Raw genomic sequence first — 144,179 nt, forward strand, 5'->3', positions numbered from 1 at the left:
AGCCACATTGCTGATAGCTGGGAAGGAGATAAATAATCCATTTCTATGCTTTCCTGTAAACTGGTTATGAGTCTGGTGGTTTTTCACTTTTCTTGTATATTAACTATTAAACAAACTGATAAACAAATGTTTATATCTGTTTTTAAAAGAAAAGTAGCTACTCTCTTATGTCTCCATCAGATGACCAGCATTAGCAGCTTTTGTTGACATTATTATTAATAATAATTCGATTGTTTTTTAATATGATGCAGGATTTAAAATGAACTGATGAAGATCCTCTATGTGTCTAGTCTGGCCTGGGAGAGATGTCTGTTCTGGACCCGTTACCCCATCAACTCGATGTGAAAGACTAGCTGGACAAATGCCTTTCCATGCAATTCAGCTTGATTCTCATCTCCCTTCAGGACTCTGTCTGAGATTTCTCCCATTGACCTCAGTCTCTCCAGTAGGATTTCAACCGAGCCAATCGGCGAACAGAAGGAGAAGTTGTGAACGATGATATCGATTTTCTGGGCTCCTTTAGTGTTATAATCTGCTTGTAGCTTCGTTCGCTGACTCCGCAGTGAACAAAGTCCTTCAGTCCTGTGTTGGCCACTTCTCCTAGCATAGAGAAATTAAAGTCGGACCAAGAAGAATGTTTAAGACATTTTATTGCTGGTAAAGATGCCATTTGGCTTGGCAATTCTATTTCGGGATGGTTTGCATTTTCCGGTAAGCTTCATTGCGTAGATTCCTTCATGATGGAGCTGGCACATTTTATACGTCACGGTCAAACGCTAGCAAATGGGTATCGTAGTCTAATTCTTTGAAACTTGAAATTCACCCCTCCATTAGACAATCAGTTCTCAGTAGCCAAGGGTCTAGACCCCGTGTGTGAAGCAAAGCCTGAATCAAGGAGCTGGTTTCTTTCAGGCTAGTGGGACACAACAGATAGAAATTGATCTTAAGTATGTGCATAGATGCGTGTCTTTGTCAGTGACCCTCGGGACAACCTGTGAACAACAAAAACCTTCAGCATCCACGGTAACTGTGGCCTGTCAGACAGCAGAAACCGATGCCAGAGAACGCTGGTGTGGTTTGTTTTGAGTTTCAGCTGAAATTGTGATTTGTGGAATTTCTAACCGTATCAGAAAAAACATTTGTTCTTCTTCTGGTGCAATGTATGAAAGAAAAAAAGACAAGCAGCACAACACTTACTTCAAGATATTTATTGTTGTATCACTGTCATCTTTTTCCTTGTTTACATAAAATGTAAATTAAGAGAGCGTTCATCTCAAAGCAGAAAGGAGTACAGTATACAACACGTCAAACATAGGTCCAGTGCAAAAACAAGATAACAGAAGGTTTCCTAACTACATGAGTAAGAAAATTTTAATTTTTCACATACATATACATATATTTATATATACTCATGTATTTGGTCTCATTAATAACATCATGGAAAACACCACTTATTAGCTAAAACTTGAATCATGTAGCCCAACATCAGTTTTTAATAGGGGAAAAAAACCCAGTCAATAAATCATCAGCGTTTTGGAGATTTTGCATTTCAGTGGATTATTTTGGTCCAACAATGTTGGGATGTTTTTAGGATATTCACTGTTCCTGTCATTTACTCATATTTCCTCCCTCTAACCATGCCATAGAAACCTAATTTGAACTTTTGCAAGTGAGGATTCATATCTACCGTAGCAAAACCAAACATCCCTGTTATCTGGTACTTAACACTTCCCTAGAGCCACCTGCTACGTCTTTCACCTCCATCCTTCTTTGTCTACTGCATTTTAACCACCTGTCTACCTTACTCTTTCTCACACAACAACTCATGACGTTTCAGCAGATTTTCGTTCTTTAAGACTATATGGCCTTATGGCCTTCTTCCTCTGGATCCTACCTGGATAAGATGCTTTAACATTATTGAAAAAGATTCCCTTAGTCAGTAAAGTTAGCAAAAAAACTGTGTCTTCTTGTTGTTGTTTCTGACAGTTCTTGGTTAGTTCAATTGCAAACTGCTGACGAAAAAAAAAAGACCGAAATATTTCAAGGTACGGGATGAAAAACTAGAGGAATTAAAGGGTGACAGAAATCGAGATAAGAGAGATCAGAGTAAAACTGTTGGGACGATGAAAGGTTTGGAATGACTGGGAGATAAAGAACCGACTGGTGGGAGAGGTGGAGACGTGAGTCACCGTGGGTCTGAAACTGAATCTGTTACGATCCCAACCAGTGGAAGGTGTGGGAGGAAAGTTCCTCATTAGTGATCCAGCTACAGTGAAATGCCTGGCAACAGGGACACGGAGCCGGAGAGCACTGAGGAAACTAACTTTGAATAACTGTGGTACGTAAAGACATGAACAATTTGCTTCTTTTCCTCCCAGACTCAGTACAATGACAGTTAACCAGCAGGAACCTGTCTTTGCCAGAAAACACCTGTTGGCTATTTAAAAATATAAATTACTGCAATGTTATGGTTTTAATGGGAAGGTGATAAGTGGATGTTATTGCCTTTTTGTATATTGTAAAAACTTATCACAGGGTGTGTTGCATATTTGAGTGCGGCAGAGTTAAATTACCTTGTCGTTGTACAATGTTTGTTTAGGTCTTTGAAGAGAAAGGGTATTCTTTTATTTTAGCACTCATAATACATGATTTTTAATAAACTGGCCCAGTGCATATAAATTGCAACCTGGTTGAAACTGTTTTGGTTCAGAGCAAAGCTCAATCTCTGGACTCCTCACTGACCACTCAACAACAAGACTGATGTAACCGGAGCTAACGTGCAAGTTAGCACATTTTTTTTGTTTCTAAATAAAATCCCTCCATATGAATAAATTTGGGGAAATAGATTTTACTAATGTGAATTATTGGAATTGGTAAATTATTGTAACATCACATGAACTGCATTTGATGTATTTTCACATAATTCCAATTTACCCCATTGGAACTTATTTTTGCTAATTCTTTCTACTAACAACCTTTCTAAGGACCTAAAAGTTGGTGTTTTGTGACAATAAACCAAAACAAATATTCATCTAAAACAACATTTCTGTTATTAATAGCCAACAAGCTTTAATGTTAGCCATACATTAGCTTAAAATGTTAGTTAGCTCCAAAGGTTAGGCTAATAACTAGCTCTGGTAGATTTAGCTGAAGTTAGCTGAAGTTTAGCTTTGTGTTTGCTAACGCATCAAATACTGAGTTGACAAACCTGCCATGTCATTTGCGCTATCTGAGTGTGTTAGGAAGGAATGCTTCTTGTCCCCCTGAAACAAAGGCAAGACATTTAATAAAAAGTTAGCAATAAAACGTTCAACACCCAGTAAGATCTGTTTTTGTTGAGGTGACAATATTCTCACAGAACCAGCTGCATTTTCAAGTTTATACTTAAATCTACCTACAGATATTAATGACTACAAAAAATATTTGGCAATAATCTGACAAAATTTAAAGTGAAAACCAGCAGCGGAACGTACAAAGCAACGCAAGCAAAGCCTGAGGCTGGTATGTATACACAATGAAAACGGAAACATTTCCAAATGCAACATTCACACACTTTTTTGGCGAAGTCTTCATCGCACAATGGCCTCGGACAAATTTTCAGGTCCATGATTTGGTTAGCATATTCTGTACAACATTATAATTGTTATACTTCAAACTGATCTCAGTCTCTTTCTCACAAAACAGGAAATCGCCTAGTTGTCTTTGCCAATTTTTAAAGTTAAACTTAGTGAAACAAATACAATAAATCTCTCCTCCTCTTTTGTTTTTTTCTGTTGCTGAAATCAAAACAACAGGACACAACACTTTGAAAATGCAACACTTTGCATCGTAAGGGGATGGGATGAAGTACATTAAAGGGATCGAAACAAACAAAAATCCTGTCAGAAACATTAGTACGTGTCATATTTGACAGTAAAACAAATACTGATGGATACCAGGAACTTCAACGGCTTCATATATCTTCCTTTGAAAACATTATTTCAACTTAAAGCAGGATGTATAGGAGCAAACACCGGTATCATGGTTATTGTGCAAAACACCTGATTTATACGCATCAGGAGAAAGTCAACCAAAAAAAAAAAAAATTGATTAAAGCACCTATGCTTTAATAAATGTTGGTGGAACCTGAACAAGAGCTGTACTGTCAGTGGCTCTTACTCACAAACATTCAGAAATCACAAAAGTAACACACAAATAGTTTGTTCTGAGGTCAAATTTCACATTTATAAGCCCATGTTTCTGTACACGTAAATAAAGATGGCTTGGCATTTGTGAAACACTTAGAAAACAGTGCATTTTAGATAGATATGTACATCGTAAGCTGTACAATAGACACCAGAAAAGCAACAGTGGGGCTGTCACTGTCCTTCATCTCAAAACTTTTGTTTTTGGTCCTCATTACGCAGAAACGAAAGGATGAGTTTAAGTTCTGGGATGGACAGAATAACTTCGCACTAGAAGTTATGGAAACTGATAGGAAAATGCTAGAAGACATAGAAATTTAACACAAACTTCGCAGTGGAGCGTAGTAAATACGCACTGATGTGTATTTAAGATTTTATTTTATTTTTTTAAAGTGCTTATCAATTAATTCAATCAAGTTAGTTGTTAGTTTTTTCTCCAGATAAAGGGATTCATATGTGAATTGTGGAGTCATAATCCTAACAAAAAGGATACACTTCATTGTTCGTGTATCGATTAATAAATTATAGAAATTGGTCGTATCGGGGTCATCTAGAAGTCTTCATGGACAATAAACATCTTTGAGGTATTACAAACAGGCAGCTCTGATCTAGAAATAATAATAATAATAAAAAAGTATTTTGAGAAGATGTCCCAAAATCAGGGCCTGAACACAATTGACTGAATCGAAAATGATCTGACAAATGAAAACTTCAATCGTCCAGGAGCGTATTGTGAAATGTTTACACTTCCAAGTTTGGATGTTCTTTTGCTACATGTCGATGAGACAGCAACGCCGTAAAGATTCGCTGCTTTCTCACAAAAGGCACGGGCAGCTAGCCAGGCTCTACCTACCGACAATCCATGCCAACAGGGGGCGCAGCGGTTAAGTCACCTTTCTCTGAATCTCTCGAGTGTCGTGCTGCGGGAGCCCGATCGGTGGATTCAAGCAGAAAGACCCGCGATCCAGTTCACGTCGAAGCGGGATCAGGCCGAATACACCTGGGGTTATAATCCTTCAATCCTGAAGATCAGCGTCGGTCAGCACAAATCTAATCATCACGCGAGCACAGAATCGACAAGACGGACGTCAGCGGTCAGCAGGTCCGCTGGCTACCAGCTGAACAGAGAGTTCTGTCCGAGCGTCATGAAGTAGATCTGGCTGCTGCCGCCGGACTGCACCGAAGCAAAGAACACCTGCAACACGGAGAACAGTTTTGGTGGCGTGTTAAGTTTGATCACAAAGTCGTGTATGAAGCTGCTATGATTTGGGAAGAAAGTAGTGCTGTCAATTGATAAAAAATTTTAATCGGAATAATCACACACAGCGCTGCGATTAATTATAAATAATCTCTATGCCTGACTTCGTCCAACCAATTAAACACAACCAATTATCTGACGTTTTTGGTTGTTTTTTGTAGCAGAAAGCAGGTGATGTAGTCTCTCAGTACTCAACACCAACTAATGGAAACTTACTCCACATGCATAAAAGTAGCAGCAAACTTGTTATGACAGATAAAATAAGATAATTTTCTAATTCTTAGGCGCCCCCGTTGCTTTCTGATGCCGCCCTGGACAACTGCCCATACCAAAAACTGCCAGCGTATGCACGTTTTCAAAAAAAAATGTTTAATTGTCTCAAACCAACAATATCTGAAGATTCTCAGTTTTCCAGATTTTTATTACCAGGACGGTTTAAAGCCATTTTGTTTTAAATTTAGAAACGTTCCTCTCCATTGGTTTCCTGTGGATCTTGTGTGACGAGGCGCCAGTTTCTGGTCCTCACCCAGCCGAGTGAACGGCGTAATTCGCACATGTGAAATTTGGAGCTCGCACACCTAGACATGTACGAGCTAGCAACGCAACACGAGAAAGTTGAAAAATGTTCAACTTCTGTTGCCGTCTGCTGTCACGGAAACCTTTTGCCTGTCACTGTCGTTTGACTCTCCCATAACGCCCTGCTGTGAACGAGGTAACCCGCCGCCGGAGAGAGGCTCTCTGGTCAAAGTAGGTAGTTTGATTAATCTGCGTTATGTAATAATAACAGGTTAAAATTTTCAAATAAAGCGTGTGTTAATGCGTTACCGTTGCTAGTCATCTTACCTTGTCATTCCTCTCACACAGGAACTTGAGTTTCTGGGCCTTTTTGTGCATGAACACTCCGTCGAGGTTCCCCGTGTTGGCCGACCTCAACTCTATGGCCTTTTCTCCCCACCCCATCACCTGGTTGGACTGAAGGTAGGCTGGACAAACACAGACGGACAGAGATGAGTCTTCAGCAGAGGACGCAACCACTTCCGCGAGTTTTGTTCACAGCGTTTCCTGCGCCTCCGATTACCGACAGACGTTGGCATCTCGCCCCACTGCAGCACCGTATCCTTGGTGATGCGGCCGTACGTGTCGATGTAGACGCCCTCGTCTTCGTAGCAAACCAGAACCTCGGTCCCGGCTTTGTTGGGCAAAATGATGATGGCGTGAGGATGGACGGGACCCTGGATCTGTTGAACACACACGCAAAAGCAACATTTTTTAAAATTATTTTTTTAAAAAGGAAAAATTTTGAAGCAACATACAGAAAAAGGTGGCAAAAAAAAAAAAAAAAATCAATGGCATTTTTTGACAGGTTGTTTCTACAAATTATCTCAGCAATAATGCACAGGGTATTACAGAATGAAGAAAAAGGATTTATTTTTGTTTGCTTATTTTAATCATATACGTCTTTGTATTTGATATGTAGCTCTTACTTGGACCAGTGGAGACGTTTACCCACGTTGCTTTGCAAAAGTTCCCTGAGTTTCTCAGATGTGAGGACTTCACCTGACCCTCCTCTGATTTTGCGCTGAACTAAATCCAAACTTTTAACTTCCCTCTCATAAAGTCACTTATGACTGTAATTTGGAAGTTGCTCAGACATATCGTGATGCTAATAAAATAAAATACTCAAATCTTCCTGCTTTGTCCACTCTTGACCAAAAAACCCCAACATTTTTCTTCCAGCTTGCAATGAATCTCCTTCAGATTTTGATTACAATACCATAGCTAAGAACATTATTGTCAGCTTTTCTATCTATTAAACAATTGTATTGTAACTTTACGCAACTGTATTTTGTGTAAAGTTACCTTTTGTTGCGGTGTGGCTGGCTCTGGGTCAGCCTCACCTTTCATCCTGCTTCCACTTCACTCTCAAGTGATTGAGTAATTACTCGGTTACTAAAAATAATCGTTTACATCAGCCCTAATTAAAAGCACAAGCTATTTAGTCAAGAATGCCTTCAAAAAACATTTTTCTAACCATCCCAGAAACTTTCATTCTGTTCATGAGCAGCTATTCCATGAAATTTTGTTCAACCATATAAGAAGCGAAATCTATTTAAATCATTTACTGATCTGTTCCCAATACGCAGTTCAGAAATATGAACTTTATTTGACTAATTTGTTTAAAAAAATGGGGGTGGGGGGAAATAGACAAACATTTTTCATTGGATGGAAATAAAAAGACTCAAATATCTAACTATTAATCAGTGCCGTATTTTCACTAAATAAAACCTTTTTTAAGAAGAAATGGAAGAATGAAGAAATGAAGAAAACAATAATGATAAAATAGCAGAACAATGAACACTAAAAAAAAAATAAAAATAAATAAATAAAGCCCGTCTGGAGTTACGGTCAGCGTTCAGAGCTGGCGGCAGGAAGCGGGTGAAGTTTCATACGTTACCGGAACGCGAGCCACCACAATCCTGAGCATGAGGACCGGCATCCACAGGCGCAACGCGATCTTAATCCTCTGTCTCGGAATCAGCATTGTTGCATAGATTGCCGCCAACATCCACAGATGCACGCGCGCGTGTGTGTGTGTGTTTGCCTCTTTAGGTGAGAGAACGCAATGCGTGAGTCATTGTTGTGCCAGGATGATTAGATGAATTTCTTTCAACAGTAGTGAGGAAACCCAAATCCCAGTTTAGCGTGAATGGTGCAGGGAGTGGGAGGCGCACATACCAGGAGGGCTGTGTGTGTGTGTGTGGTTAAGAGAGCGTATGGCTGCGCAAGCTACAGTGAAGGCGTGTGAAGAGTCTGTTAGAGTGTTAAAAGCAAGTGGAAGTGAGTGGATTTTAAAGCTCAAGTGGGAGAGTGAAGAGAGAGAGATGAAGTTTGCAGCTGCAGCAGCAGTTTAAGGCACCAGTAGTAGGCAGCTGTGTGTGCAGACTCGCCTAATATACCCAGAGAGAAGGGAGAGAGGTGGAAAAAAAAAAGTCTCAACAGGAGCCGGAGGAGGTCAGAACTGACACTCAGAGATAATGATCGCAGAAGGAGGACAGGACGGGTGTATTTTTAGAGCTTCTCTCTCCCTTCACTGACGCCATTCCTACTCACCGGGTGCAAGCAGCACACACATGTTGCCGTTGCAGAGTGTGTCATTTATCAACCTCCCCCCACCCCTCTTTAAACAGAAAACTTTTATCTGAGGAATAAAACTGTAATTCGTCTGCATCAAACTAAACGTGTTAGCTCAGAACTTCTTGAATAATTTCAGAAGACTTTAAAGGAGACAAGAGATTTATCTAAGCCAGCGACGCAAAGAGAAGAGGGATGGGCGCTACGGCACGGGAGAGAGATGAAGAGACACTTCAAATCCATTATTCAAGCGGGAGAAATTGCTTTATGCGCCAGCCACCCACTCGGTCTCACCACAACATCATTCAGCGCTTCTGCAGGTTTCGCCAACTCAAATTTAAGACTTTTTAAGAGCACAGGGAATGGAATTGAAGATCTTCGTCTCCACAAAAACGTACAAACGTTGCCCAGCCAAATGGCAAAGCATTTGCACTCACCCAGGATAGACGCAAAAAAGAAAACGCAACATCCCGCCCTCCATCAGCCTGCTGGAGGGCATAAAATCTGCCCACTGACGATCACCACCATTTGTTTTGGCCGTCAGCTTGTCGACATAACGTGCTAATTCTTAATTTTATGCAGAATCGATGAAAGAAGAAGGGACGCAGTGCTTTACCGCTAATTATCAACACTACGGCATCTAGATAACAAGGTCTGGAAAGGTTTTAATTTGAAAAAAAAAGGGCAGGGGGACGTAGGTCGGTTATGCTAGCTTGACTTTGACAACTGCAACATGCGGATGTGCTGAAGAATTTGTTTCAATTCAGTTAAGAAAACAGATGGCCCACACTCCAAGTCTCTGACAGTTCATGAGCCGAGAAGGAGTTTAAATTAGCCCATCAACCACTGCAGAATATACATAAAAAGACTGAACGTTGCGGTCTTTGTGTGGGAATAGTGCGAGAGGTTTTTTAGTGTTCAATCCCAATACATTAGTGGCGTTGTTGTCAGCCAGTTGCCACGGCAACAACTGTGCGTGTAGCATAGCCAACAGAGAGTAAGAAAAAAGAAGAATATGAAGGGTTCTGGCTTTTCTGCGTTATTTTCCCTTCGCTGTGGCGCACTGCACCAAATCAATCATACCAACATCAGGCCAACTCAAGGCTCGAGGGCCAAATTTGGCCCACCGAAGCTTTTTACGTGGCCCTCTAGATTCTAGACTAAACACTAAGTGACCTTAAATATTATATTATCAATCAAATCAATGCAGTTTTTATCTGTTTACTGCCAAATTATATCAACTTGTCCCTCCAGTTTCTTGAGGATTATTGTGGAAAGTCATGTAAAATCAACAAATCCCTGCACTTTTTTTTGCACTAGTACATAATTGGGAGTTTATTGCAGATTTTTCTCAAAAATTGTCAAAAACTTTCTTACTTTAACTAAACAGCTGCCTCAGCTTTAATTGGTGTCAGGTTATAGTCTCTGATCTTTACATTGAGTAATAAAAAGTCACATTTACTGTCATAAATAAGCCAAATGAGAACCACAAACACTTTGATTTTTATTGCAAAAGAATCACGAAATCCTGGAGGGACTGAAAAGTTGTTCACTAACATTATTTAATTTTAAGGATTTAAAGATATTTTAACAGTTTGTGAACAGGTTTCATCAATACATTCTGGCACAACCGGCCCTTTAAGAGCCTTCATGATCTCGATTTGGCCCAAAACGAAAATGAGTTTGAGACCAGTGATCCACAGGTTTTGTTAGGTTAGTGGAAAATGTCCGACAGCGACAGCACGGCTATGGATGGAAGCTAAAAGAATCTTCTTTTTGCCCTCAGGCCTGCACATGCAGGACATTTTCAGATGTAAACAGTAACATGTCACGTGTCTACATTAGCAGCTAGTTAGCTTGAATCGTCTCGAGTCACAAAACGCAGTGAAGATATACAGTATCTGAGAGTGACTCAAACATTTGCCTGTCAAAAAAGTCTCACTAAAAAAAACAACAACAAACAAAATACACCAGATTAACTTTATCCTACCAAGATAAAGTTTTAAGACCTGTGAGCCCACCTTTCTTTTTAAAATGAATTTAAAGCATTTTAAGACCTTCATTTTTAAATATGAAGGTTTCTTTTTATGGATGTGGACATGCTGCCATTACCAAACCCAGAAGCTAAAACAATGTCTGCCTCTTCCACCTTACATGTTGCTAAAACAAACAAACAAAAAACATGCTTAATAGGATGTGTTGAGTCTAAATGTAGCCATGAGTCACCATCGTCTACAATCAGCTTCATGTGCCCACATGCAGCAAAACAAGCAAAACAAAAGAGAGGCTTCTCCAGCAGTGATTCTCCAGCAGTGATTCTCCAGCAGTGATTCTCCAGCAGTGATTCTCCAGCAGTGATTCTCCAGCAGTGATTCTCCAGCAGTGATTCTCCAGCAGTGATTCTCCAGCGGTGGGCGTTTTGTTCACATTCGACACAAACTGATTTGCAGACATGTGAGAAAGCTTCTTAAAGTTTGAAACGGCTCCCATGTTTCAGGCACAGGCTGCTTCATAATTGTTACTGTTAACAAAACCCTGCATGTCGTATAAACTAGGCAGACAGTAGGCCAGTCACTGTCAGGAATAATGACTGGTAAGAATTGGTAAGAGGCTGTAAGACCAGTGTTGAAGGAGACTGTAGTGATTAGGCCTGATATAACAACAAATTTTGCTGGACAATAAATTCTCCCAAGAATTATTGCGATAAACGATAACATTGTCATTTTGAGACCTTTTGTAACTAATGTAATAATAATGGTATAATAATAACAACGCAAGGAAGATCAAACAAACTTTCATTTCTAAAGAACATTTAACAATGGAAACGGAAATGATTTCAAATATCCAAAATAAAACAAAACAAAACAACAATTAAAAATGATTATGAAGTCTCTGTAACCAAAATTGTATTTAAAAAAAATAACAGTAAAGGAAAACAGGCGAGAAGGGAAGGCAGTGCAGACTAACAACTTCGTATTGGGTGTCAAATGTTTGTGGCGTTTCTCAAAATGGCGGCTTTCCAAATGGAAATGATTGCGCTCATTTTAATTTATCATGCGATTACACTGATTTATTTCTTATTGTGGCAGGCTTATTAACAACGAATGTTGAGAACCAGTATCAACAGAACAATGGTATGTCAGACGGAGAGGCTGCAGTATCAGGGGATCCGGCGGCTCTGCAGGCTGCAGAGGAGAGCAGAGAGGACAGCAGGAGAAGTAAACAACAACTGTGACTAACATCAGTAGACGGTGAGTAGGAGGTGGAGCGCAACTTCTCCAGAGATTCACACCGGAGACGCAGAAAGCAGGGATGGAAATAAAACGGGTGGGGGCAGAAATATAATCGCTGCTCGAAAGAATCCAACAGGCAACACCAACAATCATTAGTCCAAGGGCAGAGTTAATGCAAGCCAGTACCAGGACGTTGGGTCGGAACCGATCCTGGTTCCCGTTATGTTCTGCTGTCTGACAGCAGGGCTGCTCTGTGTGGGGCTTAAAGGCATTTTCTTCTCACTTCCTGGATGACAGAATTTCCACCAGCGTCTGCACTCGACGTTTAAGAGGAATTTGTGTGTTCTACCTTTAATTTACAGTTAACTTAAGTCTAATCTGGAGCACAACGATGTGGAACACGTGACTAGATGGTGATTTGAACAGGATAACTTCCAAGAAACTTCTAAGATTGTTTTTAGGTTTATGTATTGACAGATTTTGAGTATGCTCCTTTAACACAAGTCACATTTATAGAGAATGTCAGCAGCAGCAAGAGGCACCCAGTCCAGCTGTAGCTCTAGAAGAGTTTGAGGTGATGAGTTGGCCTAAAGGTTTCTACATCCTAAAATAATGGAGAATCTGTGGGAAATGCCCGATCCATAAATATGATGCAACCTCAGGGGGTCAGAACTAAAGCTTAGCTTTCATATGATTAATCTAGATGAATCCATTATTGAAATAATTGCCAACTAATTTAACAACTGATTAATCGTTGGAGTCTACAGATTCATTCTGATGGCAGTAATTAAGCCAAAACTCAACAAAATGTATACATTTTGCATTTAAGATAAAAAAAACCCCCAACTTTCTTTGTAAAAATGTTCCACCCAGTGTAGTGTAGTTTTAGCTTCAACCGATTTCTGCAAAAGCTATTTCCTATTAAGCACCTCTGGCTATAAAATTATCAATCTGTTAATAAAAAATAATAATCACAGGATTATCCCTGCACTGCACTGATATTAAATCAAGCAGAAAACATCTGAGCTTTTCACATGTTGATGTTGGAAATATATATTTTTTTAGATAAAGGCGCATCCTTTGCTACAAATACTTTAATTAAAAATTTGCAGAATGTGCAATTTTTAAAATCAGATTCATAGATTACTAAAATAGTCATTGATAGCCTGCATTTGCTTTGTTTAATAAGAGGCTGATAAATATACATTGTTTTTCTTTTTTACATTTTCCCACTTTATAGCAAAAAACTTTAATGTGGATTTTAATGTGGTAGACCAAGACAAAGTAGAGTGACTTTAAAGAGGAATAGAAAAAATGAAGGGCTTTCAATTTTTATTTCCCTGAAAAGTATGCTGAGTATTAAGTAATTAATCCAGTGTCGAACCAGCACTCAGTGCGTTCTTTTTGGTATTTTCTCCATTATTCTTTGCAGAGAGCGTGTTTATTTTGGGTTTTGAGGAGGGCAGAACACAAATTGGATTATTACATAAAACAAACAGAAACAGTTAAGAGTTTGTGTTTGTAATGTGCCGCAGTGTGAACAGGCTTAAGAGGGACGAACAGCTACGCGTGACTGGTCAGAAAACTGTCGAGAGCAGAGCAGGTGCTTACGTGCGTGGGCAGGTAGAGGTCGTACGGAGTTCCAGAGTCAACATCGATGGCGTGGAAACCAGACAGTGAGCCGTAGATGACCTTTAACCTTTGACCTTCCTCCACGGTCAGGTCGACAGACAGCGGTTTTTGAGGCAGGGACCTGAAGGACTGAATACAAACAGGACAACTGAATGAATGAATAAAGATGTGAAAGCAGGAATATAGCACAAAGTATATTTTTGGACGTTTCCGAGGAGAGAGGGTTAAACTACAAGGCTACAGGAGAAAAAGTAGCTCAGGGCCCAGAGGACAGAAATAAACGGGACACAGCTCTGCGTGTGAGGCTGGATGTGGAAGTGACCCTGTTAACTTTTCTACCAGGCGTCTCCCTGACAACGCAAAGGGTACAAAGATGATGGTGGATAGTGTCGTTAGCTGCTGACTTTTAGGTCAAATAATAGCATATGAAAAAAAAGGAGTGTTGTTCATCTGACCAAACACCTGAGATTCAATCTTTGAGTCCAAGAATGAAACAAAAATGAAACATTATAATTTTTTTAAAAATATTCTTTAATGATACAAACCTTGAAGGCCATGAACTTGTGGTAGGGTTTGGGAGCCCAGGCGTACACCTCCACCGCGTTCTTCAACGCAATCACCAAGAACTTGATCTTCTCATATCGCACTGAAACAGGAAGGGGAAAAATAATAAAACAGCAGCTAACAAATGTCTCCACACCTCTACTTTTTGAGCTTTTTTGTGCCTTGATGGGATTTTATGTGAAATCCGGAGGAGAACACAAAGTACAAACATTTCTTAAATAATCATTGTTAAAAAAAGAAAATTAAACAGTGTGGTGTGCTATGCTGTTTAGCATCCTCAACATAAATGCATGGAAGAACCAGTTTATGAAGAGATTAAAGTGGCAAATCATTTACAGAAGTAATTGTTGAAAATATTCATTTACTACAAGAAAATCTTCTACATTTACCATATTTTGTCCAATTTTCTGGATTTAGATGAGGAGTTTGTCAGTAACACGTTACTGACGTCAGACCACTTTTTTCAGTAACCAGTAATCTAACGTATTGCTATTTGAAATCCAGTAGTCAGACTACAGTTAATTATCGAAATCACTTTGCGTTACTATCTTCTTTTGGAATTGAATTTTATTTCCTCTACGCGTCTTCAACAGCTTCTCTATCTGCTTAAAAAAAAAGCACTCCCACAGCATGATTCCACCACCACCACGTTTCAGAGTGAGATACAGAAGTAGTTTTTGCCCATATATGGTGTTCCACATGGTGGGGGAACTCTATATGTGGGCACGTTTTCCCTTAACATGTCACTGCAGTGTTCACTTACCCACTTTATAGTGTACGCAGCCCTCCAAGTCACCTACTGAGGTCCAGCCCTGCCTCTTCTCCACGTCTGGGTCGTTATGGAGAATCTTGTTCCTTAACCAGGACAGGTAGTACAGACGGAGCTTGTTCTTTTTGCCTGCACGGTTTAAAAGATAGAGTCACAAAGCGGCAAGAAACAACGTCAACACGTCCTCCAGAAACAGGTGTCTGTTCAGTGTGTGTTGAACAGTAGCACTTCTAATAACATAGAGCCGTCGTTCTCTGAGAATCCGGCTGCCGTACCTGATATTGTAATCAGGACATTAAGTCCCTCCAGTACATCCATCTGCTGAAACCTTCGTCTGCTGATGAGCGAGTAGACCTTCCCTTGGCCGCTCCGATCCAGCAGCCACAGGCCGTTTTCCGTCCCCACTAACAGGTTCACACCTGCAGGACCCAACGCACACGTTGTTCAACGTGCGCACAGGCACGAGAGTGGTCCCGCGGATAACAGATGGTGAACAAAGCAAAGGAACAAAGTGGAAGAGGCTAAATTAAAGATAAGTTTGCCCCATAAAAGAACAGAATTGCATATTTAATGCATTAAAAAGCACTAAATATGCTTTTAGTGCTCTTATTAGCACTAAAAGCACTTTTAGCACTTTATTTAGTGCATTAAAAAGCAGCCGACATAAAGCTACAAACCCCATAGTCCGGCACACAGGACCTCAGCGTTGAATTTCTTCTTGTATTTGCGGATCTCTGGAGTGTCGCTCTGCGGTCGTATGTTGGTGGGGTTGACGTTCACCACAGAGCCCTTTCTGTGAAATTCCCTCTTTATCGGCTCACCCTTCATACCTGCTGCACAATCAGGGACATGAAACATACACCTGAGTTTCACATCCTTTTAAATGTTTACACAAGTATCTAATATTCCACATCCAGTAACTAATGTAATAAAAAAAAATATATTCATTCTACTTCAAGACTTTTTACAACATAACAACTATAGCCTTTGTTGTATTGGATTTAGATTTTATGAAAAGACCGACTCATAGCATAATTTATGGTGCAACAAAATTGACAGACGTTTCTGTAGGGGGACAAAATTTAAAAAGTGGAAATGCAGGCTGAAGCTGGTAAGACAATGTCATTATATACAGTAAAACGTTTCCTATACTGACATAGCCAGAACGGCAGATCAGCAACAAAGGGACAAAGATCTTTATTTTTAGATGAAACTAAAGTGGAACTGTGTGGACAAAATGTGGATGCTTGTAAGCCTGGCGACACCAGTATTGAGGTGGCAGCATCATGTTGTGAGGCTTTTTTTTGCTGCAGGAGGAACTGGTGCACTTCATAAAAGAGATGGCACCATGAAGAAATAACATTATGAAGAAATAGTGATGCAACATCTCAGGATTTCAGGCAGAAAGTTAAAGTTCAGGTGTAAATGGGTTCAGTAGTGAGCCCTACTAACTGAAAAGTTAGCTGCGCTAACCCTAAAGCACCAATCATAAACATTAGCTTCACTAACGGTAAAGCACTAAGATAACACAGTGGTTAGCAGAAGCTAATGATGAAGCTCCAACTTCAATTCAAATTTTACATGCCTTGGAGAGGCTACAAACCTCAAGCACCAATTTAATGTTAACATTTTAATTTTCATGTAATGCCTGTACCCCGCCTCTCGCCCGGAGCGTTAGCTGGAGATAAGCACTAGCACCTCTCCTGACCCCAATACGGAGAAGGGTGTTAGAAAATAGATGGATTTACATATAATGCCTCTACATGTTGTATTGATGTTTATGTCTTGTTCTCTGCTGCCCATGTTTTATTTTGTCCCTGTCGGTTTCCTGTTCAAATAAAGCGGATCTATTAGCATTAGCGGAAGTGTGCCCACCACTGGATGGGACTTCCACATGCACAGAAAGGATACAGCAGGAATGGGCCGGAACAAACTATTATGAGCAACTTCGCTCAAAGGCAACGCTACCAAATACTGAGGAAATGTCTGGAAACTTCTGATTGTGAAGACATCAATAAAGAACTCTGACATATGTTCTCTTTCTTCTCTTTCAATATATTATTGTGGTATTTAGCAAACAGAAATAATTTTGGTCATTCTGACCTAAAACAATAGACGTTTGGTCTGATTTAACTTCCGTATGTGTCTTTTTATTTAGTGTACGTAAACTACACTCGTACGTATAAACACTTACTTGGACTCTGTGGAGGGGATGATATGGGGATGAGTCTTGGGTCGATGAAGGACAAAGAGGAAGAAGAGCAGGTGCTTTTTCCAGATGGACTGCTAACAGCCTGGTCAGAACAGCAACACATTCATATTGTGAATCTCTTGAACTGCTTAGTAGCTCTAACAGAAGGTTAGATACAAACTAGCCATGGCTTTAAAGACAAGAAGCAAATTCTATTATTTTCTGCTTCCTATTCTGTTGATATCATTTCTTTTTTTTTCAAAAGGAACTAAGATAATTTGAGGTTAAGATAAGCACAGTTACATTGATTCAACAATAATAACACTACAGAAAAATTTGGACAACTTTTGTCATTACTGAATTGGTATTACTACACCACTACCGCCCTCTGGTGGATAAATGGAAGTGATGTCACACATTGTATAATTCAAATACCAAAGAAACCTCCAAACGGTTAGTACTTTTCACATCTATCAGAATCAGACAACAGTATCACCTATTACTTAATTCCCACTGGTGTTATTTATCCATTTACTCCACAATAAATGAACAGCAAAAATATAGAATAAAAATTTGTCAGGAAAATACGGTGGCCCCGAAGTGCAATCCACTTCAAGAATTCACTAAGTCAGGGCCGGCCCAAGCATCCATGGGGCCCTAAGCTAAATGTGGTTTTGGGGCCCTCTAGTTCTGGTAATAATGTGGACTGGCTGTAATCACCAGTCCGATTATTAGATCATTCCCCTCAGAATGTGGACCGGTGCCTGTACTGGACTGATTCTGAGCCTTCAAAAGATTTTAACAGAAGTTTCTCATAACTTAGGAGTTGATGTAAAAATAATATTTGTTTTAGCCACAAAATGATTTTGCTCAGCAGCAAATAACAAATCCGCAACTACAGCATAGAGCAGCTCATCGATGTAGCAGCCATGTAGCCTGACGTAAAAACATTTTGCTAGACAATGCCAAACATTGAGAAGTTTTAATTATTGTTATCAAACGTTATCAAACACGCGTTTTGAAGCCAAAAATACCTCAGAAATATCCAGAGCCAACCATGAGAATCAACTCATTTAAAGTTTAAACTCAGTTTCACACAAAGACCCAAGCATAAATGTTTGGCTCTTGAACTGGACCGTTCCACGTCGCTATCAAGCAATTTCTATTAGCAGCTTTACAAATCTTTTACATTACATTACCAAGGCACATTAAAACAAACCTTTATCTTTGCTTATTTCTATTCTTCCTCTTTCTTTTCTCCCTCCCCAAATGATAAGTCCTTTTTTGAGACATTGTTTTGCTTATTTATCTTCTGACCGGAGCTTTGGACGTTTGGATGCTCACTGCACGGCAGCTCATGTTACTGGCGAAGCGTGCGGTACCTACCGCGACCACCAGGGGCCCCCAAGAGCAATTTATTGTTTTTCCTTTTGTCAATAAAATAATTTCTACATACAATGTTAAATATATATTATTGTAAAACCAAATCATATTATAATGACATAGAAATTATTACTAAAAAAACCCCAAAACCTCAGCTGCACTGATGGGGCCCCTTAGTGGCCTTGGGGCCCTAAGCGGCTGCTTAGTTTGCTTATGCCTTGGGCCGGCCCTGCACTAAGTTCAACTACAAATTGAAGAGCACAACTACAAATTAAGAAAACGCAACATTAGCAAAATGGAATAGGTCTCAGTGGGAAACTTGACACATCACTGATTGGACGATTCCACTTTAGACCTTAAAACCAGCAGTTTTTCTGGCATTTGCTCTCTCTGTTTAGATAAGCATAGACAGTCACAGTGCTATGTACTGTCCAAACTGTGAAAAGAATGAAGCTGAGCTCTGTAGTTTGTCCCGATTCAAATGATTCTTGGATATGTTAGCTACATTGGTAAAAAATTTTCAACAAAAGTGATAAAGCCGGAATAACTTTGGTTCTAAAACCAAAAGCTCCGTCATTAATCAGTGATGTCTTAGATTTCCCACCGAGACCTACCGCTTCAGTTTTATTAATGTTGCTGTGTCTTCTTAACTTGTAGTTGTGCTTAATGTGTTTTTGAATACGCTGTTGTGTTTTTCAATTTGCAGTGATTGGTTGATGTGGTTTGCACTTCAGGGCCACCTTTTGGTTTAGTTTGACTGAGCTCACATGCAGGTCCTGCAGAGTTGGGGATCCGGGAGCCGTGGGTGAAAGCGAGTAGTTCAGTTCTCGTGTGCGGTGCTGGCTCAGAGCGTTGTGCGCCGGACTGGAGGTTTTCTGCAGGAGGTCCGGCAGCAGGTAGGTGTCATCCGAACCCAATCGGGACATCTGTGGAACCGTGAAGAACGTCAGGAGGCTGGATATTCCTAGAAAAGGGAGTACATCGTTGTGTTTCTAGGTACCTGGTTAAGATTGTGGTGGGGTTGCAGGACGATGCCGTCGGGGATTCCTCTGAAGTACTTCCCTTTTCCGTTGGACAGGCCGGACCTTGAAGGACAGAGGTAGGCATTTCAGAACCACGTGAAAGGAAGTGGTTAAATGAATCAATCGAAACATGATCATCAATTAAATCATCCAACTTTCAGGAAGGACAAATTATTTTCAGGTGCTCCAAAAAAAGCCAGTTGGAGTTAAACCTTCTCACAAATATCAAATCCTGCAGCCTTTCACCTGATTCTTTCCTCATCGTCGCTGCTGCCGAACTCGTCACTGGACGAGGAGTATTCGGTGGCCTTGTTACGCCGCCCCAGAGCAGCTTTTACTCCCTTTGTGGAATGAAAACAGGCGAGTCAAAATGGCAAAGGAAAAGCTAGACGATTAGAAAACAGATGAAGCTAGAAACATGACTAAAACAACAAGCTGATTACAACAAGCAAAGAATCTGTTTACATTTGGCTTGCATCATAATAAAAACTACTTTTTTTGTGTGTTAAAAAACACATTTCCGCCCTACAAACATCAAACCTAAATAATATCAAGATGTAAGAGCAACAAGGGGTTATTTACTTGTGCATGTCCACTGGATGTGTCGTCAGTCTTCCTGTGCTGCTGCAGGCGGTGCTGCAGCAGAGGACTTTCAAGCTTGACCAGGCCTGAAATGCACAGACTGACTTTAGCTTTCAAAACTCCAGATTTACTGTAGTTCAACTAAGAATCGGATGTTGATCGGATCTGGTGGATAATTCAGCTTGATGAGTGACCGGAATAATGGAAACTGGAAAATCAGATTTTTTTTCAAACCACTGAATGCACCATGCTACTTCCAGGTGGATCTAACTCCTCAGTGTGGAAGTTGTTACTGAGTGAAGATGCCTCAAAGATAGGCGTTTTCAGAACCAATGAGCAGTTTTAAATCAAGTGAACAGTGTAGCACACTTCCGCTAATGAGCTGGGAACACACTTAATTTTTTTTGTTTAGAGCAGTAGCGTTTTTGCTAGCTTTGAAAATGTTTTGCGTACTTAGCTTCCCCTCGATTAATTTTTCCGGATAAATTCCAAAGCGCTAACTTACTTGGTTGTCTTCAAAATTTTCAGTGGAATAAAGTTTGACATCTGTCTTAACAACTAAGTGTTAAGAAGTTAGATGTTTATATCGATATGATGATTTTTCGGAATATGTGAAGGCTGTTTACGCAGCATCTACGTTTCCTTTCCTCACGTTCGCTCTTTTCTTCCCCCAAGAGACTTTATTGTGCAAATAGAAAATATAGAACAAAGAAAGAAAGTACTTTTCATCAATGTTAAGTAATTATTGACTTAAACAAACTCTGATTCTTGCTGAAAAGACACTTATAAGTGAGTTTAACCTTAATTCAAGTGCATTAAGATATTTGGACTAGAAACTAAACCAAAACTATTTGGTAAGATTTTGTGTTTTTGCAGTGTATTAAATGTGGAGCAGATTATTCTACACGAAATACAGGCTCTGTGCAGAAGTTTGTGAACTCTTGATACTTTCACCAGTTGGAAGCAAATTTGTAAGCCATTCAGTATGAAGTCAGCAAGCGAGGAAAACAAGATATTTGCTTTGTTTCTTTGCTTTGCTATGACTGGTTACAGATTCCACAGAGATCTGGCTTCTGTGGGATTTGCAACAACAAACATTTCTCTTTATAGGGTTGGGATGCTATGACACTCAGCCAATCACAGCGCTTCTTTTCTAAGCTGCACACAGATGTCAACCACAGCTGTCGGACAAAAGTCTGACATTATGCTCAGGGAATGTGCCAAAAGCTCAAAAAGAGGCAGATTCCGAGTACGATGATAAGCCGTTATTTTTGTCGAAACCAGAAGTTCACATGCACTGGTAAATCTAACTGAGCTGAAACGAGAAGTTTGGTCTGGTTTCACGTCAGACAGCGAGGAAAGAAACATGTATGTATTAAATATTACAAAAAAGAGCTGAAGAAAATAGTGTGCATGTGTTAAAAATGTCAAAAATTGTAAAGTGCCGATGCTTTGGTGTCTAGACCAGAACCACGGGTTCAAACTTTGATTTGAGAGATTGGAGAGAATAAATATGCACTTTTTTGTTCTGTAGGTATTTAAACAGTCAAAAACAAAGAAAGAAATTAATGTGTTGGACTAGAAACCTGGGTTTTGATGTGGTAAATCAACAATAAAAAAAAGCTATCTACTAATAATGCAACAAATAAAGCAGTTTATTTTACAGAAATATATATTTTTTGTCTTTTAGTAGAGAATAAAACAAGGAATATAGTCTGGAAACTCGAAATTACAAAATCCATACTGCTTAAGGCTGCATAAGAATGAGTATTTACTCAAGTACAAACAGAGTCAATTTAGTCCAATAGACATACAGTACAGACCAAAAGTTTGGACACACCTTTTAATTCAATGAGTTTCCTTTATTTTCATGACTATTGACATTGTAGATTCACACTGAAGGCATCAAAACTATGAATAACACATGTGGAAATATGCACTAAACAAAAAAGTGTAAAACAACTGAAAATAGCCCTTATATTCTAGTTTCTTCAAAGTAGCAACCTTTTGCTGTGATTACTGCTTTGCACACACTCTGCATTTTCTTGATGAGCTTCAAGAGGTCGTCACCTGAAATGGTTTTCACTTCATAGGTCAACCTGCCCTGTCAGGTTAATAAGTGGGATTTCTTGCCTTATAAATAGTCATGAAAATAAAGAAAACCCATTGAATTAGAAGGAGTGTCCAAACTTTTGGTCTGTAATGTAATTCTATTTGAATTTATCTTAAAAAAAAAAAGAACCACATATTCAAATTTCTCATTTGAAGACCCCACAGAGCAGCATGTCTGGACGGCACGCACCTGGGTGGTTCCTGCTTGACGAGGGTCCTCCTTGAGACGCAGACCTTCCGCTCCGGTCTGCCACCGACACCGGACTGCCACTAGATGGCGACAGAGACACGCACCAGGGAGAGAGAAACGGAGAGAGAGGGGAGGGCAGAAGAAAAGTTACGATCAACATCTGTGTCACAATCTAAAGCAAATCCTTCACGCTGTCACTGCAGAGGTCCCATTTCTTCACTGTTATTTTCATCTACTACACGGCAATCATCCCGGCTAAACTGATCTGATCTGCTCATGGCCAGCTGCTCTCGATGGGAGGTGGAGGGGGTGCAAAGATATGAGCTGGGATGTGATATATGGCCTCATAATAAATACAGTCCAAAGTAAATGAAACAAAAGGGAGTTAAATACTCACTGTAATTAAAATATATAGCATGCATATTATATCTGGAGCTAATAGTAATTAGGTTACATAGTTTTTTACGTGCTAGAGCAGAGACAAGAAAAACTAAAATGTTTTTTAAAAATTCTGCATTGCTGGCTAGTCTGAAGGAGCTTTTATGTTTTTGATGAGGGAATAACATTATAAAATGATGTAAAGCTCAAAAAAGGGGATTTCACACAATACTCCTTTAACAAAGAAATCCCCCAATTTTAATAAACTTAACATAATTAAAATAAGACCACAATTTTTCCAGTTACACAGACCAGTAAGTCATTGAGCCAAAAGTAATAATAAATATTGATTTCATTGAACAAATTGGTTTGAGTTAAGGTAAATGACCTTCCTGCTCAAATGAAATGCTTAAACGTAATATAAATAATCACTTGATTTTCTCTAAGAAGTCTTTTCTCCTAAAAGTTTATTTATACTTTATTACAAAGCTGTTCAAATAAAATATCAAGCACCTTCAACTACTAATACAGAAATTAAGGACTTTCCAAACCTTGAAAACATCTTATTGAAACTCAAGCTTTTTCAAGGATTACAGAAGTTCAAACGAAGGGGGATTTGAGTGACTCTGAACGTGGTTGTTGGTGCCAGGCGAGCTGATCTGAGTATTTCAGAAAGTGCTGATATATTGGGATTTCCACATGCAGCCATCGCTCAGGTTTATAGAGAATGGATCCGAAAAGGAGAAGATATTTAGCGAAAGCCAGTCGAAAGGAGAAAAATGTCTTACAATGCCAGAGAGAAATGGGCAAAGTGGTGCGAGTTGGAAGCAGTAGCTGAAATAACCACTTGTTAAAGCAAAGACTCAGAGATTGGACAAAAACAAATCCTGATTTCAGCTGTGACATTCTGACAGCTTCCTGAATCTATGCCACAAAGAATTAAAGCTGTTCTGAAGGCAAACTAGGCGTACCTACTAAAGTGGACAACAGGCATATAATATGAGAGCAAATAAAACCTTTTCTAAAAAATATATTAAATTACAAATAAAAAGAGTTGGGCGACTTAATGAAAGGGAGTGAAAAAGTGAACATTCCTTGGTGGAGAGGTCATTTCATAATTAGATACTGCAGTATTGCAAAAGGCAATTGAAGCAAATTTTGTATAAAGCTAAAGCTTAAATTTTTGAATGACTAGCTAGCCACGTTTTACCCTTATTTTATGAAAAGCATCTGTAATTTAAAGGATTACTAATGTGCTAACAACAAATAACAAAAATAACAAGTAAATCTGCTACTGGAAGTTATTTTTAATCACTGTTCCAAATGGGCAATGCTAATGCTAACAGAAAACAAAAACAAAAACGTAATTTAGCTTTCAGAAAACAAAAAGCTAACTTATTTCTAACATGGAAGCAACATTAGCAATTATTCTGTGCTGCAGAAATCAGAAATCCTGATTCCCAAGCCAGGAAACTTAATTTAATTTAATGTTTGACTTAAAAAAACTTCCTTTCATCCAAACGTTGTATCCAAACTGGCTGCCGAGTGCACAAAAAAAACTGCCAGTGTCAGAAATTAGCTCCTGGTTTCAATTCTGATGTTTCTGATTAAGTCCAACCTGCTATATGTAGTTCCACTACAGCTTTGAATTAATAAAATACAGAGAAATAAACTGTAAAAAGGTTGTATTTACAATGTAGTTAGCTAGCTAACAGAAAACAAAAGCTAGCAAGTCACAAAGGTTTTCTGTTTTAGAGCGGGAAATCCAGATCCGAGTATCACCTTCCAAGTAAAATTGAAAGCTGCTTTACTTTTAAAAAAGTAGCATTCGTTCTTCGTTCTGTTATTTTTTGAGTTCATGAATTAGTTTCTGTTGCTGGAACTTAAAATACAGCATACAGTGAGTTAGCAAGTGTTCAATGAGCGGGTCAAGTTGAACAAACACCAATAAATCTAGCAACAGGAAGATAGGTGCTACCAAATTTAAATATCTTTACATCTATTCAAAGATCTTGTTTCAGGAAATCGTGAAGTGGAGCTTTACCTCGAAGCCGTCCTCTTGTGTCCCATCACCAGCTCTCTGCAGTAAAATTTTGAAGTTGTGCGTTCTGGGACCTGGAAGATAGAAAAGCAAAATCCACAAACTGGTTAGAGAAATATCATGTAGAGAAAGTCTCCTACGGTTTGTGGAATCACCGTCATAACGACTGCATTTTATTGTCAAATTGTTTACATTTTATATATTTTTAATGTTCTTTTTTTTTTTTGCCATTATTGACTATTTGCTTTGTCCACCACAGCATGTGCTGCTGCCTTTCTTGGACAGGTCGTCCTTTTGAAAGAGCTCTTGATTTCAATGCTGTTTTTTTTTTTTTAATCTGGTTAAATTAAGGTTTAATGAAAACAAAAAACAAATTTCTGCAGCACATGTAGATCCTAAACCAGAGGGTTTGCAACCTGCGGCATTTTTTTATTATTATTTAGAAAAATAACATAGAAGAAGATTGTGTGGTGAAGTGAGACCAAAATTATGTGTGGAAAAAAACACATCAGCACTCCACATCACTGCGAACTCAACCAGCCTTACCACAAAACATATTCTTGGCAGTATTATTCTGGGTGGTTTCCTTCCTTTAGTAGGAGCATTTAAATTCAAAATCTCTTTTTACAGCCTCCATGGAGCCTTTTTGGTTCTAAACCAAAGAAAAACCCAAAAAAACTGTAAACAGAGATTTAGAATTTTTAGTTCTACAAAATATTGACTTTAAGGTCTGAAAACAAAGCCACACCACACTTTTCAGATCTATATTAGTAAAAAATAATAATAATATTGAAATACCTCCCAGTTTGAAATTACGACTGACTTTGTGTTGGTCTGCCATGTAAAATATGTCAAATTACTGTATATCATGTATTATTTAAAACAACCTACTTTCAGCTTCTGATTTCAATAAAATCGTCTATCCGAGCCACCAGCAGGCGACCTTCTGACCGCGTGCGTTCTGGGTCACATGACACGCTAACAAAGAGGAAGACACGCCCGACAGTGCAGGAAAAGAGCTGCGGGAATACCTATAATCCCTCTTACAAGTTGCCGTTGTCCTACACACACACAAGCACACAAAGCAAACAGGGTATTTTCTGCTTTGTCTCTAACTACACATGCAGGTTAGAGCGGCACTTCTTTTCTTTGTTGTTGAAGATTACAAAACGCTTTAGTGGGGATTTTGTGAGAATGTCTTTAAGGCGGGAGCAGAAGACTGTTCAGCTGCTAAATTGTTTCACTTTAGACTTTTAGGATTCTTTATGCAGCTGATCCCCCTGAAGAAAGTGTTTTCATAACCCTGCTGCAGGTTTTGCACAACCTCCACGCTGTAAGAGAGAGCATTGACTTATTAAAGGCTCCATCGGCTCCATATGCGCTCCTGTTAGTGCAGCAAAACAGCAGCAAACACACCAAGCGCTCACTGTTGCAGTTATTAGTTTATTTATCATCTCCTTATAGAGTTTGGTTGATGAATTTACATGCAGCCGTATTTGTAAACCACATATTGGGGGGGGGAGAAAAAAGTGAATGATGTGGTTTGTTTTACAGTGTGAGCGTTCGCAGCTAAATTACACTGAACCCATCCTGTGGGCGCCACTTCCTCATCGCTGTATGACTGGAGCACAAGACGCACGATGCATTCGACGGTGCCCGTGTGATGCAAGCGACGTCCTGTGACTGGCGTGCCAAAACACGACAACTTCCTGTTCTCGCGGCGGCCGGCGGAACAAAACAAACCCCACATCTGTTGAGCTTAACGGTTCATTGCCGCCGGACCTGCCGGCGAGGAAACCCTGACGGCGTCGCTGGAGAGCTGACGGCAGATGATACTCACTTTAGGCGGGGCCTCGGAGTCCCAGAAGACGTCGTCGATCGGGGACACGGGGGAGAAAGGGGACAGCAGGGAGATGGCCATGTCTGACATTGAGCTGCTGTGAGGGGCGTCGCGGCAGGAGATGAGATTGGCATTCTGGGGGATTATTTATAAAGTTTAGTCCAAATAAATGATCACTTAAAGCCACAAAATTCTTGTGTGTGGGTGTGCGTACCTGGCTGAAGTGAGCTCTCTGCATGGCGGGGGTACAAGGACTGGAGTTGCTTCCAGAGCCCAGCCTGGAGTGCATCTGACTGGGAAGCCCGGCAGCCAACAGCACCCTGGCCAACTGGGATTCCTGGAGCTCCATCTGAAATCGGATTAACAATCCCTTTAAGACTTCTCTCTTTCCTAGTGTGCGTGCACTGAGTCAGTCAAAATGTGGCTTGATGATTTCAGGCTTTCTGCAGGTTTCACCAACTCAAATTTAAGACTTTTTAAGACCACTATGAATAGAATTTAAGACCTGCATCTCCATAAAAATGTACAAATAGATAAAGTTGCACTTAATCATGATAAACGCAAAAAACTAGCTACCTAGCTAAGGTATCTTAACAGTGATTTAACGGTAGGCTCAATCGTCTCAAGTCACAGAAGGCAATTAAGATGTCTGAGTGTGACTCAAACTTTTGCCTGACAAAGTCCCTTGAGGAAAAAAAACAAAAAACCAAAATCAAGTCCAGCGGGAAAAAAACACATAAACCTGAGATTAAATAGTCGTGTCAAGGCAAAATTAAAAACCTGCCTTCAGTGACAGAATGCAAAGAAGATGTCTGGGAGCGACTCAAACTTTTGCCAGATAGAAAAAAACTATACAGATTATACAAAAAGAAAAAAAAACACAACCTGCGATTAATGGATCTGAGGTAAACTTACATTTTTCAAATCAATTTAAGTTTATTCAGGGATATTAGAGTAAAGGGTTCTGGGAAACATCCATCTTGTACATCTCAGATTTGAATTTGTGAAATAAAAATGTCAACTATAATCGACTTCTCTTTCCATTTCAAAACAGTGAGACATAAAATACATGAGGTCTGGCACTGTAGTGTGAAACCGTAAAACGAGGATGGAAACTTCCTCCTAACGCCCTGTAATGAAGGGCGTTAGGATTATTTATAACTTGGCCTATTGGTGTTGTTTTAAGACCTATATATTTCTAGCTTATAATTTGTTTTTACATCAGCATGTGGGTAGGAGTCGGTAGTTAATGTTTTATCCCAATCCATGCTACTCTGCAGATAAAGTAAACAAATCCTGTAAGACATTACACCGGGAGCAAAACATTAATTCCTGTAACAGGTGTCTGGAGATAAATGCTCCTGAAAATTGAAAAGTGTTTGTTGTTTTTTATTTTTTTCAGCACTAAACAGTTCCTGTCTGGTTTTGCGGAGGCAATAAGAATGGAGGTAAAAAAACAACCTCCCCCTCCCAAAAAAAGAAAAAAAAAACACGTGTTGAACCACCAGACAAACAGTCAGTGTGTGTCTGCGTTCGCTGGCATGAAAAATATCCTGACCAGATGAAATCATCAACTTCACAGCGGAGCCCTGACTGTTTCCATTGGCTCACACGCAGACGCTGCAGCAACCACTTCCTCTTTGAATTCAAATTCTCTCTATTCCTTCTGTTTTTCTGCAAAATTTAGGATTCATCAGGGGCGGAGGGGAGTTTCTGGTGAGTAAGGTGGAATACAGAAAGAAATATATATAAACCTAGAGAGGAAACATAAGCGTGTTTCAGATATGATAAAGCGTTCTGAGTTTACCGCGGTGCGCTGGGTGTTTGCAGGGCGGCCAGGTGAGCCTGCAGCAGCAGCAGCTTTGTGGCCACTAAAAACTGATAACTTCTGGACTGGGGCCACCGGCGCTTCCCTCTGCCGCTGCTTCTCCTTCTGCCTGTGGTCGTGCTGCAGTGACAGGAGCTGGGTTTGGTCTTTGGGCAGCGTGCGGTGGGACCTCCGACTCGCCGAGGGCTGCTGACGCTGAGCCAGAGGCTGAGGCTGGGGCTTAGGCTGAAGCTGTGAATGCTGGGACTTGTGCTGAAGCGGCGGGTTGGGAGCCACGGCTCTCTATGTGGCAGACACGGAAAGCAGCACACACAGACTGACAAAGACTGAGAACGACTGCAGCAATGTAATATTCATAAGATGTGATTAAGTGAACAATTTTAACATGCTAAATTGTTGAGGGGTGTTTTTTTTGTTTTAAAACATAAAAACATACCAAAAGTTGTCACACCTGTTGAACTTGTCCACATTTTAATATCACAACCACAAACCTCTCTGTATTATAGTGGGGCTTTATTGTTTTTGTTTTGATTTTAGTTTTCTTATTTTACAAAAATTAATCTGACAAGTAGTTTCATTTTGTTAATGCAATTGTCCTACCGTGAGTCCGTGACAGCGTGGCTAGGATGGCAAGTAAAAGAATCGAATGCATGCGTGAAATTTCCTTTTGTAAACAATAACATGCTACTTGTCTACAGCTCCTGGAATAAATGGACTTTTCAATCATATTCTGATTTATTAAATGGGTCTGTAACTGTTGTTGAAAAGTGCTACACCTAAATGGGACCATCTGACATTTTCTGTTATGAAAGAATGGACTTTGGAGTTGATGAGAGAAAAATGCAAGAGATGATGATGCATTTTATCTGCACTGCATGTCGCTGCTAGCTTTTGAAAACTAGGAAGAAAACAAAGCAGACATGACAGAAAGCTCATTAGCAAGCACTGGATCATTAAGCCGGGGCAGATGTGACAAACAGAAATAAAAAAAAAAAAACACACACACACACACACACCTAGACAAACATGTAGAGCAGAAACAGCACAGCCCCGAGCTAAAGAAGTCCTCTGTCTTCTAATTTAGCAGAAACAACTTTCTGCGCCGCAAATGCAATCACGCTACAAAATGGTCATCTACACGTCCAGAGTCAGATCATCTGGCTAAAAATTACCACATGGTGTCAATACTCATTTTCAGTTCTCTGGAGGACGAACGCCAAGACCACAGTCAGGGTCCTTCAAAGTAAACTCCACCAGGAGAAAGGTCACTGCGGGCTATCAGCGAGTCAAACTGGGACATGAGCGAGGCTTTCACACGTCAGACCGCCGAGGGGAAGATTTGGATCAACTCTGCCTTGGAGAGGAAAACGCCCGAGACCTAATGCAGTTTTCTTCTGTATGACTGGCACGCAGGTTTTAAATACCCAGCATGCTTTTCCCAGCAATGCTGTTCAGCATTGTTCGACACAGACTGCGCTCAAGTCGTGACGCTGCTTATTATTACGAGTAGCAAAACATGAGAACGCGAGGGGGCGGGGTGGAGAGGGAGCCAGACAAAGTTGCGAGAGCGAAAACACCTTTAAACGAATACAGAGTCGGAGCATCTCTTTGGATTCGGTTTTAGCGTTTTCTAATGTTTTTCCTGCTCGTATTAACTTGTCGACAGAACTAAAGGTTGACTATAACCTCACTGACGTCCTTTGTTCTCCATAGTCATGGACTAAAGAAATAGGGTCGCGTGACAAATTATTCTGGAAATGTCTTGTAGGATAATTATAGATGCACAATTTCCCAAAACCAACAACAACAATAACAAAAACAGTCCTTTTTACAGTAAAAGTAACTTAATATGATTAGTGAAACATGATGGTGGGATGATTACAGCATGAGCTCCTTCAGACTAGTCAGCAACAATTAGCAAATACCCGGTGGAGAAACTCATTGCTAAAGGGTTATTAGAGGAGCAATTGTGGAGTTTCAGAAAAAGCAGGAGTTTCTTAAAGAGACAGAGGCCCAATTTCAAGGCGTTAAATTCTGATGTCAAATTACTTTTAAGCCATATTTCACTTATGTTCCTTTATTTACCTTATTGTGCTATAAAATAGCATCATGTGCCTGGAAAACATAATACTGCCCCTTTAAGTTTTATTTATCATGGTTAATTTTTTACACCACATAAATCTGAACCCTTAGCAGTAGCGTACGACCCAGTTGAGACCCATATGTACATGTGTAGGGTTGCAGGGAGTCACAGAGAGGAATTAAAAACGGTGAGTAGATAAAAGGTGTTTGCATATCAAAAAGTGAAGGTGAATCCAGCCGTGTTTTTTTTTTTCCTTCTGCCAAATCTGTGCGTCGAAAGCCTCTCCCGCTGAGATCAGAAGGTCTGATTCTGGGAGTAGAGTGAAAAGAGAGACGCTACAAGTAAGAAAGGTTTCCTACTGTGACCGGCTCAGGCAGGGATGGACGAAAAAAAAAAAAAGGCAAGCGAGAGGAGGGGAGAGGAGTGGAGGCGGCACGCTGGGCTCAGCGGAGACAGGACGGATATGAAGAGCGAGGGTTTAAAACAAAAGTGATGGCATGCTGTGATAAACACCGGTTTAAAGTGGTGGTAGAACACAGCTTCCCCCCCGTCACCGTCAGTCTGCACAACAAAAAATCCCCAAACATATCAAAAGTCGCTCAGAGTCTGCTTCATGGAGATCTTCGACAGGATAAGTCTATTTATAACACTTTCAATTACCAGTGAACAATTTCACTGGGTTTCCCTTTCATGTTCCTGCTTCGCTTCGCCCGCACGCTTCGTTTTTCTCTCCCGTCTGTCCGAGTCGGGGACCAAAACATTGACAGCTTTTCTCTCGGAAATCAGCCTTCAGCGATTACACAAAAAAGAAGAAGTCGTCTCATATCCGACCCGATTAAAAGCTTTTGATGCATGAAGACGTAAAGAGAAACTCAGCGCTCCACGCAGCCCTGAATGGAAAGAGCAATTATCGTCTTTAAAGCCACAGAACGAGGTAAAACTGGATCAAACCGCCCCCCCTAAACTAGTGGTCCGTTAGGTAGGAAAAAGTGGGAAAAAAAATAGAAGAAAAACAAAGTATCCTGCTCCTTTGTAGCTAAATCAGAGGAATTAGCACCATGTAATTGGAAAAGCACAAGAAAAGCTTTGTTACCTGCTCCGCTGTGGAGTCCAGAGGCCTTACTGACACATTGTCGCTCCGCTGTCTGCCAGCATGATCCTGTTCAAACACACACACACACACGCCCACACACTTTTAAACAGGCAGCCACGTGCTAAAAAAAATAAATAAAATTAATTAAAAAAACCATCTGTACGTCCATTAGAATTAGAATTTCATTAGAATTTTACTGATTCTTTTAAACTTAGTTTGAAATCTAAACTCCCGTCGTCGTGGATTTCCCGTCGATCAGACCTGAAAGCTGTAAACAGCAGGTTATCGTAATTGGTAGGATTCTGAGAGGTGGGAACTAAAATATTCAGCGTGGAGCTTTTTAGCCTGCGCTCTCAACTCTAAATATTTTATTATGACCTCATTTTTCAAAATTTCTCCTGGAGCAGAAAAATAATAAAAAATCCAAGCACCTTAAAGTGGGCATGTTTTTTTTGTAACATTTACATTGGGTAATAACCGGATTTAAATGTTGCAGTGATTGCAACGCTGCTTTTAAATTGTGTTTGCTTGAACCCCTCAGGTTCCCCTCACGGAGCTTAAGCCGTGACGGCGGCGGCTTGGCCCTGATCGCACAGCTGCGGTGGGAAAGTGTAAACTGTCGGGGATGAGGCAGGAATCATAGCACTTTTACAGCAAAGAAGCAAGAAATTAGAAATTACGTCACTAACAGACACATGCTGGTTGAATTAGAAATCTTTGTATAATCATCATCAGGATGACTGTCTTTTTACCCCCAGTGTTGGAACAATAATAAAACTGAAAACCAGAACTGGACAGACGGGATTTACTGTGGATTTTCTTCAGACAGGGCCAAAGCAAATATACAGAGTCAAATATATACAAGCAGGTTTATTAAATGAGCTTCTGCTCTAATTCTGGTCGGACATTTTTACCTCTTTAGCTTTGGCAGATCAGGAAAAGTTAATTTGAACTGATTGGTTTGTAGTTCAGATAATAGTTTTTAATATAACTAGTTTTCAATCGAGTTGAGGGCAGAACTATACGGATGGAAACTCAACGTTGGTCTGCTTTCAGGACAAGCCAAACATTAGAGGATGAATAAAAGACAACTGGACTTCAACTGGACACATTTCTCCTCATCTAAGGGAGACGGTCAGAATGCCCAGGTAGGACAGCGTAGAACCTGTAGCCTAGCAGTGGGAGGGAACAGATTTGATTAAAAATATGACCTAATAACTAGCATTCAGACAAAGTTGACAATAGGTCCAGCTGCAGGTTGAATATCTATATAAAGGAAGTCACACTTCACACTTCCTGTCCTGATAACAAGCCGATAAGGACGAGAAGGATCTCCGACTACATCAGAGACGTCTGTTTCAATGTTGTCATTTCCCTTTTCCTGTTAACACTTGCTTAACCAAGCTTCCCCTCTACACATTTCTGGTTGCTGTAGGAATTGATGTACAAGATGGTCATAATCACTGCACCACTTCACATCTTTATCTGACAAAACATCACATCACATCACACACTCACTGAGCGTGTCACGTAATCAAATACTGATGCATTAAACTTAATGAAGCATCATGGTGAAGGCGGTGACTGCTTTACCGCCGTATCTACAATGAACGTAAACCTGCAGAGCACAAAGGGAGAATAGATATTTCAGGGGGGTGCATTCACACCAGCTCTGCTTTAAATGAACTCTATTTTCTTTTATCTAGAAAATCCAGTTTTTTAAGTGTTAGACCTCCTGAAACCCAGAGGCCGGTGTGCATCACTGGACAAGGGTAGAGTTGAAATTATTGGCAGAATAGGAAGATTGGTTTTGGCTGTCACTCCACGTTGTTTGGTTTTTGTGTTTTTCCAACACATTTTCAAATTATTGGAATTATTTCTACGGGTTGACTTACATTTTGAGAGAACGTCTGATATTTTGTAGAAAAACGAGAAGATAAACTTTTAATAAGATGCTAGAGAAGAAAACGAACACATTGTACTGTACCTAGTGCTTTTTTTTAAATGAATTTCAGTGTTCTAAGTTGAAGTTTGTTTGCATCACTTGACAGCATCTGTATCAAGTCATGCATCTTGCTACATATCTGTCATGTTTACATATGCCACTTCCTCTGTGCTGATGATGTATGACAGAGCGGCTTCCTCATCCTTCTCCTTCAACCCAACTTCCTGTCTGTATTTCTCCCCTGCTGAGATGTTGAGAAGGCTGATGCGTAGATTAGGGGATGTGAGGAGGACGGCCCAATTATTTTCACAACTCTGTTTTAAATTTCGTGTCTTCTTCTGGAGTCGGGCTCTAGACATCTAAGTGTGTTCAGTTTACTTTAGTTTACTAGAGGTGGGATTTATAGTATCGTTTATCATATATTGTGAAAGATTTCTCAGTACAGTATGAATTTTGATTTATCGTCGTACAGATAAATTCCAATTAATGTTTTAAAAAAATAGAACTGAGTAATATATATATATATATATATATATATATATATATATATATATATATATATATATATATACATAATTTTTTTTCTTTTACTAACATTTTTGCCACTTTTTGTTTCATAATAGCATCAATAAATATCAGTAAATTAAAAAACATGATAACACGCAATTAGAGTGTGCAGCTCAGTGACTTCAATCAATTTTTTTTAAGTAACTGGTGTCCTCAAGTAGACATGCAGTGATTGGATATTAATATCTGTATCGGCTTGGAGTTGGAGTGAAAGTTCACCATCCAGAGAATAAAAAAATTAAACATGCATCCAGAAGCTGCAATGAAACAGTTTAGTCGTAGGTCCGTTAACTGAATCTGTGACCAGACCTGATGTGCCAGCCTCCACATGTGCAAAACTCTAAATCGTTACCTGTCTCCTGTCACACTTCCTGTTTTTCTCCTCCAGTAGGATTCTGTTGTCATGGAGATCAGACTCCTCCCCCATAAAAACCTCCTGAAGCTCCGCCCACTGAAAGGCGCACTCCGTCAGCTGCTGCTTCTGCTGCTGTGGAGTGCAGAGGCATTGAATGTTTCAGATACCACTGTGGTTTTTTTTAGCTTTTCAACATCGAGACTCAAGCTGTCGTCTGTTTTATTTTTATTTTTTCTTAAAAAGAAAAACAATCAGGTTGCAAAAACACTTTGGCCGCAGCAGAGCAGCTGACGTGAGCTTTGATGATGATAATGATGGAAGGCGACAGATAGGGTTCAGAGGTTGGAGCCATGTTGAACGCAGATAGAAACTGTGACTCACGTTCTCCAGCTTCTGCCGCTGCTCCTGCTGCTGCTGGATCCGCCTCTGTCGGTCGGCCAGAATCTGCTTGATCCGCTCCTGCTCAGCCAGCTGCTGCCGGTGCTGCTGCTGCTGACAGGCCAAATTCAGGGGTTGAGAAAGTCATTCTTGAAAACTGCAAGTCCGATTTTATTTCCCCGTTTCATCAGGGGTGTTTCTAATGCGTAATTATTAAGAATATTAACTTGCTCTGTGTCTTTTAACCATATAATCTTTACAAAAGCATTCACGACCCCTGAACTTTTTCACATTGTCACTTTTAAATTTAGATTTTTTGTTTGACTAATCATAGCTACTCAATAACATTTTGACCAACCCTAAAGGTAAACATGCTACTTTCTTTCCTAGCGTTTCATTTGAGGATGCACCGACCTACTTTTTTCACTTCCGATACCGATATGTGAGGTGTAGTATCGGCCGACACCGACCCGATACAGAAAACAGAGCTGACTTCACTTACAGACATAAATGTTCCAAATTACAAATGTATTTGACAACATCTGCACCACACTTAAATACAGGCATCTCCACTTTTAAATTTGACCTTTTTGCTGTTTCCTTTGACTAATCAAAGCCACTCGATCACATTTTCACCTCCACTAAGGATAATCCTAGCATTTTAATTTTGCAGTATTGTTTCATTTTCTCTATTAGTAATTCTGGTAATTTCCAGGGTTATTTTATCAACTTCATCAAACTTTTTTGTTTGTTTGTTGTATTAACACAACAAACAAAACACACACATATTGTCATCTAATTTTACCTAAAGATCCAAGCTTGTCATCTTGTGTTTTTTAACTCCAGACAGAGTAAATGAGTCATTTCTCAGTATATATGGGATAAAACACCTGATGCTGAAGTAAAACACTGAAGTCGACCACAAATTAGCACTTATTTAAAGCACTATGTTGATTGATCTATTTATTTTTTTAGGTTTTGATTACTTCAGTTGCTAGAAATCTTACTGTTCTATTCTTAGCAGCACTTTGCGTGGCTTCCTGTCATTAATCCCACCTGCTTGTTAATGCGAATCCGTCTGCTTACTGCAGGCGAGAAACTCACTTTCAGAACTACTTCACAGAACCCAACTTAAAAACAACAACACACATACAGGAACAAGAAAGAAAAGGAAAAACCTGCTCAGACATCTGGGTCTGATGGATTTCTCCTGCCACTGCCATCCCCAACTTAGTTCTTGCAGTAAGAAATTAAAAAGCAAAAACAACTGAGGCTGCACTCCACTCATTGAATAGTCTCTCATCAGATCGCTCTGACTCAATGCAGGCAAGATTGTAACATTCTCAGATTTATGAATACCCACAGAGAGGAAAAACAGACACACACACACACTGCCGGTTACTAATTGGTATTAATTACTGACCCAGGTTACAGTAATGTGGTTTACTCTGCTGAGACTAGAGAGATGAGGACTGAGCATGTGCGAGCTTCCAGTGGCGTGCCGTCTTATCTTTTGTGTTCAGATGTTATATCCAGAAAATGTTTTATCTGCTTCAGATAAAACATTCATGATAATCTTCTGCAACGATATCATGATGTTTTTGTGGTTTTTAGCTCTGGTAGGCGTACGCTGTGTCTGCTGCAGCTGCCGCCGCACAGCAGGGGGGTTTGGTTAGTAATGATTTTAAGGGGGAAAAAGAAAACGAGGATTATATGTTAATTTGTTCTTTATTTTAAAATCGATGGGACATTTTTACCATCAAAACAAAATTAAAGAATTTGAATGGTGAAACTAATCAGGACAATATTTCACAAATTGGTTGGTGACATTATTTTTTTCACGCGCCATTTAGAAATTTGTGGTCTATTTCCAGATACAGGTTTTTCAAGAGGTTTAGACCATCAATACCAGTTTTAGCCAGAATGGGGAGTTTCCTTAAGAAGTGCAGTATGAAAAAGAATTTAAGAATATTCAAAATAGTTTTTCCAGCTTTATTGATATTGGAAGCAGTTATTAATAGGGTTTTTTTAGGAGCAGAGGTGACGTCACACCGTGTGTGAGGGAGAGGAATTGGTATAAAACAAGATAATTATTATGGAGTTGATAGCTTAGACCAGTAGTGTCCAGGGTGTTTGCAACATGGGCCAAAAAAAACGGGCTTTTTATCACTCCTCAACAATAAACTAAGTCTACAATAAATCTAATTAAAGAGAGTTATTGCTTAACTTACGTTTTGTAAAAAGAGACGCCTAAATAATTGTAGATCCAAAACTTGAAGAGTTTTTAAAAGAAAGAGATCCAGTTTGCAAATTCTTTTGCAAAGAAAAGGATTCACCCTCTACTCAGCTATGAGAACATGATTTAGGTCACTGTCTCTTTAAAAATGCTTTTTGTATTAAGCAAGGTTGAACAAATAAATTAAAAACAGATTTGGGCTCTCTAAAGTCTGTTTCTGAGTAGAAGTCAGTTGATAAATGTGGTTTTATTTACTAAAAAATGAAAGAGAGAGCAAAAAGCATGGTTGTTAAAAGACAAATACTTTTGTGTTGAACTAAACATTTTAATTTGTCAGTAATAATTTTGCTCCAAATAAAGAAAAAGAAATTAATAAAAGTCTCCATCTGTATCAGCCTTTCTAGCGGGCCACACAGAAACAACCAAGGGGCTCCAAATGGTCCACGGGCCGCACTTTGGTCACCCCAGGCCTAGACTGTCTTTAGTACCTTATTTTAGCAGCCAGCAGCCTTAGTTATGAAAATAGTTAACTTTTTCACTCAGTAAAACCTTCCTCACCAAAGAGTGCTGTGGTAGTGGTTAAGCATGGTGCGTTCACTGCTCGGTGAAAGATAGGAGTTTTGAGTTTCTGGTTGCCCAGTTACCAGTGAGAGCTGAATAATCTGAGAATTAATTGTCCTCGCATCCATTATTTTTGCTAACAACAGGAGTAAATTACACAGAGTAAAAATAAACTCAATAAGAAGAACTGTGGTTTCGGACAAACACAGATTCAGTTTCTCAATATGAAGGTGTACAAAATCGACCTGCCTGTTGTCGTTGTTGAGCTCCTCCTCTTCCTCCTCCTCCTCCTCCGCCATAATCCCCCTCTCTGCCTCCTTGGCGATCTTCTGTCTGTAACCGTAGAAACTCCCGTCGTAACGTCCATTCCCCGGGAGCGTTCACTATGGAGCTGAGAGGGGAGAAAAAAAAAAGAGCGTGAGAAATGGTGAGAAAGTAAACAAACAACACAGTAGTGATCAGGTTAAAGACAGAGTGGGAGGGGCTACAGAACGACCCATCAGTCACCTGTTGTTGGACACCAAGAGAGGGACACAGTGGACAGAATGTCCATGTGGAGAAACTAAAACAGACGACTACCTGGGTTCGCCTTCCTCCTCTGCGACCTCATCTTCTTCATCCTCACTGCCGCTGTACTCGTAGCCCGGATCCTCTAACAGAGAGAAATACAGAAAGAAAGTGGTGAAGAATTCAGCTTCACACTGGCAGAGGCTGATTATCATAAACAAACAGCAGCATCAGATCAGACAGAACCCTGACCGAGAAGAGCCAGAGCTGTAAAAGAATCGGTCCAACCCGAGGCGAGGATAATTATTGATTTGTTTTTTGTTTTGAATATCTGAAATATTGCCCAACTGGAGGCATATTGTCCAGAGTTTTCACTCCACAGCGTTGTTTTATGTTTTTATTTTTAACTAGTTGTGAGAAACGGTGGACAAATGTGAAACTGCTGCTGCACAAGTTACTCAACATTTTGTTGCTAGGCAACCAAAGAGTGAGTGAGTTAGCTGGTGCCACCAGCCTAGCTTATCAAAAGCCTTTAATCTGCCTGCATCTCCCAGAATGCTGTGCGGTTCAGGACTATAATTCAGTTCATATTCCATATATTTAATCTTCTACCAGATGTATTTCTTTTTTTTATGATGCAGAGAGATTTTTTCTTTTCCATCGATAAAGTTATAAAATGTTTTTCCAGAGACAAAAGAGACACACTTTCCCTAACAATGCGATATGGATTCCTTGCTCAAAGTCGGGAAGCAAAGAATTAAAGTTTGTCCAAGAAAAACATCAATGACAGGAAATATGGAGTCAAAGAGAACCTTTCCGATTGTTTGGGACATCTGGAAATACAATTAGTCCTAATCCAAGTGACTCGAGTTTGTCACAATTCTGCCCAAGAACTTTGCCACAAACAAACACTGTGGTAAAGAACATCTTCTTCCAACAATCCGGAAACAATTTTGTGATGGACGTTGTGTTTTACGGCACGGCGGAGGTCCATGTCTCGAGGGAAAAGTGATAACAAAAAGGTTCAAAGATCAGAACACTGACGCTTGGGATCAGTGGTGAGGAAACTCCCCAGATAACCTCGCTGAGCTTCTGTAGTCAGTTCTCAAAAAAAGCAGGTGGATAAACAGAAGCCAGAAGAAAAAAGGGATCGACTCCAAGGACTGATGAGAGAAGAGGTCACTGTTAGTCAGGACTTTGTCCAGAAATAGATGATAGCTGGATTGAAAAGCTAGCACTGTAAACACAAAACTGTCCCTGTCGTTGGTGTTAGGGTCCAGTAACACCAATTACAGAAATCGATTGGGAAGTAAATCAGTTTTGTTTGCTTCCCAACCAAAGTAAACAAAAGTTGCTTTGGTTAGCTAGTTAATCTAGCTAATTTTTGCTAGATCAGTTGGTTGGAAACTAAACATTTTTTTTCCCCCAGTCGCTAAACACAGTAAACCTAAGCTACTTGATGCTAATAGCATCACTTTTCAGAAGAAAGACAGTCAGCAGATGTGCCTCAAAACAAAATAAGAGAACAGATACAGATTTAAGAAGCTATTTAAAAGAAAAGTGTATTATCCTGTAATGTAATGTCTGCAATTTGTTCAAGCTGAGACAGAGCGAGATTTAAAGCAGCGAACAGGAAGGCAAAAAAACTAAATTATTTGGTTTAATTCTTTTGAGAGCACAGTATTTGAAAATGTTCTCAGCTTTTGAAAACCCCTTTGAAACTATATTTGAATAATTAAGTAGAAATTCTCTTAGCCTGGACTTAATACTCCACTGTGCAACTCACAAAAGGGTTGGTTGAAAAAAAAAAGCAACTTTTGGAAAATATTTTCTGTCATTTGTAAAAAAAATAATAATAAAATAAAGTGAGACAGTTCCGGGACAATACACAGAAATAGTTTTTTTTATTAATGCTAGCTATGCTCTTAGTGACTTTTGCTAGCATAAGATCACAAACTGTTGAAAGTGTCAACTCTGTTATTTGATTAATGTTTAAAAATGATTATAAAACCGGTGTGAAATTGAGATTTTGTAATGCACGCCATGCTACTAGCAATATTTGCTACCATAATGTAATAAAAATTCCTGCTGTACGTTATTATTCTATTAATGTTTAGAAATAATTCTAAAACCTGTTATTGCTGTTTTAGTAGTGCTAGTTATGCTACTAGCACTTTTTGCACTAGCATGGGATAAAAAAAAAAGTTGAAAGTGTCAATTCTGTTATTATTGTCAATGTTTAAAAGTATTTACAAAACCTCTGATTGCTGTTTTAGTAATGCTAGCCATGCTACTAGTGCTATTTGCTAGCAAAAATAAAATAGTAAAAAACTGTCAAAGTGTCAACTCGGTTATCAATGTTTAAAAATAATCATACAACTCCTTTTTACAGTGGCATGGCCTCTAGTACTAATCTAATTAATGCCGATCTTACATCTTCTTCAAGTAAAACTCTTAAAGAAAATTCAGAATGACCTAAAACTGGTAGCTGCATTCCTACTCAAAACTATATTTCTTTTATAGCCACATATGTACACAGGAAGTGTTTTGTTGTTTTTCCTGTAGCCAACAGAATAAAATCCTTGTTCTGAGATGGTGGTGGGGGGGAGAGAAGATGAGGCTCTAGTAACGACATTTGGACAACATCTGTTGTGAGAGCAGCTCAGCCAAAAGCTGAACCCTGACTTGACTCTCCAGATGTTCACATTAAAGGTAACACGACCCAGGTGGGGTTGGTTAAAGCAGAATGATAGAACAAAAAGGTCAACAACATTTCCTTTCCCAAAGTCCCTCTCTACCCCCGTCGTGTTGTTATCCGAAGTTTTGGGCCAAGTAGAGGAGAAAGGAGCAATTTGTTGATTTAAATTTCATCGTTGGGTGATACATCTCACAAAACACAACCCATCTTTGTTCAAACTACACCCCTGAGGACGCTCAAAGACGACACATCCTCCTATGCATCACATCCGGAGAATTTATTTTTGATTTAGATTTTTTTTCCAGCAGCTCACACACACAATAATGCGACAGGCATTTTATTTAGTAGGGCATGCACACCCAGACGGCTCTAAACACACACACACACACACACACACACACACACACACACACACACACACACACACACACACACACACACACACACACACACACACACACACACGCAAAACACACAGAGCAAGCAGAAAGTCTCCAGCCATTTAGTATGCTTTTGGAAGCTCAGAGATTAGAACCAGATGGCCATTCTGTTTCCTCCTTCCTTCCTCTAAGCGTCTCTCTCTCTTTCTCGTCTTCCTTCTCCTTTCTGCCTTTTTTTCCCACCTCTGCAAATAAACTCGGATAAAACTGACAGGTCTGATCAGGTTTTTTTTCACAACGTGCAAAAATCCATCAGAGAATAAAAACGCCGGGCTGACGTTGGCGCCGCACATCGAGCTCATCTAGGGAAAGAACGGGGATAAATTATTTTCACAACAGCGCTCCTCCCTCTATGTTTCACATTCCAGCTGTGCTGCCCTGTGTCTCTTTCCATCTCTCCAAAATCCCTGCTTCCTTCCTTCAAAAAAAAAAAAAAAATAGTAGCAGAGGATTGTGGTAATGGTATCGCAAAGTGAAGACTTTTAAAGCTCACCAAGAGGAATTGTGTAAAAATGTGGGCAGCAGCTCCAGCCAAGTGCAACATTTCCCCATGTTGCAGATGAACATCGAGAGTTAGAGAGCGCCTGAGCAGAGAAAGGAGACTCAACTGGTGAGGGATTCATCTGGATATGCGAGAAATAAATCCTTACACCAGCTGTGTTTCCACAAACCATAAAATTGCGCAAATTAAAAATTACAAAAGTAAATGTGCTGAATGGAAATACCAATTTATAGAAACAAAATTGAATTAAACATTTTTGTGATGGGATAAGGCAGTTTTTCAGTCACATATAAGTTGATGTATGTTGCAAAACTGCAATGGAAACACTTTTTTTGCATCACATGAGTCACGTGACCAACAGCCAGATGTTGCTACTGGCGAAAACGCCTAAGAAGAAGAGAGGAAGTAGTAGGAGGATGACGGTTTGTTTTTGTTTTTTTCAGACAACGTTCACCTCGCTCCACCAGAGCTCTCACAGCATCACTACAATTTCACCAAAACGGTGCATACGTAGCTGGTCCCAAGTAGGCGGGGCTTGTCGTTACAACTCCTGAATAAGACGCCAACGTCTCCCCTGATAGATGATGAGTGCTAGTACCATGGCATGGATTATAAATATGTATGATGTAACGGTTTACATCCATCGCTGCCATGATTTTTAATGATTTATCACGTGAACTAGCTTATTCACATGAGATTTTAAGTTCATTTTGTATTTAATGGAAACACCCAATTGCAATATTGTGGCTTTTTTTCGACATTAGCAGAAGATTTTCATACATTTGTAAAGGAAACGCAGGGACAGACAGCAGTCAGGTCAGCAGCTGGGAGGATCTTGACAAAAAGACCCAAAAGACCCTAAAACCTGTTGGGTCCCCTCACCCTTCTCTCGCTTCTTCCTGGTTCTGTCCAGGTGGTCCTTCAGCATGATGCGGACCTGCCTCTCGTTTGCCAGGTCCCTGATGAAGGCGTGCTTCAGCAGAGCGTCTGTGGCGGGTCGGTGGATGTGGTTTTTGACCAGGCAGCTGTCGACGAACGACAAGAAACGCTTCGACCTGCGGAAAGAGAGGCAAAGAAATGATTCAGAGAAACGTGTTGCACTGAATGCTTGAAATTAACATTCTTTTTTATAATTATCGAAATTTAGCTCAGCTGCTGCAATGCTTATTAGAGTAAATGTCCCATGGCTCTACAGTATATGGACCTTTCTCACATTTTATCTAAAAACAACTACACACTTCAATGTGCTTTGGAACAAATGCATCAAAGAAACTCTAAAAATGTATCTGTTTGTATTCTCTCAGTCGATACTCCGTAGAAACTAGCTTCTGCTGCAATTACAGCTACAAGTGTCGTGAGGTGCCGGCTTCACACACATACACTGCCTATAAATACCATTCACTCTTTAGGATGTTTTACACTTTTTATTGCTTTTACAAATCAATTGTGATCAATTGATTTGGCGTTTTTTCTTTGCTATCTCTCTTTGTGGGAATTGAACATTAAAATTATTTTAAAAAGACTGAAAACAGAAAAGGAATTACTGCCGAGATCCAAACAACTGAAGGCATCCAAAACGTAAATTGTGCCCCAATTTAAACTTACTTGATGTAAATGGCTCCACACTGTTGTACGGATGAATTCAGTGTACCGCTCTTTGTATATGTGTGTTGTGTTCTTACGCTGTTGTTCCAGTGATAATAAAAATGACTATATGATCCTACATGTCTTTGAACATGTCTCAAATTTCTTTTTTCAGCTTTAGTTCAGGTAGCTGTCAATATTATGTGGACAATACACAGAGATTGCTGCTTTAGCAATGCTAGCACTGCATTAGCACTTTTTGCTAGCATTGCTATGACTAGCATTTTGGATCATAAAAAACTGTCAACAGTTATTTTCAGTTGTTTAAAAATAATTATAGCATCTGTTTGAGATTGCTGCTAGCTATGCTACCAGCATTATGAGCAAGTGTTAAGTGATAAAACTATTTTATCACTGTTTAAAACGATTCTAAAACCTTTTAGTGCTGCTTTAGTAATGCTAGCCTATTAGCGGCTTTTACTAGTTTAAAATAGCAAAAACTGTCGAACACGTCAGTTGTTATTTTGTCAATGTTTAAAAATAATTACAAACCTGAGATTGCTGTTTTGTAATGCTAGCCATGCTACAACCACTATTTGCTAGAATAAGATAGTAAAAAAAATGTTCGAAGTGTTACATCTTATTTTTTTGATCAATGTTTAAGAATAATTTAAAAAGATTATTGGTGTTTTAGTAAAGCTAGTCAAGATATTAGCACATTTTACTAACATAAGACAGTAAAAACAGTTGAACGTGTCAGCTTTTTTTTACTGATTATTAATTTAAAATTTGTTTGATGTAAATGACTGCCGATAGTTGTACGGATGGACATACTGTATGCTAAAATTCAAGATTTAATTATGTTGACTTTTTTTGTTGCTGGTACAGTAACAATAAAAACCAAAAAAGCTTTTTGACAAAAAAATGAAAACATATGAGATAATGACAATTAAATAAATAACATAAAATTGCATATGTTGCTTAGTTTAAACTAAGAAGTTTAAATCAATTTGTGCTCAAATACTCGTCAATTTAAAGACCAAGAAGTTTCCAACAAAAAAACACAACAAATCAATGTAAAAAGCAGACAAATCAATAATGTTTACATCAATACCTGTGTCTAGTAGCTGCTATAAACTTCCTAGAGTTGTCTGGCAACTTGCCTCCAGTCAGCTCATCATTCCTCTCAGCACTCCCAAAGAAAAATATTGTGTAAATTGTAAAGTCGATGTGAGGCTTTAAAGCTAAATCTACCATCAGAAATCACTTTGAGAGTCGAACGGGACTGTTGTCTGTTTTTTGAACAGGGAAGGGAAAGAAATATGTGTGTTGTTGCTTCGTTTATCCGCCTCAGGGAGGCCTCTGGGTAAAATCATGGCAAAGCTCTGCACTACAAGACCTATTAAAAGCTGCCGGGAGAAAAGGCGTTTCTGATCGTTTTAATAGTGAATGAAAGACAGCAGCTAGTGTCAGTCCAGAGTTCAATGGGAAGAGCTTTTCTATTATGCATGAAAGGGCAGGAAGACGAGTGATTGATGAAGAGAGGGTAAAAATCAAACGCCAATTTAATTTCAAACTTACAGCAGAAACACTAAGGTAACTTTAATTTACACACAGGACAAATAACTTGCAGTGATCACTACACGTCTACAAGCACCGAGCTTTTTGTGAAAAGAAACAGCTAGAATGTGTGTCGTCTGATCGTCAGCTGTACGAAACCCACAACAAAAGACACCTGAGAGCCTCAAGCCTGCTGCCTGTTTCCCTGTGTTGTGCGTACAGATGAGAGTTGTGTTCACAGGCTTACCACTTCTTCGATTTGAGTCTGGGCGCGGGGTTTCGAGGAATCAGAAACAGAGCTCTCATTGGATGCATGTCGCAGAGAGCTGCAGCGGGAAAGCAACGGAGTCGGACAGAACAAAGACAAAGGAGAAAAGTGTGTCAGGACCGCTGAAAAGGGATTTAAAGAATCCTTGGAAGAGAGGCAGTGATTTCTGCACACTCTTTACAGTGACAAACAAAGACAAAGACAGTAAGGCCTATTCAGCTAAGAGTTTACATTTCTAGACATTTCCGTCATTTTCAGGCCTTCAGGTTTAGATTACAAAGCGTTGCCATGATTATTCTTTACAACCAATATCCCAAACTTTTGGATTGGATTGGATTGTATCGTAACACCATCCTGATATCGCAGCTTTGAGTATTGACTGATATCGACATCGACCCGATACGACAGCTTACATATTTTGTAGTGTGGAACGTCAGAAAAGGTTTGATCAAGCGATGTTACTCAAACAGAGGGCAATAGTCAACAACAATAGATATGACAATAACTGACCCGTTTATTATTAACCATTGGCTCAGTGTGTAGGCCTGTCACAATAACACATTTTACTGGATGATAAATTGTCCCAAAGGTTAATGTGATAAATGAAAATATTGTTGCTTTGAGACTTTTGTCAAGTAACATAATAATAATGGCAAAATAATGAAAGAACAAATTCTAAAAGATCAATAATCTTTACATTTTAATAAACATGTAACACTGGAACTGGAAAACGTATCAATATCAGATCGGGATGCCCCTAGAAAACAACCCAACAGAGAGATTTACCCAACAGTTGTTTTTTTATATTCCTTCATCATTTTTTTGTGTGGCGTTTTCACTCTCTGGGTTTTCCTATCATCAGCCCTTGACCACGTGTGTTTTCTTTTTGTAAAAAGAAGTGACATTTGGCTTTATACAAACATCAATCTGCATTACAGTCAAATGTCTCCACATCAGGGTCATTTACCCAGACATAATGTAAATTAGCATGTTCAGATGAAACCTGAAAAGTGCTGCTACGTTTATAAAGAGAGAGAGGAAGAGAGAGCAAGTTTGGTCTTACAATTGTCTATTTCTAAAACTTACTGACATGAGCTACAAATTCTAGCATGTGAAGAAAAACATGTCTGAGACAGAGCTCTTGAGTTTGGTTGGAAATGTTCCTCAGGATTAAGCCATCAGCCATTAAGGTGAACTTTGAAAATTGGCAACTGCCTTAAATGTTTTCCAGTTGTAAATTTTTTTACCTAATGTATGGGTGTCAAAACTTTTTCCTCTCAGGCCAAATTTAGTTTGAAATATTTTTGGGGAGAAGTAACAGCTTCTGGTTTTCAATTTAAAACCTTGAATAATTTCAAAAAATGTTTTCACCTCTTCTGCTATAATTTAACTTTGCAATACAGCAGCGCAACAAACACGTGAGTGAGATTTTTGTAGAAAAATTGACCTGTAAATATTGTATCTTAAAAGGTTGTCAAATATTTGCTTTTCATTTTTAAGAAAACCTGATTTCCTAATTTTTGCTGTCTTTTTTTAATCCACTACAATAGATTAAGAAATATTTTTTTCTTCAGAAAATTTAAATGTGTATTTTGCCAACCTTAATGAATACCGCTAAATGTTTGTGGCATAACTTTTCATCTACTTTAAACAAAAGACAAAATTGGTAGTAATAGAAGACAATGACTTCAATTTTCATTTTAAGAAAATGTAGGCATTTTTGATAAGATCCTCCTCCTTAAAAAACAAAATTTTAATCATGTCCATCTGCATAAGATACATGCAAATTTCTAATGGCAAATGGCGCCAGGCCTGAACTTTGTGCACCACAGTCCCAGGATGATGGACTACAAATTGACTGGAAATGACCTTATAACCCTTTACTGATTTATGGGCAACAACAACATATTTATCCTTAATACGCACCTGAATTCACAGTTCATCAACCTATTTATTATATAGCAATTTCCTGTTACTAACTCCCCTAGTTGAAATATTTGCTAGTTTTATAAACTGTTTCTTTACTAAAATAAGTATGAACACGGTGTAATGTATCGTGAGATAAATTTATCCAAACATAGGTGCTGACTAAGGGTGTACCGACTTTTTACCTCGACATCACAGACCTACATCTTTTGTATTTGTAACTTACGAGGAGCTCCTTCTGCCATCTCCAGTGCAGTGATGCCTAATGACCAAAGATCGCTCTAAAAACAAAAGAGAACAGAAAAAGCTGAGTCTGTAGCATAAACACAAGCTAAGATGAAACCCTATTTGGTGGCTGTTCGCATTCCAGCCTATGAGTCAGTTTGGCTGCAGACCAAGACAAAATACCCATCAATAATAGACAATGTTTCAAATACAAAGATTTCTGAAACTGAAATCTCACTTCTAGAAATGAATCAGAGGATTCACTGAAACAAGAAATATGATGTAAATTCTTTGTAAGTGAGACAAAATGATACACATATAAAACTGAAACCACAGATTTACATACATCAGGTGACAATGCCTAAGTGGGTATAGTAGCTGTTTTGCAAAGGTTGTGGGTTTGATTCTTGCTTTCTCTTGTCACATGTAAATGTGCCTTTAGCTTCAGTTTAAAATCAGACAGTGAGAAAAGATTGTATCTTTTTGCATCTAATAGATCAGAGGAAAACAAGACTTTACATAAATAATTAGATTAAAACTAACTTGGGGTTTGTGCGTCATGCCCAGGGGCACATCAACAAGTGACAAGCTGGAATCAGACCCACAACTTTCTGATCTCAAGACAACAGCTCTACACACCGAGTCGCAGCTGCAACTTAGCTGTTGCCGTCGGCTCCAAATCTTTTTTTTTTTTTTTTTTTTCTCACTGTTTGCTGTTTGTAAGGAGCTGATTATCCACTGGATTTTTGCACTACAAAAACATTATCGAAATTTCTGTGCTGTGTTCTGTTTGCGTTGAAAGAAAAGTTACTCTGTAGTCGTAGGTGGCGTCCGGATTCTCGTCACAGGCTATGACCTCTGGAGCCATCCAATAGGGAGTACCAATGAAAGTGTTCCTTCGACCAATCGTCTTGTCCAACTGAGCCGAGACTCCAAAGTCAACTGGAGTATGAAAATATGAGAAATGATCAAGGAAATACTCTTATACTCCCTCGTTAGTACTCTGCATCTTGCTGCGTTCTGTCTTACCCAGTTTGACCTCGGCGTTCTCCGTGAGCAAAACATTTTGTCCCTTTATGTCTCGGTGGATCACATGATGAGAGTGAAGATGGGAAAGACCCTGGAAGACAAAGACGTCCACAATGAGCGCGCCCGTTCACGGACGAGTCAGATGACTCGCAAGTATGAAAGTGGCAAACACTGGCCGTCAAAGAACGTCTTCGTCACATGCCTGGATTCATACAGACCCGGACTGTCAGATTTGTGGCGCAACTGTAAACATTCTTGCTGTAAGGAACATATATTATGCCTCTTTTAACAAATGACTGTAATTTCCTGGGGTAAGAATATAATGACTTTGGCTTTAGTCAGTCAAAACAACAAGATTACACATTGAAGCTCTCTTCTATAAACAGTCTTTGGAGCCATTTCCTGTCTAACTTTGATTTAAGAGAAACACTCCTGTCTTTGTATAACATTTAGATTTATATATATGTGTATATGTGTATATATATATATATATATATATATAAATTTTGTTGGACGATAAGTAGTCCCAGAAATTATTGCAATAAATAATAGTGTTGTAATTTTGAGACAATTTTCAAGAAATAATAATAATGGTAAGGCCATAATAGTACAAGAACACATTCACAAAGATCAATAAACTTTAAATTCTAATGAACATTAAACACTGGAGCTGGAAAACATTTTAAATAAACAAATAAATAAATGAATAAATAAAACAGGAACAACAAATAAAATAAATTATGGAGTCTCTGTAAAACTAAATTGTCCCCTAAAAAAAGAGATAGTTGAGACCAAACCCCCAGATTAAAGAGTTTTATCATCCAGTTTTTGGTAGGAAGAGAGAGATAAAAGAGAAAAACGATAAATCGTGCAAATGGAAATTTCTGAGCTTGTCTTAATTTGTCGTGCAATAAAAATATGAGTCACAATCAGGTTGTTCATTATAGTTTTTCATGTTGCAACAACAAATATAAAAGTAATATAATATGAGGGGTACGCCGATTGCAGTTTTCTGGCAGATCACCAAGCTATGAAAAGTCTGACCTGCTGATTACCGTTATTGATTTCCTTTTTCTTTTTTCTTGAAAAGTTGCTAAATGCAGGGACAAAATTGCTAAGTTTGCAACAATGGGGCAGGTAGTGCTAACCATGTATGTGCAGATGTGACCCGATGGGTCTGAAATAGAAGCAAAAAACATTACATTACAAACATTAACATTGCAATTATACACAACTTTGTCTAAGAAAATTCCATAAAAATACACTAGAGGTTATGAAGTTGGAAATTGGAAAGAGATATTGATGAAACTTTTGAACGTTCTGCAAATGGACATAATAAAAAGCACACGTCTTTAAAAATTCTAGTGTAGTGACTGTAAAAATGCAAAGTCATCACACTTAACTTTGCATGTCAAGTGTGATGGGTGTACTAAAGTTTTTCACAAACCTTCTCTCTTCATATAACAATTATTGACATTGTGGAATTAGGGCTGTGGTTTTGTAGCGACCACATTCTAGAGGATAGATGATAAAACATAGCATTAATGCAGAGTGGGCTCTATTTTTAACATGCCTGTGCTTACATAATGAAATATCGGGAAACGGACACGATTTAGAGATTATTTAGAGTTTTAGGAGAAAAAGAAAATCGGCCACTAATAGGTCTCTTCTAAATGCTAAAGTGTTCAAGTTGAGAACGTCTACTAGTTGCTTAGTGTCAGAGCACACACACTTCTGGGTCCTTGCATTCTCGCTTCTTCAAAGGAGGTTAAATAAACAGAGGAAGTGAGTCCTATTTCAGACAATGACGCTATGTCAGACCGTAGTGTCTCTATGTGTGCGTGTGTGTGTGTTTGTGCGCGGGCATGCGCGTGTGTGTAGGGGTGTATGTGTGAGGGGATGTTGTGATATTGAAACAATCAGGAGACAGCGTGGCTGACTGCAGCTCAGAAAATACTGGCCACTGTCCAGATTTCTTTTGTGTCTCCTACAAAATTCTAAACACTAAAAATAAATATCCCAGTTTTATTCTCGTTCTTGACAGAAGCACAATATCATCAGCGAAGAGATTTATTTGAACTTGGCTCAGGCGAGCTGAAGGATAGCTAGGTATGCTACTACGGTCACAAACTCAAAGAAAGAACATTGAAAGCAGTTTTTCTTAAAATCTCATCATCTCCTAAACAACTTTATGCTTTAAACTGTCCAGTTAAGTATGAAAATGAAAAATAAAACTAACTATTTGGATATTTTTGCAGGACATTGAACTTTAAGGATTAGAGTAGCACCGATGTAAAGAGTCGCTGTGGAAAGAGGAACTGCATTAAAGCATCTTCAGTTCCCTGGTATACACAAAACTGGGATGAAACACCAAAATACAAATGATTGATATGAATCATAAACAACAGCTAAAGCAAAGCTTAAATCTAGTTGCAGATACAAAAATCACATGACCTGTTGGGTATTTATTTCAGAACGGGTAAATGGTGTAACTGTACCTCAGTCTGCTCAGCAATTCCTGCTTGGAGATGTGGATTATGTTACACTTCCTTTGTAAATGTGTGAACACTTGTGATTTCAATGGCTCAAAGCATTTTGAAAAAGCATTACCAAGTGCTTGTCGCAGTTTATAATACAGCTTTTTAACATAATGACAAAACACATAAGCACATACATTGCAAATTAAAATGTGGAATCAACAGTGGATGTGGTGCTTTACTCTACAGCTCAATAACAACGCATTGAAAGTGGTGTACATATTCATAATTGTGGCAGAGCCATCTGTCATATCAAACCACAAACTAACAATAAAACAGACTGAATCAAGCTACAGTGTATAGCCAAGTTAGCCACACGTTTGCTATACAACATTAGAGCCTGTACTGCCACTTTTTGGTGAAGCTAATCCTGATTAATGGAAAGGTGTGTGATCAAGCTAATTTTTGGCAACTTTTTCATATTTTACTTCCAGTTGGCTTTGCTTTCTATTCAAATTTATTCGGCTCATTGCAGTTTATGCAAAGCTTTCTTAAGCCCCTCAGATAGCTTTCATTACTTCAACACCTTAAACTAAGCAATAAGCAATACCTTATTTTGTGTTTTAGCCATTCTGTTAGATATTTGCTGATATGCTTAAAAACATTTTCCTAAACATCCTGTTAGATGACTAGTTTCATTCAACCTTCAGCTTCTTACACTGACACCAGAATATTCGGATACACAGAGAAGCAAAAACAAGCCCGTCACCATTGTGCTTGAGAGTTGGTATGAGGTGCCGGCACGCACACCCTCTTTAAGGTGCCTCCAAAAAATGTGGCTGCCCCTTACAACCAATCATCTCAATGTTGCTCTCAACTACCCAAGTGACCGTATTTCAGAAGGATTTGGCTTAGTTTTCAAAGAAAACTTTACAACCGTTTCTTGGACGTCCACCTTGGCGAAGATTGACAGCGGAGATAACTGCTGAAAGCTATGACGCCATTGTTTGGAAATGACATCTTGGCCTTTCCCAGACTGATAGGCAGCAACAACTGCTTCCTGAAGTTGTCTTTCCCTTTTGGCATTGTCTTAAGATGGACCTGAACACTACAAATCGGTCAAATCCAAAACTTTGCAGCCCGCTTGTGCTATTTCATTCCTATGGAAGCAGTAAGCGTCAAACTCCGTCTTGGATCTTTACTTTTTGGGAAGAAGTTAGAAGTTGGTTGGAATCTGACCATTTTCCACCTGACCTGCCCTGACCAGCTGGTCGGAAACAAAATATTCCCCTTTTTTTTCCTATCAGTGAACAGATTGGATCTAAGCACTAACAAGAATCCTCTCCAGTGTGCAAGTTGTTGGTGTGGAAAGAAGAGTCATTGTTGGAGAATCGCTGAAGTGTTTTAAAATGAGGTCAGATTAAGTATGAAAGGAGGCTATTTTTAAGGAAACCATATTCTTTAAGGAGAAATCCTTGTTTATTCTTGCTGTAACAAGAGAGAATTAGACAGGCCAAGAGTCATATCACTCTTTCGCCATTTCAAATTTCTATGGCTATAGCAGTTCTGTACCCCATTTTTGGTGATTAAAAAGAAGAAGTCTCCCAAACCTTGGACAAACCTTGACAACATTAGGCTGAATTTATAAGAGGAGTGAACTGATCGTGACCCAAGCATAAGATGCTAAAGATATTTTAAAATGTAAACTAAAAATCCTTGTCGTCATTTTTAAAAGCATAAAATTAAGTTTTAAAGCAAATGCTCAGTCAGAAACACCAGAAAATCACAAAAAACAGAGAGTCTGTGATAATAGCTGCCCGCGAATAACTTTTAGAGGAATAAAGCTTCCTCTAAAAATGCTTATATCTCCCTATTTTAATATTTCAAACTCCAAATATACCTAAATATGCATTAACCTCCTGAGACCCGGGCTTTTGTTTGATGTGCATTTTTTATGTCTCCTTACTATTTGGGATTAGTATGACCTAATTTTAGTTGAAATTAAATTTTAGCTTTCTATGTGCTCTTGAACTATGTCAAAACCAATGCCCTCATATGAGGACAATGGGTCTGTTTTTGCATATACATTTCTCCTTGTCATTTGGGATCATAAGGACCCAATTGGCCTAAAAATGAAATTTCAGCTTTCTACAATAAGTGGTTTTCTCAAAACCCAATGTCCTCAGACGAGGACATTGGGTCTATCTGTGTGACGATAAGACCATTCAATCAATGTTATTATTTACATCTGTGTTTACAAAAATGTAATGTCCTCATATGAGGATGCAGGGTCTCAGGAGGTTAATACGCAAAATGGAAACCATCTTAGCATTGCTACTACAGAAGCTAATAATTAAAGTCGTCCTTGTCTCTGCTTCTGGCGGTTCAGCCAATCAGAGTCAAGCAAAATAAATGGTGCTCCTGGATTGGCTGCTTTGCAGATGCCAGCCAATAGTCTGTCAATCAGCATTGTGCAAAAGTATTTCAGCTTGAAGTTTATAGGTTAAACAGTTAACCTGTCCATTGTATATCATTATACAACTGCTCATCATTACCTAAACATTACTAAGGAATTCGTCATATCATTAGGTCCTGATACCAAAAGGCCATAACTGTAGGCTGCACTGGATATTTATAACTAACAACACATTAGGGCTCACCAGGCTCTTTCTATACAAGGCAGTTATGATTACATAAATGTGTGTTTTGCTCTGTTCCTTACCCTTAGCACCTCTCTGCAGATGTAGGCAATCCAGTCCTCTTTCAAACAGTTTCCTTTAGTCTTTTTCACCAAGTCTGTCACAGAGCCAGCACCACAGTACTCCATCACTAACTGAAGAAGCAAATAATTTAATGGTTAGTAGTGATAGTTTCTGCCACATTTATGGAAAGCTCTAAATATCGGCGTCTTTAAACAAACAGAATGCTCGGAACATGAAATATTTTTCAACTATTTCAGTTTACAAACCCAAAGTTGGTGGTCCTGTCCCGCAGGTCCTTTTTTAATGAAGGCACCATAATAAGTAGCAATGTTTCTGTGATGGGAATAACTCTTCAGCATATTAATCTCCAGCTTTATCTCCTCCTCTTCTTCCTACAGACAAAACACCCAACAAAAAAGAAAATATTAAAGACAGCACAAGTTTTGTCAGTGCGGCCAACAATAACAGCAGACAGAAATAACTCAGAGTATGAACAATTAACACAATAATAAGCAATGTTTTGGTTTTAAACTCACTTTACTGGTTTACAACATAAGGGATGATAATAGAAATGTCTTATAACTTCTCCAAGTCAATGAACCCCTAAGATGTCCACTGCAATGAAGGAGATCATGGGAAATGAGAAGAGACATATGAATGGTAGGGGAGCTGGAGGAGTCGGACTTTTTTCCAAGTTCCTGCCTGCTTTTAAATCTCCACACAGACACCAGAAAATGACAGGGCAGAGTGGGAACTTTCGCCGCTATCTGAAACAACAACAACAACAAAAGAAAGCCCCTTTGCCTCCCGCCTGACTGTGACTGCCGTCTGCGTGCGCAAGTGTGAGTCAGTGTGCGATGGCAGATAATAGACAGGCATTTCCACAGATTGTCTGTAGCAGACCAGCAGAGAAATCATTAAAAAAAAAAAGTCCACAGGAAAAGTCCAACTCGTTGATGATGAAAATGTGCATGTGAACTGTTCTGTGCGAGTTCATGCTTCACCAGCAAGTGGTCCCAAGTTTGGCTTCATGTTCACAGTTTAACTTCAAAGTTCAAACATGCACCAACATAGAGGTCAAGTTAATGGTCTTTTATAATGAAATAAAAGCTGTAAATACAAGACAAAAAGGCTGCCAGAGGTCGGTGAATTAAACAATTCATCAACAAAGTATCAACTATTTGTAGTTTTGTGTCTCCCAGCTTAGCTTTGGCCACAGCTGCTTTGCTCCAAATATTTATTTCAATGTAGACTTTTCACATAAAAAAAAAAAAAAAAAAAATCTGCATTTACAAAAACTCTGATTCCATTTTAAAATGCTGCAATACCAGTGCTGTATTATGCACCAAAGTCGCCATAAATGACATCAGATTTCAAAGGCAGGCGACACTGAGCATGGCTAAAGCCGTGCGAGGTCACAGATTTTCCCCAAAATAACTCGCTCAAAAAACAAATCCGGATTAAGAGAAACATAAAACTGCTAGAATGTTGTGAGCTGTAAGTCTGACAGTGACACTTTACACATATGATGTAGGCGTCAACATAGTTGGGGGTTTTTTAATGTTGCTTTTCTCCAAGAATGTAAACAAACCGTGAAATCTCAGGTTTAAAACATATCAGTGTTATATATTGTAGGTATGAACAGGACCTCATATTATATTATTTGTGCTCACCTTTCTAAATTTCTATTCTAATCATTTCCAGAAGAAGTTGCTCAGCTGAAATTCAGACTGAGGTTTAAGGCTATGTTTTTAACACGTTGTGATTGATGTGCACCAGGTAACTGTTCTCTCTGCAAAAGAAAATACTGTATATATTTACTATAACTCTTCCTTAATGTCTCTCAGTGCCCAACAGCTTTTCACAACTGAAAAAATTGCCTTTAAATGTCACAACAATGACATGCTCCTCCAGTAATAAACAGTGCCACGAAATTTAAAGCCAAAGAAAACATTAGGGAAACTTATGCCCTGCTGAATGCGTTATGACTTTAAGTCGACATAAAACAAACAAACATTGAATAGTACTTTTATTAAATTTATCTATCCCTTGAGATTGGTTGTTTAATCTGCTAATTATTCTCTCCATTGTTTAGAAAAACATAAAACTGTTTAGTTATTGGGTCTGTCTAACAGAAGATGCAAAAATCATCATCACGTTCATTTTTTTTTTTTTTGCTAGGCACAGTGACCTCAAACTGTGGCTGCTCAGCTGGAACTTTTAAAACTCAAAAGATTATAATTTGAGATGGTCAGTGTGTGAAATTTTTTACACAAACAAAATGAAAACTTAAAACTTGGCATAGGTAAATGCAGAACATATGGTTATGATACTGATAATAATGGATTTCACTGCAGAAAAGAAAGATAAAAACAAGAACAGGTGACTAAACAACATGTGTTTTCATAGTAATGTCTAAACTTTCCAGATGGTCAAATTATCAGGTCGACTGGAATTATCAGGTCGACTGGAATCTGGCCACATTAAGTTATTAAAGATCTAACTGTTATCCTTCTATGAACATATTATCCTGATGAGCCGTAAAAATTTTTTATAACAGGTCAAATATGTGTCAAAACGCTTAAGCAGACTTTGTAGAACGCAGCTAACCTGTTTAAGCTAAATGATTTGAATTAGACCATTTGATAAGTCCGTTATTAATGTATTATTACAACAACAACAAAAATACGTCCCACAAAAAAAAAAAAAGTCAACTCTGTGACATTGAGGTCAAACTGTTGCAAAATGGATTGTGAAAGTCAAATTTGAGCAAACTTAGAAATGGCTGCAAAATTAAATCAGACTTAGTAAAAAATTTACAAAGTTACTTATTCCACATAAATACAAAGATGTGTCAACATGTTTAATTCCAACCTTATCATAAAGGTGTAATGTATAATCCTGTTCCAATCTGTAAACTCACGCAAAGGTTTTTCTAACCTCAAATTGATTTACTCCACAGCAACTTATTAATATTTCATAATAGCGAAACAACAACGTAACACTGTGGCTTTTAAACTCTAAAGTGAACAGAGCTTTAATATCACAGAGATCTAATAAAAAACTACTTCTGTGTGTGGGGGGGAAAAAAAAAAAAAAGAAACATGAGAAGCATACGGAGAGGAGGAGAGTTGTTCTCGTAATTCGATTTAGTCGAGGAAAGTGCTATATTAAAGAACATTCCAGTTTGATCCGTGTTGTATGTGCGTACTCTGACAGGAGAATTATGAGAGGCTCCCGAGTGGATTGTAAGAGTTCAAATCGCTTCAATGACCTAAGTGAGCAGTGAGAGAGCTCAAGAGTGGAAACACAGAGGAGAAGCCGTCTGTTTGGAGTCGTGACAGAACAATCAGGGAAGTTTTCTGCAGGCTGTTTTACTGGGCTGCTGGTTGTGTCCTCTCGTGACTTTTGGATCTTTAGGGAGTTCAGTTAAAAACTTTAAAGCTTGAGTAGATAACCTGTAAACTGTGAAAAAAAGAAACATATTGAGATAAATGCGGAGTTCTGTACTTGGAAAATGAGATTTGATATTTCTTTTTTTCCCTTTTTCTTGATTGTTTTTTATGCTTTAAGTATAATAGGACAAAAGGTGTCAAAGAGCGAACGTACTGTCCCACTGGGTCAAGTTTTGGTGTGTCTCTTCTGCCGACTTTTGTCGATCTTCCGAAGATGGAAGTTCATTTCCTTGAGTTCCTGGTTGTCAAATAAATATTAGCTGTGTCAATCAAAAAGTAGGTCAGGCTGCTATCAGTTGGAGACACTCCAACTATTCAGCATGCTGAGGTGTGATTCTTCATCAAACAGACTGTGATGTACAAAGCGCACCATGAGCTTGACTAAAGCTACGATTGGGACATTGCAATGACATTCAAGAAACACTTGCATAAGTTCTGCAGTAGCGACAGATATGTGTGGAATTTATTGCATCTTAGAATGTTCAATACAGCAAAATTGGCCATGTGTCCAAAAATAAGAAAATAAAAAAATCTGTGGTTGTCTTTCTTATGCCTAGTTCACGTGACAAGTTTATAAAATTGTCGTTTGATTATTAAAACCTGACAGGCCACACACTTAATGATAAAAAGTCTTATATATAGCAGGTTTGGTCGTACAGTGCGTGGCGTACAACCAAACGGTAGGAGCAGCACAATGCACACAAACCAATTTCACTCATCAATAATCAGGTATCAGACACAAAGTCCCAAAAAACAAGTTTAACACAGAAACAAACAATAGAAAAAAACACCTTAGATGTCCGCTGGACTTTCTGGTGCGACATGGTAGTTGTTTTGTTGTCTTTGTTAAGAATTCCTCTCTGTGATTCTCGTGTGTCCGCAGGGGCCACCGAACACATTGCAATATCGGGCCAAGACAATCCAACACGTTGAATATCTGATTTTAGATTGGGGCGGATCAGATCACTCTTCAAACACTACACATGGCAGGAAGATGTCTACACCAGGCACTCCGATTAGCCACCAGGCTAAGCGGAGTGTCCTTAAGGTTGTCAGAAGAGGAAAATCGGGACAAAATTTGGCATTAAAATTGCAGTGTCAACTAGGCATCAACTGGTGAACGAATTGAGTATGCTGCAGTCTCAATTATGTAGGAAGACAATGATGGAGCATTATATACCAAAGGTAAAGTACCCTGGATTCCTTCATATTGATTTTTTAAGTCTAGTAAGGACTAAACGATTTAGGGCTCAGATACTGCAAGGATACAAAGAGAATTTGCAGCAAGAGTAAAAGCAGTGAAACATTTACCTCTGTGACCTCCATGACTTTGATAGCTGCCAGCTGACCAGTCTTGACATGGCGACCCTGGTGGAAAAACGTAAAGAAGCAGTTAGCATCCCAACCAGTTTAACCACATGGGCATCCTACAAAAACGTACAAAAATGACAGTAAAAGCCCACAGACCAGAGAAACTCTTGTTGCCACGACGCCGAGACATAAAAGACAAATCTACCCGAGCCAATTCCAGATCTAACAGTCAAACATGTTCACATTCCCTCACACACAGCCACACATTACACTGTCTTCGAGAAAACACTCAGTCTGTGATGTAATTCTCCATTCACCCCACTGTCTGCCTAACTTCATTTTCTCTTGGGAGAGCCAGTCAGAAAGAATAAGACGTGACATAAGTGGAGAGTGAAAAAAAAAAGTCAGCAAAGAGGACCGGAGCTGTAAAGGGCAGTCAGGTGAAAAGGGCGAAATTGAAAACCGTGTCAAGACTCAAGGCTGTGATGTATGGAAAGTCTATGAAATATACACGAAAGGATAACAACTAGCCAATTGGTCAGGACAGATTAAACTGATCTTGTGTGAAAGCCAAACACAAAGTTGCACATCACTGTGAGGTAAAAGGAAAACAATAACTGGTTTCAAGATTATTTTTTTTTCTTACAAATGCCAATATAAAATGGTACGGCATTTTTGTATGAAGTCAGCTTACTCTCAAATTCCTACTCCTAAAACCAGCCCTTCCTCTTCACAGTTACATACCAAAGCGTGTCGAGAATCCAAACAAAATACAATGAAATCTGCATTTTTAACAATACAAAATATGAGAATGTTTAAGAGGAATATATATGTTCAAAAGGCACTGCACATCTTCTGTACTTCTACGAAACCAATCCCTTCCTCAAAGTGTTTGCAGACTTTCTCTTCATGACAAAATATTACATTTTGTCATTTATTTTCATAATAAAACATATTTAAATAATTGCATTAAATAAATGCAACTGACAACTACAGAGTTTGAAACTTAGCAGTGCAATTGTTCATTTGTAGATTCTCAGATCTACAAATGAACGTAGCATTTGCGACAGCATTTTGAAATCGCTGTGTCCGGGTTCAACATATCCTCATCAGAGACGTCCACAGAAGCTTCCCAGATTGTAATCTGAACGGTTCATGGTCGCCCAGGTGTGATTTTCTCAACAGTCACAGCTAGTCTGTTTCAGTAAAGGATCATTGCACTGAGATATGGAAAAGTTTAAAAAAAAAAAAGAAAAACATTGTCTAAAAGTAGTTGCAGATGTAGAAATGTAACTCAATAACCACATTTTTGTTCAACTTTTATTATAAAAGTTAACATTTTTGTAATACTGAGAAATATTACATGTTCTAACAAAGAGCTCAAGAATAACAAATTAAATAGCAGGTACTATAAAAATAACACATGAACAGATGCCAACTGATAAAGTTAATTTTGAGCTGATTTGTAATAACAACACAACAACAATAACACAGTAATAACTAGTGTAAACCCCTAGAGTTACAATTTCCAAAAAAGGAGGGCAAAACACATACTTCTTCAGTTCTCACAGTGTAAAAATAATATTCCCTATGACTCGGTCTATACCATGCATTGTGCTTCAAGATAATCCAAAATGTTGTTATACAGCCAACACGGACGCTTAGGGAATTAAAATAATTATTTTTGTAGCTAAAATATAGCCTCAAATTCATACACTCACTGACTAAAAAGGCTCAGCTTTAATTGTCATTATGCAGCAGTTTGAGATTTACATGTCAAGTGCATTACAAATAAAATGTTATTATTAGTGCTATTAATCACTGAGAAAGAGTAGCGGATATGAAATAAAACTGAATTAAATGGAGAATGCATTGAATGCTCCTGTGACTGCATGGCGGTGACTAAAACGTCACATCAACTGGATAACAGAGTGGGAAGCAGGAGCACTGATCTCATGTCAGCACAGAGGGACCTGTCCTTTGGCCTGGATGCAAGCAGGGATTCACTGGGAACTGATTCAGGTGTTGTATCTCCCACAGCAAGTCAGCCAGAGAATGCTGTAACTGGATGTCTGACAGATTGACACAGATTTCGACAAGGGAGCGATTTGGGGGACCTGCCTGGTCACTGGAAGACTTCAGAATGTCTCAGGCTGGCTGCAGACATAGATAGTCATGTGTGGATGTCGAAGGCTCACATCGGGGAGCTGTTTCAGATCAGATGATACACAAGGAAACAGGATGTCACTAACACTGAACTGCGCTGTCTGGGTGAGTCCCTTCAAGAGGTCATACTCTAAAAGTACCTCGCATCACGATGCCAGGAATAAAACGGGGAAAAGTGGCTCTGCAACACCGGTAGCATTGGTCCTAGAACTTGTTCTACATATTCCATTTCTTGGCAGATAGTATAATCTAAACCCAGTATTGGTCTGCACATTTACCAAACTACACCGAAATTAGATAAATTCCTTTGGAGTGCTAATATTTCTTGTCAGCATTAGAGTAGTGTTACTGTGCAGAAATGTATTTAGTTAAGTAAAGAATTAAAACTCTCCTATTTAGGATTTCGTCTTGTACCAAGAGTTGAAGAAGGCACGTTGGAAAAACTAGCAGTAGCATTGGGACTGTTTTTCATTCACCCAGAAAGACCTATGACAACCTCTACACATGAAATCATCAGACTGGTCATTTAGGTAATCTTAAGACAAAGTCATCTAGAAACAATATGCTCACTTTTTGACTCATTTTGTGCAAATATGAATGGAAAAATCTGTGACCAGAATCTGATAATTGGCTGGTCAGAAATTCAAACATCTGACCAGTGAATGCACCACACCCACACACTATCAAGTAACATTAAAGAACCAGAATCAACTTTATTGACCAAGATATTGACAAAGAATTTGACTTCAGTTTTCAATTGTTCAAGGAATACAGACATAAAGTGTAAAAATATAAACATTAGAGGGAATAAAATAAGAATAAAAACAATATGTACATGTATTTGAAGTCATTCATAAAGAAAGAAATACAAGGACTGTTGTGACAGTGGAAATAAAACAACACTCTTCAGTGTGGAAGTCAGAGGAAGAACACAAGGTGTAAGATGCTACTTGAAAAAAACCACACATTTTTAAGAAGCCATGTCCTGGTTTTATTTAGACCACTACCACATTTTATTGGCTGTTGCTTATTTCACCCTATAAACCTGCACAAAAAAAAAGAAAACAAGCACAACCTGAACATATCATGTAAATCCAAAAGAAAAGGGATACTCTGACAAGCTTCACAATAATACTGCTCATAATAAAACTTGCTGAAGCAGCAAATTCAAAACAGTCAGTCCTCCATCCAACCTCCTTCCTCCCCCCCAAAAACCCTCTCACAATCATCCCTCTTTGGTATTGAATGAGAAATCACTTACACAAGGCCCACTGACCCCTGGGTGTGTTGTGTCCTCCATTCAGTCCCCAGGCGGAGGACACTGTCCCCATAACGGCGAAGGATTAAGCCGTGGAGGCAGCCACTGGCCTGACCGTGATAAATAAAGACATGCCCTTCCTGTCCAGCCAGACTCAGCCATGTCTGCTCGCAGCCACCGCAGCTGACACAGACTTTAAGTGTCCTCCTCTCAGCCAAGCCACTGATTAACAACGCGACTCAGACGCACCCTCGGTAAAATGGCTCTCTATCGGAATTAATTGGAGACAGTTTCTCGCTCTCTGACACTGAAATCCTGCAGTGTCAGACGGGCAGAGTCGTGCACACACACTGCGGTAGCCTGCACACTGTTGAATTAAGACACAATTACGTTTCCTCTTGCTTCCCGTCGTTATTCACATGCGCAAACAAGATGGCAGAATGAGGTAATGCAGTGAAGAGAGCATTGGTGAAAAGGTTACTACAATATATTCCCACATAATGCTAATTAGATACAAGATGTCTCCAGTGAACAAACCCCAAATGAGAGAAACTCCTGCTGTTTCTGTCTGGAAGTTTTAATATTCTGTCTCACTGCTAACGAGATGCAAATCTCCATCTCAGCCTTCCTCTGATCTGACCTCCTTCACGCCTGTTTGTTATTTAGCTACATAACGTGTACTCTGTGCCCTGACGGACTGACTGACTTATCGACTCCTCTCTGCTAACTGATTGTAGGAATGAAGCTTTCCAAAGAGTCCTTGCTTGCTTGTAATGCTCTGTGTGTACTTGCTCATCCGTCTCTGTGATAAATGTGACTTTTACACCTTTGGAATGAGGATATTTTTCATTGCGAAACAGCATCAGAGGGTCCTCGGACTTTGTCTTGGAGTTCAAGTCAAATTTTTATTTGCTCTTCTATCACCCCTTTGTCATACAACTGACTATTCACCAGGGTTGTTCTGCACAGCTTTCTCAACAGGTTGTCAAGGTGTGAGGTCTACTGTAGATTAGCTTTCCAACGTGTTGCTAAAGGCATTTTCATTCAACATTCATGAGCAAATGTCAAGGGCAGCTTGGTCTATAGACCCGACCCGGTAGATCAGGGTTGTCAAACTCCAGTCCTCAAGGGCCACTGTCCTCCAACTTTTAGATGTGCCTCTGCTGCACCACACCTGAATAGAATAATTAGGTCATTAGCAAGGCTCTGGAGAACTGATCTACACAAGGAGGAGGTAATTAAGCCATTTCATTCCAGTGTTTTGTACCTGTGGCACATCTAAAAGCTGTAGGACAGCGGCCCTCGAGGACTGGAGTTTGACACCTGTGCGGTAGATGAAGAAACAGCTGACATTATGGCAATCATGTCTGAGGTGGAAGTTAGGAAAGCGGTGTTTGGACCAACTCAGCTTCCAACTTTTGGGAATTTTATATGCTTAATGAGGGTGAATACAGCCTGGAAATAGAAGCAAGTTTCTTATCCAGACCCGGAAAATAGCCAAATCAAATTCCATGCCTTCCCATACTTTTCAAGATTGTGTCTGAGGCCTTCTATTTGCACAGCATGCCATGTGTAAATTGCAAAAGAAGCTTCAGAAAAGAGCAAAACTCTCATGTGAAAATGAAAAAGTGAGCAGAAAAATACCTAATATCAACTCTCTTTTGATACCCAGTCTTAGGAGCAACAAAAGTGACCCAAAACAAACAAACAAAATAACTCTGGTAGATTTCTTTTCAGTTAATTTTTTTGTCAAATCTAGTTTGGCTTTTAACTACAGACGCACCGACATGAAAATTTGGGCCCATATTGATATCTGATATTACCTTCGCTGCTATGGCTGATAATCAATATTTACCATCATCATATAGGTGATGGTAAATATCACCTACACTTTCGACATGGTGAAAAAATGACCAAACACCTGAAATTGCATGTGATCATGTGACAGACCATCTTTGTCACATGATCACATGGTCAGCCTCACCCTCCGGAAATACTAACACAAACGGCAACAAGTACAAAACAAATGACGATTGTTAATGCTGACCCAATACCGATGTGTAAAAAAATAAATAAATACTAACATTGGTTTTAATCCCATGATACACCTAAGCACCCATAAGTTATGAAGTCATGAAAGACGAAACTTTTAGATTATCTTTTGCAGAAATACTTTTCGAAGCCAATTCTTTCTCCACTTCACAATTACATGCTACTTTGAGTTGGCGTATCCCATCGAGCCCCACTGAAACACTTTTAAGGTTGCGGTTGTAACATGGCAAAAATGGGAAAAAGTCAGCACATTTAATAATTGTTTTGGCATTTGAAAGTATAGTAAGGAGGTCATTTACCTCTATAGGACCTCTATGAATTCTTGCTGCAAATTTACCCAGGAGCAATCACTGCCAACCATACCTCCAAACCCCAAGAGGGAGAGGAGGAGGAGAGGAGCCAGCTCTCTTCCCTGCTCGTTTTCATCGGCCTCTCTCTACCTCTTCCTTCCTTTAGTGCTTGCTGTCTCTCTGCCTTTCACCTTTGCCTTCCTTCCTCTCCCCCTCTTATCACTTTCCTCCCCATTTTTCTCCCATTGTCTCTCCCTTTCTTCACCTCTAACAACCACAAACGCTGCCCAGACTACGTCTCCCTCTGCGTCCCAACTTCCAACCACCAACACCGCTGCTCGGTTTTGAAACCCAGATGTCATTTTAAACCTGTAGGTATCTTGTAACAGCAGAATTACACACGTTTTTCTGCACTGCATAAATATTTGGGCCTTTCGGTGTGCAGGAACACAAATTACAGCTGTTATTGACAAAGTCAGGTTGCAAAACAGGCCCGTCTGCTGGAACAGCCTGGAAAAGGAAAAAGGGAAAAAAAAAATTGTTCTGCAAGCACAACGGAGCATGAGTAAAACGAGGCAGATGATACGTGGAAGTGAGGAAGAGGAAGTGTGAGTGATTCACTTTGGAAATGGTATTGAAACCAGCTGCTGGAGAGGTTTTGAGGCTGCGTCAATGTAGTTTGAGGCCGAAGTGAAACTGTTCGAGCCACGGCTTTGACCTTTCACAGAGCGATGTAATTTCGCCCCAAAAGTGATGAATGCCGCTGGTGTGTTTTTTTGATGGCTTTCGTTCACACAGTTGAGGTCATTTAACGATGCATGCCAATTACACAACCTGGAATTATTTTTAGTTTGCTTCTGCCGCGCTAACTATAAAGGCATTTCTTAAGATCAGAGCTGCAAGTTCAAAGCTTTATTGGCGGTTGTCATTTTCTTCCCACTTAAACCTTCTCTCTGTCTCTCTCACATACACCCCCACACGCCTACACACACACACAAAGATGACTCTATAACCGTGGCTTTGCAGGGAAGTGAAGTTCCTTTTGCAAACACAGAAACGCCCTGTTTCTGGATGTGTGTGATACTGCTGTGTATGCAGTGGGTAAGAGTTTCATGCAAAATGTATTATAAATGTCTGATGCACCATTGCAACAAGATACATACTTAGGCTGTAACTCTTTCTCCTGAGGCAGCAATGCTGCAGATGGGTTATGAGATGGAATACATTCTCATGTCTGAAGGTCCTAAACACAAAACAAAAAAAAAATCAAAACCCCATCTGTTCCAGATTAGTCACTTTCCGATGATGTACTAATAAAGGTTCATCTGCAGTGGTAAGGTATCCAAAATGTTTGTAGAAAAGGCCAGACAGCAGATAATCTGTGCAATAAAGGCGTCGTGTATTAATATCAGGAGGATATTAGGGCTCGGAAGAACTTTATCTGCACTTCCCCTTCAGAAATCTGAGTAGTCCGGGGTTTTGCTTCTCGTTTCAGGTTCTTTCTAGTTTCAAGTCTGCCAAAAACTACATTGGGTGGAGCGCTGCAGCTCTAAAAGTCAGTAGCAGTTGAAAACCAAGTTTCAATATGATGCAACAACAACAAAAAAACTGTTTTCTTGAATCATCTTTGCTCTGGAAATGGAGAGATGTTTTTCTATTTCAAAAGTCCCCTAACGCTGACATTTGTATTAGACATGCAACATTCTGAGGGAGACTTATAAAAGAAGAACTTCACCTCCGTCAATGTGCGACTTTTTATTTTGGGACTGCTGCTGATGTCATGCTGGCTAAGATTTTCATTTCATTCTATCTGTAACCAGTCTCTTGAAACAAGGGGAGGGAAATATGGTCTTAGAGTTTTATTTTGGTATTTTGTGTTACTATTGTGATTAACGTCATGATAAAAAACAAGCTATTGTTTATTTTTTTTTAGGTAACTGTATGGTTGTGACTGCATTACACAACATTTATATGACCATGAACAAATATTGTTCTTGGGGGGAAGAAAATCTAATTTACAACAGGCTTCTTCAGAAAACCACTTGCTGAAAATAGTGTGATTTATTTAACCAGCCTGGACTTAATAACTGCCTCCAATCATTTTTAGGAATTTATTGATAATTAATTATGCTCTTGTGGAACTAGCAGTGGAGAAAATAGAAAAAATTTGATTTTTGTTGCTACTGTTGGTTTTTTAATTTTTTTAATTTATTGAGACAAGAATAAATACAAATTCTAATCATGATAAGACATTTTTCACAATAAATGACAAATGATAAGATATACGCCCACACTTACTTGAAACCATATGTGGCTTATTATCGAGAGAGAATACTTACAATTAAACATTCACCAGCTTCAGATTGGAATCTTTTTCTGATCAATGAATACACAGACCTACCAGGTCATGCTAATATTACTGATCTTCAGAGTGAAAGTTGTTACTGGAGGAAGAAATCTCACAGTTGGGTAGTCTCAGTTTCAGTAGGTGGAAGATGTCAGAGGAAGCACAGTGGGTGTAAAAGGAACTATTTTCTTTAGGGAGCCATGTCAGTTGTTCATTCAGGGTGGGAAAACCCAATGGGTGAAGGTCATTTCGCTCCTTTTCCATTCTGAAAACTTTTTTCCAGGTTTTCAGGAAATGTAAAAACAATTTGAAATATTGTCAGGCCTCTGGAAATCTCAGAGCTGTGGCAAAGTTTAGGGCGGCACAATATATCGCAAATTTATAGTTACCACAAAGCTACTGTACGTGACATCCATATTGCAAAGATCTGTCAGGACAGCAATAAGTTGTAGGTAGTTATTTATGTACCCTCCATTCTGGTTTTCTGTAGTGTTAAGATATTTGGTGAAACTTATTGTTACTACAGGAAAAGAAACATACATACCAAGAAACATACCAAGTTGCTTTGATGCTAAAACGGCAGATGTCAGATGGAATCAACCATTTCTATAAAATTGTTTTTGAGATGGAAATGATATTTTTCCCCAAACTTTAACACTTTCAATTATTTATCTACATGTGTTTTGTGGACTTGGAGAAGGCGTTCGACCGTGTCCCTCGGGGAGCCCTGTGAGGGGTTCTCCGGGAGTATGGGGTACCGGGCCCTTTGATACGGGCTGTCAGGTCCCTGTATGACCGGTGTCAGAGTCTGGTCCACATTGCCGGCAGTAAGTCAGGCTCGTTTCCGGTGAGAGTTGGACTCCGCCAGGGCTGCCCTTTGTCACCGATTCTGTTCATTACTTTCATGGACAGAATTTCTAGGCGCAGCCAAGGTGTTGAGGGGATCCGATTTGGTGGCCTTAGGATCTCGTCTCTGCTTTTTGCAGACGATGTGGTCCTACTGGCCTCATCGGGTCATGATCTGCAGCTCTCGCTGGAGCGGTTCGCAGCCGAGTGTGAAGCGGCCGGGATGGGGATCAGTGCCTCCAAATCCGAGGCCATGGTCTTGAGCCGGAAAAGGGTAGAGTGCCTTCTCCGGGTCAAGGGGGGTGTCCTGCCCCAGGTGGAGGAGTTCAAGTATCTCGGGATCTTGTTCACGAATGAGGGAAGAAGGGAGCGGGAGATCGACAGGCGGATTGGCGCAGAGTCTGCTGTCAAGCGGGCGAGGTACCGGTCCGTCGTGGTGAAGAGAGAGCTGAGCCAAAAAGCGAAGCTCTCGATTTACCGGTCGATCTACGTTCCCACCCTCATCTATGGTCATGAGCTTTGGGTCATGACCGAAAGAACGAGATTGCGGATACAAGCAGGTGAAATACCTGGGTTTTCTCCGTAGGGTGGCTGGGCTCTCCCTTAGAGATAGGGTGAGAAGCTCAGTCATCCGGGAGGGACTCAGAGTAGAGCCGCTGCTCCTTCACATCGAGAGGAGCCAGTTGAGGTGGCTCGGGCATCTGGTCAGGATGCCTCCTGGACGCCTCCCTGGTGAGGTGTTCCGGGCACGTCCCACCGGGAGGAGGCCCCGGGGAAGACCCAGGACACGCTGGAGGGACTATGTCTCTCGGCTGGCCTGGGAACGCCTCGGGATTCCCCCGGAGGAGCTAGAAGAAGTGGCTGGGGAGAGGGAAGTCTGGGCCTCCCTTCTGAAGCTGCTACCCCCGCGACCCGACCTCGGATAAGCGGAAGAAGATGGATGGATGGATGGAATTATTTATTTATTGTGAGTCAACTCATTATCGCAACATTCATCAATATTATTGCATATTACATCTTCTCCTGATATCATGGAGTCTTGGTTAGTTCAGTGCACTGTTATCCTTTGCTGTATTTTCTACAGCTAAATACCACAAAATGCCCAGTAAAACTACCATAAGACATCTTTACAAGTAGTTACTGTAATTTGCATTGCATCATGGGTATAGTACATAGTATTACAGTAATTTACTGTATGTTTTGAATTTGCAGTAATTTACTGTTTACACATTACAGTAGTGGTACTGTACTTATAATATACAGTAAGAATTATATTTGATTCCCAACGGTCATCATACACTGTTAGCCTTTGCTGTATTTTTTACAGTTAAATACCACAAAATGCCCAGTAAAACTACCATAAATAGGGTGACCATATTTTCAGTTGGGAAAACCAGGACACGTTGTAGCGAGGGGGGGGGTCTGAAAGCGGGGAAACTCTTTTGTAAATAGTAGGTAAACATACATTTGCGCTTTCGTATGTTGTTGGCGTACTGACAGCCACGCTATCTATCTTCTGATTAAGAACAGGGCTGCCCGCACTGACGCGGCTCAGGGATTACGTCACACGCAGGGCCGTGCGCAGTGCCCTAGTGCCTGTAAATATAATGGTCCAATGAAGGTAATTTAAAAAACAGGACATTTCCTCACTTTCTAAAAAAAAAACCCGGGACGCCCGGGACAGGACGTGAAATACGGACATGTCCCGGGACATACGTACGTTTGGTCACCCTACCATAAGACATCTTTACAAGTAGTTATTGTAGTTTGCATTGCATTATGGGTATAGTACATAGTATTACAGTAACTTACTGTATGTTTTGAAGTTGCAGTAATTTACTGTTTACACATTACAGTAGTGGTACTGTACTTATAATATACAGTAAGAATTATATTTGATTTCCAACGGTCATCATAGCTGCTTCATCGTGGTTCCCTGTTTCTGTATTTTTACTCCTTTAGTGGTTAACATATTTTTAAGGCAGAAAGAGAGCATGTACTTTTGTTTTTTTCACATCCTAGCTAACATTAACATGCAGTTTATCTAGCTACGTCATCAAGCGTGGCTTCGCTTCCGACTGTTTTCTGATGACGTTTGTTTTAAACTCCGAAGCTTTTTCTCTCCAAGTGCAGCTCTGTCTCCGTGCTGTGGGCTCACACTGCTTCAGCTCTTCAAGACAGGTAAAAAACCACTTCTTAGAAAACTGTTTGAAGCCAAAACCTAGTCTGGAAATGTACATTTTAGATGGAGTTAACGTAGCTTATAGCATCATGCTATAACTTAGCATTATAGCATGAGCTGGTTTGTGCTGGTTAGCCTGGTAAAATAACGTTATCTTTACGTTACTAACTCTGGTGTTTTATATAACTGGCATATTGCAACGTTATAAGTTACGTGTCTGTAAATGAGGTGAAAGAAAGGAAAATATGATGTTGTTATTTTTTGAGCTGGTTCGGAATTAACGTTAGCTAAGGTGCTAATTTTACCGTTGAAGGTTTTAGCTTGACTTTTGCCGCTTAATCTTCCTCGGGCGGCTTTGGGTTGAGATGAGCTCAGTGCTGAGTGTCTGTTAGCATTGTTGTTACATCCTTTGTGGAACAATATAACCTTAACTGATAATTGATCCCCCCCTTCTCTTTTTTTTTACATCTAATGACTGTTCATTTGTTTAAACCACGATCTTGCAAATGTTAAAAGTGCAGATTAGCTACGTAGGTCAGCAAGGATGAATTTCTAACATTGTTCTTTTTTTTTCTTTTCTTCAGATGATTTTTGTTTTAACTCCCAAGCTTTTTCCCTCCAAGTGGCTGTGCAGTTCTGTCCTGCTGACTGCTAACATAGCTTCATCTCTTCAAAAGACAAGACAACAGGTAAAAAGCTCTTCAAACATATTTGAATCCACAAAATAGTCTGGAAATGTAGAGGAGCAGCTAACCTAATCTATAACTTTGAGCTTGCTACTGCTGGTTAGCCTGCTAAAGTACCATTACATCTCCAACATAGTGTATAAGAGTCTGTAAATGAGGACAAAGGTGAAAAAAATTAAAGTAGTTTCTGTTATTTTTTGAGTTTGTTCAGCCACAGTGGCAGGTGGACAAAAAAGTTAATTTCCAACCCTGGTTACATATAAGGACTGTTCACATGTTTAAACCATGCTCCTGCAAATTTAAAGTTAAGTCAGTACTAACAGGTGCAACTATGTACAGGTGTAAATTCTGCAGCATTTGTACTTCAGAATTTACTGAATTTTGTAGTCATGTGAAGAAACATCAACACACAGCTAATTATCGGTTTGCATGTGGAATAGAGCAATGTCCTGCTTCCTTCAGAACATTTTCTGCATTCAGGTCCCACATGCACCGGAGTCACCGCCATAGCAGAAGTCAGACTGAACACTTGTGGAATGTAATGCTTTAAAAAATGCATTTAGCCCCACAAACTGTCATTCACATCCGCTGTTTCAGAGTGGTAGCAGGATGTAGGGGTAAAGTCTAGTCTAGTCTCCGGGATGAGGTTCTCAAAAACCTGTTGTAATCTGGGTGAACTGGCCCTTTAAATATAAATTACTACCAGTAATTCATATTTAAGAGAGTATTCCTTTTATGTTTTAAAGGTATCTTCCACCAAGATGTCTGTTGAAATGGAAATGACCTTACCCACTACACCAAGGGTAATCATGCTTGGTAAGAGGAATATTTTCTATCACTATAATTTTTTCGTAGCAATGTATGTAATTGTTATGGTAGTCTGTACTTTTACTCACTAGCGTTAGCCTGACAAGGGTTTGTCTATTTTAGGAAATAGCTCGATGTCTGCAACCCGGTGGATGGTCAGTATGGAGGAGAAGGTATTTTTCCAGCCTGAGCAACTACATGACTTTGCCAGCGTCCTTGCTGTCTTTTTTGGGTCATATTATGTCTTCAATCTGGAGTATCAGGAGTCAGCATCCACCACGCTGGAGATGATACAATGGCAAGTACTCTACACCAAGCCATTTATGAATTAAATTTAATGACAGTTTGACTGATGATGAAGAACCATAGCTGATTGCTGTATTGTACGTCTTCATTAAAAAATACAATTAATATATTTTATTTCTGTTAAAAGATTCTTTGTGAGGATCAATCCAGATGTTGGTACCAAATGCACAGCCAAAGTCGGTACAAGCCGCAAGACGGGAAGTCTTGTCAAGAGGAAAGTAGTCAGTGTCAACTCCCAGATCACCACCTTCTTCCAACAACTTGCTGAATTTGAATGGAGGACTTCCAACTAGGTAAGTATTTTACCAAATGTAAATGTTTATTATTTTGTTGTCTTTTCCTCCTATCTTGCATGCTCTGACTTTACTTTAGCCTTTTTAATATGATTTTAATGATTATTTATAAATGGCATGTGATTCCTACACAATAGCCCTTTAGAGTAGCCTGCATCTTTTCTGTGTCCGTGGTAAAAAGTGGATGTCGCTGCATCTCTTAATAAATCACAGAAATGTATAAGTGTGTAGTCGTTTAAGTGTGGTGTATTTTTATACTATGCAGTTTTCAGTTTATTAGGCACACCTTTGCAGTAATCCGTCAGCACCAACAAAATGACTAAAAAGATTGTTGTACTTCATCGTCCCCTTGGGGACATTTGTAGTACGCAATCTTTTGAATTACTGAAGACTGACTGACTGCTTTTGCCATAAACAATCCAAAAACCTGAAGTGAAGCCAGTCCTGCTCATTCTTTATGCAGCTTCTATTATCACTTCAGTCCAATTGATTTTTTTTAAACAAATTATCAACTTAATGCTGCTTTATGACAAAGATTTTATGCATGTGAACATTGTCACTTCAGCTTAATTTGTCAACTTCCTGTCGATTTGAAAATGTAGATGACTTCCTGACCATCTCATGACCTCCCACATTGTCTGTCTTATTCTTTACAGTTCAGCTTCCACAAGATGGATCCCACTGATTTTGTTTGACAAATGGAATAAAAGTTCTTCTGATGTAGGAAATGTGTTCTATGGTTTTGTTGTTTTACAGCACATTATATTGTATTGTGACATTGTTTTTTATGACATTGCGAATATGTAAATGGATTTTATTTCTACAAATCTGCTGAAAATAAATACCTGTTATTCACAGTACTTGGACTAAAATTTCTTTTATGAAATTTTTCGGTTTATGGTAAAATATTCTTATCTTAAAGAAATGTAAACTTTAATTTACAGTAAAACTCTGACATTATGTTGTGAAACAAGTTTACAGTAGACCAGCTTTACTATAAAATACAATTACTGTATTATACTAGAAACTACATTTACAGTAATGCAGTTATAACTGTAAAGCACACTCACAGTAAAAATTAACTGTGAAATATCATAACAGTAAAGGTACTGTAGAATGGTAATTACAGTAACTTACTGGCAACACTGTTGCCAGTAAGGGTACTGTTGCCTTACTGGCAACAGTGTTGCCAGTAAGAGTACTGTAGAATGGTAATTACAGTAACTTACTGGCAACACTGTTGCCAGTAAGGGTACTGTAGAATGGTAATTACAGTAACTTGCTGGCAACAGTGTTGCCAGTAAGTTACTGTAAAATTACAATAAAAGGTCTAACAGTGTGGTTTCCAAAGATTTTCTGGGCCCCCTACGGATTACATTAACATCCCCCCCAAAAAAGAAAAAAAAAAATCAACTGGGCCCACACATCATTCAACCAGACATAAACCTAAACACGTATTTTGTTTTCAAACTTCACTGAAGTTTATTTCACACTTCAGGTTGCAACAAAACACACTACAAACCATCTTTACAGTGAAACACTTTTGTGTAACTGTTTTTCTTTTTTTTTTTTCATTCATCCATACTACTTCCCGCACCCGCACCCTCACCCCCTGCAATGGCACTGCGCCCCCCTGGGGGCGCGCCCCACACTTGGGGAACCACTGAGTTAGGGTCTAAGATGTCTAAGAAATACACACCAAGACAACTGCTTACGTTAACTGCACCACGTGTGCTCATTACTAATATGAAATGTTCAGCTAAGTTTAAAAATTCATTCACCACAGTCATTCTGTCATTATTTTTAAAATAGAAAAACCTTGTTTGGCAGCAACTGGACTTAAAATTGGCTAAAATTGGTCTTGATGGGTTAAGGCGATACAAAAAACAGAGATCATAAATGTCTGATTGGTGTATTTCTACTTATAATTTACTTTTAAAAAATAGAGAAATGTCAAAAATGCTGCATTAATGCCACAGAAACCTACATTAGCTTACAGGCAACATATGTCATCTCACGGTACTTTACAAGGCAAACAGATCTGATGTATGTTGAGTAATATAGAATCAGATCATGAAGATAGCAGATTAAGATAAAATTACAACACATCACAGTCAATCCTAGTTATGATACAGTTCAGTCAAATTCAGATAATGCCAAGTGGTAAAAAGTTGTCTATTTAAGGAAGTCAATCAACTGCACCAAGTCACTGACCATTCATCAGTCCTCCCTCTTACGTAACCACATGGTGACAGTGGACCGTATTTGCGTCGCATTATTAGCATTTCTCAAAGAGCAGACAGAGAATCACGTTTACAGCAGATGCTTCAACATACTGGACTTCCCTCTGCACGTTGTTGTCTTATCAGAGTGACGCTTGTCCCAGTTCCTTCTGTGCCTCACCATCCTTACACCTTTTGGCATTGTGAGATCAAGGATTCCCTGTGTGGCGTCATGTCTAGCCTCTGTCCTTACAAAGCCATCCTTCAGAGAGGATCAGTTCTTCAACAACAATTAAAACACAAACAAACCATGGAGTAAATGTGCAACAGATTGAAGTTGAGATGTTACAACCTTTCTTTTGAAATACAACTTGATATCCTGAGAACCCAACACTGTCGCCTGACTGATTATTTAGTTCATGGCTGAGTTTAAGATGATCTCCACCCGCCTGATTTGCATGGCTGACCTTATCTTCACCAACTCTTGAGTCTTCTGTCTCTAGAGTTTGGGTCTTGCGCTCTTTGTTATCTACCTGCCTATGCAGCAAGCCATGCCAAAAATGATTTAATTCAGATATGCTAATCTCTTCCACAAGGTTAGCACATGCTATGCTGTCTAAGTACCAGTATGTGGCATATGGTCCAACTGTTGTTTCTTTGTAACAACAGTTACAGTTCTCATGACAGTTACGTTTGTGGGCCATAAAATGTCCAGATTTTTTAAGCTTAGGGAGTTTTTTCTTACACACTGCCCGCTTTCTTTTTTCCCACCAATTTTGAGTTTGGTCTGTGAATACCACCTGGCCATGGGGAAGATTGTTTTTTTAAGCCAGGTAATTCTGACCCATATGTCACTGACTTAAGAAATGTGGATGGTAAGTTGTCAATCTAGGTTGTCTGTGTCTACATATAATAGACAACTTAGCAAAAAACTCCTTCTAAAATGTGTTTTTTTGTTTGTTTTTTTTCCAACCAGCAGCCTGTCATAAAAACACAATATATTCCCATTTCTTTATTGGAATCCATAAAAATACCAAAGATAATAAAATTTCCAAGAAGTAAAACTGTCTATTTCCCTAAACAGGGTGACTCCCATTGAACTGTAAGCTGAAAAATTGGCGTAGAGTTAATGATCAGCTAAAGTTAAAGCCATTATGGATTTATTTGACTTTTATTTGTTTGTTTGTTTGTTTGTTTGTTTGTTTGTTTGTTTGTTTGTTTGTGTAGCTCTGAAGAAAGTATCTTCTGTTAACAAGAACATTTGGTTAGAACCCAGCTCTCTCACTCCTCATGTCAAGGTGTTTCTGGAGAAAAGAACAAACACTGAACTTCAACTTGTCCTTGATCCTCTGATGTGTTTCAAAAAAAGGTCTTATAGAGCGTTTAAAAGTACAGATTAGAATGTGCAGTGTAAATATCCTTGACGAATGAAACATTGAGTGCCCAGACAAACTTAAGAAGCCCTGCACAAATGTAGTTCATTGCTCATCTTCTTTGCTGCTCCTCCTGGCCAATTACCTATTTTACCTGGCAATTACTGGTTACATTTTTTGTTGTATTTATTTATAACGGTCATTGTAATTTAGATGTGAGCAGTCACAAGGCACTACTTTGATGCAATATTTGTTAGGTTAAAGTATTACGGATGGCATTCAAACTCTGCTTTCTAATGAAATATTTGGTAAGTTGGTCTGCACTGGTTGAGACTCGCTCACTTCGGAATGACAGATGCTTGAAACTAAAAAACAAAACTGATAACCAGCCCTAGTTTCTGATTAATTTGGATGATGATAATTTTGACCACTTGGAAATACTGATAGAGCAGTGAAATTTTCTTCCCAAATGCCCAGTTGATCCTTACATCTGAAAACAATCAAAATAAGAAAAAGGGTAAAATACCCTGCTCTGTGAGTTCAACACCCCTAATCACACCTTAATACAAGAGCACACACAAAAAGGTGAAAGTAGCTTTATTGAGCAATATGCTCAGCTCAAGGATAGTAGTGGAAGAGTGACCAAAATGTGAATTGATCACAACTGATTACACAACAGCCATTATGCTTCCGTTTAAAACTTTTGGAAAGATAATTGAACTGTCGCATTTATCACAGGATGCTGACAAAGTAAAAAAAAAAAGACAAATAAATGTACAACTAAAAATGGTTGCCAATTTCAAAATGCCAATGCTTAAAATACTTTCTAGAAGTCTAGAGATCTACAGTTTATTTATTTTTTATTAAAGTTTGATTCCATGCAGGATACATTAAATGTATGAGACGTGAAACTACCAGACTAAAATCATCAATTATTTTAGTTTCAAATTTGGAAAACCAGTTAATTATCAAAACATTAAACGCATTAGGTTACTTTTCTTTAAACATAAGTAAATATGTCTAAAGGTGAAGTAGAGATATGTGATTGGCAAACTCTCTGTAATGTATATTAAAAGTTATTGTGTCCCACACATTATCTGAAGTGTGGAACTTTAAACACTTTGGCGGAAGTGTCTAAAGTCTCAATCAGTTTGAGCTGGATTTCCTGCTTATCTCATGCTGCTACCCATTAAAAGAAAACATACAATTATGATGTGCAGATAAACAGAGGAAAACCCCAGATGCTTGGTCAGCATCTCCTGAGCTCACCAGTTCATAACTATGTGTTTTTGTAAGGCCCTGTGTGTGTGTGTGTGTGTGTGCGTGCGTGCGTGTGTGTGTGTGTGTGTGTGTGTGTGTGCGTGCGTGCGTGTGTGTGTCTGTGTGTGTGTATCAGGTATTGTTCTTCAGACTCTATTCTTGTCCTGGTTTCCCCTGTTGGAACTCACCCAGGCACTCCAACAGGTCCCATGAGTCCATACAAGGAGATATAATGTCAGTCCTGCACACTTTGATGTAAAATTTCCAGAACTTTCAAACTATAATTTTCAAATATCTCATTAAATTTTCAGTCAGTTTTTTTTTTGCTGTTGTTGTTGTAATCCTTGTTCTGAAAGTCTAGCAGTTTTTCTAAACATTAAAAGGAAATTATTTGATTTCTTTACACTATCATTTGATGATAATACAATCTTTAGCTTGTTTTGTTGTGATAATTTCACTGTGTCCTTATTTTGGGATTAAATGTAAGTTTCCTCATCTCCTTGACTCAAAAACAAGAATTTTGATAAAAATCTTGTTTTCTTGTCTTGACAGTTTGCTTGTCCAATTATTTCAAGATAACAAGATCTCAAGCTTGCTTCTGTCATAATATCAGTTTCCTTATACTATTACAGATAAAGCTTGAGTTTGTAAGAGTATGAATAGCCTCATTGTCTCATTATCACGACATAAAGAAATCCTAAGCTTGTCCTTATCTCAGTGAGTCAATAATACGATTTTTATTGGCTCAAGTTTACTCTCTCAAAGACCAGTAAACTTTGACTTTGCAACAAAAACTGGAACTGGAAAATATCTTTAAAATATCCCAATACGACAACCTGACAATCTGAGCCCATTTAGTTGGCAGGGGGGAAATCTTTGTTAGCAAACACAATAATTTTGACCAAAATAAAAAAAAACCTTACTGGTGCAATAATGGGTACCCATGGCAATTGGACATTGCTTAGCCGTCTCCTTTAACATTTCACAAGATGGGGGAATACAGACGGAGTGACCTGTCATTGTTTTAGTTGCATATTCTCTATATCTGGAGATTTAATGTCTTGAGGCTAATGGTCACTGAAGAGTCCGCCTTATTTTTTTTATAAAATATCCTCTTGTTAGTAAGAGATTGTGATGCTGTGAACTGCTAACAATATTCCCAGGGTCATAGGAAGTGAAACAGACAAACAGCATCACAGACCTTCCACCATATTTAACAAGCTCTGTGATATATATACCTGTTATTAGGATTGATCCTAAGAGTGAGTTTTGGAGATTTTATTAATAATCTAACTGCTGACACGTTTTATCATGTAAAAATGTTTAGCTTTTCATCATGTTATTATGTGATTCCCTTCTTAAAACATACCTGGAGTGTTGCTTCGATTTTTTTATGTATGTTTAAGAAATGCTTTGAACTCCCATGCCAACCATTCAGATGTCCTAAACATCTGGGTGGGCCTAGCTCCGCCTTCAAGGACAAAGCTCCTCCTCAGAGCTGCAGTTTTCAAGCATCCTAGCTTCCGCCTAACTTTCCCCGCATTTCCCCACTCAGCTCCTTCAGACTAGCCAGCAGCAATTAGCAATCACCTGGTGGAACTGACATCTACTGAGCTCATGATAGGAGCTACTCCTCAGTGAAACGCTGGTTGTTAAAGGGTTAATAGAGGAGCCATGTTGTGATGACTTCCTGTAGGCGGCATTTCAGAAAGATCTGGAGCTTCTTAAAGAGGCAGAGACCCAATTTCAAGGTGGTAAATTAGGAAGTAAAATTTCTTTGAAGTCATATTTGATACAGCATTTTTTAATAACCAAGATTAACAGTTACCAGATTATGCTATAAAATGACTCTGTCTGCAAAAAACACACAATACTACCCCTTTAAGAAGGTAAATTAAATTAAATCAGCTCTAGCAAATGAAAATATAGTCATAATCCAAGTAGCAGAAACACTAAATATAGTGCTGCTAACTTTATAGAAGCTTTGAGCCATTAAAACTATTGCTAAAAATTCAGCCTCTATGACAAAGTTCATCATTCATCCATATAAGATGTTTTTTTTTGTCCTTTAGCCAGTAAATGTGTCATATGTTGAAGCTGAGAGATTTCAAGCAGTGTTCCTCGCTGTCCTGCACATCTTTTGCAACATTTCCTCTTTCAGGAAACCGAGTGGCAATCGAGTAGCACACACCCACCAACGGCCCGACAGATTTTCCTGTACAGAACAGTGAAGAAAGCTCTGCTGTTTCTGTTTCAGAGGCTGGCCTCCAGATACGCCTCTCAGCATACAAACACATAAACCGAGTCCTGGTCGTGCCTCTGTTGCACCATCCATCGTGAACTCAGTAGGATTTCAGTTGGTAAAAAGCGAAACGAAAAAAGTTCACGAAAGAGTAGTAACACACACACACACCTCTGTGGTGTTGCTGCAACAACCAGCTGCAAGAGTCTAAAAGTGACTAAACACCTCTCACCACAAACCCCGACCCACATATAGACAAACAGATAATGTGATAAGGAAGTACACTCCACCCAGCGCCTTTTAAAGATGCTGTGCATGCACATGTGGGTGTGTGTGTGTGTGTGTGTGAGAGGATTTGTGTGCTCTGACCAACAGGATATTCCAGTAAACAAACGTTTCTGCTTCTTCTTCTTTTGCTAACTGGAAGTAGCTGTCATAAGTTTTGATATGCACAGCGACAAGCGATACATTTAGAAATTTGCACGCACACAACGCAGATGGATACAGTTCCTTGCGAGAGTATTCATTCACCTTGATCTTTTCCGCAAACATCAATGTATTTTCTTTGGCTTTGATGTGACAGAAACGACTCGAATTTCAGTGGATTTCAGTCTCTTTTAGTCTCTCTAAACGTAAATAAAAGTACACCAGTGGGCTATTAATTCATCGCATTTTAAACAGCAAAACAATTACTCCAATTATCCCAAAATCTGGCTTTTATTTTAGGGAGAAAACAAACCCAACTGTTCCCTGCTGAAGATAATGGTGGAAACTGGGGTGGCTATTATTCCTTTTGCAAAGATTAATGTGAGAAATATCCTAAAGGCCTTACAGCTGGAATTGTATTGCAGGGTTCATAAGCCTGGCGGGCCACCAGGCTTCACTTGCTCCCCCAACAGGCAAAGCATTGTTTGTTTTTACTTATTATACGCCAGTAACAGTGATAACATAGATGGGTTAAAGAGTCTCTTTGGCAAAATGGTTGGAAGCATAATGGAAACATTGTATGGTTAGCATGTCAACACATAGGGAGATTGAGGTCAGGGGTCATTTTTAATTCACCAGAACTCCTTAACCACTTCCTGTCAACACGCCAACAACTTCAGTTAATAAAGTAACAAGTCACGGAAAAAGGTTAAAACATTTTTTTGGACACTTAAACTAGTATGAAACAACGGAAGTGCAAAAAATGTTATATTTATCTTAGTTGTATTTTTTTTTTACGTTTGTATTTTTTAAAGATTTTAAGTATCGTCAACAATGTCTTCCAATAATGCATAATCACTCAAGTCATATTTTTACATTTCCTGTCAACTTTAAACGGATTTTAACTAAAAAAACTCGGCGGGCCGCTGGACGACTGCCCTACTACTGGGCTCCGCAGGTTTTCTGGGGGAAATCCTGGTATTGTATGTTGGTTTGACTAACAAGGTGAAACGGAACAAAAAAAATCCAATATCATCCAAAAAAAGAGCGGCATTTGATAGAGTTAAAGGGTGTATGAAAACTTCATATGGAAGAAGGTCAACTCACCTTGTATACCTGCCCGTAGGTTCCATTGCCCACCACCTCAACCAGCTCGAAGATGCCTGCTGGATCCTACAGAGACAGTGAGAGAGTGAAGGAAAAAAACAGTAGGAGGGAGTTTAAATTGTAATGTTTAATTAATAAATCTGCTGAATTTGCTGGAGAAGAGCAGGAAATAAAGCTGCTTTTCAACCAAGCCACAACACAACAAGTTGTCTTGATGCGGGCAACTCGTCAGCTTCTTCAGCCCAACAAAGAAAACATCCCGAGTAAACACTGAAACTTGCCCCACACAGGGCAGACAGTGAACATGGAGTCACAGATGAGGCACACACTGTATCTCTGAGAGGTGCCATTACACAGCAACTTCCACACGCAGTGCCCACAGTTGGACCACATCACTTATCACAACATTTGACTGCTCGGTTGGTTCTGTTTGAGACTTCAGTCAACTTTCAAAGCAACACCCACCACGTCTCACTGTGTTTACTCAAGCACTGCATTCAAAAAGAGAAAAGAAAGAAAAAACAAGAAGACATGTTTTAAAACTTACTCTTAGAGCCGCGAGGTCTATACTGTCCAGGCTCCGCGTGGTGTTTTCTCGCGACATTGCTGTCGGTAGGTGTGTTTTTTGTTGTTTTTTTTGTCAGCGGGTCGATGTTTGTTTTAAAGACATGGACGGTGCGACTTTCTCTCCGCTAACGGTGCCAACTAACAGCTTTTTCCTCCCCTCGGCTCCATTCTGAAGTTTAGCGGAGTGAGTCAAGTGGAGGAGTCGAGAAACAAACTACTTCCGGTACGACCTGCCGAGGTAAAAGTCGGACCTGTGAGAGATATATACATTTATATTTTTTCCTCGTACGTGTATGGACAGAAAGTTACTCATAAACTTCCATAATCTTTGTTTTTCAGATTGAAAATCCTATTTGTGCACAATACTCATATTTACGACATACCTTTGTGTTCGGTTCCAATGTGCTTTCGTGCACTTTCTTAACTTAATTTTGCAGCTACTTGCATGAGCTTCCGGTTAAGCCTTTGGCTGTTTACTGTTTGGAAATGGTTCCTGTGTTTTGCTTCTGAAAGTTTTCTTTCTCCTTCCGTTTTTTTTAAGAATACCTGCTCATCTAAACGGACTTTTCCACATATCAAAACTATAATAATAATAATAATAATAATAATAATAATAATAATAATAATAATAATAATAATAATAGTATTTGGGCAAATAATAAAATATCTGATCACACAATAATGAACAATCTGGAACATCCTTCCAGAGAAAATCAAATAAAAACTGAAAGGAAGGAAGAAGACTTCTATCAGACTACTACAGAATGACAAACACCACAATGATGTAAGAACTATAAGGAATGCAACACTTGAATAATATTTAGAAATTGTTGAAACAACAGAAGTCTATCTATCTACCTATCTATCTATCTATCTATCTATCTATCTATCTATCTATCTATCTATCTATCTATCTATCTATCTATCTATCTATCTATCTATCTATCTATCTATCTATCTATCTATCTATCTATCTATCTATCTATCTATCTATCTATCTATCTATCTATCTATCTATCTATCTATCTATCTATCTATCTATCTATCTATCTATCTATCTATCTATCTATCTATCTATCTATCTATCTATCTATCTATCTATCTATCTATCTATCTATCTATCTATCTACATCAACCTGAACACCATCCTCTCCTTGAAGCTAGGTGGTGGCAGCATCATGCTGGGGGGAGGCTGTTCTTCGGCCCGGTGAGGAAAGCGGAGTACTGCTGATGGAACGATAGATGAAGCAAAATACACTGCAATCCTGGGGGAAAACTTTTTATATTCCATATTTCTTGGACCCTTTGGACCGAGGCTGTTTCGTGACAATGAATGGACAAACAGTTAAGACTCTAGAATCTTGAGACATGATTCATAAGACTTGTGGCTGTAACTGCAGCAAAAGATGGTTCCCCAAATGAGTGAATCAGGGCCACTGAACACAAAGGCAAGCCGCACTTTTCAAATTTGTCATTTTCCTTATTCAAAAATCTCTGCATCCTGTTTTTGTTCCACTTCAACGTGATGTGATACTTTCTGTTTGCGTACTACTTAAAATCACAATAAATACAACAAAACCTGCTGTTGAATGGCAAAATGTTGAAAAGTTGTGACTCTATGCTTTTGTGTTTCTACACCATGGCGTCTTGCTTTAAATTTCTACAACAGAAAGTACCAGGAATTTATTTTGAAATCTTTTCAATCCTGTCGCAATAAGCAATCAATCAATTAATTGTACAAAATTCAAATGAGGTCAATCATTTCCATTCCGACGACTAATATTTTTTGAAGGGCCATTTTGTTTTTGAGATTTCATAGTCAACTTTATTTATGCATGTGGGTTTTTATTTCCTTTTTATTCACTGATTTTGGTTATTGTGTTTTATTAGGGTACATTTAAAATGTCTTCCAGTTGCAGTGTGGACTGCTCTGTAGTAAAAAATTTAACTTTCTTAGTGTTTAAGAGGGCCAACTTGCATAGTTCTGCTATTATCAATACTTGAAAGCGGTCTCTACACAACATGATCATTTATCAGGATAATTCCTGGGACAATAACATTTGTAACGGCTCCACAAAAATAAACATTCTCTTTTATTGCAAAGGTTCTGCCATTATCTTCATTCTAAAACCCAACAATGGAAATAAAATGGTGGATCTTTAAAAAAATAAATAAATAAATAAATAAATAAATAAATAAAATGGCTAGAATGTTTTAGCAAGTTTTTACGATAACTGGACGATATCACGTCCATTACTTTCCGATGACTGCCGATTTCCCTCGTGTGAAAAATATTTGCGGTGTATTCCAACGCATCGGTAGGATGGAGCTCGACATTCCAGTCTCCTGACTGAACCCAGTGACTCACGGTCAGGGTGGTGGAATAAGGGTCATTATGTGGAGGGACATTGCCGCCGGTGTCTGTGAGCGCCGAGGAGAAACAAAAAGCAAGACTGTGCTCGGAGATTTCTGCAGGAGAATGAGAGATTGAAATTGACTCTCTTGCTCCCTCTGCATGTGCGTTTGTGCGCGTTAGTGAATGCGACGAAATTACGGCGGGCGAGAGGGGCCAGAGTGGAAGGCCGTGTATGAGTGTGTTATGTCGCAGGGAAGAATGGTCTCTCTGTGGTTTCACAAAGTAGCCCTGTTCGCACCAGGGTCAGCTGCCTAGATACACACAAACACACACATACAAGACACAAGCGCACACGTTTGTGAACCTGTATTTAATGCAAACAAGACAACGTTGTGTGAGACAACTGGATAAAATTAATTCCACGAGGATAGAAGTGGTTTGTTTGCCTCTGTTTATTAGAAAAATAATATTGGCATTTTTATAAGTGGGTGTTTGCTGTCATTGATTCAACGCATTTCAAATTCATATTCAAAAAATGCTGTACTGTATTAAAAATGTTAGGCGGAAATTAAATGTCAGACAGTGTATTAGACAGAAAAAAAAAGGAGGAATGCATTTCTTTTTTTTAAAAAAAAAAAAACTTACACTTTTAGATTAATCTCACAATTTTTTTGAGAAAAAAAACATGGAAATTTCTAAGTTTGAAAAGTCAAAAGTTTGCTTAGGACTTTTTAAACAAATAATTAGATTCCTGCTGCATCACAGTTCTACTTGCTGAGGTGGCACAAAATGAGTACGTCATAACTTATGATAACAGAGATTTTTTTTTCTTCAATTCACAAAGATGAAAAATATCAAATATTTAAAGTCTAAGAGGACAAAATATCCTTGAAAATCAGAAGGTGTATAAGAAGAAATGTGCACATTTTAAAACATCAACGGCTTTTTCATCTCCTTTCCAGAGTTTCACTTAAATTCAGTTAAAGTTGAATGTTTTAAAGAGAAGTTTTCTTCTTTGTTCTTTATCTGCTTTTTCACTCATTTTCTGACTGGACCTGGGATTATAATTCTGTACCGATCTACGTCCATGGATAGGAAGTAATAAATTGGACTCGTCTGTCTTCATTCATAAAATTAATTGAAGTAATTACTTCATTCTTAAACTCTGACATTGTACCAGGCAGTATGTGCCTTAAATATGAGGACAGCAATAAATGAGGAACCAAAGAAGAGTCATGCAAAGCATAGAAATAAATGGGGAAAAAAAAGATACTTTGAAAACGTCTGAAAGAAAAAGGATCAGGGATCATTCGGCTGATCACCTGTCTATTTTTCGATGTACTGTGTCCCTGAGTAATTTAAAAGTCAGACTTAGGTGACTGAACAAGCAAAACAAAAATAACAAAACTCAAAAGAAACTTTCAACACTGAGTCCAAAATGTTCAGAGTCAAAAAATAAACACTACTTCTCTTCACTTAGTAGTGAGTTATAATTTTATAAAATGTAATGTTAAATCAGCTTGATATATAATGTAAAAACTTAGATAAGTTGGGGCAACTTTTAAAAAGAATCTCTTATCACTTTTTAGTTTAATATAATTGCTAAAGACAGTTAAGTCAACTTAACTGAAAATGTATAAATGGTTTTTAACACGTGTTTTGAACTTGACAGTGAAAAGTGATGCACCTTTACTGAGTTGTTGACTCATTTTGAGTCAACAAATATTTTTTTTACAGTGTTTTGTCTAATGTATCCCACCCAAAAACAGGTGCCACAGCCAGCAGGTAACCAGGGTCACACTTCGCCTGCCGCTGGTTATAATGTTATGCCTGATTATAGTATGTTTTGTATAGTCAAGTTGATTCTGATTCTGATTCTGATGCTCCAGCCTTTTGTGACTTTCAAATCTCACATATTGATCTGGGGATGTTAATACAAACACAAGTAACAGAGTAAATTGTATCTTTTCACAGCGTATGGTAATATTTTCATTGTCACATGGTCAGATCCTTGTGTTAACATGTTTTGTAGGTGTTTTGTTGCACAGATGCAACATGTATACTTTCCTGTGTATTTTCCAAATAAGCGGTTTTAGATGTTTTGTTTTTTTTGTTTTTTTTTTTGCAACAATTACATGTTCACTATTGGTTCAGTTTTTGGGCCAGTATTATTTTTTCTACTCATTATACAGACTGTCATCATCTGAAAACAGAAAAAGAATTGCACTTCTTCTACTCTAGCAGTCTAAACCATCTGCATGATCTTTACAACAAACTAAACACAAGTTATTGCCAATATTCTTTTTTTTAATGGCAAAGAAAGAGAAGCAGATTGAGGTTTCTTGGGGTAACTCAAAACTTACTTTAGAAAGTCATGAAATAAGTAGCTGCTGCAGTTAAATTTAACCGACAATACATCATACTTACTATGAAACACGGTGTCGGCAGGATCATGCTGCTGCTTCTCAGTCAGAGCTGATGGGAAGGTGAATTCAGGGCCATCCTGAAATAAAACCTTTTAGATGCTGCAAAGATACTGAGATCTGTGTGGATGTTCACCAGTCAACGGGAAGAAAGTATTGGCCAAATGATGTGCAAAATATTATATTATATATATATATTATATATAATATATATAAAATAAAATATCTAAATGTGCAGGTGGAGACACGCAGTCATAGTCAATAAATTAGAATATATGTTCTGAATTGCCTTGTTTGATTAAATGCTATTTTTAAAAAATGACCTTTAACCTGGTATGTTTCACTTGGTGAATATACCACCAAGTGAATCCATTAACTTTTCAATAATATTCTAATCTAATGACTGCATTATAAAGGAGTGTTTGTCAAAGTGGGTGCCGCCAGGGGGCGATAAGGAGGCCTGATAAAGTTAAAGGGAAAATGAGAAAACAAAATGCTAAAATATTGAAACTAATACATTTCTTAATAATAAAAAAAGATATATAATTTTTTTAAATCATAAAATCTATTCTGTTTTTCAACTATTATTATTATTATTATGAAATGTTTTTAAATTTATTTTTACAAAATCCAAATTAAACTAACTTACTGAAATGTTATTTGCCATTATTTGCCCGTCTTTCTGATTGGCTGTCAGTCAAATTTATGAAGCTGCTTAGTTTCTTTAGCTAGCAGTAGCATAGCTACATAAATGGGAAAACTTCTGACAAGAAAAAAACGGAAGAAACCATCCAGTTGCTCTTGTCGAGGACAGACCTGCGAAAATCCTGCCCACAAGTGTTACAAGTGAATAAAAGTGAGACAACAAACATTATAAAAGTCAATGTTTCTTCACATATTTTGTAGGATTGTCTGTTGGATTTTAAAAGGGGCTTCGGGGCAGAGGCCTGAAACCCCTTTTAAAAGGGCAAGTTCGCGAACCCTGGTTGTAAAACATTGGCGCAATAAATGTTTGGAGGTTCTTTAGATAATTTCCGCCCCAGGGCTGAATACAAATGATTAGTAAACCTTTAAGTTTTTTTTATTCATAAGAAAACTTTAAAGTCTTTAACATTTCCCTCCCACAACTATGCCCGTTTGTGTTGGTTTTACCTACTGAACAGATTGTAATTTGTTGTACTTAATTCAGTTGTAATCGGTGTCTTTAATATTTTGAATTCATTTTCTTCTAACTGTTTAAAAAGCAAGTAAAATTTGGACGGACAACTAAGGAAGAGGATTAGGGCCACCGGAAAATAAATAAATAAATAAATAAAGTCAGAATTCTGACTTTAATCTCAGAATTCTTTTTTTTTTTTTTTCGGTGGCCCTAATCATCTTCCGTAGACAGCGGCTTGTTCAATTTTCCTTTTTTTAAATTTATTTATTTTTTTAAATACTGTCATTTACCCACTCTCCACAGGAGGGCGCCATTCGTAATGATATACCCGTTGCCCCCAGTGACGGCTGACATTGGCACTGCAGAAGGGAGCTGTCAACCCCAAACAGCACTCACAGCTGAGAACTTGATGAAGCCGCCCTTCTCAGGAAGTGAGTCAAGCAGATGGTTTAGTTTTTTTTTTTAATGTTGGAGGTTTCTGTTCAACTCGGTTTTGTCTGCTCTCAATATGATCCGACTCAGACTGACACTGACTGCTAATGAGTTTAGACTTGTGAGGAGAGTGTTTGATGTAAAATGAGCAAAGCACATTTTTTAAAGTGTCTTAATAGACATATCTTTGGAATATGAACAAGTTATCCAGTCATCACTGCCTCTTCTGTTTACACTTAATCCTGTTGAACGTCACCAGGGGGCCTGGTGCCTATCTCCAGGCGTTAATGGGGAAGAGGTAACAAACACCTCAACAGATTGTTGTCAGGCTATCGCAAACAACATGGACAGGCCAGGACAAGAACTAAGTCAATTTACCGTTCACCCTGAGGTTTCAGTTAGGATTTGGGCCAAGAACCTCCTTGTCGTGAGGGAACCACAGTATCCGCAGCATTTATTCTTCACTTATAATAAATGAGTATCTTGAGTCAGTTATTGAAGAAAACTCTTGTTATACGTGGCTATCAAAGGGGCTTTGACTGTCACCAAAAAGTGACCAAATTGCAGCAAAATTTCAGGATCAATGATCTAAAGTTTGTATTCACAAAGAAAAAGGATGGACAATCTGGAAAATACCAACCTAACAAAGAAAGTCCAGGCATGCTGGGGACTTGATTTTAAAAAAAATAAGCTATGGCACGATGTGTTGTAGGTACAGCACACTGCTGTTAGTGCTGTCATCCACTTCAGGCTTAAGTCATTGAGCTTCTAATGTCTATGTTTGCTCATTAAATAACTGTATGAAGGAAATAATGTAGCCCTGTTAAAAAAAAAAGGTTTATTGCACAGCTTACAGAAACACACTGATATTGTTCTTTCCCTCGTTTTACTCTGGTTCCCATGTGAAAACATTCAAAAATAGAGGTGCACTTGCAAGGGACTCTCCTTTGACATGTTGGAACAGTAATAGTATGAACTTATGAACTTATAAAATCTTTTAAAAAAAGTAATAAATTAGACTTTAAATAATTGCACAGTCGTTGCACACAGTTTCGAAACCTCTTCTGCATTCCGTCTCCTGTAAACAGTTTCAGTGTGACAAACGTGAGGTTTGGAGATACTCATCAGGTTTCTCTGCGTGAGACATACACCAGCTGGTGTTCTAACCGCGTTCCTCCCCAGCAGGGTATGGGTGCTCATGGGAGAAAATGCCACCAAACGTTGAAGGTCTAACAGTCTGGTCGAGTCTCATAAGCCTTCCACACATCCAAAATCTGCTCAGAGTTCTGCAGTAACGTGACAATGACCGAAGCGAAGTAGCAGCCCGTGGTTTCCGAAGGCGTGTTGATGACAAAAGAACCGCCGTGTGGAGGATCCGTCAGCGGAATCCCTAAATGTCTCATGCACAAACCCAAGTACACATCTTCGATGTAGACAGCCTGAATCGTTTTGGACGCTTCCAGTATCTGGTTGGGCAGATCCAGGGACAAGACGTAGCCAACTCCCAGCGCGTACGGAGGGTACGAATCCTCAGGGAAGACTTCGGGCGACAGAAACCACTTGGAGGTTGGGTCTCGAAGAACCGCGGCGCCCCGCGCCACCAGGCCAGTCATGTAGTTGTGGCGGGGGGCTTCCAGCAGCAGGTCGACGAGGTTGCGTACGTTGAGGAAGGTGTCCGAGTCGACCTTCATGGCGTAGGAGGTGTTGGGGCAGTGGGAGCCGAGCCACTCCAGCATGACCATCGTTTTAATGGTGAGATTTTTGTAGCTGTCCAAGAAGTTACTCTGGAGGATGTCGTGGTACTTCTTGCTTTCATTTAAAATCTGTGGAAAACAAGAACATTTGAAGCTGAAGTTAACAGCATCTGACTTATAAGTACACTCAATGATAACAATAGCCAGACGTCGGGAAGGGGCTATGGAGGAGAGTTGCCCGAGGAGAAGCTGCATCTCAAAAGCGGAGCTAGGTTCACGCAGGTGTTTTGTACAGCTAAATGGTTGCCACGGGAATTAAATGATTTCTCAAACACGCATGAAAGAATCAAGGCAACACTGTAGGTACGTTTTTGTTGAGGGAATAACATTATAACATGATGTAAAGCTGAAAAAAGTAGATTTTGCATAATACTGCTCCTTTAAAGGAGTTAGATAGGAGCTTTTAGGTCTGTAGGTTTCACAGTAGCAGGGCCGGTCCTAGCCAGTTAGGCGCTCTAAGCACACTCACCCCTGAATATGTAAATAATTCTTAATTTGTCTTAATTTGTGTTTATCTGGTGGAGAAGTAAGGTTCTCAAAGACAACAGATTTAAATTGGATTAAAATTAAAATGAGGAAATAAAGTACAATGAATGAAGTGTAATAATCGGAAGTGTAATACAGAACTGGGAGTCATCCTATAAAGTTCTGTGAGGGTTGTGCTGTTTTCGCAAAACAACAAAAAGGTCGGACATTAAAGAACAAACAGACACATATAAGTTTTACTTCCCTGAGGAGGATTCGCTAGGAGGGGAAGCTTATTACAATTTTTCTCAACTTCTCTTGTTCATTTCTCCATTCAAATTAAATTTCACATAAATGTTAGTTTAACCTCCACAACATTTAGTCATTTGTGCTCGTCATAGTATCAGTATCTCAACACTTTCAAAAAATTGCAAATCCTCTTGGACCTGCATCAATTGCCTCCATGCAGTTCTCTGCTGTTTTATAACATTTAGGGTTTCCACCAGAAAACTTGCCAACCCCGGCGCAGTAGGGGATGTCATTCATCCAGCCGGCCGCCATGTTTTTGAGTTAAAAAATGTTTAAAGATGACAGGAAATTTGAAAATATCACTTGATAGTTATGCATTATTGGAAGACTGGAAGATTAATGCCTTACTCCAACTATAAACTAAATCTAAGTCTGGTGGGGGCAGAAGTAAAGCCTGGTGGCCCACCAGGCTTATAATACACTGTGGGAAACCCTGAAATTATGTCAGTCAAAATGAACTACACTAATGAGTTAATCATCCCTAGTAGTTAAAGCTAGTAGTCCTCATTTTATAACCAGTTCAACAAAAACGTTGAACTGGTTCTCATTTTGCTTACTTTTCCTGATTCTTTCCAGAAAATATCTCTCTGAACAATATCTCTCAAATATTTCTCGCAATTGCGCACAGCGTTACGCAAAAACTGTCTCGTGTGTTTGTCGCCAACAAAGTGTCAGGACTTTTCAATTTGATGACACTGACTTTTCCACTTGCATGAACTCTTGCCTTTGAGAAATAAACTAGCCATTCTGAACAGGTCACACCCTTTCACCCTTTTTAGCTAAGTTCAAGCTTGTTCAAACTATTTTAAGAAGTACACCAGCAGTTGCGCACATGTTGAGTTCACTGATAAGAGAAACCAAAGTGTTTAAACCCCACAAGACCAATAAACTGCAAGTCTGCAGAACTTCTGCAGATTATTTTAGCCTCACAGACTTTAACACCGATGTTCAAAGCAAATACTTTTTGAACCAGGACAGATGAAACAGGCAGAGTAAGGGATCATTTCCCAGCTTCTTCCCGTTTCTCTCCCTCACTGTGGCGCTATGTTTCTGCCACCAACCTGAGCGTGCAGGGAGACTGATTTGAGCTCACGGATCTATGTGAACGAAGAACAATTTGAGGCATTGATGCTTTATATACTTTTGTTCTTAATTTGTGTTTCGCTATAATTATGATACCGCTGATTGCTTTTGGTGCGAGTTGTGTATGACGTGAAAACGATGCATCATATGACGTGTATGATTAAAAAAAACCCCACTGTGTTCTGGGTATGTCCACAGTTCCAGGAGCTGACACATACCCACCTGTGGTTTGCATTTGTGCACAAACGGATGACAGTTGTACCTGCATATAGACTTGTAATTAAGGATAAAAGCTTTAACACAGCAAAAATAACCTGCCCTGTCTTGATGTTTTAGCTTCCTTCACTGCATAAAGCACTTTTTTTTTTTAAACACACCGACATGTAATGGGTAGAGGAAGAGCAGCTTAGAAATTTCAGTAAAGGAAGTGATCAGACTGTACAGACAAGAGAGACATGTTCCAGACAAAACAATGCTTTTATAGTGCCTGCAAATACATACAGAGATGTACGTGTTATTTGGACATTGTCATAGTTTTGGTGTAAAACTAAAGATATTGGGTTATCGAAAGCATTAAAACTGTAACATAGGGATACAACTGTAGGATATAACACTGCAGTAAAATGTTTCAGAAAAATGATGTTTCCATCCTTGTGTCAGTAGCTTCGTTTCCATTACAAATGTGCACAAATATTGGCTAATTATTCTGCCAATTTCGAAAAAAAAAACAACAACAACTCCATGTCGAGATTGTGGTGATTCCATGAAATAAAATATGAAATGACAATCACACGTGAATAAGCTTGTTCGTGCGATAAGGCGTTACAAATCATGGCAGCGACGGATGTAAACAGTTACATGAGACTATAATTCAGCTGTCAGAAGAGACGTCTGTGTCTTATTCAGGTGTTGGAGAGACAAGGCCTTTATACTTGGGAGTAACCGGTGTTTTGGTGGTTTTACAGAAGAGCTATAGATTTAACAAGTTAGATTGACACAAAGCCTCTTATGAACTGTGTGAACCTGAGAGAGGTCTGATGGAGCCAGCTGAACATCGCCAGAAAAAACAAAACGAAAACGTCTCATCATGCTTCTGTGAGAGTCATTCTTTTGACGCTCACAAAACGTTCTAAAGAATGAGACGGCAAACATGATGCTTTGTGAGCGTCATTCTCCTGCTACTTCCTGTCGTCTTCTTTGTACTTTTGGTCAATCATAGCATCCGGCTGTTGATCACGTGACTTGTGTGATGTGAAACAGGAGTTTCAATATGGCCGAAGAACCACCTCGTCATAGTGCAAAAACTTTTTATTCAAAACTTCTTTTCTTCAAAACGTTTTATTTTTATTTTCGGAATTTCAATTTACGTAGTTTTATGGTTAACAGACACGCAGCTACTGTCTTAATACTCTAAATATATCCTTTGCTCTTCAGATTTGTTTGAGTCAAGGGATCACCTGCCACCAGCTCTGCCACCCGTTACACAAATAGAAAGGACATCAGTGCACTTAGAGTTCACCCTACTCAACTCTCGTGCCATTTCTTATCTTATCTACCCCTAAAAATTGAGAGAAAAACAGCGGTCACATCACCTGTTCCTCAGGTGGCTCTGCGTCGTTACCAATTCTAGACTTTCCCAGGAGGAAGTAGTAGCTGATCAACTGGCCCAACACCTGACTTTCTCTTCCCCATGTCCTGCGAATGATGTCGCGGGCCTCCCTGCCTTGTGGGGCCACTGGGATCATGACCACCACGAAGGGGCTCTCCTGTCGGCATCGGGTTGGTTCATCCAGTATGAAATGGTATCGGTACGGGTATTCCACATAGAACTGTGAGGGTATGGAGTGAGAAGGCGAAATCTGTGGAGGCAAAGCAAAGTTTTGTTTTATACAATTTAAACATAACCATTCGCATCACATAGTTTAACGTAGAGACATTTTTTCTGAATGCGTGCACAGCATTACATGTGAATTAGTTTTTACACCAACATCTGTACCAATATGAACATAGAGCCTCAAAATGGAGATGGAATTTCTCACATTCAGCGTCAAAACCACTGACACAGCAGCACTTCCTACTTTTCAAAATTATGTTTTGCAGTAAGCAAAATTATTGCTACATCATCTGTAATGCTTTTTAAAGGCTTTTTTAAAAAAAACATATCTATATATTGGCCAAACATGCCTTGGCACAAGCTAATGCCACAACTCTTACTGTAGGAATTGAATTCAAGATTGGTAATGTCAGATTAAGTTGTCACTGTGTGCTGAAAATGTTGCTTAAACAGAAATTACAGTTCATATTTAAGTGTTGCGTGTTTCTTTTGATTTAGAACTCTTTGACGTCTGTAATGTTGTGAAAAGATTAGAGACAGTAGTATATACGAAGCACAGAAGATTGCTGATCCTAGCAACTATTGAGGAATAATAGGGACAATTGCAAAATTATAAGTGTTATGCATTCAGAAATCAACTGGAGACGGTGAAAAAAAAAGAAAAAGGAACTGAACTGTTTCAGTTCATCTTTGTGGTTGTTTAGCAGTTAGCCGTGGGGAAGATTCCCGGGAAACGGCCTGGAAATTCCCAACCACAACTTCAAAATCCAATATGGCTGCTCCTCATAGGCCTACTATAGCCATAGTGAAAATTGCAAAAGTACATTTTACCCATAACTGTTTGTGACTTTGTCAGTCAGCATGTCGTCTTGTGCAACATGTCCTTGAATATCATGCATTAGTGTTTAAATATTCATAAACACAGGATAAGGAGAATGTATCTCATATTGCTGGCGATCCAGTATACCTGCATACGTGTTACTGTAACTGGTGGCACACTTTTGATGATGCTGGCCTTTGAATTTTGTGAGCAGTAAGTGTAATTACCAAGCTGGTGATTGTTGCATTTCTTTTTAAACAAATTCTGTTTGACATTGACACATTAACTCCAGAGCCCAGGTCAGTGGAGATTCTTGTCCCAGTTGAAGTATTTTTTTTTTTTTTTTACTTTGAACAACAAATTTTCCCATAAACCAAAACAATAAAAATCAGTCAAGCAAACAGCGAAATAGTCGTCTAACTTAGTACTTCATTATAAGCGTTGAATTAGATACTGACTTCAGCATTATGAGCCTGGTGTTTGCACTCTGTAGTAAACATGTGTGAGTGTGTGTGGGGATGTGGGAGAGTGCTGATGCTGTAACCAAGCCATATATGTATGTGCCTCATTGTCAGTTCTGGGATAAACTCCAGTTCTGTGTTACCTTCAACTGTTTGCACAAGCTGATTGACACAGAGGAGTTTGTTGGATTGCTCACAGATCAGGAAAAAGCAAGTCGCCCAAAAATGCTTCAAGACATGCTAAGGAGAAGGTGGAAAATAAATAAATCACAACAGACAAAGAGGCTAATTAAGACTTAGCTCTACATAACTACACAGCCATTCACCCCAAACAAATGGTCATATTTGGGTTCACATTTCATTAAAGCCACCTATCCACCTTCATGCCTGATGGAACCCTGATTTCATACAATCAGTCAAGCAATTAGGGTCCCATCTCCAGACATGCATTTTGCAGATCAAAGCTTCCCTGGCACATGTAGGCAACCAGCTTCTCCATGTAGCATGCCTGAAATGTTGTGACAGGAAAGATGCCTAATCAGGGTCACAATACCTTGGTCAAAGTGGTTTTGCTCAAATTGCTTTATAAAATTAGAGGCATTTTAAATATTTTTTCTCTTCATCCATGCCTCTGACTATGTTTTGGCCCCTTTCCTTCTTCTTGATATGTTTTCTACTGAAAGCAAGAAGCTCACTATGCAACAATACACCAATTTTAAGTCGATATGCAAACAGGGCAAACAGTCTCCCTAAGTTTGAGTCCAATAAGGCTCAAAATGCTTATTTATTCGCCTATGTGATGGTTTGTATCCAGTAGCAATAACAATGTCACTCTCACACTACCCATACATCCTTTGCATGTATGGGTAGCGTTCTTGCAAATGACCCTGCAAGAACAACCAAGTGTTCTTGCAGGGTCACAGGTTGCCTGGCCATCACATGGCAACATCCCTCGTTTCCAGTGAGCAGTACAGCATGACTCTGTGTAGTTCGTTATGCTATTTTATGGTCTGCCATTTTCAGGAGAGTGCTTCCACCAGCAGTTGGACTTGCACTGGGCAGGTGGTGTTAAATCTGAATGCCTAACAATGTGTCATACTAGCTTCTCTCAAGCAATGACATTTTTCTGTCCCCATATCAATGGACCGTGTTGTGTGACACCAGTAACCCCAACTCAGTTGCACCTTATCATTGTCTTATGAACCTAGAACTGAAGGGTTTCCAGGAACAGTGCAGTAGTGGGTCGGTAGAATGGGCCGCTTTTAAAATCTAAACAAACTGGCCTGTGGATCTGCACTGACCCATGCCAAACTGCTCATTGGAAACGAAGCAGTAGAGAGGCACCGGACAAACAACCTGACCTGGATAAAGCTCATCAACCGCTCTCTAAAGACTTCTCTTCTTGTCTTGAGAGCTGTGGTTCGCTAGTTGCCAGCCTGTCAAATGCTAATGCTAACCTGTTGATCCTAATGGCCAGCAGAGGAAGTAGGCAACCAAACTAGGCGTGCTAGTCACCAACCTCTCCCAACGCTAACGCAAGTGAGTAGACTATTCCTCATTTGCTAGCGTTCAGTGACCTCTGGTGGTTTCTAATTTGCCAGTGCCACCTTACCACTAATCGGATCAGTTACCTGCTTCGGATTGGATAATAGCCACCTCTGGGTGAGCAATACTCTGAATTTTGGTGCCGATACTGCGACAAATTATTGGACTGTGGGAGGATGCTTGAGTCCCTGAGGAGAGCCTGAGCAGGCAAGGTTAGCAAACTCCAAACCAGGATTCAAACCCAGGACCAACTATGCTACTGTGTAGCCTCATATAGTGAAATCAAACACTTATTTGTGTCCTTGCTGTATTTGAATTCTTAAGTTTCATTTACCTAGCACATTTGCGACAGCAAGGCAGTTCAATGTGCTTTCCATGATTAGAAGGCATATAAAACAAGAAAAAAGCAACAAACATTACATTTGTGTTTGCAAAGTAAGGGAAAACAATGAACGACTGAAAAAAGGTTTCTCATGTTCCAGTTATTTAAACACAGCTCAAAACAAATGGGTTTTTAGAAACTCATTGCTTCAGCAAAAAAGAGAGAAATTTATATTATCGGATTTCCTATCCAATTGGTTTCCAATGGGTGTCACATCATTCCCCAATAAGTGATCCAACTTCAGACATAAATTGAGCTACGTTTGGTATACTATGACTGGTCAGAGACTAAAGACTGACAACTAATATATTTTGCAAGTGGTTTAATATTTTTACACATCTGTTATAGAACTATTTTATTTTATACCATCATGTTTGTGCTGTTGTTTTATTATTATTTTTTTTAACTAAAATGATTAGATTTTATTCTGCATATTTGTTTTAAATATTTTTAATATACCATCTGTAATATTTTTTTTTTCAACATAGTCATACTCTGAAAAGCTCATATCCAGGTGCAAGCCTTCCAGTACCTGTTCATGAGTTCTAGGTTCATAAGACAATGATAAGTTTCCTATAAGGTTTTCTTATAGTAAACTAATTTCGCAGATGACCAGAATCAACATGGAATAAAAAAAAACAAACAGTCCAGTTACAGTAAGATGCTGCTGATGACTCATCCTGTTGAAGTCAACTTGTTTTTGTTATTTTTGTACAATTTAATCCCGGAGGACTACGAAAAAACAACAACAACATACTCACAGACTTAACGGTCATCTTGTTGTCGTCTGATGACGAGTCTTCCCTCTGAGCCAGCGAAGGCCTCCAAGATGGTGAGAACCAAGTGTAGAGAACTAAAACTCCCAACATCAGGGAGAGCACGACATAGAACAACCAACGCCTGGCTCCTTTCCACGGAGACTTCTCACTGCAGAGCGAGGGGCGAAACATCTTTAGTTCTGGTTAGAGGTGCATCCGGTGATCAAGATTCAGTTCTACTTTGCTGAGGATCCATTTAGATCCACCTCTTTTCTGCCATTACAACAGGCGCAACCACAAAAACAAAACATTTCTAGTGCAACTTGAGCTCCATCATAGCATGCATGTGAAAACAAGCTGATGAAAGTGAGTCATATGTAATTAGTACCGACTTGCAGCCTTGTTGTCTCATTTATATCCTTTAGAGGAAACATAAATTAGATTTTCCTAAGTGTCTAACGTAACGCACTCCATTCTCTGAGCTGTGAATCACTAGAAATCACAGTGAAACATAAGCAAATGTTTAAGTCTACACTGCACCTCTGGTACGGAAGAAAGCTTTAAAACTTACACTCAACACACAGTCAACCCCACTAAACCCGCCAGCAGAAACAGCATATTTACTCCAAAACAACAACACACAAAAAAAACACAACTTTTTCCACCCTGATCACACTATAACCTGTTAATGTGCGGTAAATGTGAGTCCAGTCCCTACCAGCTGAGTTGGTGGCTTCCCATTGAGAGACATGAAGTTAGAGGAAACAGCAGAGGAATTCAACTTGTCGCAGTTTGAGCTTTCAAGTGAAAGTAGCACCCCTTTATGAGAGCGCAGAAAGGACGAGCAGAAACATGTCGTCTTTGCTGACTGCAGCGTGCGCGTATGAAAAACAGGCGGCAAACAAACACGTTCATGTAGAAACTTGCGTTTACGAGTGTAACTGTCTAGTGATCGGAGATGATATGGACGAAGGAATTACAATCAGAAACAAAGAGGAAAACTTCCTTTTTTTTAAAAAAAAAAAAGATCATTGGAAACTGTGTTTACGTTCCTGTTCTTTTTCTTTTTGGTTTTAAGGAACTGCAGGTGATGTTTTCCCCCTGAAGTTGTATGACAGTTCTTAAACGTTCAACCATAAAAACAATCTACTTTTTTATGCTTGGACATTTGCGAGAATTGAAAGCAACTTTCTGAGTTATTAGGATCATATCAAATTCTGCAACCGGTGATCTGAAGTTGAAAAACGATTAAATTCTGATTCCATGACAGAAGTTCAATCATTGTTTTTGCCTCTTAAAAAAAAAGACCCATTTTCCCCCCAAACAATAAAGGTTAACCCAAATTAAACCAATAGTTATAAACCTTTGGTCAAAATAAAGATGCATCTTTTTTAGCCTCAGGTGTGACACGCCCATCAAACTGTGCCAGCACATTTTATTCAAAATACAGATACGAGCTTACCTTTTTGAGAAAGAGTCATTCCACATTGCTACATCTGAGAAGTCTATCAGATGAGTCAAGTAGGAATGAGGACATGCTTCTGCTTGCTGTCTGTCTCTGGTTGCGAAGTGGTTTGAGAGGAAGTGCCTCAAAACCGCGTCTCTTGCCTTTTCTGATACCATGCCCTCCTCTGAAGGTTGCTTTAAAAAACACAAGCAGAAAACATTGCAGATTTCTACTACGTCTATAAGAGGCAAACCTGGTTACTCTGAGTAACTATAGTCAAACTATGGCAATAAAAACTCCCCCTCTTTCTCTCTCTCTCTCTTGTGTTTGTACTACGTCTACTGCTGCAGCTGGTGCTTCTGTTTGACGTTTTCCACAATGCAAAGGCAAAAATGGGGCAGAAAAACTTGATTGAGTTAAAAGAAAGACATTTTGTTCTGTTGATGTTAAGCCATTAAAAGGGGGGAAAAAATCGACTTATTCCTGTTTGGACATTTGTTACTATCAAAAGCAATTGAAATTCATTTCATGTTAATAGTGCTGCCCTTTCGGCCATTCACAGCTTTTGGTCGTTTTCTAATTGAGGAAGTGAAGATGACCAAAACTACTAATGACCGTTATGCTTGACAGTTTATTTATTTTATTTTTTTTTACATTTGTGAGATGTTTCATTCCCACCCACTTTGCCAACTAACTCCTTAAAGTAAAAATTTATTTTCCACTTTGTTGAAATGTGATAATGTAAGACATAATTACATATATACTGTCTATGAACTCATACATTCTTGGTAAAATTCCACCAAAACTCAAAATCAAAACTCCTAAAACAAAGGAAACTTTTGCACAATTTATCAGGGGATCAGGCTTATCTTGGTTTGATAATGAATTTATGTGTGCATATATATATATATATATATATATATATATATATATATATATATATATATATATATATATATATATATATATATGGTGACATACAAATGATAAATACACAAAATAAGTGTTAGCCTCTGAGTAGTTACACAATTCTAGCTCCCCTTGTACAAACCAACACCAACAGGATGTATTCTGAAAGACAAAGGAAACAGTTTGGGTTTATTGCAAAACTGTGGCCTCAGAGTTTCTCTGAGAGCTGCTGAAGGCAATTCCCACAACTTGACTTCCACAGAATTAGATTTTAATCCCAGCAGTGCATCTAGAAACCTCTCTACACTCAGTTCTTACTAGAACCTACTTTTAGAAGACGTAAAAGAATGAATCCCCATCCCGTAGCTGACACTATTCAGCTTGACTGCGCATTAATGTGAGGTTTAGCGTCGCCTCTTACTCTTTGATTGTTCCATTAGGAAAGCCATCAGCTGCTTTGCTGGACCTCATCCAAGCCGAACTGCTTAAAGAGTTTACAGGAAGAGGTTAAGAAGGCTGCCGAGAGGAAGCAGTGAAGGAGCAACATGAGCTCCTGCATGGAACTGGTTTTCCTCTGCATGTCAGAACCTTCTGTATGCCCCATTCAGAGGGAAGGTTGTGACACAGAAGAAATCTGACCCACAAAAATTGCCCTGATTTGTGGATGGAAAGGACCCAAATGTGGAGGGGAAAAATGTGGCATTGCTTTAATAAAGTAATAAAAATGTACAGAAAATAAGGCATGGAGAGCATTTCAGTAACAATGCAGTCTCAAAGTGCTTTACATAAAAAAAACAAACAAAAAAAAAACAACATAAAGTCACAAAATATACCATAATCAACAATTCAGAAAACCGGTAACAAACATTGCATTTTGATGAGTGCCATCATCAGAATCGTTAATACACATCAACTATAAAAGGTTCCTTTTATTTCGGCCACTGCTGAAGACAGATACTCCTCTGCTGCGCAATCAAATACAATAACCCATGAAGCGTCACGGTTGGTTGCCAGTCACGTGGTTTTCAACAAGACGACACAAGCATCGAAGCGGGTCTTCATCTGACACGCCCCCTTTTTACTCGGTACACGCCTCGAAGCCTGGCTTCAGGTGGCCCATCACTACTAGATAGGTAGAGACAGAAAGCCAGCGAGATAGATAGCTACCTAGCTAGGTAACTAACTAGATAGCCAGTTAGCTAGCTAATTAGATAGATAGCCAGCCAGATAGCTGCAAACCTTCTATAGCAGGGGTCCCCAAAGTGGGTCCTGGAGGGCCGGCATCCTGCATGTTTTACTTCTCTCCCTGGTTTAACGCACCTGGATCCAATAATGGATCATTAGAGGCCTAAGAAGAACATTGATATGCTGAAAAGGTTGTTGGTACCACCAGGGAGAGAACTAAAACATGCAGGATGCCGGACCTTGAGGAAAGACTTTTGGGGACCCCTGGTCTAGAGGAAGTTCATGTGTCATGTGAGCAAAAACCAAATTTTACTACTGGCAACAGGAAGTGGTAGGAGAATCATGCCACTGCATGTTTTTTAACGACTTATCGTGTGAACAACATTCACCTGTGATTTAAATTGTTGTTTTTTTCTTTATGGAAACCCTGTAATTGTGAAAGTGTTTTTTTTCTCTCCAACATTAGCAGAATCCTGAAAGTTTTTCCCATGTCTGTTTTAGCTTCAGCACGTCCGATTCCATTTGATGGCTGATTAACGGCCATTTGCTGTGACCTGCATTCCTTAGAATCAGGTGTGCTGAAAGCAGGGAAAACAGCTAAAACATGCAGGGAACTGCGTGCCTTGAGGACCAGGGTTGGGAAACGCTGCAGTACAGACCCACCGTGTTGCCTCTAATCTCCTTCCCAGCACTTCACTCTCACCGACGGTGCTGAGGAAGTCACAGCATCAGTGAGCCCCGAGAGCAAACCGGTTCTGAGAACACGCTGGATTTCACAGGATGAAAACATGAGCAGATCTTTCTGTGCTTTTGATGCGTCAGACTTTCAAGTCACAAAGAATTTGAATTTCTCAGTTTCTAAATAAAACCAACACTGATTGTGGTTCGGGAAATTCACCATAAAGGCAACAACAAACATAGTTTCTCCATCTGTATTATTTGCTTTAGTTTTTGAATCAGTATGCATTTTATTTTCATTTAGGCAATATTCCACCTTAGGTCCTATTAGCATGAGAAGATCTTCAATATTTCCCTTTTGTCTCAGAGATGTATGGGATGCTGTTTGTTACAAGTCACACAGTAAAAACAGGGAGGAATATATTTGGTTTATTTAGCTTGTCAAAAGAAAATTCAAAGTCATATTCTTACCATTTTATTCATACATTTGTCATACTGTCAAACTAAGTAAAGTCACAAACTAAATTTTTAATTTGTGAACTAAATATTTAGCTTGCAAATGAAATATTTAGTTAGGAAGCTTAAATATACATCTTTGAACTAATTATTTAGTTCCCACTAAATATTTAGCACCAAACCAAATATCTAAAAGTCAAAGAGAGGAAACCTTTAAAAAGCTGAGTCCTAACCGTAGGACAGAAACCTGTTTGTGGTTTGGCCTTCGTCACAAATTCATTTCATTTTTTATCTCTTTTTACATATTGCAGTTTTTTTTTTTAAATAAGTCTCTTCTTCATTTTAATAGTTTTGTTATATTAAATGAATATCACTTTAGTGCTCAAATTGACCTTTAATATCCATATGTTTAAATATGTTGCAAAGACACACAGCTTGTATTGATTCCTTAACATGACTATATATAGATCAATACAAGAAGATCAAGTAAAATCTGAGACAAAAAAGTCTGAATGACTCATTGAAAATATGCTGAAAAATAAATAACATCTCATACATTTAGTCAATAGCACATACCACTTCATCAGGACTGAAAGATTAAAGGTTTTTCTTCTTATTTCTAAGTAAAATTATTTCCATAACCAGCTGCCATGTTCTCCACCCGTTATCTGCTACATCTCCGCCTTAACATCACAGAGGATCTAGCACTTGGTTCAGCCTCCGTATGCTTTGCTTAGCAGTGCAGTGAGTCAATTTTCAAAATCTTATCTGACATCGGAAAGAGAAGGAAAGCTTGCTTGCAGAGAGCTCCAGGTCTTAGGATTTTTAATGTGCAGCTACTGCTTGGAAACGGCAAAGACTTTCATTCAGACAGAAGCAGCAAAAAAAATACAGTTAATACTCATGTCATTACTGAATGCATTTTCTATAAATATGTGCTATGCCTGTCGCTTGGTTTGTTCTCTGTTTCTTTGCATGCTGTGAAGCTGCTGCCAGACAATACTGTATTTCTCAAAGCGTCTGCGCCAAATGGAGCTGGCCGTCGAGAATCTGATGCTCGTTACCCAACAGGGGGATTTTCTTTAAAGTTTGCCAGTGCATAAAAAATATTCTACAAATATGTTGTTTTTTTGGTGAATGCTTTGTGCATTAAGTGGACCGACAACCTGTGGTCTGGTCTTCTTTTGCAGGGGGGAAAAACCTTTGGTGAAGAGTCAAACTGAACGTACAGAAAGGCAAGTTCAACACTTGTGAGCCCACTGTGCACGAAGTGAACCACACATTGGTGCAACTGTTGAATTCTGCACTTTATCAAACAGAAAGTAAAAGCACTGTTAAAAGCACAAGCTGTGTTTTCATGACAAACGTGTCAATATTCTACTAATGTTGAAAACCCCCCCACAATATCACGATTGCGGTGTTTCCACTAAATAATAAATTGAAATAAGTTTGTTCACACAATAAGTCATTAAAAATAATGTCAGCGATGGATATATTCATTAAGCAATCATGATGCTGGCGCTCGTCTATCAGCCAATCAGAGGAGATATCAGCATCTTAGTCAGGCTTTGGAGCAACAAGCCCCGCCTACTTGGGAGCAGCTGCATATGGAGCGTTTTGGGGAAATTGTAGTCGGCCATTTTACAGAAGAGCTTTGGATTGAACACTTTAGAAAGACACACAACTTTTTATGAACTGTGTGATGCTGTGAGAGCTCTGGAGGAACCAGCTGCACATTGCCTGAAAAAAACAAAAGTAAAAAAAGCCAAAAACATCCTCCTCCTACCACTTCCTGTTGTCTTCTTTGTTGTTTTCACCAGTAGTAACTTCCGGTGGTTGATCACGTGACTCCTGTGATGCAAATAACATTTTTCCATTGCAGTTTTGCAACATACGCCTTTTTTGATGCGGCTGAAACCATCTCATCCCAGTGCAAAAACCTTCAAGAAACAAAATAAAAAAATACTTGAGTTTTTTTTTTTTTTTAAACTGCAGTGTTTCCATACATTTTTGTTGTTGTTGTAATTTCAATTTGTTCAATTTTATGGCTACTGGAAACAGCTACTGTTCATTTAAACTACAAATGAAGCTGTAGGCACACAAAAAGAAAAATTAATTGATGCCTTATAAAAAATAAAAACAGCTGACTGAAAGAGAGCAGAGATTACAAACACTAGGAAAATGCCACAGGGAAGCCCAAGGACATAAACAGAGAAGACATCCTGTGTGATGCCAGTTATATACAACATTTGACATGTTTGAAATAAAGATTTTACTACTTCTGACGGTTTAGTAGAAAGTGTTGGTATGAAAAAACAATTTGAAATGTATGCCTTTTATTCTGACTCGTATGTTGACCGTAAAATAAATTTCAGTGAAATAAACGAGAAAACGAAGCACTTCCAAAGGACAAAGTCCTCTTAGAGGAATGTTTCAGAGTGTAGAAAAGCTGAACCGCTGTGGAGAAAATGCTTTGAGTTCACTTTGACATTTGCGAGGAGCTTTTGCTAAAGGACTTTTGACAATGCGAGGAAGTTGGGATTAATGTTTGCGTGCATGCAAATATGAACAAAAACAAGTCAAGGATGAGTTCAAGCCTTAAAGCTGCAGCACTTAACTTTTAGTAATTTTTTAGTTTAACACTGTCACCATGTTATGATGGCATAATATGAGACAGACAATCTGTGAAAAGATCGATATCCTCCACCTCCTCCCTGAACCACTCTTCAGAAATGCATCGCTCCCGACCAAAAACAACCAATCAGAGCCAGGAGGAGGGTCCCATCGCTGTCAATCAACCTTATGAATGTGCTGCTAAACTAAATGTGTTAATGACAGTTAATTACAGGAAGACCGTTTAATCACTGTTATCGGTGACCATGCTAACAAGCCTTCACATCAGACTCTGCAGTCCGAACAGTCTGATTGACAGCGATAAGACCCTCCCCCCCAGAGTTTTTAATTTTGCTTATTTAATCAGAAAGCTGAGACTTCCTGTTTACAACAGGGAAGTGTCCAGTTCCCACTGACCACACGCGCCAGACAAAAACGCAAAAATCTAAACTTTCTCAGGGCATAACCGACCAATAAATGGGCGATATTAAAACTTTTTAAAAACCTGATATTTGTTTGCCCCCTTCCTAATGCTGCCCTGGGAAACACCCTTACACGCTCCTCACACCAAAAATCACTCTTCACTACTTCACCAACAATACTGAAGCCAGATGCAAAACCCTTGTCACTTCTTAGCAATAGAAATAAAGGCGTTACCTAATGATGTCTCATCAAAGTCATGCCTAAAAAGCTGCACAGAAAAGGGATGTATGTACAAAAGCACTGAATTTTTGTTCTAAAAAGTCCACCATCATAATATTTAGCTGTTTTAAACCCTTTAAAAATGTATTTTTCTCTATATACTGGCAGTTAGTCATACTTGTGTGGTTTAATTTCACCATACCTTTTTTTTTTGGGCTGTTGGACTTTTGGCAGCTGCAGCAACACGTCACACACAGTTATTCAGAGGTGAGATAAGATAAACACCAAACGAAACAAAATCTAGAGATCAGTGGTACAACACGCCTCAGAAATATTGAGAAATATGAGCCGTTGCTGCAGAGGAAGTGAAAGGGCAGAAAAAGGAGAGGATCTGAAAGTAAAGGAGTTGGGTTTGAAGCAGAGAAACAAGTGACAGACATCAAAAGTTAATAAAACAACTAATGCATTTTTATTTGCTTTCAGTTAAATAATGTCAACAAATATATTCAAAGTATAGTCCAAGAAATGAGCAGAAAAGGGAAAAGAAAAACAACTATTATACCGTATATTGCCATCGAATATAACAACTCATAAGTAATTATTGTATCAAACAACCTCAAAATGTCCAGAATTTCATTGGCTCTAATAGGACAATGACAGTACCTTTGTGTGAATTCAAAACATTATCCACATTGCTTAAATATTGCGGTCTAAACTATTTCTTTTAAAGCTCAAAAAGAAGAATGTTTGATTCAGCTTGTAGTTTTAGAGCGGCTTCTGCGGTGGGACCGCCCTACCCCCCTTCGGCTGACAGGCGGCGCTAGAGTTTAAAACATCAGTCCGTCGGTAGGGGCGATCCATCGACCTGTCTGTAAAAACGAGGAAGAGAACAAAAACGGAACGCCTCTGGAGCACGTTGACGCTAGTGGAAAACCTAGAGAAGAAATCACTGTCATGTTCGGATCTATACAGAAGTAATGGAAAGCTGTACAGAGATTCTTGTAACAAACAGGCAGTAAAAACAAATCTTTGTGGAAAAAAAAAAACAGTCGAAGAGGATTAAACTCTTAAATTAAACATGATCAAATAAATATCAAAATTTTTATCGGAGGGAAGCCTCCTTTTTTTCCCTTTTTGTCAGTTTTTAACCATCACGCCATGGCCGGACAGAAAACAAAACATACCGCATCAACACAACAGGTTCATTATAAAAACAAAAAAAGGCTGCAACAAATGATTGTGTCATTTTTCTCTTTTACCTGTGTTTGTTGGATCCTCTTTTGGTATTTAAATGGGTGGGTCATGCAAATAGAAAGGAAGCCAAGTCGAAGTACGATTTAGTTCGGTGGTTGCGGATAATCTCCGATTCCGTTTGCTTCCAGTCGACTACATTTGGAGGTTATGGTAGCCGGTTACCATCTACCACCAACTGAAAGCTGTTAGGTAACTGAAGGCTAGTTTTCAGTTAGGCTAACAGGTTTCAGTTAGCCAAATGAAACCTGTTATGATTGTACAACTGAAAGCTAGCTAAATGAAAACTTTAAAAAAAACTAAAAACCTTTTCTAAAATTTTCTAAGAAAAAGCTAACTGAAAGCTAGTTTTCAGTTATTTGAAAACTAGCTGTCAGTTAGCTAGCTTTCTAACTGAAAGCTAGCTAACTGGAAGGTAGCTAGCTTTCAGTTAGCTAGCTTTCAGTTGTACAATCATAACAGGTTTCAATTGGCTAACTGAAACCTATTAGCTACCTGAAAGCTAGCTTTCAGTTAGCTAGCCTTCAGTTAGATGATAGCTATTTATTTGAATGTTTCCTAGAAAAATCTCTGCTATTTTAGTTAATGGTTTACATTGTATATAAAAAAAAACATTTCAAAGTCAACCAGCTCGGTTTCTATGAGCCAAACCAGCTAGCTAGTTATAGTGCTTCAAGAGGTTGACTGTTGTTTTAAGGTGGAGTATTTTCCCAAAACACCTACAGTAGTCAACAGGTAGACTGATTTCCCAAGGACTGACCTACATTCAGGAAAAGAATGACAGAATTCAGCCGACTGACCCTTCTGTGGAGAGTAGCCTCCAAGTCAACCAGTTTCCATAGCAGCTGGTGTGAGAACAATCTGCGATCAAGAAACCTTTTTGTGCTCTAAGATGCAACTTGGCAGCTGTCTGGACAAACAGAGTCCCTAGAGTCTGCACATACTAATCATTTAGGGTTCCTGGACCCTGTTCAGTCTTTTCTAGTACTTTTATCCATGCATCTGTCTAAAAACTCAATTTTCCTCTGCCCAGTGGGCCATGTTGTTGGTCAGTCAATCCAAGCTGGTGTCAATCTGCAGCCAGTTCACTCCCCTCATCACAGAGAGCAATTGTTCTTAGAATTTGTTTTTATCCAGTACTCTTAAGATTCCACTAAGGTTCTTTGTTCATGATGTGGTATGAAGTGACCCAGTAGCAGTCCTCAGGCAGTCTTCGAGGAGCCGTCTAACTCCCAAGTCTGTACAAAGTCAACCCCCCCCCAAACAAAGTCCAGTTGTACAAGCAATCCACCAGAAGGCGTCTGCCCAGCGGTCCGTAAATGGGTACCGACTGAGCCGTCAGTCTACCAGATGTCAGAGCTTAGTTCTCTGCTGGTGAGCGGTACGAAGGTGCTGTTCAGGTGGAGGTCTGGCTTCTTCCCAAGCGTACTGCTCTGAGACACCTGGCAAACACAGAGCCACAGGTGTCAACAATACACTCCTACATATGTCCGAACAAAAACCTACAGCATAACTCTAAGAGACACATTGCTACTGCATGCTAAATGTTTAATGCCTTATCTACAGACAGAGTCTCGCAAAAGTATTTATACTTCTTAAACCTTTTCACATTTTGTCACATTGACAAACTTCAACATATTTTCTTGGGACTTTATATGGTAGACCAACACAAAGTACTGCATATTTGTGATTGACAAGCAGAAGGTTCCAAGATTTGAAATCTTTTACAAATAGAAACCTGAAAAGTGAGGTATGCATGAATCCTTCCCTGAGTTAATACGTCAAAGAACTACGTTTGGTTTTAATTACAGCAGCAAGCCTTTATGTCTCTACCAGATTAGTACATCTCCAACAGTGACATTTTTGACAATTTGTCTTTGCAATAGAGCTTAAACTCACACAGATTGGATGTTGGGCATTTCAGAACATATTGTTAGCTTTCAGCCCTAACCAAACATTCTCACCGGGATTTAATCCAGTCTGCTTTAATCCAACTCTGGTTTGTTTGTCTAGAAAGTCCGGTTCGTTTGGGGAGATGTGAATAATCAAACTCTGATTCGGACCAACAAACTGAACTCTGGTCCATCTACAAGCCTGGGCCTCCGTTTAGTTGAAGTGAACTCTGGCCTGGTTCGAATGCAAAAATGAATGCCAAGCGGACCAGAGACTGCTCCAAAAGCAGGAAGGAGTCTATTGTGCAGGGCATTCTGGGTAAATACAAGCAAATATAAACGCCCTATTCTAGTGCTTATGGGAGAAATGACTCTTGGTAAGACAAGAGAGAAATCCTACAATCTGAGGTTGTTTTTGTTTATGTTTTGTGAAGAAAGAAGTTGCGCTCATGTCTTCTTCTGAGGTTCTGGGATTGTTTCCTTCAGTGGTTCTTAATGCAGCGCCGCCACAGGTAAAGGTGGGGAAACGGGTTTTTCAAAGTATTTGGTTTGAGTCTCCTGTAAGAATAAAGGATTTATAATAATAATATGACTTTTGCAGGCAGTTTGTTTGCTCTGGCTTTATTCTGGTTAAAACTCGTATCAAACTTTCCAGAATTGTAAATGTAAAGAAAATTTGAAAAAAACGTATACGATTCACAATTATGCACTGGTTTGGTTCACCATATTAAATCCCTTTAAATTACTATACATTAAAGTTTGGGGTACCAACGTGACAAAATGTGGAGAAGTTTGAGGGATATGAATACTAGTCCAAGCCTACTGTTTATCATCATCCTGTCCCAATTTCTACTTTTAGAATAAACACATATTCTAGCGATACACAAAATGAAACAATGTTTCTTTTATCTTCTCTTTTATCCAAACAGACCTCTTGTTCCCCAGTGAACTGCTCTGAACCCCTGGGGAGAAAAGAGGGCTTTTATTTTTATTTGATTTCAACTCTGAGCACACGCAAGCACATAACAGCATGGATCATTACAAAAGGATACTCTGTGCAGATGGTGGGTGTTAAGAGGCTGTCTAGGAACGAGAAAAAACAGGAAGACACAGGTTCCCTCACCTGTCCATTCAGCAGTGTCATGGGGATGTTGCAATAGACATGGCGCCCCCCGGGGCCCAGGGTGGAGAACTGCACCGTGGAGGGAAGCGGGAGCGGGGGCGACATGGAAGGCTGTGGGGGAAGCTGGAACTCGTAGCTGCGGCAGAAGTGCCGCATTTGGGCAGCCGTAGCAGTGTGACCCCCTCCCAGTGGCAAGGTCATCTGGTTGTAGTCAGGGATCTCCGTTGCCAAGGCAACCTGCGAGTTAAAAAAGAAGAAAAAAAGAAATGTAGCTGGGGATTTTCCAGAAGGTTGCCACGATGTTTAGATTTTCACACTTCCTCTCGGGATGAGCTATGAAAACAAGCCATTTGAAAAACAGAGAACAAAATAAGGACAATTTGGAATTAAAATTGGGGAAAAAAATGATCCTTTATTATCTTAAACATTTAGAAACAATGAAGAGGAAGGATACATCAGACGAGCTACACCACAGAATAGAAAAGAATTTGACTAAAATCATTCGACATAAAAGTGTCACCTATATGTTGTATTGTTATCTGAGACTGATGATATTTTTGTCATCAGTTCATTGCATCCTGTTGCTGCTGTGTTATTTTTGGCTTGGGTTAGTCATTTTTTCCGAGTCGCCACTTCCGCAGAATGTGTTTGACTAATTATTAAAAATAAGTTTATCATATTTTGACGTAGCGTGCCTATAAAGGTTTTCACTCCGTTGGATGTTTTACCCTTTTATTGCGCTTACAAATCAACCATGATGAACAAAATGTGAATTTTTGACAAAAAATAAACAATTTGAGTGAAAACTGATTTCTACAACATAATAGTGATAGATAAATTAAAATACGCAGCACCTTAGAGATTTTTTTTGTTTTCTTGCACTTTGACTTCTAGTAAAGTTCAAAGTGTTGCTTTAATCAGAACATTAAAAACACTTATTGTAGTTGAATGTGTGCCAAGAGTTCGAATTGCTGTCGGCATTCACTGACCTGATGATGGCCATGGCGATTCTCGTTAGGGGGCGCTAGTGAGGCAGAGGTGGTCGTCATGGCGATGGTGGAGACAGTGGTCTGTAGGTCACCAAAGAGGCCCTGTTCACCGGAGTCCATTACCTGTAAACGGGAAAGAGTTTTCTTTTTTTCCTGATCAGAATCTACCAGGAACTAAAACCATCTTAACCGTAGAGAAGTCAGTGAGTAGCAAACCTACAGTAACTGCTATTCACGGTTGGTTATTATTGATGGATGGATGGCTAACATCACGGTTTCACGATGCTTCTCCAATTCTTCCAAATGCCTCAGAGTGTGTTCCCTGTTGCTCATGAATCCAAGCAAAGTGTCTTGGTTTGAGGTATGAATTAGAGGTGGGCAATATGGACTTTCAGCTTCATCATGATATTTTGTGATGCCATTGTGATAATGATAAGTGACAATAACAACTATTTATTCCATCTTCTTAGGTGTTTTGCTGTGACTGTGTCTCACAGCAATTATAGTCTCGCAAATACAAATAATGCTCATGAATAACATTGGAGTCGGTAATGAAATATCTTAGGACACCAGGCATGTAAAGAAGTGTGATTTATATCACTAAGCTGCACACAGTAACTGTGTTTTCAGATTTATTGATGCTTTTATTGAATAAACAGTGGAGAAAATAGTTAAGCAATCAATCCCAACAGATTGATTGCTTAACTACTGAGCGTTTTTAAGCTGTATTAAATTACCTTTTTCATGACGACTATGAATCAAATTCTTATAAGAAATCAATCGCGGTACATGATGAACGATGTGATAAATGCCCACCCACAGTATGAATAACTGCAGACTTGAATATGTCTGCAGTGTTGGTTCCCAACTAAGATCCTAACGGTGCAGAATTGTACATTTCTTAAGCTCCTACTGCATGTTTTACAACAAAAATGTCAGAAACATGGTTCAGTTTTTATTGCATGGTACCTGACGTCTGGACAGAGTCTCTCTGCGTTTAGCCGGCATCTCATAGACCACCTGCTTCCAAAACTTGGAGGACAGCTCGTTGCTCTTTGGACCCCTCCACTTGATAACAGATAAGACCTTCCGAGAAGAACAGCAAACGTTAGCGCTGATGCCGCTTCCCGCATCTCCTGTCCTCCATCGAATGCCATGATCTCCATACCTTGATCGTATGCTTCAGTGCGTCCACCTCTTGGTAGTTCATGACATTCTTCAAGTTTGCGCACTCTATCATGATCACCTGGGCAAACGGTGATGAGGGAAGAACAATGTAGGACCTTCTTAACACTTGAATCAAACAGGAAAGGAGGCGTAAGATTGAATCACACCTTGATCTCTCCTGTAACCAGCATGGAGTGGAGACGCGTCTCTATCTGGAAGATGCTCCAGCCTCTTTTGGCAACAAATTCTGGAGTCAAAACAATGATCAAGCGTCTGCTTTGCTCCACGCTGCGCGCCAAGTCCTCAATGTAGGCTGATGGAGAGAGAGAGAGGAGTGTTTATGCAGAGCAACAATAAAGATCCATAAGGAATAATCTTGGCTATGATGATAATCCATTAATTTACATAGATTAACAAGAAGAGTGTGGACTGTTTTGGTCAACTGTAACCTTTGTGACATCGGAGCCCTCCTTCATGTAGCCACTAGTTCCAACAATATAACATGTACTTTTGTGTTTTTATGATGTAAAACACTTCAAACTGCCTTGTTGCTGAAATGCGTTATAGAAATAAACTTGATTGATTGATTGAGTGATGTACAAAGACCTATTAAACCTAAGTCAAGATCCTTTGCATCTGCGAGACATTCTGACACAACTTTGTGATTGACTTCTTAATCAGATAATAATCTCAACCACTAGGGGGCATACTAGATGATTTGATACTAACAGACCTCTTGATTTTGAATGCAGAACCAGATGTTTCCCAGTGTCAAATCATGACAGAATAGGGTTTAGCAACTATTTAGCAGACAATTCAATGAGTCAAACTTTTGGTCACATTTGATGCACTGCGACATTGATGAATAAACTTCACATTGCATTGAGGTTCAATGTAGGACGAACTGGCTTAGAGGATGTGCTTGATGTTAGGCCCTTAGTATGGGTGTGAAATAAGCAGCCATAAGTGACTTGCCTTCACATAACCCATCTAGCCAAAGAAGTCATCATGCTCTATCATTGAGTCGTTTGATTATTCTGGAAGATCCAATATGACCCTATGACATGTTCAGTGACAGCCTGGTAAAGACCAGCTACACTTTGCTTCGTCTAAAGCAGGGGTCTCAAACTCCAGTCCTCGAGGGCCGCAGTCCTGCAGTTTTTAGATGTGCCACAGGTACAAAACACTGGAATGAAATGGCTTAATTACCTCCTGCTTGTGTAGATCAGTTCTCCAGAGTCTTGCTAATGATCTAATTATTCTGTTCAGGTGTGGTGCAGCAGAGACACATCTAAAAGTTGCAGGACTGCGGCCTTTGAGGACTGGAGTTTGAGACCCCTGGTCTACAGGGTCTGGGCCCTTGGCTATTGAGAAATGATTGCTTCCTGTAGGTGTGGGTTTTTTTATTTAAAGATCAGAGCTCCCCTTAAGAATCCTCTCCTAAAGCATTATATTTTATTGTTTGCTTTCGTCCCACGGCCTGATTTCCACAGGACATCCACCGTAGGTAGTGAATGACTGAATAACTGACATGGTGATTATGTGACAGAACCCCTTGTGATAGATGTTTTGACTGACAAAACAGAAAGTGGTTTCTTAGCATTTTGCTGATGGAAAACATATCGGTCAGGGGCTGAAGGCGGCTGCATGTGGAAACACAGAAATACAGTTATTCCTGTTACACCTCATTTCCAGTTAGTTGTTTGCGGCGTTCTCCGTGTCGGTTTTTGCAACACGTGACGCTAAAATTGCTTATTGTTTGTCTTTGTGCGTCTGTGAACAACAGATCTCCCCCCACCTCTTTCTGTGTCACCGCTCCATTCTCCTCTGTCACGTCTTCACCTGCTAACTGAATTAATGACAGAGACTCTCCAACAACACATTGCAATTTCACGCTCAATTTGAGAGGCACAAATAGTACAGAACATCCCCGAATTCAGCCCTTTTCTTCCCTGCCTCTGATGCGCCTCTTCCATCGCTCGTTTAATCTCTCTCTCTCTTCCCTCCGCTCTTTTCTCGCTCCTCTCGCCCTTCACCCCCCCCCCGCCCCCCCCGACCCCTTCCTCATCTCCGTTTGTGAGGATTATGTTAATCAATTAATAAAACAGCACAGACCAGTGACCGTGCCGCCACCTCTTTTCGCTCTCGTTATTTATTTTTGCGCCCTCGTGTTCGTTCCGAGGCGCTAAGTGGGCTGGATAATTGAATGGTGTGTTCAAGGTCTGCTCCGCCACCGGCTTTGGAAGAAACACTGGAAAAGAAAAAAAGAAAAAAAGGCGCATCGCTCTTTCTTGGTGGGTGTTGCACTCCTGCTCTCTGTTCCTCTCGATGTGTGTGTGCGTATTTATGAACAGCAGACATTTGTTTCAGGGATGTTTTTAGGGCAGCAGTGAAACCTCTGACTTTTTTCATGATTTTTTTTCCTTAGAAACCCAGATTTAGCTAACAGCAAACTATGTGGGGCAACGTTATTCATCAAGAGCCATATTTAAGTGGCAATTTATGTTTATTTGTAAACCAATAGTAAAACCAGGGCAAAGGGTTTTTACTTTGTCACGCAGTAGTTATGTTGACTATGAATTCATTTTTCTTGGAACTTTTAGAACATAAGCTAATAATTTGGCTAAAAGTAATGGCACATTGACTATTTTATTCTGTAAAGTTTAAACCACATGTTTACATGCACCGAATAAAAATATACAGACCTTGTCTTTCCTGTTTTAGGTCACTCAGGATCACAGCTACTCTTCCTATTTGATAAATGGAATAATTTCAAGGATTACAACACTTACAGTTTATAATTAACACATAGCTGTACAAACATTGCCTCAATACAGATTTCCTCTTAGTTTTGCTAGACTAAGGTTCAAGATCAACACATTTCAAGATTAATTCACACCTGTTGTGTGGGTTTCAATGTGTGGAAATGAATATTTTGTCTTTAAGGCATTTTTTATATCTAAAAAGCGTCAGTAGGTATTTGTTTCAAAATATAAACTTTTTTTGAAAATCAGTTTTGGAGGTAGAGACCCACTAGAGCTTTTAAAGTGGATTATTCTTTCTTTTATCAATATTATATAGAATAAAAATTCAATTCCTTTCTCCATTTTGGTCTGACGCATTCTGTCATTCCTCTCTGTCTTATGAACAACTCTAAGTCAGAGGTGCTGTGTCTTGTAGTCCCAGTCAGACATCATGTTTCCTGTAGTATAGCCGAGGTTTATCTTATGAAACAAACTGAGCTTATCTCTAATAATATAGAGGAATCACGTTGACATCAGACTTTGGATAAAAATGCCTGTTTATATTCATCAGTACAGTGTGAACATGTTAAAGTTTTCTCTTCTTTACTCCTCTTCCCTTATTTAGTTACTTTCAAGGGACAATGCTAGATATTTTCCACACACTGATATTATTGAAGCAGTTGGGAAAAAAATGCATTAGTTTATTATATTAGATCACATGAAGCTTGTAAAGTCTTTATTTATGCTTTCTGGCATTTTTGTCAGTTTAACATAATTTTCAATCTAAGCTTAAAGCAATTTTATACAGTTTTCCTTTGCCTAGACCAAGATCAAATATATAGCACAGCTACAAATATTTGAATAAGGCCTAAGTGTAACTTCATCATTGAAATCAGCTGTAATTGGTCACCTGGATGTGTGTTGCTTCTGATGCTATTGAGAAATGATTGCTTCATGGATGCATGGACTCTGAGGTTTTAAATTTTACCCAGTTGCTAACGTTTGGTCGTACGTAATTTGCCGGTTCGTTGCCATTAGCGTAGAAAATGGCCAGGCTACCATCATACCAACACTAACAATAACAATAACATATCTATCAAGATAATCAGACAATGAAACTAATGCAGTACAATCTCAGTTCAACTGAGATGCCAATAATAGCAGCATGTTTTAAAAACAAACGGAATCTTAATGAAGCCAGTCGGACATTTTGGGTTTTATTTCATTTACACTGGACTTTACAGAACTAACAAGAGCAAATTAATCACAATTACATTATATACATATATATGCAAGTGTTTTGCAAATTTTTGCACCCTTTGTGAATGTGTATGAATGATATGCAGTCCTGTGTAGACTCTGTAGTCTGTACTGAGTATTTGACGTGACCTCAGAAGACACAGACAAATGTGAACGCTAGCTTCTGATTGAAAGTGAGATAAAGCTTCATTTAAGTAGGAAAACTACTGTATGTATGTTTCCTTGTGTATACGTGATGTACACCTGAGAGCCGACAGAGATAGATTAGTTCAGCAGTAAGTGCGCTGTGATGAAGCTCTGCACACATTTTTATTTATTCTGACAGATTGATGAATTCTGGGGATTGGGGATTACAGTGACCTATAGAGAGAGAGAGTGTGTGTGTGTGTGTGTGTAAGAGAGAGAGAGAGGAGGTTGATAAATGGAATGATACTTACTACTGCTGGGTATTAAATCTCTGTCTGGTATAAATAGTTTGTATCCGTAATGCTTTTCAAGAACATCCGGCAGAATCTCCAGAGCAAAGGTCTCCTCGTCGCTGCTCGTCCTGTCAGAAGAGAAAAATGGAGAAAAAAATTATTCCAGACTGAAATAAAAAACATTGGGGCCACTGCTCACAGCTCCACTTATTTAAAAGGCTACTTCACATGTTTGGGAGTGGGGTTCTGCTGAGAAAATGTGACAGTCAGTGTCTAATAGAGGTACAGACAAAAAAAAAGTCTATAGAGAGTTGCAATTTCTAGTCTTGGGAATTCTGAATCAGTTCAAAATGCTCAAAATGTCTTTTTTGGGAGGAAAATTATAATTTTATTTTATTTTATTTTTTTATCTAAGAAGAAGCCAAGCAGCTGAGCTAACGTAACCTAAAAAAAATGATGGACAAACCTATTTTTGTTTATATATAAAATGATGGAATTTGATACAGTATAGAACCTTATATACTTGTAAAAAAAAATTCTATATGTTTACAGTGTATTTTCCTCTTGTCAGCCACGTCATTTAGGCAAACAGAATCTCTGGACCGATTGAAGAGTAAAATTGGTTTCTGATTTAAAAGTCGTTTCGAATCCTGACCCTAAAACTTGGAATCAAACCTTCAATCTACCGGAGTTTAATTTAGATGTTTAACTTATTAAAATATTATATTTACTTCCATCAGATAGCTATGGTAGCTTGAGTAGATTGCTACCCAAGTTTTGGTAATGGAAACATGAATCTCTTAATATAAGGTAAAACTCTTGGACTTGCAAAATATTAGGAATTAAATGTGAAGAATACAAAGAGGACTGAGAGTAAGCCTGGTGGTGGCAGCATCATGCTGTGGGGCTGTTTTACTGCCAGAGGTGCTGAAGCCCATTCTATTCAGAATGTTTTAGAGAAGCTAAATAGATGAAGCCTGGATAAGACTGGTTGTTTCAACAGAGAAAAATGGGACCAAAACATCATGTTTAATGTTTAAAGCAGGCTGGACTGGCCTTCACAAATCCCTGACATCAAGTCTATTGAAAATCTGCAGCGCATGCTGGAAGGTTGGAGTCTGAAAATCGACTCAAATAAGCTCAACAAAATTCAGAGGTGGTCAAATATTCAAGAGCCTGGGATGTGTGTGTGCGTTTGAGGCCGTGGCTATAATTTTGACCCGTTATGGATGAGCGAAAATCCATAAAAAGTTCAAACATGTGAATCAAATTCTTTTAAATAATCATCCCAGTTGCTTGGTGTGTGATCATTTTACCCCTCAGAAAGAGTTCAAATAAACACCCAGAATGAAATGGTAAACTTCTGACTGTAAGCTCCAGAGCTGATGGGCTTTAAGAAACATTTATTTTGCAAATCTTTGCGAAAGTTTTATCTCTTATTCTTCACCGTCACAAAGCACAAATCTCCTTACTTACAAAATATGTGCAAACTTGTTGCCTCACTTTTCTTTTACAGCTGTCATTAAATTTATGAATTCTCCATTCAGGACATTTCATCCCAGCGCTGCGTGTCCGGAGGCCGAAACATCGTCAGTGACCCCTCACACCCCCACCATGGACTGTTCTCCCTGCTGCCCTCTGGAAAGAGGTTCCGCAGCATCCGGTGCAGGACCACCAGGTTCTGAAACAGCTTTTTTCCACTTGCCATCAGACTGCTGAACTCTTAACTGGACTGCACTCAAAAACTGGTCTCCACTTCATACCTTGCACATGTACAGAGCTAAATAACTTCCATTTTACTGTCAGTCCTGCACTTTATATTTTATATTCATATTTATATTCATATTTTATACTGTATTTTATTTTATTCTGGAGTAACCTCACAGCATTGGAACCTCAAAACACTGTCCTGAGCCGTATGCAACAAAATTTCGTTCTGTATACACCCTGTGTATGCAAAATGACAATAAAGTCTAAGTCTAAGTCTAAGTCTAAGTCTAAATTAACTGATAATTAACATTATCTTGCACAATTTTGGTGAGTGTAACTTATTAAATCTGAATAATATGTAATTACTGGAACAGCCCAAAGGTTACTTTTTGTACATGTAATAAACCCCAAATCTTCCTGAAGAAACATTTTCATAACTTGAAACTACATTTATAAAAAAGAAAGCTTCTTGATTGGAACAGTTCCTGGCTTCTGCTTTTTTAAAATTCATTTCTTACTCAGACAAACAGAAGATATAGAGAGCAGTGATAGTTTTCTAACTGTTTCTCAGTAAAACTAAGAGTGCGGTTTGTCAAGAAAATTAACATACAACTCCCTCATGGTGCAGGGAAATGCCCATGAAAAAAACCGGCTTTACTGCTATAAGAGCTTTACTGCTCTGAAAATAGACCCATTCTTCACATTATTTCAAATTAACTAGGCTCATTTGTACCTCAAAATGCTTATAAGTAGGTGAAGAAAAGCTAAATCCACTTAATTTATTTGAATAAAGTGAACGTTGTAAAGATATTACACTGTTTAATTCAAATGTATTAGTCTGACCTGCCCAAAGAGTCCAGGTCCACCTTAGTGTAGGACAGGTAGGCATCGTACTCCTTGTTGTCTGGGGAGAGAAAAGAAAACTGATGATGAAGACAAACTGCATGGACTCAAACCCGTCGCTTCTCTAGCTGTGCTTCCGTTGCAAATGTACGCAAAATTTTGTCATAAGCGGCATTTATGCTGACCACAAAACTGCGCAAATGGAAATTATGAAAATGAATTTGCCTAATTGAAACATGACAATATAGAAAAAGCTCATGTCTTTGGATAAAAAGTTTTTCCACTACGATGAGGTGGTTTTTCTGGCCATATCGCAATTGTTTTATTTTGCAAAACCGCAATGGAAACGGTGTTTTCACATCACATGAGTCACGTGATCAACAACCGAATGTCACTACTGGCCCAAACCGCAAAGAAGACGACAACAGGAAGTAATTGGAGGATGATGGTACGCATGATTTCTAATTATTACATGAACAAACTTATTCATGTGGGAATTTAATTACGCTTTTTATTTAACAGAAACACAGCAATTGCAAAATTGTGTTTTTCCACATTAGCAGAATGTCAACAAAGATTTGTGCACCTTTGTAATGGAAATGGCGCCAATATTCCGCTAATATAAACCCTAACCCCCCCCCTCGCAATTTCACAATTGCGGTGTTTCCATTAACTAAGAATCGCATGTATACTTTTGTTCACACAATAAAGTCATTAAAACTCACTGTCCAACCACTTTCCGTCGTCGTCTTCTTTGTGGTTTGCGGCAGCAGTAACTTCCGGTTGTTGATCATTTGACTCGTGTGACGCAAACAAAGTGTTTCCATTGTAGTTTTGTGAAAAAAAAACAAACAAAACAATTTCGATATGGCCAACAAACTCCCTTATCCTAATGATAAAACTTTTTATTGACAATAAAAGGTGGCGCGTTTCCATTGGGCAAAGTTATTCACAAAATGTGAAATTATGTAGTCAGTTATACAGCTTCTGGCTACTACTGTAGCATTTCTCTTAGAGAGGAATGCTGACTCCGTTTTCCACAGGTTAAGCGTTTCCCGTCAAATACCATGAAGAATCCCCCGGAGGAATGCCGAGCAGCTCACCATCTTCAGCCTCGTCGCTCCCGAAGTGTCTGCGGTAGCAGAGCATGATTTCCAGGTTGTAGCACTTATAAAGCGCAGTTAGGATCCCCAGCAGCAGCAGGATGACCCCAAGGCCGCCCGCCAGCTCCAGGCGATACATATCTGCCAGAGATACAGCGGGGAGAGAACGCACAACCCATGAGATCCTTATCGGCTAACTGTGTGAGGAATTCCAGCTGAAGTGGGAGGTAAATACAGGTAAAAGCTTTTATTTTCGTGTTCTCTGATTTTACTTTGCTTCGTCCTTCTTAACAAACTACTCCGCTAACACCTGAGGGTATCTACGGCAACCTGACTTTCAGGAACAGATAAGCAGGAGCTTCAATTCCCTTCAGAGTGGCCCTTTTTCTAAGCAGAATCTCCTTCAGTCGCAAAAAAAAGAATCTGATAATAATGGCTTTCCAGTTGGGATGATTATTTTTTTTGATGAGTCACAGCAGCCTCTAGAAGCATCATTCAGAGACCGCCAATCATTCCTATCGGTGCAGCACAGATAAAAGGAGCTGTGTGACTAGAGCAGAAAACTCTCCATAGACAAAGCAGACGGGTTGTTAAGCTAGGGTCAAATCAGCTAGCAGCTAACGACTGCTGTCTACTATGGATATTTGTGTCTTTCATAAGAGTGATTCAGTTTGAATGTTCATGATGAAAGACGAAATGAACAACCCACTTAATGCTTTAAATGGAGGTCAGAGAAGGCAGTCCTTGATGGCTGCATGGGAGGAAATGAATTTGAATCAGGAAAGGCTTAAAAAAACCCTGATAAAGATAAAGCTAGGTAGACAGCCCTGCTTAGCCCGAAGAGATTACTATCACTTCCTGAATGGAAGCGGTGGTGCTAGTGACATACGCACCGTCACTGCTTGATTTCATCTGTATAATGTCTTGCTTGGTTAGTTTTTATTTTAAGTCATTTCCTGTTTGACACGAGTACTGAATTGTAAAGCCTTTAGATCAGTGATGTCCAAACATTTTTCCGGTGTGGGAGCGGAAAGTATTTAGATTTTTCAGGTTCACCTGATCAACAGCAAACTAAACGCACATTATTTTAATAAAACAGAATGATTTCTGTAGCGAAATGATCTGTAGAGTTTCGATTTCGACTCAAATGGGCAGTATTATGTAAAATAGGCTTTTTGAGCATGTTATGCCTCATCAAAACAGACCTGGAGTGTGATGTGTTTGAGAAATCCTTTAATCTCCATGGCAACCACTCATCTGTGCTAAACACCTGGGTGAACCTAGCTCTGCCTTCCTCCTCCTTCAGATCATCCACTCAGCCACTCAACTCCTTCAGACTAGCCAGCAGCAATTAGCAAACAACTGGTGGAACAGCTGAGCTCATTATAGGAGCTACTTCTCAGTGCAACAATGGTAAAATCGTTGTTAAAGGGTTAATAGAGGAGCCATGTTGTGATGACTTCCTGTAGGCGGAGTTTCAGAAAGAGCTTCTTAAAGAGATAGAGGCCCGATTTCAAAGCAATAAATTACAAAGTCAAATTTCTTTGACTTTGTATGCTGGATATATATAGCCTTTTTATAACAACTGAAGGTAACATATTTAATTGATTGTGCTATACAATGATACTATGTGCCTAGAAAATACATAATATGCCCTTTTAAGAGTCTAAGGCGTTTACCAGTTGAAAAGACCCCAGTTGATGATTTTTCTCTTGATTTTTTTTAATGTCTTTTCAGCAAGAACAGGCTACGACTCTCTCACTTCATTTTGCCAAGTTAATAAATAGCCCTAATTGTTTTTCTAGTTTGCATAACCAGATTTAGAATAATCCAGCTAGCACAGTGTGACATGATCAAGTCTCACATGTTCCCTGACATTGCACAGTTTGTGTTGAACTTGTAGATTTAGTGTTACCGCTCAGCCTGTTAGAGCTTCTGTAACAAACACTTGAAGTTGACTTGATGTTTTGGGTCACAGTGCTTCTCTATAGGAACAGTCACTTTGCGTGAACTGTTGTGTGTTTAATCTGCAGTGCATGCACACTGAAACGTTTTAACTGTTTGCTTCGGTTGGGTTGTGTGTCGACACTGACATGTTTGCTTCGTGAAACCATTCAAACTATTTTGTGTTTTACAAAACCAAAAATTAAGAGAAAAAAAAACAACAAAAAACACAAACTAATGCTGTATTACAAAGCGCCATGCCTTATGGAATCACGTCGACATGTCAGACACAATCTCAGACGCAGTGTGTGTATGAATGAATGATGGTGCCTTCGTAGGCAATATGAGTGTATGGGAGATTAATGGAACATGGCTGGTGAATGACACCCTGGGAAATATGATCCATTTGTGCCTCCCTCTCCATCACCGCATCATCCGACACAAACACACACACACACACACGCGCGCGCACACCCCCGCACGCAAGTAAACACACGCTGGCTCTTCTCGTCCCCAACTTCTCCTGGAAACACTTCATTCCACGACCACACTTTATTGATTTTTTTCCAGTCACGGCGAGGAATTCTGCTCCAAATCCACATTTCAGAGTGCAGATGGGACTTTTCCTTAACGCAGTTCGATACAGTGATATGTTTCCAATGACATAAGGCACAGGCTCAAAACTAATGCGTCAGCATGGACGGACAATAGTGAATAATAATAAAACACGACTACTTCTAAGGTTTCATCAGACACGTTGCAGTTGAATTAGCTTGTATCTTTTCATCTTATTTAACTGAGACAAACTATATTAGTTTTGCTGCTGTGTTTGAAATTGTCTCTCTTGTAAATGAGATCTTGGATCTCAATGAGACAACCTGTTTAAATGGTCAAATGAACTCAATACAAGTATATTTTATTACAAAAGACATTATAAAAGCAAAGAGACGCATAGTGGGGAACATAGTAATAGCGTACTGAACTGAACAGAAAGATTTAGCCAATTTTGATACGGCCAAAATAAAAATAAAAAACACTTCGTCCTAGAGGCAAAACTTTTCATCAAAAAAATAGTTTTTTCAAAACTGCTGTGTTCCCACTAAGTACATTTATTTTCAAAATGTCAAATTGCTCAATTCTATGGTCAATGGAAACACAGCTACTGAGTGGCTAAATGGCCGAGTTGTTCAAGAACATCTTGAACTAGAACTCAAAGGTTTAGTCCTCACAGGTTAAAACTAAAATCCAGACTGAATTCAAAGTCCCAACATGCATCAGTTCTTCTTAACTGAACAAATGTTTTAGAAGTTAAAAAAAGTGAAAAAGGTGGGTGTTATGTTTCAATTGACAGTTGATTACATGATTATGTTGCATTACTGACATTTCAAATGAATAATTTAATTTAGCCAAATTCAGAATAACGCTGCTTTCATTTGTTTGCTTTTCTGACTTATTTAGCAGAACTATTCTTTGAAAAAGCATTCGCACTGTAAATACAAAATCTTAAAAAGTATTTTGGTTTATGTTCTAGTGCTGATTTCTTAGTTTACTTGAAATAAGACAAAAGTAACTGTTCAGCAAGATATTGGAGCTTGTTTTAAGAAAAGAATTCCTTAATATTAACCAAAAAGCTCTTGTTCCACTGGCTGATTATTTCACTTATAACATGTGAAAAATGTCTTGTTCTAAATGAAATGATCTGCCAGTGGAACTAGACCTTTTCCATCAATATTAAGGAATTATTTACTTAATGCAAGCTCAAATATTTTGCTAAAAACTTACTTGAAAGTTAGATTTGCCTTATTGCAGGTGCAGGAAGATACTTGCACCAGCAACTACACCAAAAACACTTGATAAGATTTTATCTTTGCAGATTTCTTCACATTTTTGCTCTTTTTTTTCTTACCTAAATGATTCAGATCAACAAGCAAATGTCAACATCATCCATTATCTTCCACTTAATCCAGAGTCAGGTTGGGTTTGAACACCCCCCCCCCTGACGTTTTTAGGGGCTGATGCACAAAAATGTAATTAACTTTCAGACATGCATCGGTTCTAAAACAGGTTCAGTCTTCAAACAGCCGTTTTCTACTATTTCAGCTTTGGAGCGACCTGGAAGGTTTATGAACATTACTAACAAGCCAATTAAACACAGGGATAATTATGTCAAAAATGATAGCACCCCAGTAGCCATTGTGCCATTTTATTTTTTGCATTGCTTATGTGGAAAATATGGAAATAGCTATCATTTTTCAGCTTAATGTCATATCTTGAGACTTTTACACGACTCTGCTTAGAGTTTTATGACCCACACAGCAGCCAGAGTCAGTAGTGTGTGTGGCGCGAGTGTGCGTGTGCGTGTGTGTGTGTGTGTGTGTGTGTGTGTGTGTGTGTGTGTGCGCTGTAGCCTAGTCATTGGGAAAGAAGCAGGTACATCCTGAACAGGTTTCCAGGTTTCATTGAGACAAATGAAACAATCAGACACACACACACACACACACACACGCCTGTGGACAGTTTTTGAATCTCCAATAAGCTCTGTGCATGTCTGAACTGAAATATGAAATCATAGCGCAAAAAGAAAACCAAAAGATCGAAAAAGGAGAATAAATAAAGCTTCATACACAAATTCGAGACAGTAAACTTTCTGGCAAGGAACAAGTTGTTGTTTTTAGGTGAACAGTTTTTCTTTACAGGTTAGCAGTTTGTGTTTGTCAGACATCAATGTGACCTCAGGGCACCAAATCACTGAAGGACTTTCATTTTCTTTGGTTTCATGAACCCAGAGCTTGTGTGTTTTATTTTTGCTCACCACTTAATATAAAGCCAAATTTTCTCTTTGACAGAACGATAAATACATTTAAACTGAAGGCTGAAAATCTTCATGTTGCTTGTGTCAGTGTAGGTGCAATTTGGAGGAGTGTGCGATTCTTTACAGCTGAGAGCCATATCACCGTTATTGGTTCAATAAAAGTGTTTGCTGTTGTAAAATACAAAATTACGTTTCTGTATTTAAACAAATGACTAAATTAAAACAGAAGAGAAAGCCAGTCTGATGACATGGCTAATACATTAGCTTTATTAAAAAGCTTTAGGTAACAAATTTTAAGATGATTATTTTTTTTTTAAGAAATTCCCAATCTTTCTCTTTTTGTGCCTCAGTTCAAACTGATTCAGTATCCATTACTTTCTTTATGTTTTTTTCATTCAAATTTGAATTTGGGTAATTAATTTTGTTAAGTGACATAACTCTCGCTATGAGAGAAAAAGAAAATGAAATCAGCTTCATTTTCTTTTTAAAAATGTGTTTCCTAACACTTTTTATTTTTATTATTTTCTTTTTGTTTGTAAAAAAAAACAAACAAACAAACAAAGAAAAACTATGTCCACATTCACCACTATCAGAAAATCGAGGAAAATGCAACAGTGATGACTGATACCAAACAAATTTAAATACAGAAAAGTAAAATAAGTTGGATAAAATGGGTGGTGGGGAGGAATTTCAATGATCATTTGAAAAATTAATCGAGTTAAAAAAAAAGAGATGTAAATTCAGCCTCAGATCTCATTTTGTCATCCACACATTTGGAAGTTGTACGTTGTGCTTCTTTTCACTCTTGCATCTCATTTAAATGTATATAAACTGAGCAGTTTTAAGTTTGACCTTTTGTCTTCTTCCATGTTTAAATTTCCATGTCATTTTATGTTACAGAATCAACTGGATAGAAAACAACCGAGACAGATAACAATAAGACCTAAAAAAGACACCAAGTTCGTCTCTTTATTAAAAATACAGGTTCTGGTTTCTCTTAAAGTAATACACTCCTGTTTCTCACATTACCCACTACAGGAAAAGACGTTACCACGTCTGACCAGTAGGCGTCTCTCTAACTCTACCTCCACCAGACGCACCGCTTCCACTCAGAGTTAAAGCTCAGGAGGAAGGGAATAAAAAAAAAGAAGTCCAAGCAGAGGTAAGAAAAGCAGCAAATTTAACTAATTGCCAAATATGTACTGTGTGGTAAAATGACCTCAGAATGCCTGCATTGATAATGAGACAGATTCAGAAATCGGTTTCTCCTCTCCTCCTCCTGTTCCATGAACAATTGTCTGGTAGTTTCCATTAGTAACGACTTACTACCTTCGTCTGAAACCCGAGAGCGAGCAGAACCTTAAAATTGATTTTTAACCGTGCTTTTTACTCGTCCGCCTCATAAAGAGGAGATGAACTGGTGTCTGTGGGCGGAGGGGGAAGAGAATGATTAAAGAAAGTTCAATGAGATGAGAAACTTTTTCCTCCTCCCAGAACCAAACACCAGACTGGCACCTTAATTTGTTCCACAACTTTCACTTTGTGTCCCACTGACTCATTTTTTTCTCTCAATTTGGATTTAATAAGCAATATGTCAAAAAACCATATGCAGTTTTCCTCAGTTGAACTGCAGGAGATGTTTTCTGGTTCTACACAGTATGGATGTGTGTCATCAGATGGCAATATTCTTCAATGCTTGCATTTTATTTAATAAATTGATATGTTGCACACACACCTGACGTGATGTATTTTGTTGCCCAAAGTATACACAGGTTCAGTTAGAAAAAACGAAGGTTGAATTTAGGGATGAACTAATATGATAATTTGGGACGATATTGATATCCGATGTTAATGTTGCTGTTATGTTCAATAACAGATATTTACCTTTATTTTATGTATTTTACTGCCGCTTTGACACATTTGGAGAAGAAAACACAAGAAACAGATGGCAACAAGATAAAAATAAATGTTGGTTGTTCATATTGGTTCAGTTCTACTTATCAGTCTAATACTGATATGTTAAAAAATCAGAGATATCGGCCGATACCGATGTTAGTGCCGATGTATCGTACATCCCTAGTTAACTTTAATTTGTTTTCCATCTAAAACTAGCTTTGCTCTTCATTTCACTTATAACCAGAGATGTATTGATGTGATATTAATACCCGTATGAGTCCCAATATTGAAAAAAAATTCCAGATCAGTATCTGTGACAATGTACCTGATCCATGAGAGCAGATCTATTCAGTCTGCTTTATTATTAATTTTATGTTATATTTAATTGCACTTGCTGAATTAATTGAAAGACGGTTTGTTGAAGTTTATCTTATTTCATTTTCAGTTTCAGGTAATAAAATTTCCATTGGCTCTTATCCTCCTAATTGAACTGACTGAACAGATTAAAGATGTGTTATTTTTACATGTTTGACCAAGCTTGTGAAGCTGTTGGTGTTTTTAAGTGTGCTGTACCAGTGCAGAGTTAGAAAATACATTTGTAATTCAGTGAGAATGCCTTACTTTATGGATATAAAAAAAAAAAAATAGCTTTTTGTACAGGCATTGTTGGGGATGCCTGTTTCCATTTAAATGCTGGTAAAAATCAAGGACGCGTTGTGTCCGTTGTTCAACTGGGAGTGGAGTCCCAGCTGTCATGCCACGTCAGTAGAACGCCCTCAGTAACCGTTCTAAACACAGTTTGCTCTACCATCCTAAAACTATGTCCAAAACCTACGATGAAAAAAAAAATCTTTCCACAGCTTTCACAAAACTTTGACCGGCATCAGAGGAACAATGTCTCCATCTGTCCTACCAGTTTGTCACTTTCTCTCTCCTGTCAGCTCCTCCAGTCACTCTCCCTTCCTGCCCCGCAGCCCCTGCTAAGACTCCCGTCATGGTGGCTGAGGGCAGCTCTTTCTGCTCTGTCAGTTACGATAAGTGGACGGTGTGTGTACCGTAGGTGTGCGTGTGCGTGTGCACGCGTGCAACACGGATGCATCAAGCCATTACCTTGGGTCAGTGCAGAGCGAGGGCACATCCTAATTCAATCACACACGCACGCACACACACACTCGGAGAATGAAATCAAGCTTTGCTAACGTGCGCTAACTTAGGATAACTCCTGTTTTGTTCAGGGCCGCCATGTTGCGTTCAGGGACCCAAATGCGACCCTATTAGCTCCAAGGATTTAGGCAGGAGAATCTGGAACAATTGGCCCAGTTAGTGAACTTTTACACAGAAAGAAGAGAAAGTTTGTAAAAGACTTTGCTTGTCTGAACAGTTTTGGTCATTCTAAGGAGTTGGTGGCTAGGAGAGTAGAGAGAAGGTAGATTTTTTTTTGTATCAAAGTTCTGTAAGTGGGAAAATTACAAACACTTACTGTATGTTTGACTAAATCCAAAGAAAGCAGCATCTCCAGCAGAGACATAACAAGCTGATTATATATTCGCCTTTTGTGGCGTTTCAATGCGCCTTCAGCCTGAGACGAACAGGCTGGGCTCCCTCTGAACCCCGTCAATCAGCCAGGCTGCTCGTTTTGGCAAGCAACGATTCTACGTTAAACGTGTGATTATGCATCTCTGAAGAAATGCAAAGCGGATCTTTTCGGTCACGCAATGGTGAAAGCAGACGTTTTGGATAGAATGTGGCTGGTATTTCCCACTAAAGTAGAAATACATAAATCAAAATATATCTCTGAGTTCTGCACCAATATTGATGACCTCTCATGAACATTTCAAGACCCAGTAAGTTGTACATACTGGATTTTCTGGATTATAAATTGCTCTGGAATATATTATATCAAAAAAAAAAAAAAGAAAAAAAAAGCATCTTGAAGATAAAAAAAAAAAAGTGGTATGTAAGTTGTTCTGGACTATAAGTTGTAGGATCAGCCAAACCTTTAGAAAAAGTGCCACTTAGTCTGGAAAATACAGTATTAATAAAACTGATCATTTGGTAATTTATGACCAAACTTGAAATATTTTTAAAAATGTGTCTGCATTTGTTCTAAAACTCCTGAAAAGCAGGTGTTGCTGTATCTCTATCTTTGAGTCCATTTATAACTACAAAGTTAACTTTTACTTTGAAAGCTAATAAACTGATCAAACTACAAACAGACTTAATTTATTTACATCTTTTCTAGTCATAGCGACTACACAAAGCAAGTTGCATTCACTAATGCGCACACATTCATGCACCGATATGCAGATCGGTCGACAGCTTCCAGGTAAGTGTGCCTTGCTCAGGGGCGCATCAACATGTGGAAGGAGGAAATCTGACCCGAAACTTTTGGATTACAACATCACTGTAAATTTACACAAAAATGTCAAAATTCTCACAGAAACATAAAGCGTGGGTTAGTTACACTTAAAGAAAATACTGCTGTTAGTTTATAAATCACTGAACCAAAACACATTAAAGATCTGCTGGTGTTATTTGAACCTTCTAGACCTCCCAGGTTCTGGTTCTGGCTCTGCTCTGCATCCAGAACCAGAACCGCACCTGGAGAAGCGGCATTCAGCTTCTATGCACCATAAATCTGGAACAAACTTCCAGAAAACTGAAAAGATGCTGAAGCACTGATTTCAAAGCTAAACCCCGGCCTGTTTAGAACTGCCTTTGATTTGCAGAGAGTGAAAGATTGATCAGCATATTTGATTGATGATCTTGATGACGGCGTTCGACAAAATCTAATGTTTGTTGCTTGTTTCATGATTAGTTACTGTATTATGATGTTACACATTGAACTGCTGTGTTGCTGAAAGGCTTTTCAAATAAACTTGTCTTGATTCCTTGTTTCTGAAAACTAAAATATAACAGACTTTAAAAAAAAACTAAATGTTTTCCTTATTTCACTTACTATTGCTTTAAATCACCTTTGTGTTACTTTATTCTTCCTGAAATATTACAAACATTTTTAAAAGTCCCTCTTTATATTTTGCCTCCAGTGTTTACGGTACCACTTCTAGCTGTACTCTATTGAACCTTCTTTGACAATTTAATTTCTATGTTGTCATTTTCAGCCTAAAATAAAGGCGATTATATAAAACTCTCTCATATAACTGTAGTATATGTCCAATTTCCCCATGTCTGAAGTTTACATGGTGAAATTTTGAGAAGCCAGCAGACCTAAAGTCCTCGATGAGCTACACGCTGACTGCACCGCCTTCTCTCAGCTTTGAAGCTGGAGTTAAATCAAGGTTAAAGCGTTTATCTGCTGCTCACTTTCTGTCAGTGTGAAAAAATCAGAGAGCAGATATAGATGAGGAAAAAAGAGACTACTATTCTTCAGGATTTGGATTAGGGGGGAAAAGGAGAGCGACAAACCATATCTCTACAGTGTTGTGTATCTTCAGACATCTCTGAGGTTTTAGGATTTAAAGAAATAATTTAGAGGAAAGCAGAAACGAGAAGAAAGAATCATGATAGAGTGTTTTGGAGCAGAGCAGTCCAGAACCCAGCCTGAGCTATTGATCAAGGTCACTTTAGGGTCCTGCGGATAATGAGGCCTGTTTAGTCCTCTGTATTCATTTGCCTAGAAAGTCTGATTTGTTTGGGGAGGTTCGAATGCATCATCAAACTCTGGTCCGACTAAAAACGTTGATCTCGGCTCAGTTGAAGTGAACTCTGGTGTGATTCGAATCCATGTGTGAACGCCGAGCAGACCGGAGTCCGCTCCCAAAGCAGACAACTGACTGCAGTGCAGGGCATTCTGGGTAAATATAACCAAAACAAACACGCTAGTGGGAGAAACGGGTCGAAAAGAGAAATCCTACAACAGCTAAAGTCTGATGCCGCTACATTTTTGTGTACATTTCATGAAGAAGGAAGTTGCGCTCATGTCTTCTTCAGAGGTTTTTGTGCCATTTCTTGGGTGGTTCTTGGTGCAGCGCCACCACAGGTGAGGAGGGGAACAGCTTCTTCGATTAGTTCAGTTCGCTTGACTCAGTGCAGTGTGAAAGCGAAACACACCGGCTGAAAATGTAACAAATGATGCAATTTTGGTCCCTTTTGAAACTTGAGTCTACTGGACTATCCGGTATTAAAAGACCACAAGTTTTATTTGACTTTTTTTTTTCCAAAATCACTTTACAAGTTCTAACACTGATGAAGAATGCTTTTTAAGGCTCAGTCAGTATGCAGAGATGAGGAATGTTCCAACACTTTTCTGTCAGTAACACATGTACCCTGGAGTGAGGCTTCCTGTTTGTTAGTTTAAAGCTTTGGCTGTGTGAGCGTGCATGCATGCATACGGTTGTATGTGATTACACTGAGAGTAATGACAACTCCAGGACTCTCATCCCGAACCCCTCTGGAAGTGCCTCAGGCTGCGGGTGCCTCTGGTGCCGGGGACGTACCAGAAGACAGATTTGATTTCTAAAGCAATGCGGCGGGAGTCAGATGTTTAAAAGAGAAAGATGCGTTTCTACTCCTCCGCCCTCCTCCACCTGCATCACTTTTCTCCTCCTTTTTCCCCCAAACTTCGTCTCCGTCTCCATCTTTCCGCACTACCTCTCTCTGATTTCTCGCCTTGTTTTGCCTCCCACTGCTCTTCTGCCTGTTTATCTTTTCCGGCGTTTTTCGTCCCTACATACTTATGCTTCATACGGAGGGCAGTCACCCAGCTCTCTTTTCTTTCAGAGATCTGAGCTTACCATGACAACTCATCTTCTCCTGCAGCACTGTTCTAACACTCTTAGCTTCTCTCTGTCTCTGTAGTTTTTTCTTTTTTTACTGTTGAACTTTGACTCACACCGGCCTGTTCTCTCTGTTCGCCAGATGGAGAGCAAGATGCGGCATGAAAAGAAGCTGCACCCTCATGCATATTTAAAGCAGCAGCTACTTTGTTTTACAGTTAAAGAAGCTCTTAGACCCATTTGACTTTTTCACATTTCGTCTTGTTTTTACCAAAAACTTGCATTTTATCTGAATTGTGTCATAAATCAGCTCAATGTAATGCGTTAACGTTGCACTTTCTTTTCCAAGACCATTGAGCAGGTATGGAAGCATCCAAGAGACTCAGTTAGGTAAAAAATAAACGCATCTGGAATAAAATTTTCTCTGCAATTAATCGTCATGACTGAATGAATTATTTTACAAAGAACGGACAGAAACCTTCATCTTCTAAATGCACAAAGAAAACCTAAATGTCTGGGAGCCAAACATGCGGTTCTACAAAATACTGACTAACAGGGGCTAAATAAAAATGCACACCTCACTTTTCAGTTTTTATATTTGAAAAAGATCTATGAAAAACAATGTCAATACTCTTTCAATTCACAATTATCTACTTAATTGTTTTGGTCGCATAAAACCTCTGGTGTTTCTTCCACTGCAGGCTCTGAGCAGCCAACGAAGCGAGCGGCGTCCGGCCCCGTCTGTCTGCCGATGGATTCGCCGGTTGTTCAGGCGCCACTCCTTCTCCCGGATCAGGGGCCAGCTCTTCCACATTATCTAAATAAAGCTTCTGACGAGCTTTCGCAGATAACTCCACGAGAAAGCGTGCGTTTAAAGTCTTAATTACCTCTTAAGCGCCTTTGCATCTCCAAATATTTATCAGGCCAGGAACGGCGGCGTCGGCCCCGGAGCCCGAGGGCCGACGCCGCGTTAACAGAGCTATGAAGAGGGATCTGATACGTCCCAGGTAACTGGAGCAGACCTGGGTTTATATTTAGTGAGCCTGGGCCGAGCGTGAAAAATAAAGCGCCGCTTTAGGGAGAACGCACCGCGAAAGCTGCAGAGCTCCTGAATGTTTATTACAATCCGTCTCTCACAGTGAAACAGGTTGGACTCATTAAAATGAGCCAAAAATATAAACAGGCTAATATAGCTTGGACATGAGGTGGCTACAGGTGAATGCTTCAGTTCAATTCAATAATATTTCAGAAATTAGATCAAATATATTGAATAATGGATTAGAATAACTTTTTTTTTTTACATATTTAAATAGCCAGTTTTGGATAATAATAAGGTGAGGACCAGATAATTACCAGAGATTGAACTTCAGTGTGTTATTTAATTTTCTCCAAATGGATTTTATAACCCAGGGTTGCAGAGCAAAGGCAATAATAAGACAATCTCAAACATTAATAAAGGTCAGCCAATGCTTTGATCCAAGGTGACGAAATGCATATTTAACGGTTATTGATGGATTTTGTTTCCAGGAATCAGTTTTTGATAGTTTCTCTGAAAAACGATGAATTTAAGCTTCAGCTACATGAACACGTTTGTTTTTCATCCCATGGTGCCGTTACGTTTAACAAACGTTAAAATGCGTTTAAAATGCATATTATTCTGGGGAATAAACTGGATTTTAAGCAAGAGAGGTTTTAAAAACATAAAATCAAAACACTTTATTTACTGTCAGTTTCTGTTAACTGGAGATGTAGCAGCTTCGGTCGTGACAAGATTCCATAATATTAGATAAAATACTTTCTTCCACAGTTCAGAGTGGGATCTGATCAAGAATTAATGGAGGGACATAAAGATTAGGGTGATGGTAAGGAGGCTCTCTGACCTTCAAGACTTGAAGCTCAAGAGGAAAAAACTGGTCAGCAATTATAGGAGTTTGAATTATATATATGTATATATATATTTTTTTTTATTCTGGGAAATATACCTGATGATTTATGTTCTATCACTAATGTATCACTTTCATACAGCTGATATTTTCTCACTTAGAAAAATGGAATATTAAGGCCACACTGATAAAATACCAAACAATAAATTATGAATAAATTATTCTCAATGTTATGAGAATAAAATTCAAATAATGAAAATAAAGTAGTATTATGAGAATAAAGCCGTAATGTTGCTACTTTATTGTTTAGTCTGAAAAATTTAACTTTCACTTGCTGACAGGCGTGAAAAAAAAACAACACATCATGTAAATTCATTGTGAAAATAACTTATCAATAATGTTAATATTGACTTGAATCGCTGGTAAATCCAGTAGAACGGTTCATAAAGTCATAATGTTACAACTTTATTCTCGTATTGTTTGGACTATTCTTGTACGACTTTATGGTTGTAACATTATGACTCTATTCTCTGAATATTTTGAGTTCATTCTCATAATTTTATGACTTTATTCTTATAATTGTATTTATTTTACTATTTTACTCCGTCGTAAGAAAAAGACATTTTATTTGATTGTTTTTGTATTATTATCATTATTTTTGACTTTCCCAGAGTGAATGAATTTCTCTTTATTCAGTGCAGGAAATGTCGAGAAAAACATACATGAACTTCCCGACTCCAATCTTTCCACAGGGACTTGCTAACTTAACTGTCTGACCTTTTTCAGACAACAGGAAGTAAAACCTGGCTCTCCTCAAGGCAGCAGAAACTACCTCTGGTAATTGTGACATGACAGATTTCTTCTAGTAAACAAAGAACCCAATTTTTTTTCCCTTTTGGTCTACCTCATGCAGCAGCAAAGAGAAGCTAAGAGGGAAGGAAAAAGGCGAGAGCTGCACCTTTCTTCTGCAGTATTGCGCTCCCGCTGCGCTTCCCGATGCGGTTCTCTACGTAGCAGGTGTAATTGGCCAGATCTGCCTCCTCCACGGCGTCAAACGTCAGCGACACCTGCACTTCCTTCTCGCCTAAATGTTCCCTCAAGATCCTGCGAAGGCAAAAACGGAGCACAGATTTAATTCCCCATCGGTCACCGGAAACCTCTCTGCTTGAAGTGACCGATAAGGCTGTCCAGTTCTGAGCCACCTGCTGGGAACAAGGACGCGTTTATGCGGGACAATAAGTTTATAAAAACACCACATCGCACACCGAACATCAGGAGCGTCTTTGAGGTCCTGAATGCTGGAGAAAAGTGAAGGAAAAAATGTTCACCTACAAAGTTCTTAAGACTTTTCTGTTCCAAAAACATTATTCCAGAAGTCTCGCTCTTTCTCCAGCTACACTCTCTATCGCAAACTTTAGTCTGACGTTCATGGTTTCCTTAGACAGCATCCGTTTCCTTCTTGTTCACCTTCCATCAAAGGTGAACTTGTGTAGTCTCTTTCCGATTGAACGTACAGTAGCAAGAGTCCGATGAAGCCCTGCGCTGATGTGTTAGTGTTTTTCAGTGTGTAAGCCTTCAGGCTGATCCTTGGCGTGCTGTCAGTCGTTTTCAATGTCCTCTGCTTCTGGAGGGATTTTTAAAGTAGTGCAACAATATAAATGGAGGAAAACACAATGCATTGTTTTTCTAATTCTACTACAAAAAAGAGAAAAAAAATCAGAAAAGTTTAATTTATTTAAACTGTTGGCGAGAAGTTTCAAAAACTCAAGGATAAGGCCACCCTGGTTTGATTTTCATCTTTTGTTCATGTAATGAAGATTGTGGTTTTTTTGCCGCCCAAACATTTTTTTTTCTCACCCACATGTTCACTTTCCTCATGTCGTGGTATGATAGTAAAGGGAAAAGAACTGGATGGAAGATAAATAAATAATAACATGAAGATACCAATGATAAAGTCAACAAAAGTCACGTGTGGCCTAAAACTTTTGCACAATACCCTAAGTAACTGTAAGCAAGGTGCGCATGGGAAACAAAGAGTCATTAGAGCTTTAACACAGGATCAGGAAAGTTCAAAATGCAAAGAAAGAAAAGATCTGCATTAGTTTGTTTTTTTTTGAGTGTTGGTTTGAATTTCTTCCATTTTAACCAAGTATTTTGGTAGCAAGCAGAATTTTGGAAATAAAACTCCCAGAGCAGAATCCCAACTTGTTTTTAAAAACAAGCAGTAACGCCACAGAAGATTTTTTTCCTCCCTCCTCAGTACAGTGTATGCAGGTTAAAGTCGGCTTTAAAGGAATACGAACCAGCCAGCTTCTGACACACACATGCCCTCAAACCGCCTCATCATAGCATCAAAACGTTTAGGCAAAAACTACGTTTTGTTTTTTTTTTTCCAAAAATTGCCACGTTTCCATTAAGGGAATGAATTTTCTAAATTCCACAATTGTTTGGTCAATGGAAACACGGCTAATGTAAATGTTGGAAAATGTCCAAATTGGAAACAATTTAACGCACATGCAGACAAACGAGTATTGGTATGCCTTTCTTTCAGTGTACAAACAGTTGATACGGTTGCCACCGGCGACCATAAGGTGGTGACATTAAGAGCTGCTAATGTCTTACAGCCAGCCACTGGAGATTGAGATACTAACTCAAAGGAAAAGGAAAGTGTCTTCTTGAGACAAAGAAGACGCCTTAACGTTACATTAGTCACCACTCAGCAACTGACGAGGTTTGATCAGGGTTGCATTGTGGATTTAGATGTAGGGTTTACTCTTCTCTATATACTCCTCCCAACACTTTTAAACTTCAAAAGTTGAGCAGTGCCATTTTAAAAGCAGTGCAGAAGAAGAAGCTGATCTAGTGAGGGGCATATATAATTGGGGGATTGAGTCCATGTTGGTTTTTTGTGCCTGTTAAAAGCCAACGGACCAAGACTGAATGGTTGGATCAAACTATTATCTATGATTCAGAACGTTCCAACCCCAAACATTTCAAAAAATGTTTCAATAACAAATCTAAAGTAGGTTAAACACAACAAACTCCAGTACATTCTAAATAAAAGATACCAGCTGGTTGAAACTTCTTGGGAATTTAGAAACAAAACTTCAGCTCGATGCCAATCACAGGTGCTGTCTCTCTTGAATGTTCTGTGGCCTAAAGCGACTTCTGATCAGGGGAAAATGAAGAGAGACAAAAAAAAGAGTCAGAAAGGGCTAAAAAAAAACGTATGTAGGGGGAAAAAAAATTAATCGATGCATTGAAATAAAGATATTATGAATTCATTGCACACGAAGGGACTCCGAACTATGAACGCTGAGTTGCAGAAATGGAAAGTAGCTGGACGGCCGAGCCGTGCCCTGTCGACAGCAGCTCAGAAACTGATGATACTGCTCATATTTACTGTTTACTGTGCTTTTAGCATATTTCTGATCCCAAACATTTCAATTATTTACAAGACAAGTTGACTTTTCTCAAGGAAAGATGCATGCCTTCAGAAAAAGGTGGAGTGCAGAGAAAAACTCAAACCGCTTTCCGCCTTTCAGAGGAATGACTTAGTTATGCATCTCACAAACTGAGAAAAGGCAAACATAACCCAGCCTCTAACATGTGCAATAATGAAGACGAAATCAGTGTTCAACACTTTATGGTTGTAAGAATACAGCTAATCTTTGTGCATTGCACAATTGTTGTTCATTGAATCGTTTCTCAGGAGAAATTGTTTCAATGCACTCTACGGGTGCCACCCATTCGTTTCCATGGCTGTGCATGGACACTATCAACAAACTCCTGTCAGAATCATGGGGGATCTGAAAGCTGACAGATTAATATGCGTCACAGAGGGGCTCTGTCCGCCACGGCGCGATTGTTGGATCTGGAATGGCAGCGTGATCTGATCAGAGGCGGTCATAACGCTGAAATGAAAGACACAGAAGTCATCTGGCAAACAGTGTTTTATTACCACAGGGAAGGATTAGTTTCACGTTCACCTGCTACCCTCAATATTTACATCTCTGTTTTCACAGAGACAATATTATCAAAGGGCATTAGCTTAGCAGTCACAGGCACCATCCTGAAGGCGGGAGGGCTCTTACGTCCAGCCTAAACTAAACTGAGGTGGTGAATTTAAAACTCAAACTTTTTTTTCTTGACCACGCAATAAAAAAATAAAAGCTCTGGGTGTTCACTGAACATTTACTTCACAAGAAACCAAACAGTCTATTTTACCAAACCATCTTAAGAATGTTTCCTACATATTTAATGCTATCCAGTTTTGTATGATGTAGAGACTCAGAGGATAATGAGATTTTGTGTGTCTTTATGGCCCGACAGTCTGGTAGACTCGGTTTGACGCGGTTTGAATGCTTGCTGTTCACAATGCATTCAAACTGTGCCAGAGTTCACCTCAACTGAACCAACACCTGGCTTTGTAGGCGGACTAGAGTCGTTTCTTGGTCCGCTTCAGAGTTCGATTACGCATTCACACCTCCCCAAACAAACTGGACTATCTAGGCAAACGGACTAGAGTTGGATTAAAGTGGACTAAACAGGTTGGTGTGAATGCAGCCTAAATCATCCACAGGTCCGTAACACAATGTGGTGTACAATGTTCCACAGAGGCTGAGCCTTTGAGCAAATCAGTTACTTTTAGGTCAAATACTCGTATTATTGTCCATTTAAAGACGTTTCCACTGGTGTGTGTTCCCAATCTGCAAAGTCTCAATACTAACCAACATATCGGATGGAGAACCTCAGTCCATAAAACTTCAATGTTCGTAGGTTTGAGATTCTCATTTGGTCTCCACCAAACATATTTATTGCAAATGTGATCAAAAGCTCAATATCAGTTTGGTCATGTGACTGTGATACTTGATGATGTCTTGTCCATATGAGTGGCTGAAATGTTCACTTAATTAAACCTGAAGGTGTCTATGGTGGAGGAGGAGCTTCCTTCTTGGTTGGTGCCCTCTGAGTCCATGTTTATATAATTGCTTCACCATGGGGGTTATAACTGAACCAGTGTGGGTTGGAGAAAATCTACATTACACTGTTTTTTTCTTCTTCTTCAGTTTTTAAAATAATATTTCCAAACTGTCAAGGGTTCTAAATTAATAGGATATCCATACCTACTAATACTTTGTTTACCTCTGCACTTAATGTTACAGTAAACAGTGATCCCCCTCATACACACCAGAGGGCTGCCTGCTGATTTGGCAACTTTGGCTTCCACTGAATGCATCAATTGAATGTTTTCAGGCCTGGCTCTGCAGCACAGCGGTATTGACAGGTGGAGACACAGAATGAAGTTATAAAGTCAACTCAAGCTTGACGAGGTTGCAGCGCCGTTTCCGGGTACGAGGTTTAAAGAGCCAGGTGACAAGCCAGAGTGTAGTGATACTTCCTGAATGGGCAGAGCGCTGCTGTGGGAAGAGTCTATTATTAAAAGTGTGTTGGTGACCGTCGGTCAAGCGGAGCGACGTTTGGTGGACACCCAAACGGACGCCCTATTTTTACAGTGAGGAAGCCCACGAAATGGCTGCTGTTACACTTTCATACTGAAAAAACTAATGTGACTCAGACATAAACATGACAACGTAAAGGGGACTCTGTTGAAAATCGAGTCCAGTGGTTGAACTGTTTGCGTCGTTTCTGCTGCACTGCAGTTCCAAGCAGCGTGTACGTATCAGAGTTTACAAAGTTCTACTGAAAGAAGCAAGTTTTTTACTTTTGAAAAAAGCCATTTTTTTTCCACCCATTATCCAGAACTCTAGAACCGCAGAGCTCAAATGGGACTAAGCCTTACATTCATCTTTAAATGTTTAATGGATTATAGCAAATCTTACCCAGACTTTGGGTTGGAGCCATGGTTTTCTCAACACTCCCTTTCCTCCTTTTTATTTATTTATTTTTTTACAGAAAGTTGAAAAGAAACAGCTTCAGACTTCGCACAAGAACGAGTTAGCCTGGCCAAGGTCAGGTGTTTCAGGGGACACAGACATCCTCTCTTTAGTTATACTCAATGTGTGTGTGCGTGTGTGTGCGTAAGAGAGAGAGTGAGTGTATGACGCAAATATTCCAGCGGTTGCCATAGAGATCTGGCAGGTTGTTCTAATGATGTTTGATGCCCTGCAGACAACCAGTCTTTTCCCAGTAGAGTCCGATGTAATTGGTCCCAACAGTGAAGAAAATGAATTCAATTAAACTTTATTATTAGGATTCATAATTTTTCAGGCGAGTTGAGAAGAATCCTGTCGGAGAATGCTCGACGAGTCATAAATCACAAGAAAATTAGGTGCTGACGTTGTGAGCGGTGAAGGTTCAGCCGAGTCATCGGGAAATTCGTCATAAACACACACACACACACACCTGTGCGCTCTGAAGTTAAACGGCCTGGCTTTAATCCCCCGTCGTTGTCACGGTAATGTGATGAAATGTTCTGTGAACGCCGTTGTACTTACATGATTTCACTTTCTTTGATGTGTCCTGCCAGCTCTTCCACGTACTTCTCTCCTTTCTTCCAGTAGATGATGGGTCTCCTGTTTTCTCCGCTGTAGCCGAAAAAGGCCTTGCAGTCCAGACTCAGGGACATACCTGCAACGCACGACACAGACCTGTCAGCAATCACCATTAAAAAAAACACACACACACTTTTTGCATCTGAAATTTCTGACTGAATCGTGACTAGAAGCCCGGCTGTAATTTGACAGAAACTTGACGATGGCAAGAATTTTCGCTGCAGGGAAAAGTAATAATTTACCCAGAAAACTCTCTAAATTCTTCACATAGAGTAGAGAAGATGGAGGACTATATGTCTCATCTCCAAGAGAAAACTAAACAAAAACATATTTATTTAATTGATACCGTTACTTAGTTATAGGCTTTCAACCAGTCAGCCAGGCATTTTTGACAAAACCTCCCATCTTCCTGCACCCTGACATGCTTTCAGCATCTGTGATGTGGAAAGAATAAAAACAAATCCCTGTGTAGGTTTTTGTTTGAATGGATGCAACCAAAACACCTGGACTGCAACAACACAAAATATTACTAAATATTTTTGGTCTAGTTTCTAGTGCAAATATCTTAGTTCACTTGAAATAAGACAACACTAACTTAGAAGTGACTTTTCAGCAAGATACATGAGCTTGTTTTAAGTCAATAAATCCGTCATGTTCATTTAAAAACCATTTCTTGTCTGCCAGGGGCCAGAGTTAGAGACCATACCCGTCTGCAAATAGCTAAAATTTGCGAATATTTGAGAACCTCTATAAAAACGCTTATCGCTTCCTGTTGTCTATTTGGTTCAAACGCCAAATATACAATAGTATAAATTAATACACACAGTGGAAGGGATTTTGGTGCTACTGTCAAAGCTAACATCTACAAACATCTTTATCTCAGCTCGTGAAGGTGGAGCCAATCAGTGCCATGAAAAACAAATGGTGCTTCTGGATTGGATGCGATGTCAACAGCCAATCCAGAACGAGGTTTCCTCGTTGTGGGAGCCTCATAATCTGCCGCATTTACTCAACAGAAATCAGCGATATTCAGCGCCCCGGCTCGCATAAGCCACCGGCAGCTGGAGGAACTCAACACTCACCGGCTCCGACGCCGAGCTTTACGACAGCAATCAATCGTGTCAATAGTGTGTCACATAGCATTGTGCCGTGCTATTTTAGCTTCCCAAGCTGAATTTTCTTTCAAATATTTTAGATATGCTCTTTGGAAAATGACACAAACAGGCAAATGTTTGACAATTTGGAGTTGACATTCCACAGAGAAGTCTGTGAATACAGGACTGTGAATAGGTGGGGTCCACCGCAATGAAAAGTTTGGCTAATTGAGCAGACGCCAGCTGTGTTTCCTTGGACCAAATAATTTGACATTTCGAAAATAAATTTGCTTAATGGAAACACGCTAACTGAAAAAACTTGCTTTTTTGAAAAAGTTTTACAAAATTACTTTCGTAAAACTGCAATCCCATCCGATGACATGATGGGTCAGCATGTTTTTTGTGTTTTTGTTGTGTGAACAAGCTTAGTTACGTGTGATTTTTATTGCGTTTCTTCTGTAATGGAAACACCGCAATTGCAAAATTGCGTTTTTTTTTTTTTGTTTTTTTTTTTACAGTAGCGGAATATTAATAAAGTTTTGCGCACAGTCGTAAAGGAAACGCAGCTACTGAAAACCACATCATTAATGGTGCCATATTTCCATTTCCTTTCTTTTAAAAAAGTGTCTTGGACCTGCACATACAAGCAGCTGGGATGCTACCATTAAGCCATGCAATACCAATATCCCAAGAACTAAAAAAAAAAAAAAAAATTACAATTCAAAGGAAAATACAATTACATTAATAATAATGGAAACATATGGTCACATGCCATACTTGTTCTCCTAACACAAATGCACACACAATCACGTAAGACCTTGAAATTCCCCACCATGCTGTTATTACAGCTATCAGTTCTGATGATGAGGTATTAATGAGCATTCTAATGGACGCCACCTCGTTAGGCAGTCAATTAGCAGATAAGTATGATAGACCTCGGTATTATCATAATGACAGCTCTATCCGCACAGTCAAGAACCAAACCGCTGAGGCTGTCTGTTTGTAGCATTACATGCTACGAAAGAAGCACGTTAATGCAGAACTGCTTCAGACGTCCACCGACACTTCAGGCAGAAGAGACGAGCAGCTTTCTACCTTTGCTGTTTGAGCTTTCTAAAACATCCATAAATATGATTCAGAGCCTAAATTAAGAGAAAAAGTTCAATGAAAAGATTGAAAAGCAGACTTTACCTCCCATGAAGGTAATAATAAAACCTATTGTGCTTTCTTGAACAGGGTAAGGTAGGTATGGGCTACACAAAGCATGCTGATCACAGTTTTTTGCACAAAATCATTCAGATTTAAGTCTGCTCTGTTCTGCCTATTTTGAACTCCGTTCAGAATGAGCCGTTTTACTGTCTCGTCGTATCTCTTTAGATCCAAATAATCTGCTGCTGGCCACGCCCTCCAGCTCAATGTTTACAATTTCATGTGAAAATGGCTGAAAACAAGTGTGCGATTACATAACTGCATATCTTTAAAAAGCAGAAGTGGAGCCTCCTGCACAACCAACAACAATGAAGCAAGTGGTATCTGGGTGGTAAGTCGACAAGAAAACACTTGTCTTTTCCAGCAGCCATTACACAGCACATACAGCGGTAAAGTCAGATGACCAAATATGCTGAAGCTCTGTTTGGGTTGCTAAAGTTTGTCTGAGGGTGCTAGGTAACGGTGACTCAATAACTGAGAACATTTTGAAACAGCTCATTTTCCAGTCACCAAAGAAATGGCTGGGCGGTTTCCTTTTTTAAAAGTTTTTAGAAGCAGATGAGACCCTGAGGGACGAATAAAAACAACAAAAAGTGAATTTTGGTCCAAGTTAAGAGTAAACATTCAATGAAAAGATAGAAAAGAGGACTTCACCTCCCATGGAAGCAACAAGCAAATGTGGTTAAAAAGTAAAAAGGTGACCCCCTCGTCCCCCACCAACACCAACACAAAGGTGAGCACCGATGCCTAAATATTGCTGAGAAGTTGCTATAGGTTGACTTTTAACGTCTTTGTTTGGGCTAAACACAATCTGCACATACAGCCTTAAAAACGTCAAGTTTTCAAATGTCACGCTGAAACAGCCATTAAAAAGATCTCCGCAGACGCCAAGCGTGCACGGAGGGCTTGATATGGATTGCTTCAGGTGTGGTGACAATCCTTAACTTTGATTGATGGACCTGGGGGAGAGACGATGGGACACTTTGACGCACGTCAATCTGAAAATGCTAATTCCTAACTAAGAGAAGAAGTGGTCGTCAAATCTCTGCATGCGTACGTGTGTGTGTGTGTGTCTGTGTGTGGGTTGGTGTGGTCTCTCTCGCTGGTGACAAATATTTCCTCTCTGACCGAGGCGTGCGGCTTCCTGTTCCACGTACACATAATTCAGAACGGGCCATAAAAAACAGCATTGGGGGGGGAAATTGGTTTGGCTTGATTGCACGAGTGTGTTTTTGTGCGTAAGGACGTGTGTGAATGTGAGCGCTGCAGTAATTGATTAGCACCCTGAGGGTGTGTTTGTGTTCTCAGCATGTTATGGTGATTAAAATCATCAACTTTGTTTGCCTTCATGCGGAATGAGGGTGTGTGCTGGTCGGTGCACACACACTGAGACGGCGTGTGTGTGTGTGTGTGTCCTGCAAATAGGCCACGTCAGGCTTCGGATTGTGTGTGTGTGTGTGTGTTTCATAAAGTCTCGTTTTTTTCCCCCCCTGTGTGTGGCAGCAGCAGCAGCAGGGGGTTCATACGCTGTTGAAAAAAAAATGATTGCGTTGTTGTCACTACTTGAAAGTAAAGACCTTACCCCAGTGGCTGATGGGAATTTTCTCAATTAGGTTCATCGCCGTTTCACACTGCAGCTGAGTGTGATTACACCGAGACGGTGTGAATCACAAAGAAAGAAGTCTTACTCAGTCTTGAGAGAGTTTGCAAACAACAACAACAAAAAAAATCAGGTGACTGTTGTGTCGAATCCAATAGATGTTTTCCGTCTTCACTCCGACAGGCTTGTCTGTACTTGTTAGCGTAGCTTCTCGATACACCGGATGCGTAGATGCAGCAGAATACATGCATTAGTCCAGACTCTGGTTTGCCCCTGGCTCACTTTTAAGCGTTGCTACTGAAGCACGAGGAACTATGGGTTATCAGACACTGACATCTCTGTCTGTTTGTAAAGAGAAAGAAAACCTAACAAAAAAAACCCCAACTAAGTTTGCAGTATTTCAAATACAAAATAATTATGTAACCTGTCAGTATATTGGGCAGGGGGTATGACAATTCCAAGGGCCCCTGACCAGCAGGGGGCCCTGCACAATTTTCTTTCATTTTTTACTTTTTTTGTTCATAGAAATAAATTAAAAAAGGGGCCCTGTCAATTACAAACTTAATTATATTGTGTTTTCTAACACTGTTTTTAGCAGTAAAAATCAAATGTTGCCACTCCCAGACCAAAAAGCTCACATTTGCCCTGAACCCCCCTGGATCTGCATGAAATGGTTCGTTCCTGCTTGGAGCTTGACGGTGACGATGTTCAGCAGCAGAACAGAAGAACAGGTATTGTTTACACCAAAGCTAAATGAGAGGCTCTCTGTCATGTAGCTGAAATTTGTTTTATATAGTTCTTAGAACAGTACAATTCATCCAAACATTGCGGCAATAATAATATGACTAAAAGACTAAAGATTCAAGGTAGTCCCAAATGTCCAGACCTCAACTTGGCTGAAACGATGTGGTGAGGTGTTAGGGAATGCTGTGCAGAAACAAACGCACCAAAAGATCAACGAGCTAAAGCAACGCTGAAGGAAAGTTGGCCAACATTCCTCCACAGCCATGTGAGGATAACATCTGATGACACTGGCTTATAAAAAACTATTTTTTGGAAGTCGTCTATGATTTTTCAACTGAATTATTTTGCTCTGCTGAATCCCAAAACGACATCCATTTTTCTCCATCAGGTCAGATTTTTATTCTAATTTGATTTACAGAAATTCGATCTTCTGACTAATTGATGACATTTTTGTGACATCAGTTCATTTCCATTAAATTTGCTCGTCCAAAAAGATTTTAGGAGAAACGAAATTGTTTTCTAGCAAAGTGTATTAATTAAATGCTACAAACTTGGGTTTCTGTAAATTGAATAATAAACACTGATAAGAGTAAGTCCATGTGAATTGAACATTACGTCTCCATTTCCTCTCTGGAGTTTCTCCTCCTGCTCGTCACTCATTGATCCAGATTGGCGGGAAACCGATCCAGATGTGAGAACAAGTCGTGAATTTTGATGCTCATGTTGCTCCATAGTTCATAAAGTCGACCTGATGGAGCAAAACCAATGTGGTTTTTGGATTCAGCTCATCAACATGACCCTAAAACAGTTGGAAAACCTTTGACCAGTGTAATTGAATACATGAAAGTTTACTTACAAGCTGT

The 144,179-nt window shown here is 39.1% G+C and overlaps 3 protein-coding genes across 15 annotated transcripts in view; all 3 read right to left on the reverse strand.

Moving 5' to 3' along the window:
- Nucleotides 1-1,192: 1,192 nt before the first annotated feature.
- On the reverse strand, nt 1,193-80,848 carry LOC102222120 (misshapen-like kinase 1). Of its 9 annotated transcripts, none has more exons than XM_023328408.1 (33): nt 80,652-80,848; nt 80,105-80,170; nt 58,242-58,298; nt 53,742-53,867; nt 53,496-53,606; nt 48,297-48,387; nt 48,079-48,209; nt 47,269-47,323; nt 45,096-45,174; nt 42,587-42,759; nt 38,137-38,209; nt 37,807-37,948; nt 34,764-34,871; nt 34,380-34,514; nt 31,516-31,581; nt 28,319-28,621; nt 26,726-26,860; nt 26,512-26,646; nt 24,675-24,745; nt 22,253-22,332; nt 19,951-20,036; nt 19,615-19,709; nt 19,347-19,431; nt 19,087-19,272; nt 16,967-17,066; nt 15,450-15,605; nt 15,048-15,191; nt 14,767-14,901; nt 13,985-14,085; nt 13,419-13,568; nt 6,521-6,680; nt 6,286-6,425; nt 1,193-5,379 (listed from the first exon to the last, which is right to left on the reverse strand). In XM_023328408.1, exons 1-33 carry the CDS (start codon nt 80,706-80,708, stop codon nt 5,296-5,298), a joined length of 3,816 nt encoding a protein of 1,271 aa, XP_023184176.1. In that variant the 5' UTR covers nt 80,709-80,848; the 3' UTR covers nt 1,193-5,295. The 9 variants fall into 9 exon arrangements, with proteins under 9 accessions (XP_023184176.1, XP_023184177.1, XP_023184181.1 ...); XM_023328409.1 differs by having other exon boundaries at nt 34,380-34,511; nt 34,764-34,874; XM_023328413.1 differs by having other exon boundaries at nt 28,319-28,459; nt 34,764-34,874.
- Nucleotides 80,849-87,864: 7,016 nt separating this feature from the next.
- LOC102222385 (beta-1,3-galactosyltransferase 2-like) lies at nt 87,865-98,285 on the reverse strand. 2 transcript variants are annotated; one of them, XM_023329134.1, is made up of 4 exons: nt 97,915-98,285; nt 96,456-96,621; nt 92,245-92,511; nt 87,865-88,864 (listed from the first exon to the last, which is right to left on the reverse strand). In XM_023329134.1, the coding sequence occupies exons 1-4, from the start codon at nt 98,073-98,075 to the stop codon at nt 88,271-88,273; spliced, it is 1,188 nt and encodes a 395-aa protein (XP_023184902.1). In that variant the 5' UTR covers nt 98,076-98,285; the 3' UTR covers nt 87,865-88,270. The 2 variants fall into 2 exon arrangements, with proteins under 2 accessions (XP_023184902.1, XP_023184903.1); XM_023329135.1 differs by lacking the exon at nt 97,915-98,285 and adding an exon at nt 97,171-97,282.
- A 5,595-nt stretch (nt 98,286-103,880) lies between these two features.
- The window catches only part of LOC102222637 (X-linked interleukin-1 receptor accessory protein-like 2), a 392,716-nt gene continuing 352,417 nt past the window's right edge, over nt 103,881-144,179 (reverse strand). The window contains exons 8-19 of one of the 4 annotated variants that reach the window (XM_023328865.1): nt 138,613-138,745; nt 133,113-133,258; nt 118,884-119,024; nt 117,781-117,841; nt 115,246-115,355; nt 113,510-113,554; nt 110,972-111,117; nt 110,806-110,883; nt 110,607-110,723; nt 109,638-109,760; nt 108,649-108,885; nt 103,881-107,075 (exon numbers count right to left, since the gene is read on the reverse strand). In XM_023328865.1, the coding sequence (XP_023184633.1) occupies nt 106,977-107,075; nt 108,649-108,885; nt 109,638-109,760; nt 110,607-110,723; nt 110,806-110,883; nt 110,972-111,117; nt 113,510-113,554; nt 115,246-115,355; nt 117,781-117,841; nt 118,884-119,024; nt 133,113-133,258; nt 138,613-138,745 (1,436 nt within the window). In that variant the 3' untranslated portion in view covers nt 103,881-106,976. Of the gene's footprint in view, nt 108,886-109,637; nt 109,761-110,606; nt 110,724-110,805; nt 110,884-110,971; nt 111,118-113,509; nt 113,555-115,245; nt 115,356-117,780; nt 117,842-118,883; nt 119,025-133,112; nt 133,259-138,612; nt 138,746-144,179 lie in introns of all 4 variants that reach the window. The other 3 variants (XM_005807613.2, XM_023328864.1, XM_023328866.1) reach the window with 3 other exon arrangements.

Source organism: Xiphophorus maculatus, chromosome 23 (genome assembly GCF_002775205.1).
Source record: "Xiphophorus maculatus strain JP 163 A chromosome 23, X_maculatus-5.0-male, whole genome shotgun sequence".
Taxonomy (NCBI): domain Eukaryota; kingdom Metazoa; phylum Chordata; class Actinopteri; order Cyprinodontiformes; family Poeciliidae; genus Xiphophorus; species Xiphophorus maculatus.

What these genes read in the sequence shown, in the direction of transcription:
- LOC102222120 (XM_023328407.1), bottom strand. Translation starts at nt 80,708, where the DNA reads ATGTCGCGAGAAAACACCACGCGGAGCCTGGACAGTATAGACCTCGCG. An exon ending in GACAGGACCACCAACTTTGG is followed by an intron (nt 53,607 to 53,741) that starts GTTTGTAAACTG and finishes TTGCTTCTTCAG; the next exon opens with TTAGTGATGGAGTACTGTGG. An exon ending in ACCTCTACCTGCCCACGCAC is followed by an intron (nt 6,681 to 13,418) that starts GTAAGCACCTGC and finishes TGTGTTCAACAG; the next exon opens with ATCCAGGGTCCCGTCCATCC.
- LOC102222385 (XM_023329134.1), bottom strand. Translation starts at nt 98,075, where the DNA reads ATGGTATCAGAAAAGGCAAGAGACGCGGTTTTGAGGCACTTCCTCTCA. An exon ending in AATGACTCTTTCTCAAAAAG is followed by an intron (nt 96,622 to 97,914) that starts GTAAGCTCGTAT and finishes CTCGCTCTGCAG; the next exon opens with TGAGAAGTCTCCGTGGAAAG. An exon ending in CAGAGCCACCTGAGGAACAG is followed by an intron (nt 88,865 to 92,244) that starts GTGATGTGACCG and finishes TGTTTTCCACAG; the next exon opens with ATTTTAAATGAAAGCAAGAA.